At 44.6% G+C, this 102,556-nt stretch overlaps 1 protein-coding gene across 3 annotated transcripts; it reads right to left on the bottom strand.

Moving 5' to 3' along the window:
* Positions 1-34,631: 34,631 nt before the first annotated feature.
* Positions 34,632-102,025, bottom strand: TBC1D9 (TBC1 domain family member 9). 3 transcript variants are annotated; one of them, XM_083173292.1, is made up of 21 exons: positions 101,893-102,025; positions 77,003-77,113; positions 76,169-76,287; positions 69,440-69,668; positions 68,017-68,278; positions 65,953-66,160; positions 64,005-64,211; positions 63,582-63,752; positions 62,112-62,262; positions 61,804-62,018; positions 54,666-54,783; positions 52,184-52,469; positions 50,677-50,806; positions 50,245-50,343; positions 48,757-48,825; positions 47,620-47,860; positions 43,012-43,077; positions 42,757-42,843; positions 38,594-38,668; positions 38,378-38,478; positions 34,632-36,738 (listed from the first exon to the last, which is right to left on the bottom strand). In XM_083173292.1, exons 1-21 carry the CDS (start codon positions 102,008-102,010, stop codon positions 36,034-36,036), a joined length of 3,768 nt encoding a protein of 1,255 aa, XP_083029418.1. In that variant the 5' UTR covers positions 102,011-102,025; the 3' UTR covers positions 34,632-36,033. The 3 variants fall into 3 exon arrangements, with proteins under 3 accessions (XP_083029418.1, XP_083029409.1, XP_083029427.1); XM_083173283.1 differs by lacking the exon at positions 101,893-102,025 and adding an exon at positions 92,497-93,343; XM_083173301.1 differs by lacking the exons at positions 38,594-38,668; positions 101,893-102,025 and adding an exon at positions 92,497-93,343.
* Between the last annotated feature and the right edge of the window lie 531 nt (positions 102,026-102,556).

Raw genomic sequence — 102,556 nt, 5'->3', positions numbered from 1 at the left:
GTTAAGAACTCGCTGGTATCTCTCGTCGACCTTAAAACTAAATACCCTTCACCGACTTCCCTCTTCTATAAGTATTTTCAGATCCGCCACTTTGTCAACTCAATTCACCACACCAGACCGATAACTGCTCCTACCCTATTTGAACGGGAATGCATCGTGAACCCAATGGGCAGGGGGATGATCTCCCGAATATACTCTATCTTGATAGAAGCTACAGCTCCCAAGCAGACCCGCCACGAGCTGGAGTGGGAAAGGGATCTTGGTCCCCCCCCCCCCCCCCCCAGACGATATGTGCTGGGGCGAGGTGAGAGAGGGAATTGCCAAAAGCTCAATTTCCACACGCATAAAAGAAACCTCCTATAAACCTCCTATAGGTTTACCTCCTATAAACTATATTATAGGTGGTATTATACCCCTGATAGGTTGTCCAAAATCTTTCCCTCGGCTACTCCGGTCCGTTGGCGGGGCTGCGGGAGAAGAAACTCTCTACCATATGTGGTGGACATGCCCCATCATAGCCACCTTTTAGTCCCAGGTTCTAGACCTGTTGAGATCTCTTTCTGGCATTGCAATTACCCTGGACCCGTGGTCCTTTTTACTAGCCCGCCCCTTTCAGAACCTAGACCCTCACATGAATAAACTGTTCTCTCATGTGTTAGCCGCTGCAAAATCACTTGTTGCCAAAAACTGGAAATCACCCTCTCCCCCTACCCTACAGACACTAAATAACTATATTGGTTATATAGCAAACATGGAAAAGATCAGCTATTACCTCCACGACTGCCGCCATAAATTCGCTCTAATCTGGAATCCCTGGTCACTAGCAAACCACCCTACCTCTAACCGTGTCTATCAGGCCACATGAGAGCTGTCGATAACCCTTTGGCATCCTGCCCTCGGATCCTCCTCCTGCCACTATGTCCCTGTTGATATGGCTATTATAACGTATATATGTCTTCTCATTTGAAATCCCCAGTCCTATTCGTATTTTGCTATTCATCACTGCTCTCGAGCTTTCAGGCACCTACAAATTCATCATAACCTACTTATTGCTTTCTTTCATGACTTGACCCCCCCCTTCTTCTCCCCCCCCCCCCCCTCTGTATCCTTTGTAAGTACAACTGTTGTATTAAAACGTTTGAGCTATCTGCGTATAGCGATCACTGTCCTTACATGTAAAATGTTCACTTAGCTCTACTTGTTTAAATAAAGTTGAGTTAAAAAAAAAAAAGGCTCAATCCCAGGATTCCCGGGATCCCCGGAATTGGCCTCTATAATAAAAAAAATAAAAAAGACCCCGCCCCAAAACTGCCCACTAAGCCAGCCCCCAACCCCCGACAATCTTCCCATCCCCCTGTAAGTGACAGTGCAGTCACTTACATCGGTGGTGACAGGCAGGAGTCCGTCTCCTGCGGATTGGTAGCTAGGGGCGGCACAGCGGGTGTGTGGCCGAGCATCCTGGTTCGGGACAGTGATATGTGCTGACAGGCATAACGGCTGCGGGCTGCTCAGCCTGACGTGATGCCAGGGGTCACACTGCACAGCCTGGGTGCCGTCATGCCTGTCAGCACAGATCGCTGTCCCGAACAGCGGCACCACCGGGGGTGAGAAGAGTCAGCTGGGTAGCATCTGAGCCATATACTAAAGTGCTCAGCGCTGCCCGGCTTTAAAACAAAAGTTAATTTTACACAGGGTACTAATCCCGGAATCCCGGGATTGGAAGCTTCAATCCTGGGATTCAAATCCCAACGATTTTAGGCCAAAATCCCAGGATCCCGCCGATCCCAGGATTGGCCTCTCTAATTGCAGCCCATACGCATGTGCAGTGTATCGATAATCAGGTGCTGTGCGAATTCACACAGCAGTGATCAGGTCTGAATCGGTTAAATTAGCAAGCATTCAATAGCAAGTTGCCATAAAGTAATACTTTGTTACACTTGTTATACTAAGAAAATATACACTTGCAAACAGCTATATAATGCTTCACGTTCACAAATACAGCATAGAATATTTATCAGCTCATGTCTGGTTCAGTTCTCTATGGCTGTCATTCATATAAACTTGTCAGACATACATTGAACTCCGGTTCAGCCCAGAGTAGTGACAAAGAAATCGATTTATCAGTGGGTGGCAAGGGAGTGCATTGGCGGGCAGAATGCATGGCAGATAAACCTAACCTGGAAATGGTTTATTAAACGGTACAAGTAGGTAGCTGGTTATCACCAGAGGCGGATTTAGACCTCCTGGGGCCCCTAGGCAAGATACCGGTTTGGGGCCCTCCTCAGCACTATATTTTTGTTGCTGATTGCATCCGGCATTGATAGAGTACCTTGTCACGTCCACAGTCTACCAAAAGATGCTTATAGCTGCTTTAAGATCAGCATTGAGTACAACTCTGAATAATTTTGTGTGTCCAAATATTTTTTTATCCCATCAAAGAGACTTTGGACATGTGGGCAGGTCCATATAATGTTATAATATCATGCGGTAGTCACGGAATGGGATCATTTGTCAGACTGCATTTAGGTCTAAAAGCATTAGGTCTACACCATTAGGTCGACTTTCATTTAGGTCAACCTGACTGAAGGTAGACATGGGTTAGGTCGACAGGGTCATTAGGTCAACAGGGTCATTAGGTCGACATGTATTAGGTCGACAGGTGTTAGGTCGACAGGGTCATTAGGTCGACAGGTATAAGGTCGACAGGGTCATGGTATATTTTTTTTTTTCATTTTTTCAAGCGTCGACAGAGTCAACATAGCAACTCACATAGCTCGCTGCGCTCACCATGCTTCGGGCACAATTTTATTCTCCCACCACGCCCTAGTGGATGGTAGGGCATGAAATACCACCTGTTGGCACATGTCGACTCATAAAACAGTCAAATGACCCCATGTCAACGTTTTGCCTGTCGACCTTCCCCATGTCGACCTAATGACCCTGTTGACCTTATAAAAGTCGACCTAATGACCCTGTCGACCTAAATGCAGGTCGACCTAGTGGTGTAGACCTAATGCTTGTAGACCTAATTAATGTAGATAATATGACTGTATCCCGGTAGTCACGCAGTGTTCCTCTGGGAACATGTTGGAAGACCAGGATATCTTTATGAAGCCCCTTGAGACGTGCTGGGGCCTGGTTATCACAGCATTAAGTTTGCATAAGGTAAAGGATGCAGTTTAGACTCATTTAGATTATTTTATACATTCATTCTTAACAGGGATTTTTTATTTATTCCCCATTTTCAAACTTAAATTTTGTCAGCTGTACAAGTCACATTAAATACAGTATGAAATATGTCCTGTACAACCCCCTTCCCCAAATAATTTCGCCATGCATGCCAAGCTTTTTATATCACTATCATTGTCACGCAAGCAAGGTCAGGTCAGCAACATCGGAGACACTGTGTTCTAATCATTTGTCTCTTATGTAATATCTGTCACTTCAGACTTGTCTTCCAATTGCTCAGACTAATTACAGTATGATACCTGACATAACGGCAAGATTGAAGTTGCAGTAACAGCTTTATAAATGCAAACTGATAAGAATTATTTCTCAATGTGGCTAAAAGCTGCAGCCAAATGTATTACAACGGGAACATTTGAGGGCGGGATTAAAACCTGCCCCCATTGCAACCTGGGTCAACCAATTTTTAATTATTTAACAACCTGTGTACAATAGAAATGAGTAAATCATGGTGTATGGGATTCGGCATGAAAAGCCGGCGGTCGGGATCCCGGCGTTCAAAATCCAGACGCCGGAATCCAGAACGCCGAAATCCCAACAAGGGGGGGGACGTGGATCGCCCCCCCTTGCGAGCTCGCTGCGCTCGCCACGCAGCGGGCCCGGTGCCTCGCTACGCTCGGCACACTAATTTATTCTCCCTCTGAGGGTGTCGTGGACACCCACGGGGGGAGAAAGTGTCAGGATTTCGGCGTTCGGGATTCCGGCGTCGGGATTTTGAACACCGGGATCCCGACCGCCGGGATTTAAACTGCATCCCAGTGTATGCATGTTATAGTTTAAACAAAATAGTTATAACGATTTGAAAATAAGGGTCCATTATATCAATGATCACATATTCAGTGCCATCTGGATATATAAATGAGTACCCGCAGAGACAGGGTCTCTGATAGGAGCCCGTCCCTGTGATATGCTCAATGAGCATACTGCACAGCGGCCACCTCAGGGTAGGATTATGAGGAACTCTCTGTCCTGCTAGTCATGTGATGTGTAGCCTATAGGCAACAATGGGTTACCACTAGGGTTGCCACTTCCGGGCCATTTTTTTTATTCCAGGATTAGGGGTGGAAAAACTGTCGATCTCAGAATTGGCCTTCTGATGTGGGAGAGGGCAGACAGGATGTGCGGGGCCTGGTGGGCAGCACAGGTGCTGTCTCAACTTCTCAAGGCTGCAATTGTCACGGCCAGGAGAAGAGACATAGATAGACAGGCTGCCCGGTGTGCTAAGCAGACACAATTAACTCTCCCCATCTGGCCTGCCCCTATTCCTCCCACACGGCTGCTGCTCATCAGTGGAACCGTTGGCCAGCAGCAGCCTGGTGCAAGGTGGCAGGCTGATGTGGTCCTGACTTCCAAGACAGCAACATGGTGGCGTGGACCAGTGGATGTAGTGAAGGGGGTGGGCAGGTGTGTGGCTGTGCAGTGTGACCTCTAACATCATCATGCAAAGTCCAGCGCTGCTGGTGTTCAGTGCTGCCCAGCAATGAGGGATGAAATGTGCATTTCAATCCTGAAATCCCGGGATTGGATCGTTCAAAAATGCCTGAAATCCAGGGATCCCGCCGATCCCGGGACTGGCTTCCCTAGCTACCACCAGTAGCTGTGGGGACCAACATTGGAATGCTAAGCATTCTGGATATTGCTATATCTGCCAGCATGAAAAACTATGGGTGATGTGGTGGCGGCGGGTGGGAATGGAGGGATCCCTTCATACATTCGGGGGATACTTAAAATTTGTGGCTCATCTTAGAAAATGTGCATTTTTGGGAAATAGACACAAATATACATTGATAAATGGGTCCCTAAGGTAGGAAATGCAATTACCTGGAAGCACCACTGAAATGGATTGTACCAACTTTGTGTGAAATACAGATATGCTGGTAGCTGACCCTTGCCTATAGCGTATGAAGGTGCAGGCAGAAATTAGCCACCATATGGGACTCAGAGCCAGTCATACAAGATGCTGTATAATACAGTGGAATTGCTGTTAATTTAATTTATAAGATTAAGCTTTGTGAATTAAAAATGTGTTTCCAGTACATAATTCTCCATATGTTGTCTCCGTAGCTCCAGAACCAGGTAATTAACCTTTGACTATGATTGTGCATTTCAAATGGTAGGAGGCTGACAGTTTCAGATCCAAAGTACTTGTTGATCTGTAGCAAACTAGGACAAAGAATGATGATCAAAAGATTTTAAGACAGGGCAAATTACACACAGGATGTTAGTAAGCAGCCCTTGAACCCTTAAGCCAGGGGTGTCCAAACTTTTTGCGACGAGGGCCAGATTTGGTGAAGTGTAAATGTGTGGGGGCCGACCATTCAGCCTGATATTCTTTGAATCATTAATCACATCAGAATGGTCCCCCACTCTGCCCCCATTCACTCTATGTCCCCCAGCCTGCCCCTTCACTGTATTTCCCATAGCCTGCCCCCATTCACTGTATGTCCCCCATTTACTGTATGTTCCCCACTCTGCACCCATTCACTCTGTCCCCCCGCCTGCCCCTCTTCTCTTAATGCCCATCAGTGCCTCCATTCATTGTATGTCCCCAAGCCTGACCCTCCTTCACTGTATGACTCCCATTCACTGTATGACCCTCATTCACTATGTACCCCACTCTGCCACCATTCACTGTAGGTCCCCCAGCCTGCCCCTGCTCCCCCTTCTCTGAATGGCCATCACTGCCACCATTCACTGTATGTCCCCCAGCCTGACCCTCCTTCACTGTATGTCCCCCACTCTGCCCCCTCCCTTCTCTGTATGTTTCCCAGCCCCTTGTGTGAGCCAGAAGAAGGAGAGGCAAAGCAGGCACTGCAAGGACAGGAGATGCTTGGGCTCCTGCTGCTGCCCTCCTCCACTCTGCATGTTATAGTAGCAAGCTTCCCCCTTGCTGCTCCCTCCCCAAACACTGCTGTCACTGTGATTGTGGAGTAGGGTGATATACGATGGTAGCAGCAGGGGTAGGACGCCAAACACATCTGACTGTGGCGGCCGGCACCTCCTCACTGCAGCAGATAGCAAGGTAAAGGCGCGCTCGCCGGGGCCCCACCTTTAGTGTCCTGTGCTATGCTTCCCACATCTGATGCTCTGCCCACTTCCAGCTGGAGGCTGCGGGCCGCTTGAAATGACAGCACGGGCCACAATTGCCCCCCGGGCCTGACTTTGGACATGCCTGCCTTAAGCAGTACTCCGTAATTACAAAAAGAAGGAGGGGAGGGCTGTAAACAGATGTTCGTAGACAATACATATCCCAACATTAGTGAAACAGAGACAGCATGAGTTATTGAATAGTTAAAAGGAAATCATATTACTTCCCAATCAGTGCATTGGTATTGTTTAAGATTAGGATAATAATATAGTAATGAATGGCATGACCTAATCTAATAGACTGAGACAAGAAGTTGTAACAATAAATATTTGCTAGTAGTAATGGCAGATGGGCCAGGTGGTTCTTATCTGCCTTCAAATTCTATGTTTCTAATGATGTATTGTCAACACTCTGTGACATACTGCAATATGTGCTGTAGCTAAATGATCATATTTACTGTGACAAAGCTGTGTAATGGAAGCACACACTGGATCAGCACTACACTATGGGGTATATTCAATGCTTTTTGCGAGCTGTGACAGTGAGCAGTGTTAACTGCTCGCTATCACAGCTCGCATGGTCAGTATTCAACTGACCCCCCCCCCCTGCACAAGCCGTTTCATGTCACCTTGTTTTTACAGGGATGTGGAAATGGCGTGTGCGGCCGCCAGAACAGCGAAGCTCGTGGTTAAATGCAGCGGGCTCCCTGTATTAGCTGAGGGGTGGTTGTTTTTGGTGATCCCTGCCGTTTAACCCCTCGCCCGGCTGCATTGTATACTGCCCTTTATTTCATTAGGATGACTGCAGACCAGTACCCATCCTATTCACGGCCCTATCACTATCTAACACTATCCACTCTGCAGTCAGCAGCCAGCTTTTCCAATATTGCTCATACAGATAAATTAAATTTTTTTTTATATTTGTTACTCCTCCTGCCCCACTGGGGACGAGTTTTTTTTAAGGGGAGCGCTACCTAAAAAAAACCACCACGCTAGGCCGGGCAGTGCCGCTGAACACTATGCCAGCCGCTGCCCGGCCCTGCGCCCCGACGCCATGGCCCTGCACCCAGCAACTCGGCATGTCAGTAGTCAGCGCCAGAGACTTCAATAGAAAAGTCACGGGGGTGGGGTGAGGAGGAAGCGCGGTGGACGAGTGGGAGCACTGTAGCTGGCTGAGTTCAGCGATTAACTCCACAGCGCTGTCTGTCTCTAAACAGTGGCAATTCTGAGAATTTTCCAGGCTTGCCAGACTGGGCACTGAGGCACAGCCCAGAAAATTCTCGGGATTACCACTGAAGGGGTTAAATTACAACTATTCATGTTAAAGTATTAGTAATAATGAAATCAATGTTACACATTCAGAGGGGCGTGTATGTGTGGGTGTGTGAGTACCAACTAGACAAAAATAGGTTGAGAGGCAAGGGGTAGAAAGGATTCGTAAGTCAAAAAGTAAGGTAAAACAAAGAAAGGAATGGGTAAGAACAGAAAGCAAAGGTTTTATGACGGAAAGGAGCAGAATTGGGCAGAGAAGTGATAAGACTGAAATAGCTCTATACTAAGAGGGAGGTGGAGTAGGGGAGGAAAGGCAAACAGTAAGGGAAAACAGGGGAATAAATACTCTCCAGCTCACATGTGAAATAAGCCACATAGTTTACAGCTGGAAGGTGACGGCTAAGGGATGTGCTTGGGGATGGGACAAGATAGTGACGGTACAGTATGGGAGAGAGTCTGAGTGAGGGGGCCACAAGGCAATAGAGAGGGAGAACAGGAACACTGAGAAAGGTAAGAACTGGAGCAGGAGACACTCCAGGAGCGGAGCTGCGCAGCGCAAGTATATACAGGAGACGGTGTGAAAGAGGTAGAGTTCCTGGGAATGGAATGATAGGGGACAGGGTAAAACTGGAAGAGGAAGGAAATCGGGGAAGGGCGCTTTTAATGAAGGATATAGGAATAAACAAACAGAGGGACGAATGACAGAAGCAAACACTCAGGAATAAACTAAATGAAAAGGGGACTAAAAAAATAGAGCATGAAAGAAAATGAATGAGAAGGCAAATAAGACCAGAGAAACCAGAAAATGTCTATTTATCCAGATGAAATTTAAAAATGGAAAGAGCTCATCTTACTGTTTGAGAACATATCCTACACTAATATCCATCCCTTCTTCAATCCAATCAGCCCATCAAAACAATCTAATTGGCCCACAAACCAGAACATAATAAATGTCCTTCAGACAACTAAACAGAAAAATATATATAGGCATAAACTGGCGCGTATACTCTCTTCCTGCTTCCGCTCCTGCACATCAGCGCTAGATCTAAGGGGTGTACACACGCTTCGATTGTGACAGGTTTTCGAGTCGATTTTGCTTATAGAAGAAAAATCAAATCAAAATCAAATCAAAATTAAATTCAAATGTAACCATTTTTAATACGCTTTCGCTGTGATGCGAACTCTCCTTTTCTCTATATCGAAAAGAAAAATAGACTGTGCAGGCAAGGAAATATCGAATTCGATCCAGTAAATCAAATGTGTATACTGTGCCTTGAAAGCACATCCAAATCGATATTGAATGCAAAAGTGCAGATCGAATGCAAAGCAAAGGCTAAATTGAAAAAAAGTGATTAAACTTATCGGACATTAAATTAATTCGTTTTTTTTTACATTTTTATAAAAATGAAATATGATTATTAATACCATTATGTTGCCTTCTGTTGATTTCCAGTTCTAACCATGTATGCACTGATTGTATGATTGCCTAATGCAGGTGTTCTAGTTAGACTACTCATATACAGGTATATAAACCCCATTGCAGATGGTCTCTACATCACCTTTGATAAAGCTGTACCCCTTAAATAGCAAAACGCGTTAGTAGGAGATTTGGACTGGACCTTAATGCCCCAATTGCCCTATTAATGACTCTGAGTTGTATCTTTTATGCCATTTCCAGGAAACTGATTACCCACTGTGGCTTTTTTGGGCTTCCATCAGCCACTTGATCTTGAGGACAACAATCTTTACCTTACTTTGGACACCCACCTCAGTGTGGCCAAAAAAATCTTGGCTTCCACCCGCCATTTGAAGTGACCTGCTCGTTACTTGGATTACAAAATCAAAATCCTACCCACCACCACAAGATCTTGAGGAAGATTGCTGTATTGCTACCCTAGTGGGACTTATACCCTCCAGTGGCAAACGGTTACAACCAGTGAGCACATTATCACCCGCTTCAATAACTCACCCCCACCCCCCATCAACATTAGCCATTCAACACGACTGGACATCAGTTTCTTATCCCCTCATGTTAAATACTCAGTGGCATTATATGGTCCAGGTCCTTTGCTATAGTGATTGATTCACTTTTTAATAGTTTTTTCTTTATATTTTTTTTTTATTGTTTATTTTATGTTTTTTATTTGTTAGATCATGTATATGTTATTGATGTAATTTTTTTACATTTCTAATCTTTGTTATAATAAAAATGAATGTGGTTTCCTTTCATCAAACCAAGCGCCACTTCTCTTGTTTTTTCTCTTTGAAAGGAGGTAGAATTGGGGAAATCGAAAGCAAATTGAATCGAAAGTAAATCGATGCATGTGAGGGAGAGTATTTTAAGATGAAATATAACATTATGAAAGGGTGGTGTTCTTTTATTGCTGAGGATGCCTCGGACATCAGTATCTTGGGGGGACGTCACTGAGTCTCCGTATCACAAAATGAGGTGGCTATAATAAAGACAATTTTTTTGTACTTAATGTAGATGGTGGCTATAGAACTTCGAATCTACCACCAGTGGCGTAACTATTAATTTTGCGCCCCCCCCCCCCCCCGCCGCAAATGTTGGCAGTACCCCCCAGCCTCCCCGCCACTGCGGGGGCTGCGGGGCTATAGTTACGCCACTGGCTACCACCTCCACACTTTTATTTGTGGGTCTGTAAAATGAGTATTGGTGGCAGGGTAGGGGGCATTGGGTTGAAGTTATGCCTATTGTGCCGAGAAGCCTTACACGGGTCCTGAAGTATTGATAGATGTGAGCAGTGGCGGAACTTGTGGGCGGTGAGCCCAGGTGCAAAAATATAATTTGGGCCTCCCTCTTCCACCCCAACCCAAGTTCACAATTTACAACACAACAGTGGGTGACAGGGAGAGGCAGTGGGCCCCTTAGCCCTCAGGGGTACCGGTGCACTGCTGCACCAATGGTAGTTCTGCCTCTGAATGAGAGAGGGGTATACCAATTAGGAATATGTTGTAGTAGCCAAGGCAGACCGTTTGCTATATATTTGCTGAATGTAATATTTGTGCCGTAGGTGAATGCATTATTTTGGTGAATAGCAACGTTTAAGGCCGATGTTTGGAAATTCAATCTTCTTACTTGCTGACAAATATAGTGCTCCAATGACTTCAGATTTTATCAAAAGCTTGAATGGGGTCAACCTAGTGGTGTAACTATAGCTTCGCAGCCCCCGTGGTGGCGGGGAGGCGCATGAGAAAGTTTGGGTGCCGGGGGGTTTGCGGGGCTATAGTTACCCGCTGCTGTCTGCCGGTACCTGCCTGCCGTGCCATCACAGTCCCGTCTCTCCCAGCACTGGCTCCTGCTTCTATAATGAAAACGGACACTTAGAAAATGGCTGCCCCCATACTGCAGACAGTTTTCTGTCTGCAGTATGGGGGCAGCCATTTTCTAAGAGTCCGTTTTCATTATAGAAGCAGGAGACAGCGCTGGGAGAGACGGGACCGTGACCGCAGATGCGGCTAAGCAGGTATGGGCATGGGGTGGGCGCCAGGGGGAGTGGGAGGGGGGCGGTAAAAAATTTGCGGCGGGGGGGGGGGCGCAGAATAGGTAGTTACGCCACTGGGTCAACCCGCTCCTTTTATTAGTATGTGTTCTTGTTTCTTTTAACTCATCATTTATACTACATTTTTTATTTTGATCCCATGTTGATTTTCCATAATAGCACAATCATTTGCCGCATGCCTCCTTAGTGTTTTTATTCAGCCAGACCTTGTGTTATTACCCGAGAAGGGCCAGTTGTCCAAGTGCCTTAAAGATTATCCTATGCAAGATTTTCTAAGCACAATTTAGGTACAGTGTAAATGACAATAAATATGTTATATCTCTAATTATAACTTGTTTATTCCATTTCTTGAGCAAAGGTTATATAATATAGCAGGGTCATAAATATATATCTGTTCAAAGAACAGGAAGAAGGTCGTAAGTACAGAAAAACATTTTGTATTTAAAACGTAATCATTGGATTAGGTTATACACATGCTGATATTGTACAGATAAATTTTAATTACTGCTACAGTATGTACTAAAAGTAGAGAAAAACTTTTTATATCAACCTAGATTCCACATAGGTCTCCACCACCAAGGATTGACAGCAACCTGCATATTGCATAACATAAGAATGGGATAAATCATAATGGAGCCTTCAGTGAAAACAAAATAGTCGCAAATAGTGACTAAATTCTAGAAAAAGTCATTTTATATACAAAGAAATACATTTAGGGGGGTATTCAATCAGCGCCGATCATCTCCTGACGGGGGAGATGGCTGCCAGGCCTATTTAATGCTGTCTTCCCCGACAGCATTGAACAGGGGAGCTCGGCAGAATGAGTCTGACTTCACAAGCAGTCGGGCTTGTCCTGCCGAGAACGGACAGGAAGTGATGAGCTCTCGGCCGCAGCTCGCCTCTTCCCGGCCGCAGCTCGTGGCAAGCCTCTGATCAAGCACTAGATTGAATACCTCTCCTTAGAATTTGGTGCTTGATCAGACAATTATAACTGGATTAAGATCCCTTGCAGCAGTCCTTTATAAAGGAGTGTGCACTCATTTCGCCGCCCATCGCATTTATAATTATCGCATATGTTGTAACATATGCGATAATTAAGGCAATGGTCAGCTCTTGTGTTAAGAGCTGTCCTTTGCGGTGAGAGTCGCCGGGTCCCAGCAGGTCCCGGCGGCTCCCCCCTCCCTCACACACCCGGCGCTGCTGCTGCTGCGCCGGGCTCTCCTCCTCCCTGCACCCGGAAGAGGATCAGTGCAGGGAGGAGGTCACAGGTGAGGGGGCGATGCGGCGCGGCGGGGGGTTGGCGCGGGGCGGTGGAGGGTTGTGGTAGAAGCCCAGTGGCTTCTATGGGGCATCACCAGATTTTTCTGGCGATGCCCCCCGCCGGGGGGGGATGCTTACAGCATCCCAAAATGCGGTAAAAACTCCAGTAACGGGGTTTTTACCGCATTTTTCGCTTAGAGAATCTCCCCCCTCATGTCCTTTTAGATAACAATAATAGAATCACAGTCCCGTATGTTATTATTAGTTGTGGTTAGTAGGTCTTTTAGACATGTCGACAATACAGTTATGCAATAGTTTTGGCGTCTGGACAGATAGTATATAATGGGCGAGATTCACCAAACTGAAAAAGCCGTAAAAACCCAGTTTTCGGGGTTTTTACGGCATTTTCATATGCAGCAAAGCCCCACCACCAGGGCTTCACTGCGGGGGGTTACGCCACTTTTAGATGGCGTAACCCCATGGAAGCCTATGGGCTTCCCTTTGTGTCCCCCGCCGCCCCGTGCGCCTCCCGCCGATCCGTGCCGCACCCCCCTCATATGTGTCCGGGCAGCCTCCTGCTGTGCTGCCCGGACCAGTGACCTCCTCCTCCCTGCACCTCTTCCGAGTGCAGGTAGGAGGAAACGGAGCCCTTAAAGCTGGTTAGGGAGGGGAGGGAGGCAGGGAGGGGGAACCCGCTGCACATCGCCGGCCATCGCCTTTGAGTTAATAATCGCATATGTTAGTGCATATGCGATTATTAACAATGCGAATGCCGGCGATGTGCAGCGGGGGTTATTAGTGAATCCCGCCCAAGGTACCGCTATTTATATCCGTAGACTTGCTTGTTTTAGTCTCCCAGCTGCTGGTGCTTATCCAAGAATTGAAGCTATTTCTGAAGATCGCCTTTTCCTGATGGAGATAGGAGGTACCTATATAATCTGGATTCAGAGTCGATGGTATTAGAAATTGACACGTTTCTCTGTTCAGTCTCAGCAGCTTCCTCAGACAACATTATTTATTATACCCAAAATGCTCTTTTTGGTGGCTTTTTAGTTTTTTTATGAGTACCTACAGTATATCACATGCCTACCAACTTGGCAATCAGCATTTGTCATTTCAAAGAATAAGAACTGCAAAAACTAACATACAGTAAAGCAATCTCTAGCTGAAAGTTGTGTTTTACTGTATAGTAGTGTAACCACAAGCAATATTTTTTATAAATAGCAAGAAATAGTCCATGGTCCTATATCAATCAGTTTATTTTCCGTTATACAAACAGGGCCGGCGCCACCACTAGGCAAATCTAGGCATTTGCCTAGGGCGCCAGCCACTGGAGGGCGGCACTTCGCCCCTCGCCTCTCGCATGGAGGCTGCAGGGGTGTCCGTGCCGGGTACCAGCGGCACTGTGTGATCTGGCGGCGGGGTCCCTGCAGTGATGTGCGCAATCCGGCAGCCAGGCGGCAGCGCGGGAAGCGCTGCTGGGTTTGAAAACATTCTGCATGCTGATTGGCTAAGATTCAGCGTGCGGCGAGTTTTCAAACCCATCAGCGCTTCCCACGTCGCCGCCTGGCTGCCGGATTGCGCACATCACTGCAGGGACCCCGCCGCCAGATCACACAGCGCCGCAGGTACCCCCCGTAGGCACCGGGGCACCCCACCCCCCCTCGCCTGGGGCGCTCCGGTGCCTTGCACCGGCCCTGTATACAAATGTCCTTCCCAAACATAAATACAGTATGTGGTGCATCCAAACTAATCCATGAATAAGTATAGGTAATGGAATGAGGCTCTGCAGGCCAATGAAAGCAGGCACTGTATAACCAGATGTGCTCAGGCACCCATGTGTTGCATTATGTCATGAGCCCCTTTTCCATCTGAAATCTTTAATTCCCATTCTTAGGGGTAAATTTACTATGATGTGAGTTCTATTTAAGATGGCTAGTAGCAACCAATCAGATTCTATTTATTATCTTCTAGAAGGTGCGAAAAAGACCAAGAAGTAGAATCTAAATTTACCCCTTAGTTTCTAAGTTTATTTACTATTTCCCAATAATGCTGATTCATTAGGCACTTAAATTAAAATAATGAATATGGTCAGGTTCTAAAACAAATGACATTATGTTAAGTACCGTATATACTTGAGTATAAGTCGACCCCAATATAAACTGAGACACCTAATTTTACAAAAAAAATTTGGGAAAACGTATTGACTCAAGTGGGACCCTCACTCGAGTATAAGCCGAGGGGGGCTTTTTCAGCATAAAAAATGTTCTGAAAAAGTAGGCTTATACTCGAGTATATATGGTAACTTATTTGGGAAGTATAATAATTTTAGGACCTAAAGCCAGGTCACTTGCATGTCCAAGCAGATCATTTTAAAATGACAGGAATCCTAGATATGCCTTCTTTAGAAATGGCAGTTTGCAGAAGTCTGAGGGATAAAGCTTTTCATTCCACAGGATTGCTGCATGTTCACCACTTTTAAGTCTGGATTAGCACTGTGCATACACATTGGTCCCCAGCACGGGGCTGTGCTGCACCTGACCCCTCAGCACCAGCCAAACTAGAATGACAGCCTGAGCTAGCTGTCAGTAAAATCACCAATCCCATTATCTACAGGACTATCTGCGACCTTGACACAGGTCCTGTGACTTATATGATATCATCATTTAACTAGAATGACTAACATCCTAAATCACAGCCCTGTAACAAATTATACTATCATACTCATACCCCGTTCTCACTGACCCAAAAACACAAAATATTGCAGGAGCAAGCCCTGACGACCCGGGTTGTGGCTCACTGTGAATATGTGTAACTGCATCTGCAGTGCACATGGTTTTGCCCATTTTCCAATGGGCGTATCCCCCGGTCTGCTGCCCCACGCCCCCGACACGTAGTGTTGGGTGCGTGCGCCTGGCGAACAAACAAAACATAGGTCCTCCGAGCGTGCGCGTTAGGACCGATTGAACCAGAATATCCCCCTTAGGTAAGAAAACGAAATGGGGGCTGTAGGTGGAACAGGCTGTACAAGACTGGAAAGAATAAAATAATAAAAATGTCTCCATGGCTGACAAACTTCTGCTCTGAAATGCAGATAGTATGGTCAGAATTTAACATAAAAACCAATTAATTTATGGATAATCCTACTTGGTGATTGACACCCAGTGTTTGGGGGCGTGCCACCAGCATTTTCTGGCCATCCTCCAGAAAACGTAGACATTGCCCTGCCTTTGGGAGGGAGGGCTGCTGACATCATCAGCGACCTCCTTCTCCCGATGGCCTTTAGATTATGATTGATTTATTATCCTGTGTGCACATCTGCGTATGTGTTAGCAGTCGTGCACAGGGGCGGGGGCCATTAGGGCTTATTTACATGGGCTCTAAATAAACAAAGCTATATAAAAGTTTAAAATATTGAACTTTGACTTTACTATAACAGAGCAATTGTACTGTGTATATAATTAGTGATCCTATTGAACACCATAATATTTTACACAGCTCTAAACTCTTGTAAATCTTGCAAGCAATGTAAAAACATCACGCACTGGAGTCAGCAAGTGTCAGAAGCGTAAGTTCATCCCAGCCGTGCAACCCTTTCAGGTCGCCCGCACATATGGTGCTGCAAGTTCCGAATAGACAATTACAAAGCATATGGCGGTTCAGGGAGTATCAGTCTGGTTTAGGATTGGATGGACATGGTCAAGTGATTGGAACCTGCCACATTATTACTCCAGGTTAGGATTTGATGTGGATTGAGGCCTAGGAGGCTGAGAAAGCTGAAGCCTAAGCATCATAAAATGGACTGAGGACGCTGACACAATTCCATAAGCTTTCCTAAAAGAGAAAGGATTCTCTAGTGTGGTTATTTCAACTTTAATGCTGGCTCTTAAACCAGCATCAGCTTGCAGTTATTACCACATCTAACACTCTAAAGCTGTGTACACGGGGGCGATGTCAGCACATATCGCTGGGAATATGGTCGCTGAGCGACCATCTTGCCAGTGATTTGTTTGTGCTGTCGGCGATAAATTGCCGGGTGCATGCTCCCGTGTGCAGCCCCTGATGGTTGCTGGTCGCAGGATGAACAGGAGACACTGAGCAATATATTGTTCAGCAATATATTGCTAGCAATATATCTGCCCCGTGTGTACACAGCTTTACTTTCAGTGGTGTTCTCATCATCCAGTGGTGTATAATGGCTGGAATGTGCGCTTTGCACATGAGCCCCTGAGACCCAGGGGGGCCACACCAGGCACACTGCACCCATTTTTTAATACTCCGAGTCCCACAAGGAAGACAACAGTGCTACTGGAATCACCCCCAAAAATTACTGTGTTCCATACTTTTGGAGTTCTGAGCATGCGCAGTAGAGTCTGAGCCCTCTAGTGGTCGAACTCTACTGCACTGTGCACTAGTACAGGGCTGGTGCCATGGCCAGGAGAGAGAGGAGGCTTCACATGGGCTTCCTCCTCTCTTAAAGCACTTCTAGCATCGCCACTATGATCCCATGATTGTGCAAATCACTCTGATCGCAGTACAAATTTGTTCTCAAAATGGGCAAAACCATGTGCACTGCAGGTGGGGCAGATGTAATATGTATAGAGAGAGTTAGATTTATGTGAGTTATTTTGTTTCTGTGCAGGGTAAATACTAGCCGCATTATTTTTACACTGCAATTTAGATTTCAGTTTCAACACACCCCACCCAAATTTAACTCTCTCTGCACATATTACATCTGCCCCACCTGCAGTGCACATGGTTATGCCCATTTTGAGAACAAATTTGTGCTGCAAACAGATCTGAATAAGTGCCTAGGCTTCTGGTCTTCTTGCAGAAGGGACTAGCCTTGTAAGAAACAGTCACAAAAGCAATAATTTTGAATTCAAATAAATACTTTATTTAAATTATGAGTGCATGAAAAAAAATATTTTGGAATAATTAAAGCCATTTTTTACATAATTATTGACACAATTAAGCTAATTGAAAACTTCCAAATTCCTGACCAGTCATTAGACATTATGCTGAGTTACCTTTTCAACAGAGTTTCCCAAACTCCGCCAATGCCATGCAGGTTTTAGGGATATCCATGCTTGAGTACAGGTGACCTAATTAGTACCTCATTCAATTTGATTTAACCATCTGGACTGAACCATGAATTAGGATATTCAGTGCTAGAGCTGTGCCCTGTGTGAGAATATTATGTTACCTTGCACTAATAAAACAGGGAGAATGTGGAAATGTTGTCCTCTAATATTTTATAACCATCTTTTCATATCAGTACCTGCTAACATATTTTTACAGTAAATGTGAAATCCTTATCTACTATTGTAGATAAGAATTGAGCAATAGTACATTGTTATAATTTAGAAATGTATCTTAATTTACAGTTTATTTCTTTTTACCTCACACTCATCATAGGCTGACTCTGCTGCCTTGTTACAGGTGTACAGCTCTGGAACTGCCATTTTACACTTCACAATCACTTTTAGAAGTTGTTTCTTATTTTGATAATGTGGCAATGACAAACCTCGGATGGGAAACTGTGAGAAGGCAGATGCCGCTGCAGTAGTGTGACATGTAAAGCACAGTCCAATTTGAGGTCTTATGTTCTTTTTTTTTTATTATTGTGTATTCTTTATTGAAAATTTTAATACAGAAGAAAAAGTAAAAAAAAAAAAAAAAAAAAAACAGGCAATAAATAGCAATAACAAGTACAATATGTCATCCACCATTTGGTATGTGGGTCTAGTTGGCCCACATACATTAGTAACCATAACAACCGTACAGTTGAAATTAGTGTAATAAGAAGGACAAATACAACATATGTCCATTCGATAAAGAATAAGCAATGCAAGTTAGCATATAGCTCTATATCTATGTGTATACAGGCAAATATGTTTTTGTAAGGGTATATATTGGACTAAAAGAAGAAGAGATAAAAGACGGATTTTTGGATTCATTTTCTTCCTCTCATACTTACCTGGTCCCCTGGCAGTGCCCCGATGGTCCCCCAACGTCCATGGCGGCCATCGGAATCCTTTTCAGTGCCAGCCCTGGTCCCAAGGATTCATTGCGTGGGTATGCCGTGATGTCACTGGCGGCCACGTGCAATACATCCTTGGGACCGGGGATGCTGCTGAAGAGGATTCCGATGGCCTCCGTGGACATCGGGGGACGATGTTAGTATAAAACAAGGTATGGTGAGGGGGAAACAAAACCCCCAAATATTCTGAAAACCTACAGTTTTCTGAATTCATCGGATAGAAGATGGACAGATATGGGATATTCAACCTGTGTAACATTAGGCATATTGAAGTACAGTAGATGCAACATTCCTGTAAAAAAATATTCCTTGACCTCACAAACACAAAGCGTGTTATTCAAAATTGATCATGAGTTCTGGGAAAATATTTGTGGCCAAATTCTCGTACCTAATTGAATATTCCGGCAAATTACTTGTTTCCTATTTCTATTTAACATTCTTCACCAAAAATGTTTAATTGCGCTGTCTTCAGGCTTTGGCCACATTATCACTATGTTCTAAGCCCTGGGTGCCTGGGGCTTCAGTTCGGTGGGTAATTAATATTCATTTATTTATAGTTCTGGGGGTTTTGGAATAATGTATCTATGAAATAAGAAAAAAGTACTCTGGGGGGTGCTTTGTGATATGGTTGGTAAATGTAAGATTAAATCTTTATTACCATATATACTCGGGTATAAGCCTACTTTTTCAGAACATTTTTTATGCTGAAACACCAACCCAGGGCACCCCTGCAAGTGCTCCGAGGCACCCCTGGGAGCCTAGGCGCACAGTTTGGGAACCACTGGTCTAGGGGTTATCAAACCCAAAACAAAAAGACAGAACATATAATAAATTTAAAATCACATATGTACCAATATTAAGGCACTTTGGATGACTGAGAAAAAGATTACTCTATATTGCGTGGATAATTCGATTACCCCTGGCAAGTTAGAGAATCATGTCAATCAGGCAATCACCACATACAGAAGGGGTAAAGACACATGTGCATTTACAATAGCATGCAAGCCTGTGAAAATACAGGTTTAGTCTGTGTAGGTTATATGAAGTATGCACACTTATTAAATAACTTTTTACAGTACTGCACATAAGTAATATAATATGTTACAACTGTGTAATGAAAAGAGTGCTCAGGGCCGGTGCTAGGGTGTCCGGCGCCCTCCTGCAAACCATAAATTTTGCACCCTTTCACATTGCCATTGCAACAAGCTGCAGCCTGATTGTGGGAGCGTATGCAACATGCGACCCTATGGAGGATCTCTGGTGCATGTACATGTATGCATACACCATCTCAGTGCTGTGTCCGCAAAATGTTGCAGGCACTAAAGGTGCCCATACACGCTGCGAGAATCGCATACGTTATGTGCTAGATCGCATCGCACGGCATGCATGCAATGTGTGTGCAATGCGATCCGAAAGCAGTCCAAAAGGTGCAGCACATACTTTTTGTACTGTGTGATGTGATGCCCGCAGGAGCGCACATTGCATCACATGCTGTTATTGCAGTGTGTATGGCCACCTTTAGGCACATAACCCAGCCCATTATTTAAAAAGTGTCTAAATTAATATAAAAAAATCTACAATTATTAAAAAAATTTGTTATAAACATGTATAATAAAAGACTGTTCTTTTGCTGTTTAACTCTTGTGCAGTCCCTCCTCTTCTATCTGCGTAGCCAGGACACTGAGGACGCCATTACACCCCTCTCGTGACTGAGGGGGAAAGGAGGGGAGAGAAGGAGGAGATGGAAGAAGAGGGAGAAGATAGAGGGGGCGGAATGTTGAGGACTGGCAGTGGCACTGGCACAGCACACTGAGAAGAGGGAAGGAAAGGGAGGCGGCGCTGCTGCCTGTTCATCATTTGATTGACAGCTGACAGGCTCAGGGAGCAATGGGTAGGGGGCAGATGCGGACATGACATGTCATCCAGGCATTCACAGACAGCGCTACATTCCTCAGCGCAAGTGTCCGTGAGAAAGAGGTTGCAGGTCGCAGGTGGAGGACAGTGTGTGCACGGTGCAGGGAGCTGCTCAGCCTCTCCATACTGCCGCCCGCTGTCAGACAGGCACTGCAGGCGGCGTGCAGGAGGAGGACAGTGTGTGCGCAGTGCAGGGAGCTGCTCAGCCTCTCCATACTGCCGACTGCCCACTGTCAGACAGGCGCTGCGGGCGGCGTACAGGAGGCAGTGACAGTGAGGGCTGAGGCAGCTTTAGCAGAGCAGGGAGGGAGACAGCGCCTTTTCAGCATGGCGCCTCCCTCAGCGGCGTAACTAGATTTTCTGCGCCTCCCTGCCGACAATGCAGGAGGCGCCCCCCGGTAAAAAAAAACCGGAGCGGAGCCGGGGTACGGCGGGGGGGGGGTTGTGTTTCTGTGTGTGTGTTTGTATGTATGTGTGACGTGTTTGTGTGTATGTATGTGTGTGTGTGTGTTACCTCTGGCCGGCGTGGCTGCATCCGTCTGCGCCGGGTCCCGGGCGGCTCTCCCGTTACTGCTGCTAATGAAAAAGTGACACTTGGAAAATGGCTGCCCCCATACTGCAGACGAAAAACTGTCTGCGGTATGGGGGCAGCCATTTTCCAAGTGTCAACTTTTTGTATTAGAACAGCGCTGCGGCTGCCGGGACTCGGGAGAGCTGGGACCCGGTGCACTACAAATAAAACCATCGGCGCCGCGGCAGAAGGCAAACAGTGAGTAACTATCGTCCCGCAGCCCCCCCGGCACCCACATACCCTCAGCGCCTCCCCGCCACTGCGGGGGCTGCGTGACAATAGTTACGCCACTGGCCTCCCTGCTTTGCAGGAGCTGCTGTGTGGGTAGCGCCGGCCCTGAGAGTGCTGGTCCCATGTCACCAAAGATGAGTCAAACAATTATTTCAAGAGTTATGCCCATCAATTGTTACATAACTATACACCGAGAATCAATTGGAAATCTAATAGTATTTTCACTTCATACAGATGAAGTTAGTAAAATATTCCAATGAGGGGGAGACCTGTGTGATTTAGGAGATTAATCTGATTACTTCGGTCCCTTGTGCATTTGCACTGAGGAGCGATGTTTTGCGTCTGTGCAGGTGCATTTCTGCGCATTCTGAGCTGACATCACCGGTTGTCAGCTGCCTGCCTGCTTCCTGCACAGGGCGCTCGTAGAACAGAGACACCATAGAGTTGTCTCTGATCTGTGTACACTGGATGAATTTTTCGATGGTCACCGACCATCGAATGATTTTTCATCGGCTGAGAATGAATGACTATGCAAATCATCCATTGGCAGCTGTGTGGGGGATCGCGGCGTGCGAGGGGGGGCAGCCGGCACTACAGGCGTTGGGCGGCGTTTGGTCCACATGAAACGTTGCGAAATTTGCAGCGTTGCACGTGGACCAGAATAAGGTCCTTAATGACAGAAATCACTTGTGCAGGAGTTTGTGTGTAGCAGGGTTGTGTTTTTTTTTTTTGTAACAAATGTAGTTCAGTGTGGTCCTTTTTTCAAATCTGTTCTGTGATTGGCAACAATTACAGCATCGATTTGAGTACTTAGAGTAAATGGTGCAGCAAAATAATAGACACAAATAATTATTGTGTGTGATTAGGGACCCTAATTTATCAGCAATCCAAGAGTAGATAGAGAATGGGACAGGAAAAGTACCTCCACAAATTATGCCCTTAGAACTGCTGCTGCTTGCTCTCTGAATGATCCTATAGCAAGCGAGCGGGTTCGGATGTTAGGAGTGAAAGTAATGCTAGAAACCAGGACATCTGCTGTCATAGTAATCGGACAGGCTATCCTGATTAATTCAGTGATTCAGTACATTTATATGTAGATAAACCATTTTATTATAAATAGTGTAGATTATTATTATTTTTAGTGTAAAATATTAAATAAAAGTAATTCCACTTATAATAGAATTGGTCTGAAACAGTCTTCAAATTTACCACCAAATCAGCTTCTCACTGTCAAGTGTTTTAACAATGACAGTTAGCAGCTGATTGGAAGGAGCACCATTTATCATTTGTAATGAGTGATAAGCAGATGGTCACTCATTGATAAATCACCCCATAGTTGATAAATAGACCATTGATAGAAGTCAGTCAGCCGCTGCACATAATTGCACTGACCCTGTCACATGTAGCTGTTCTCTGACTAACATACTGTAACTAGAAAACAATCTGCAGTAACCTATCATAAAATGGATGATAAGTATGTCACAATCAGATGGGCTGGAACAGAAAAGCATGTGCCACTAAAATAAGATTTCTTTTTTGGCATTAAAAGCCTTTTGCAGTTTTACGCAAATGCTAAACAAAACATCTTGTATAATAAAAAATATATTGTTGAAAAGTGGGCAAACATTTCCTATAGGTTCCCTTTTAATTAAGAAATCTAGGCTTGCCTACTTTTAGAATGGTGGTGAGTGGTGGCATTGTACAGTACCATGCATTTTATAAACTTATATACAAGTGAAGATGGCCATATACAATGCACTTACAATATGAAATTATATGTGGGCTCCTGCGCAACTGCCATACTCAGAGTGCCAGATGTATCAGGCTTCAAAAGGTGATAAAGTGGAGCGTGATAAATAGCCAGCCAATCAGCTCTTAACTGACATGTTACAGGCTGGGTTTGAAAAATGTCAGGTAGGAGCTGATTGGTTGCTTATCACTCTCCACTTTATCACTTTTTGAAGCATGATACATCTGGCCCTAACACTTAATAGTTTGTGCATCTCTATAATCTATAATGAGTCAGTCACATCTGCAAATATTGAGCTGTGTCTATATGCCCCTGGCTCATACTTACCTACTTTTGAAAAACTAGTTTCAGTGAGATTATAGTTGGTAGTAAAATATTGCACAGCGCCCCATTAAGGGGGCATGTCATGTTCCGCCCAAAGGGCGTGTCTAGTTCCATATATGGAGAGATTTTGGCACCTAGAATTGTGGGTGTGTACTGTTACATCTGAGAGGAATCTTTTAAAATGACTTATATCAGGGTTGCCTATCCTCCCGGAATGGGCGGGAGTCTCCCTGATTGCGGCAATCCATGGGTCTGAGGAGGGAGCGGAGCTAAAAGTCACAATCGCATCATTTTAGCCCCGCCCCCTCCATGGAGATCCGTGAAATAGGCTATTTTTACATCCTGGGGGTGGGACTTAATGACGTCACACTCAAGCCCTTGTTGTACCTGGCTGAGTCTGACTGTGATAAATATACCTAGTTTCCCCCAGCACACTGAATGATATCAGTAACCAGATTTAAATACTAAATGATAATAGAATTCAAAGACAGTGGCGTAACTATAGAGGGTGCAGGGGATGCAACTGCAATGGGGCCCGGCCGCTGGGGGGGCCCGAGGTCCCAGCAGGCAATCCCCTGCACCCTTCTAAAGTTTTTTTTTACCATTTTGTTTTTTAATCTATTGCCGCGAGCATTGGCGCCACTGCCGTCCTATGCTCCTCATATGTCCCAATCTGATGAAGGAGCCGACATCCTATGCTCCCTCATCAGTTGTGCTGAAATGTCTCACGTTAAGTGGCTCCCCGTCAGCTGCACTGACATGTTACGTTGTTTCCTCACCAGCGGTGCCGCTAACATCTCCTGTCAGCGGTGCCGCTGATGTCCCATGCACTCCTGAGCAGTGGCGCTACTGTGGTCCCGTTTCATCGCTCCCCCAAGTCGGCGCTTGTAGACTGTGACACAGCAGCTCTGCGCTGAAACCCACTGCCACTGATTCCGGCAAAGCTGTCAGCGCTGGTAAGCGGCAGACCCCGCGACCCTTCACTCGACCCTGCAAAGACCATCACTGCTTCAGGTCAGAACAGGTACCACAGTACCAGCGATATAGAATCGGAAGAGAGGGGTGGGGGATTGTTAGGAGAAATAAAGCTACTGTATGCATGTCTTAAATCTTTAAAAGCCTCCCCCCCCCCTCCCCTCCCCCCCGAACTCCCTATCTCGCTTATTTTCTTATTTTCTCTACCTACATGTCTCTACTTTCTTTTTAGCTCTCTATCCCTTCCCCCCTCTCCTCTTTCTCTCTCTTACTGCCTCTTTAATCCCCCATTCCCCTCTATCTCACCTCTCTCCTCTTTTTCTCTCCCTCTTACCCTCATCTCTCTTCTCACTCACTGAAACCCTCTTTCTTTTCTCTTGCTCACGCTCACACCTCGCCCCCCCCCCCCAGCCTACCCTCCTCTTTGTCTCTCACTTCCCCTCCCCCTCTATTTCTTACTATCTCTCTCCTCTCTATTTTGCTCTCACCACTGCCCCCATTCTCTTTATCTCCTGCTATATCTTCCCACACTCACTCTTTTTCTCTTTCTGTCCCCCTGCTCTCTCCCTTTCCCCGCCCTCTTCTTTCTCAACCCTCTCTCTCACTCCCCATCCATCTCCCTGCAATAAATCACTCTTTCTCCCCCATATCTTTCTCCTCCCACACTTCCCCATCTCTTTCCTTTATCTCTTTCCCTACCTTGTGCTTTCTCTCTTTACCTGTTTCTCCCCTTTTCTCTCACTGACATCCCCTCTCTCTTCCTGACGCTCCCTGATACTCTCTCCATTTCTCTCTTTCTCCTTGTAGTAACAATGGTGTGTGTGTGGGGGGGGGGGGGGGGGCTTTCAAAATGTTGCTATGGGGCCCTCAACTTTCTAGTTACGCCTCTGTTCAAAGATCTTGATTACATATATTTCCTCTTCTCCTAAGCCCCCAAGCTGCCATCTAGGCTTCTCTGTGCATTGGGGGTCCCTATTGCTATATCTAGACATGGGGTGTGGCACACCCTTAAAAAAACTGTGTATACCAGAAAGCCCAGAGCAGCACACCAGTGAGAAAATTAAAGTGTTAGTAAATCTTAGTGTTAAGAAACTAACGCTATATACAAAAAGCATACTGTACCTCCCAACATCAGAGGGTCGGGAACCAGGACATAGTGTGCAAAAGGCGCATGGCCAGAATTGTGTGGCCTGGCCTACACTCACGGCGCTCCCACTGTGGAGGCATGGCCATGCTCCTAGCCCCTCTGTCTCGGGAATAGATGCTGTGCGCAGTGGACATGGACACCATATAAGTGTACCACTTTGCGAGCCATAGTTTGAGCACCGTGCCTTGCTACACTTGGCACACTATTATAATCGAACACTATCGGCCTCCCGGAATTTTCCCTGTAAGGTCTATGGCCAATCCACCTCTGCCCAAATCTTATATCTGTGGTCTCCTACAGGCTTCATACTACAGGCTTCAGCTGAACATTTGCAAAACCCTGTACTGAAATCAAAGATCCCTATGCTATGTCATAGACCTGTCCAAGCTGCGGCTGGCTGAGGTTTCTGTTATTGACCAGTTTTAGTAAGAATCTTTGTATGGTTATTCTTTAACAAGATATTGCTCACAGGTGCGAGTAAAGAGAAAACCTGAACTGACTTGAAGATTATTCCTTATTGTCCTAAACTATTTACCACATTATTTCTTCCTACAGTATCTGTATTGAAAAAGCTGACTAAGAAAAGATGTTTCAGGGTTGTTGTCTGTGACAGAGCAGGGGGGGGGGGGGGGGGTGTGATGAATGTCACAGTTCCTCTGAAATACTTCCTTTTAATGTAAGAAAAGGGCCTAAAACTGGCGACAATGGCTAATACCCCATTGATAAATACTGTAGGTCCATAATGTCCACGAGATTCCTGAACGACATCTCTGGGACTGTGGCAATGTACATCAAGTCCTGCCAGTAAAATTGCTAATGTTTCATTCTCCACCTACAGCGTTGTGATGTCATCAACAATCTCCTAGAAGAAAGCTCTGAAAAGTCTGTAAAATGCTTTAAAATAGCTATTTAGAGAATGGGACATCAAATGAAATCCTACAGTCTCCATCATTGCAGCTTCTGATTTTGCTGTAAGCACTTTTGCACAGTCACACAGTCCTAGCATTCGCCATACATCGTGAGATTTACACATTCAACCCTATGAAGAACAGTTGAATTAATCAGCACCAGAACTAAAAGGGGTCTACACAAGGGGCTGATGTGCTGAGCATTACTAGATCACACAAAATGCTCAGCGCTATGTGCTGAGCGATCTGTCAGGTCCACTGTTCTCCGGTGAGAACACTGGCCCTGACCGATTAATATCCAGCATGCGATGGTGGCGTGCGGGGCTGAGCATCATTATGGCCCCATTTTCTAATTGATCTAGTGCGATTGCTTAGAAAATGCTCCTACATCGCTACATGTGTAGGCCCCATTAGAGAGGGAAAGGAACAGATAAAGAAGTGAGTCTTGTCAATCACAGCTGATAGTACTATAAGAAATGGAGGTAAATAGAGAAACAACACAAGAAATACTTCTGTCATAAACTTTATGCCATTTCACTGCATCTCACAAGTTCACATCCCTGTACAATCAATTAACATTGAGTACAGAGATTACACAGAAAACAGAGAACAAAGTCTATACAATCTAGCCCCAACCAGTTTATGCCTGGATAGTACTCAGTATAATCATCAACCTATCATAACATGGCATAATATTATTACATGGCGGATTCAATGAAACGGAAGGTATCTTCTGGAAGGTTAACATCTTGGCATCTGGACAGCCAACCAAAGTGGGGCTTATCTGCAAAGAGATATTGGTGGAGAAGACATATCTATTTATTTTAATTATGAGAAGAGAGTCGGAGCACCAATATAGAGTAAAAGGAACTGTGTACTGTCCATATTATTACTATGTGAAGAGGAATTGTATACTCGGTATGCATATGATATCTCGGGGGTCAGACATACCAGTACAGAGTATCTTGACAGGGGCTCTGTATCAGTAGCGCACGCAGGGGGGGTTTCTGAGTACCCAGAACCCCCCCCCAGGAATCTAAGGTCCTTATTCTGAAAGCTAAGGGTCCCCTCTTTCCATGGGTACAAGAATTTTAAAAATCGGCCCTGGGGAACCGGAGATATCTGACTTCAAAGCAGTGGTCCCCATCCAAGCCTGTTAATTGCACTTCCCAGTCAGATATTTCAGGTTCTGTCTGACTTAAGGCCCATACACACTTGACGATTTTCACCTGAAAATCGGTCAAAACAGCAGTTTTGAGCGATTTTCCGCTGAAAATCGCCTAGTGTGTATGCCTCCCAGATTGCAGACTAGCGATGATGCGCGCTCCCGCATCATCGCTGTCAAAGTCTCTAATCTGCTGGTTTTACCAGCATGCCAGAGATGATGGCTGATTTATTCAGCCATCATCTCTGTGTGTGTACGCCGGGCTGCCGGGCTAAAGATTAGCCACTTTGAGCCTGCGTACCGCCCCGCCGCCTCCCCCTGCTCCCTCCCCCCTCCCCCAGCACACACCTGTATTCCGGGCGGCTGCAGTACTCCTCCTAATGCCCGCAATTTCGTCTGGCTGCTGGGCACCCCTCCGCCGGCAGGTCCTCCCGTTCTTCCACGATCATGTCTGCCTGGCTGCCCCCGCAGCAGCTTCCAGGGTCCCCAGCCGCTGCCTCCTCATATGTTAAAAAAAAAAGCAGTTGTTAAAACGTTTATAAAATGAGACCACTGCCACCAATGTGAGATTGCCCACAAGTGTATTTATATTATAGATATATATCTATATATATCTATATCTATATATATCTATATATATATATATATCTATATATCTATATATATATATATATTATCTATAAATATAATATATATATTATATTTATAGATAATAAATATATATATATATATATATACCTATAGATATATATATATATATATATATATATCTATATCTATATCTATATAGATATATATATATCTATCTATCTATATATATATATATATATATATATATATATAAATATATCTATAATATAAATACACTTGTGGGCAATCTCACATTGGTGGCAGTGGTCTCATTTTATAAACGTTTTAACAACTGCTTTTTTTTTTAACATATGAGGAGGCAGCGGCTGGGGACCCTGGAAGCTGCTGCGGGGGTGCGGGGGCATCCAGGCAGACATGTCAGGTGGGCGTGTGGCCGGAAGGACCTGCGGGCATTAGGAGGGGTGCCCAGCAGCCTGACGAAATTGTGGCCATTCGGAGGGGTACTGTAGCCGGAATTTAGGTGCATGCTGGGGGAGGGGGGAGGGAGCAGGGGGAGACGGCGGGGCGGCACGCGGGCTGAAAGTGGCTAATCTTTCAGCCCGTGCTGCGTACACACATAATCCAATAGACCGGCGGGTACTTGTGTAGTTTCACGGCGCCACTAAATCGCATGCGATATCGCATGCGATTTAATACCTGTTCATATCCCCACTATCCGCTGTGGCATGGAGTTGATTTTATATAGTGTGGCGAGCGCAGCGAGACAACAAGCCCGAAACGTGGCAAGCGTAGCGAGCGCCGCAAGGGGACACGGAATGCGATATCAGGTGTCGCCGTCAACCGACACAAGTACCATAATCCGTGTCCGCTCGCCACGCTTCGGGTTCAGTGGCTCGCTGCGCTCGCCACACTATATAATTTCGACTCCACGCCGTAGTGGATAGTCGGGAAATAAAGAGGTATTAAATTGCGTTTGATATCGCATGCAAAATCGCATTTCTCCGAATATACTCCGCCCAGCGATCAATTCTGAATCAGGACCCAAAAACTGAAATGCACAGAATAATATGGCCCCTTCTCCCACCCTTGGAAATCAAACCCAGCCCATTATGTAAATAGCCTTTTACATGAAAGATTTTCAGCAAAGTCTTTCACCTCCTGAACATCTCTTGCTCTTTTGGGAAAATAGATCAGTGTGTACGCACTACTTTGGTGACAGATATATCTATCAAAGATTTTGGCAAAGTCTTTTGAAATGAAAATCTTCAAGTGTGTATGGGCCTTTAGAGTTTTTCTGAGGGTATATTCCAAAAGCTGGGACTCTCCCCTATTGGTGGACACTAGTAGCTTGTCTCTACTATTCCCAGAACCAGAGATATCAGCCTTCCAGCAGCTGGTTACTGCTCCAGCTCCACACACCTGGTATGTAGTTTTATATACTCGTTGGCAGATTGCTCTGCCTCCTGAACTCTGATCCCCTAGTCCCAGTACCATTTGGTAGGTGGGATTCTCTATTTTTCCATTAAAAGCTAAGAAATCTAGTTCCAGGAACTGGAGATATCTGCAGTCAAGCAAGCTGTCCTCCCACCAGAAAATTATGAATAATAAGCCCACTCCACTATACACCCCTCCTCTGCATATTAAACATCCTCTACCACCCTGGAAGTTATGTATCAGGGCCCCTTCATTCAGCCCAATGCCCCCTTCTCCTACCCCATCTCCCACTATCTGTGCAGTAAAGGGGTTATTAGTGGAAATTACTGATCCAGGCCCTACATGCTGAGCGGCTGATATAATACCCCCTACCACCTGCGGGACATCAAAGCTTCCGCTCAAAGCACCCCCTACCCCTAGAGGACTGGTAGGGGCCCCAATACATTGCCATGCCCAGGGGTCTACACTGCTGTATATATTTATATACATTTGGTCTATCTATAATACTTTAACTGACTCGGCATATTCTGGGTCACCTAAGTGTCCATCTCCATGCTTTGCTCCGCCCCTCTCTGGAAACCCCCTTCTGAAAATCCTGCGTTTGCCACTGTGTATGTACCCTAACCCTCTTCCTCTATCTGCTCCCCCCCACCCATTCCTGCTGCCTGACCCTAACTCTCCTTGCTGGTGCCTAGACCTTACCCCCATACCCCGCCGCCTAAACCTAACCACCCTGCAGCCTAACTCTAACCTTCCCCTCCTAACGGCCTAACCCTAAGCGCCCCACTGCTACATAAACCTAGCACACCCCTCCTTCCCCAGGCGGGTGCTATCCTGCCCCGCATTCAGGGCCGGTGCAAGGAACCGGAGCACCCCAGGCGAGTCGGGGTGGAGGCGCCCCAGTGCCGGGGGGTGGGGGCGTGGGGGTACCTTTTCACTGGGGAGTGGGCAGGGGGGTCCATGCTGGCATCTGACAGGAGCCTGCAGTGGTGTCCTTGCCGCGCGGGTACCTGCGGCACTGTGTAAAAAGCTGGTGGTGGCGGGGGGGTCCCTGCAGTGAATAAGAAATAACTAGCGCTATGCGGCGGCGCGGGAAGCCCTTCTGTTTTGAAAACACTGGCCGCACACTGATTGGCTGAATCTCAGCCAATCAGCGTGCGGCCAGTGTTTTGAAACCTGGCAGCGCTTCCCGCGCCGCCGCATAGCCCGGCAGATAGCGCTAGTTATTTCTTATACACTGCAAGGAGCCACCTCCGCCGCCAGATTTATACACAGCGCCGCAGGTACCCGCGCGGCAAGGACACCACTGCAGGCTCCTGTCAGAAGCCGGCATGGACCCGCCTGCCCGCTCCCCAGACGGCGCAGCAGGTACCCCCTTTGCACGGGGGCGGCGAGGGGTGAACTGCCGCCCTCCAGTGGCAATGCCTAGACCTGCCTAGTGGTGGCGCCGGCCCTGCCCGCATTCTCACTGAGTATTTGCTTATTGTAAAAGCAAAGTTGATAGCATTTTCTCCTTACTAAAAACCTATGGGTTCCCATATAGTGACTTGGGTGTCTATGCAAGAATTGTAAATTATGTAATGTAGCCACCATAAAAATAAGAGTACAATACATAAACAAAACAGTCACACAAAATAAATGACAATTTTTGTCTCAAATATTATTAAAGTGAAATTATGGGGCCAATTCAGTCCCACTTGTAGCGACCCTTCCCCGATGGTTGGGGTTTGCGCATTTAAGAGCAAACCCCAGGAGTGAACGGCTTCGGCGAGTTTCACGCTTGCCCGGACGTTCGCTTGAGAGGGGGTGGGCAGGGGCGGACAAGGGGCTGGAGCAGGGGAACGTGCAGCATTTTATGGGTGTCCGCATAAAACACTGGTGTTGCTTGCTCAAGGTGGCGGCTGACATCACATGACACATGTCACATGACGTCAGCGGCCGCTCCGCATTCAGCTGCATGAGATGGGGTGTGTTTGAGTACACATGCCCTCGCATGCTAGTGAGGGGATTTGGCGGTGGGCGTTCAGGCAGGGAGGCACTTACCTGTAAGCTAGGCTGTGCGTATACGCAGCTCAGCAAACAGGTTTGAATCAGGCCCAATGTGTTCTAGCTGGATATTGAGAATAAAGGAATTGAATAGGGGGTGTGAGAGAGAAAGGACAGACACATAAATGTGTATAAACTTAAGTGAACAACTGTACACAATTGTTATATATATATATATATATATATATATATATATATATATATATATATATATATGTATTACATGGCCAGGACTTCATAACCGTAGAAATAATGCATGGCGCAGCAGCTAAAAAGATTACAGGCAGGAACAAGTGATAAGAGATACAGTAATCCTTATCTGTGAATGCAAACTACAACCAGTCAGTAGCTACATTAGCTGAATACAAATATCTACAGTAATAAGGCAATCATGAGGCAATGAATAAAATCCTGTAGATGGCAAATAGGTTCAGTTGTTGTTCAGGCCAACAAACAACAGAAAGGAGAATAAATGTAAACTACACTAAGGACAGTACCCGACTCAAGAATGATTGTGTTGTGCAGGGCCGTCTTAACAGCAGTGTGGGCCCCTGGGCAAAGCAATGCACTGGGGCCCTTACCCATTCTCCCCTCCTAGGGGTGGGAGGTGCTATCAGCAGCAGCTTTGATGTCCCACGGGTGGCAGGGGGTGCTCTATCTTCCATTCAACATGTAGGACCTGGAGCAGTAACTTCTGCTAATTACTCCTTTACTGCACAGGTGGTGGGAGGGAGAACACTAACGTGTGGAAGGGGGCACTGAGCTGAATGAAGGGTCCCTTGTAAATGACTTCCAGGGAGGTAGGGGGTGTTTTATACGCAGGGGAGGGTTGGATAATGGAGTAGGCTTAATATTCATCATTTTCCGGTGGGAGGGCAGCTTGTTTGACTGCAGATATCGCCATTATCTGGAAATAGATTTCTTAGCTTTCAATAGTATAAAAACCTAGAGTCCGAACTTTCAGGAGGTGCTGGGAACTTGGGGATCAGAGATCAGGAGCCAGAGCAATCCATTGACAAAAATATAAAATTGTACACCAGACGTTTGGAGCAGGAGCAGGGACCGGCTGCTGGAAGGCTGATATCTCTGGTTCTGGGCATGATAGAGACAAGTCACTAGTGTCCACAGAAAGGGGAGAGTCCCATATTTTGGAATATACTCAGAAAAACTCTAAGTCAGAGAGAACCTGATAAATAGGACTGGGAAGTGCTATCAACAGGTCGGATGTGGACTGCTGCTTTGAAGTTGGATATTTCCAGTTCCCCAGGACCGATTTTCAAAATTCTGGTATCCCTGGAAAAAGGGGATCCTCAGCTATCAGTATAGGGCCCTTATACACCTGGGGCCCCTGGGCAACTGCCCATTAAGCCCATATGAAAAAAACAGCCCTGGTGTCCTGCTGCCGTGTTCTAGTGAGGATCCCCTTGCAAGACCACACGGAGAACTTTGGGACATTTCCTCAGCAGTAATAATTTATGATCATTAATACATTTAACCACCAGAGCCTGTGATATATATTGAGGAACTCACATTACTACTGTTCAATATCCAAAGTGATTCAAACTGGGACGAAGTAATTCTTATGTGCACAATATAATAATTGTGGTTGTCACTTTGTATGTGAATGTTTTTATGGAATATACTTTTTATTGATGACATAGATGCTTTAGCAGTGTCAATACAGACAATCCCACGGTCATTAATTATTGGTAAAACACCTATCAGCGCTGCTTTTCTTGCACTTAGTGATCACTGTTGTGTTTCTCTATACAGTATGTGTGTCACTACATTTCTCAGTACACTGCAATGATCTAATCTGCTAGGATTGTACGGTGATTACATTTCAGTAGTTTTCATTTTCTATAAGGAAACATGTATACGGTTTGGCATCAGGGCCCGATTCAGATCTGATCGCTCAGCTGCAAATTTGCATTGGCCAATGTTTATTTAAGCCACCGCCCGCAGAGGGAAATCCCTTCTTGTGAATGGATGCGTACAGCTACACATCCAGTCACAGCTGTGCAAATATGTCCATAAACCATCATAACAGGCCCCCCTTCTAATGACTTTTACACTGGCCACAACTCATGGCAGGTGCCGCATAGCCCTGGACTTACTCAGTTACTCAGCGGTGTGATGGATAAAGGCATATCCGGGCTGGAACAGGCGTCACACACCCTCTCCCCTAAAATGCTCAGAGGCACCTAGCATTTTCCAGGACACGCTTGCTCTTTTCTACGGGTGTGGATTAGTTGGTCACCAGCAAGTTATTAGACAGTCATTAGGTCGAAACCATTAGGTCGACATGCAGGAAGGTTGACATGAGTCTAAGTCAACATGGTTTAGGTCGACAGGGTCATAAGTTCGACATGGGTAAGTTCGACGGGGTCAACAGTGAAAAAGTCGACATGATTTTAGTTTTTCTAAAAATAATTTACCCTTATGTCGACACAGTCAACATAAACACTAAAACGTACCACCAGTAGGGCATGAAATACCGCCTGTCGGCACATGTTGTGATGACATGGACCCAGAAACGTACCACCGCTGTGCTCGCCATGCTTCGCTCGGCACACTAGTTTATTCTCCCACCACACCCTAGTGGATGGTAGGGTATGACCTGTCAGCACATGTTGGCTCAAAAAACAGTAAAAAAAACACTGTGTCGAACTAATGACTCATGACTCATGTCGACCAAATGACCCCGTTGACCTAACCCATGTCAACCTAATGACCCTATCGACCTAGTCTTGTCGACCTTACTGCATGTTGACCTAAAGTCATGTCGACCTATCTGCATGTCGACCTAGTGGTGTCGACCTACTTGACCGTGTCCCTTTTCTACATTCTGTCAATCACCTTGCGAATGCCATAGGTATAGAAAAAGTTGCAGAACTTTGTATCAGGATGGATTTGTGTATGCGTTCTGTGAACCGTACGCATGAGCAGCGTATCCATAATCGGCTGCTGTGCGAATTCGCAGCTGTGCGGTCAGGTTTGAATCAGGCCCTAAGTACATATATTAGCATGACGTTTTGCATTGTATAACTAGAGCTTTACTCACCATCACTGCAGACACTTAGCAAAATGCACTGTACCTGAGCCAGCACCATATGACAGAACTACACTACGAGCACGACAGGGAATATTTCATGTGGCGATTTGAACCCATTTATTGGTTGTAAACAGCAGACAAAACAGCAGCATAGGTTTATCACTACTTTTCTGTAACATTTAAGGGGTTCAATTTATATAGGATAAAAGTAACCAATATTAACCCTTTGAGTGCCAAGTGAATTTGTCAAAATAAGTGTAAAAATTGCCAAGCAAACATTTTTATTCATCCTAATGACCTGTAATGTTACCTTATATAGGATATATAATCCCTCTTTACACAACATTTTTTATTGAATTTATATAACAAATTTGAGCAACGTTGGCATTTTATGTGGATATTTTGCACATCTCTCACAGAGATGTTGGCACTCAAAGGGTTAAAAGTAGCTTAAAAATTAAGACTTTTCAAAGAAAACACCACACACAACATGCATTCATGTATACTGGATGAAATACAACATGAAACCAGGTCATAAATGATCCGCTTTCTACACTCCAGGTGGATATATCAGAATGTCCTAGAGCCAACACTTGTCACTTGTGCGCCAGCGCCCAGCACTGATCCAAGCATCTCATATAGGTAGAGACACCTGCCAGGAAGAGCATTATGGTTGCTGTTTAGCAGCAGCAGGTACAAAGGAACAGACTTTTTTTTATTTAATAAATGCAAATGACTAAACTAGTGGTTCTGAAACTCGGTCCTCACAACCCCACACAGTTCACGTTTTCCAGGTCACCTGACAAGTGCACTTATTACTGACTGAAACATTTTAAAAGACCCACAGGTGGAGCTAATTACTTCACTTTGAAACCTGCAAAACATGCACAGTGTGGGGTCCTGAAGACCGACTTTGAGAACCTGTGGACTAAACCAAAACAGAACAAAGTTTGCTAATAAAATAGTATTCAAAGTGCAGGTGCTCAAGTACATCAAATACTAGCTTTGGGGCAATGGAATTGTATATGATAATGTGGCGACGCATTCCCACTGACCTAATATATAGCAGTATAGACTTCTAGTTCACATGAAAACATATTTACAATATTTAGAAGTAAACAGGAAGTACAGTATTTCACTTTGGAACATAACAAGGACATGTTCTCAGATTACAATGTTTGCCATATCTGCGATAGTTGTTTTACAGAGGTTACATAATAACATTTACATTTTATACTTATTTAAGATAATATATTTATATTAAAAATCCCTCATAGTTTATTTAAAATAGTTTTGCACTCATGCCTGTATTATGGCGATGTGTCTTTAAAAACATTGGTTTAAAATCCATAAGATCCTTAGAAGAGATAGTGATTGGTAATTGTGCAATTTGGTTATTTTTCCAGCCAAGACATTAAACCTGTATCGTGGGACCGATTGTTTTTCGTAGCCTCTGCTTATACAGTAATGATGTTTTAGAACGTCTCTCGTTATCCTGAGATGGTAGAAATGTCATAGTCACTTGTAGAAGGTAACGCTCTTCCCATCATACGGAGATTTTTTGCATTAGTAATCCTTGCCATTATGGAAACAGGCTTTTCAAAGTACCTCACAAGGGCCGGCTCGGTCAGGAGAGAGGCAAGGAACTGTTCAAATGTAATGGTCCAGTCACCGTCCAGGCTACTACTGGCTGGCAAAGATGCTTGGTGATGACTGCGTACTAGAACAGTGTCATCACCAATGTCTTCGCATTGTAATTTGTCATCCTCATGTGACCCGGCACTCAGCACAGAGTAAGAGGACATAGAACTATCATCCTTTGTCTCATCATCTGATATAAGCATTGATGTACAGGCCCCATTGTCTCTAGGAGAAGAGTCTTCTAGTTTCACCTCCTCCATCTGATCAGAGTGAAGTTCTTCTGCAGGGTCACTGGGAAGAGGACTGTCCGAGAAGGCACCTGTCTGTGCATACTGGTAAGTTTGGACTGGCTTCTTCTCATCGGTCTGCCCTGCCGCCTTCTTGCAGTTGTTAGTGGGAGTTGTTTGTGTTCCCTCATTGGCTAAGAACTTGCCCACCTCACCAATCTGAAGCAGCAAACTGGTGACTGCTGCTGTGGCATGGTATAGTTCTTGCTCATAGGAGTCCTCACTGAACATATTATACATAGTCTTGCACAATTCAATAAACTGTTCCTATAAAGAGAAAGAAGACAGAACATTGTTGTTTATTACAATAAATATTGTGAATTATCCAGTCTTTATTCTAGTTGCTCATTAAAAATTGGTTTTCATTTAAGAAATCAAAGCCTGTTGGTTTTATTTTGGCTTTTGCAATTCTAAGAAATGTTTTACCATCTATTTTGCCCTATAATCAAATCAGCAAGTTAGAAAAATTCTCTGATTAGTGATGCATGCTGAAATAGGATCTCTTGTTCCAATCGGAGTAGCGGTTTGTGGCCTAATACTTTGGTCAGTAAATAACCTCTTGTTTGACTAACAAATTTGGGGAAATTTACTAAGATGGGAGTTCTATTTCACATAGGATGTTGCTATAGGCAACCAATCAGATACTATATATATTATCTTCTAGAAGATGCTAAATAAATAAGTTGATTCTGATTGGTTTCCCTATTCCCTATCCTTTATTTATATGGCGCCAATTACAGAGTACACATAATCAAAACAGGAAAACAGTAACTTACAGTTGAAGACAATACAGGACAAGTACAGGGTAAATGATTATAGGAACATCAGCCGATTGCTGCAACATAAGTATCAAGGTGGCAGCAAACAGCGTGCTTTGGTGCAGTCAAAGACTGCTGAAGTAAGAAAGGATAAGCACATGAGGTAAGAGGTCCCTGCACGTGAGAGCTTACATTCTAAAGAGGAGGGGAAGACAGACAGGGGTGACACCGCAGGGGAAGACAGGGCAAGGAACAGAAGGTTAGGAGGACAGTTTGCTGGGTTTGGTGAAGAAGGGGGTCTTAAGAGCCCGTTTGAAGTTCTGTATAGAAGTGCAGAGTCTGAGGGGGAGAGGTAGAGAATTCCAGAGTAAGGGAGCAGCACGTGAAAAATCTTGGAGGTAGGACTGGGAGGAAGATGAGTCGGGCTGCAGCATTGAGGATAGATTGGAGTGGAGAAAGGCATTTGTCAGGGGTACCAGTTAGGAGGAGATTTCAGTAGTCCAGTCTGGATATGATCAGTGAGTGGATAATGGTCTTAGCAACATCCCATGTGAAATAGAACTCCCATCTTAGTAAGTTTCCCCCATGGAGTGTTAACCCCTTGAGTGGTGGGTTTTGCTGGGGCAGGACAAACCTACCAGGGCAGGTTTGTCCTGCCCCAGCAAAACCCACCACAGATCATAGGAGCCAGCCCCACCTAACCTTCGCTCCGGTGTTTGTACGCCGGAGGCTGTGATCCCCTGCCAGTCACTGCAGTGAGTTCAGACGGCAGGCTGGAGGATGTTCACCGCGGCTCGGGAGGACTCGGGAGCCTGAACTCTCCCGAGTCCCCTGAGCCGCCCCGAACATCACTGAGCCTGCCGCCTACTTCATTGCTGTAAACTGCATGGCGGCTGGCGAAGAGGGGGTCAGGGGGGCTCTGGTGCGCTCTGGCGTACGATTGCCGGAGCAAAGGTAATGGGGGGGTTGGGAGGAGTGACAGGGTGGGGGCTCTAGAGGTAGTGCACACCTGGACACCACTGGCGCGCACCTATTCCACATTAGTGGTATGCCCAGAAACTTTCCGGGACAGCCCGCTGCGGCAGCGCAGCTGAGCCCGGAAAATTTCCAGGCATACCACCCAAGGGCTTAAAATGTTATTATATTACCTGGTTTAATTTAGGCAATTCTTTTGGATCCTTTTGCCTTGACCTGTTCTCTTGTGACCACATACGAAGATAATATTGATTGCTCTGACTTGTCTTTTTAACTAATAAAACAATCAACATGTAAAAGAGTGTTAAATGACAGTAACAATTATCACAGCATTACGTTCCCTACAACAAGTACAAGTACAACACAAACATGTGATGGTTGGGTGTTACCTTTAGCTGTTTTAAGACTGACTGCAACATAGCCTTCTTCTGGCGCTTTCTTGTTTGTCGGCTCAAGTGCAGCAACTTAATGATGACAACATATGACATTAAGAAACCATGGTAGATGTCTTGCTAAAGGACAACTAAAAAGGTATTTCACTGGTGGAGTTCTCCTGACTGCACTGGACTAAACATGCTTTATGTAAGTTAGGGCAACCTGCAGAGGCAGAACTCTGGGAGGCAATGGAGTCATCTGCCGCCGGGCTCCTGCTCCCAAGGGGGCACCTCTCTTCCCCATCAAGTTTGAATCAGTTAATTGAAAGCAGTTGATATTGCTAATATGGCTGACTCCCCCTTCTAACATCATTTTTGCAAGTATCACAGCCTGTATTAGATCCCATGACCTTACTGGAGACAGACACCTTCTTGATTGAGCTATTTGGGGCACCAATACTTATCTTGCCTCCGGGCAACTTGGATGAACTTACGCCACTGGCAACCTATACTAAGCCATGAAAAATATGCACATTTATTTTCATGCATGCACTGCGGCTGACCATTTATCAACGCATCAAATCATTGTTCTAAGAAGCATGGGCCTGATGTATTGTGGTGTGAGTCCAGCTCTGCGGGATGCCTTGAAACTGACTGTCCCTATAACGAAACCTCGCCCGGCATCCGGCACAGCCATTGGACTCGCACCGCAATACAGTATATCAGGATCCATGTTTTTAATGAAAGATGCTATCCTTCATTAGCTGTGACACATGCACAACACTGCAGACTACACGCTCTCGCTGTAAGCATCACCACACAGGGAAGTTGCAGGATAATCGTTACTGTCCCTGGTACAGATAAACTTCATAAGACATTATCTGGAGGAACAACAGATAGGGAAAATGTCAGCGTGTGCTTGCAGAACAAACCAAGAAACTACAGTGACAGCCTAAAACACAGCACTACCCACTGCTCCAGTACCCCTTCCAACAACTGAGGCTTAGGGGTAAATTTACTAAGGCACAGTTTGTCACACGCAAAGCTTTAAAAATACAGCAATATAAATAAATGATAAACCAGATGTGTTTAAAATTAAGTTCTATTCCTGTTTTGAAAGTAATTGTTCACAGCAGTTGATGACAGCAGCTTGGAAATCCTGCTCCTTAGGTCTTGCAGACCTAGAGGTTAGCTTTACCATTTCCCCAGTAGCCAGTGTGGTCTGTCCCTGTGTGGCCTAGTACTGTTCAAATGTGTGCTGCACTTGCCTTTAGACATTAAATAGCATTTTCTATAGCTTTTCTCCCTGCTGGCTATTCAGCGAGAATTCAGGTGCGATAGTCATGCATGCCCTGATTTCCACATTTGCCTTTCTTTTAAAAATGAGCTAACTCTTCTATAATGTATGTTCATGGATACTATATGCACTTGCTTTGTATTAGAGGCATAGTTACATATGACTTCCAACCTTGTTTTCCCTGGTCCTTATTGATTCTCTGTTCTTGACTGTATACTTACATCAATTGTGCAAGACATTACACAAATCTCAACTAATCCTTCATGTGTTGATGGTTTATTTAGTGTTCTGGTCTCCTACATAACCAAATCCAGCGATGCCCATCTCATAAAACACTATGGTCTATCACTACCACTGCCCTGTTTTGTGGATTGCTGTGCTTTTCTTCAGGAGTATAAAACAAATCAGTGGCGTAGCTACGTTTTGGGCCCATACCCACCCCCCGCCACCGCCGCCCCGTCAAGCACCCCCCCCCCCGGCCGCCCCGTCGCCTATGCTAACCCCCTCCCCCGCAGTCTTACCTATCACGCTGCGCTGGTCCCGGCGGCTCCGTTCTTCTGCTGAAGACCACCACAAAATGGCCGCCCCCATACAGCAGACAGTTTCAGAGAACAGTGTGCTATATGGGGGCGGCCATTTTGTGGTGGTCCTCATCAGAAGAACGGAGCCGCCGGGACCAGCGAGATACGTAAGTCTGCGGGGGATTGGGGGGGGGGGGTAATTATAGCACCGCAGCCCCCGGCGCCCCCACATGCACAGCGCCCCCCCGCGGTGGCGGGGGCTGCGGTGCTATAGTTACGCCCCTGAAACAAATGCTTTATATATAACAAATCTACTTGAACACATAAGACAGTTCCCCAGTATTCTGGAAAATAACCTGTTTTGCATGTAAGTGACGCCATAACTGCCACACCCTCTGCATTCTGCAGAAAAGAGTTAGCATGGTTTTGGTCATTTCATTCAACATTCTGTCATAGGGGGTTATTCTGGTTCTGGCAAATTTCTTCTTAGATGGACAAAACCATGTGTACTGCAGGTGGGGTAGATATAATTTGTGTAGAGAGAGTTATATGTGGGTGGGGTGTTACTTCAAAGTGAGATCTATATTGCAGTGTAAAAATAAAGCAGTCAGTATTTTCCCTGCACAGCAACAAAAAAACTCACCCAAATCTAGTTCTCTCTGCACATTTTACATCTGCCCCCCTGCAGTGCACATGGTTTTGTCCATCTAATAGATTGTAAGCTTGCAGCAGGGCCCTCTAACCTCCAAGTCTGTCTGTAAAGGCCCCCATACACTACGCGATTTGGCCCCGATTTTACCCGATTCTGGAGGATTGGGCCGAGAAATCGGGTGAAACTGGGCAAATTGTGTAGTGTATGACATCCGATCTGATCCGATGCGCGGTCCCGTGTACATCGGATCAGATCCGGATGTCGGACGGTCTGCACATAAGATTAATCATGTGCAGCCGTCCGGGGGAGTGACAGGAGCAGGCTGGGGGCGGGATCTGGTCCTGGGTACCTGTAGGTGCAGGCTGTAATCTGTATTGTGCACTGGGAGAGCCTCAGCCTCTTCAGATGTAGCGGCGCTGCGGCAGGCAGGGTCAGGTGCGGGGACCGCAGATCCAGAGAGACCGGGTGCACGGCGTGAGAATAGAAAGAAATCCCATTCAAAGGACTGGGCGGCCGCTGATTGGCTGAGTTCTCACCTACAGGTACCCAGGACCGGACCCCGCCCCCAGCCTGCTCCTGTCACTCCCCCGGCCGGTCCCCACTCCCATCCTGCCGGTCCCCCCCCCCCCCCCGCCTGCAGCTCCCCGGATTTTTCATGTGATAAAGGGCAACCGATTTATCACATGTAAAATATGGCACATCAAGTGCCAAATGTTATCAACTGCCGGGGAAGCTCAGGGTAAATCGGGGCTGACTTGTCCTTAGGACAAGTCGCCCTAGTGTATGGGGGCCTATACCCAGTTTGTTTTATCACTGTCTACTATTGTAAAGCGCAACGGAATCTGCTGCGCTATATAAGAAACTGCAAATAAATAAATAAAATCTAAGAAAGAATTTGCCAGAAGGAGTGAACCAGAATAAACCCCCCCCCCCATAATCCCATTTTCAGCTAGTAGATATAGAAATATATTTTGATGCTCTTTGCTGTGTGATCTCAAGTTAGTTTGTACATTATATATTGTCATTTCAAAATGTGTTTTCGGACATTTCTTTTTTTTCCCTTTTTCTTTCTTTACTTGGGGGAAATTTACAAAAATGTACTAAAATAGGAGTTCAATTTGGGATGTCACTATGGGCAGCCAATCAGAATCTACTTCTCATTTATTTAGCACCTTCTAGTACAGTGGTTCTCAACCTCGGTCCTCAGGACCCCCCAACAGTTCACATTTTCCAGGTCAGAATCACAAGTGAGGTAATTAGCCCCACTTGCGGATCTTTTAAAATGTGTCAGTGAATAATGAGTGCACCTGTGATCTGGAATCCGTGAACTGTTGGGGGGTGGGGGACCTGAGGTTGAGAACCACTGTTCTAGAAGATAAGAGATAGTACCTGATTGGTTGCCCATAGCAACATCCCATATGAAATAGAACTCCCATCTTAGTAAATGTCCCCCTTTGAATGAAGAGAGAACCAGATTTCACTGGCGGAATACTTGTATTCTGCTGCTCTGTATCCCATGACTTGTTGCAGAAAATACTTCAATGTCTGTTACAAGAACACAGAACAAGCTTTTCGAATCACCCTCGAGCAGACTAAAAAAAAAAATATGGCAATAGTATTTCAGGTGTGGTTTCCTAATAGCAGCTTATGTACTAGCTACAGAGCTGCATTACAAGGTACATGGGATCTACGCAGATGTTTGGCCTACCGTGGCTACACTCCGGAGCAATGTCTTCAAAGAAGTACTGAGTAGCTTCAAACGCAGAATCTGGCTCTTCTTGATCAGATGATAGATCTGGAAGGGGTAATGATGCAATATTAGTTATTGTTGTGTTGTGTCATGTCACACGGCTGCAGTGTGTAGATGTGGACGAAAGCACCTGTAAACTTAATTCAATGATAGATTTTATTCTTTAAGATTTGAACTGATGTTCTGCTTAATCCGTCTTTTTAAAGAACTTACCAGGCAGAATATGCATCCTGTATAACAGCTTTAGTTTTTCTGTCAGGTCACCGTGGCAGGCTGCACCTGCACACACAATAATCATTACCATTGCAGCAAGAATAAAAAAAATATATATATATAATGAATTGAACACATCTGGAAGTTGATAGGTTTACCATGACTATTTGGGTAACACATAGAACACATATGAGCACTGTATTGCTACTCTTTACATACACACCGGTCAGTTAGGAGGCCAGCAATACATAGAGACTGAGCCAATCGAGCCCCCTCCTCCACTCTCTGTGGGCGTGACTCTACAGAACCACACATGCAGTCGTGCTCTTGCTCTCTCTTCCCTTCACCACTTGGATTATTGTGCTGCGTGCATGCTGTGTGCTCAGTGGTCACACGCTGAATGGAGCTTACACAGCCATACACAAGCTATCTTAAAGGCCCCATACACTACAACGATATGTCTGACCCTGAAGTCGGATGGAATTTCCTTTGAACTCCCCAGGAGTGATTCCATCCGATTTTGTACTTTGGATAGATCTCACACGATTGATCGATTTTGCACGATTTTGACTGAAATTATGCAAACTAGTGTCTGGAGCCCTTAAAGCTTCGCACACATGGGGCGATATGTTCCCACGAGCAATATATTGCTCAGCAAGCATATCACCCAGTGTCCCATTTTCATCAGTGACCAACAATGGTCGCTGATGAAAACAAGGCACTCTGCCAGGGGAAGCCACTGGCCACAGGAGCATGCTCCTGTGACCAGCGACCACTACAGGGCTAGTCGTGTGTACCCCCTCCCACCACTGACAGGCTCATTATGTTATCATCCAAATTGTACTCTTGCCACTAGAGGTCAATCCTACTATACTGTATAACAGTGGTTTCCACACTTTGTGCCTGGATACAGATAGAGTACTCAATTAAAATATGGGCGCTTTACAAGGTAAGAAAGAAGGGACTTGTACTCCCCTGTTATAGTGGTGGATCCTGATGTCCTTCTTCTCTCCTATTTCTCGATCACGGATGGTATATGAAATGATAAGAGAGAAAAGAGGGCAATTGTCCTCGTGTAATACTGTTTGGTTAAGGTGTCGGTTAGGGTATTCAATATTAATGCCCCCCAGTATCACAATGGATCTATTATTTCGGGGATTGTCCCCCTTTACAAAACACTCACAATGTGTCAAGAATATAAAAGCATATTACACTATAACCAGTGTAACCCAATGTAAATAGTGGAAGATGATATAGCGGGGTTAATTTCCCCCTAATCCATTTACTCACTCCGATAGGATTTATAATCGCCTGTCAGGAGGGTCTTTTATTCCGCCGTCTCCTCCTCCGTTCCCCCTGATTGGCTGGTAGGTAAACCTTATGGGGTGGGTAGGAATTTCAGAAGAGGTACTAATTCTCGGTGGAGGCTCTCTCTGCTATATCTTCCACTGGAGACTAGCCAACTGTTCGGGACGAAATCATCTGGACTTGATTGGGAGCAGATAGAACGGGGCCCCATTCTTTGCTCTGCTCCCCCACGTAATAGCAACATTTCCAGGTCAGACCGGTCCCATACAAAGGCTACTCCAGTGTGGACTTTCATACAAAGTTTTGTTTTTATGTTTTATTCTCAATAATTCCTACCCACCCATAAGGTTTACCTACCAGCCAATCAGGGGGAACGGAGGAGGAGACGGCGGAATAAAAGACCCACCTGACAGGCGATTATAAATCCTATCGGAGTGAGTAAATGGATTAGAGGGAAATTAACCCCGCTATATCATCTTCCACTATTTACATTGGGTTACACTGGTTATAGTGTGATATGCTTTTATATTCTTGACACATTGTGAGTGTTTTGTAAAGGGGGACAATCCCCGAAATAATAGATCCATTGTGATACTGGGGAGCATTAATATTGAATACCCTAACCGACACCTTAACCAAACAGTATTACACGAGGACAATTGCCCTCTTTTCTCTCTTATCATTTCATATACCATCCGTGATCGAGAAATAGGAGAGAAGAAGGACATCAGGATCCACCACTATAACAGGGGAGTACAAGTCCCTTCTTTCTTAACTTGTAAAGCGCCCATATTTGAATTGAGTACTCTATCTGTATCCAAATCCATATCTAAGGGATACTTGGGTGGTATCCCTTTCCCAATAGAAATACAGGCAGCTTTCTGCGCGGATCAATAGAACCCCATCATTTGAAAATTACACTTTGTGCCTGTCTGGGGACCAAAAAAAATTAATTATTAGGTAAAACCAGTGCCGGAGGCAGACAATCATGAATCATGATATATGTGGACAATTAGAACCACAGCTATGTCCACCACCACATTCTGAACCTAAGGGGGACAGGCATGAATAGTATACTTCATTTAATATTTATTTGCCTTGAAAAAAATGCTGAAACTCTAGGGCACCTTAATTCAAGAAAGGAACCACTGCTTTAGAACATGAAAAATTGCAGTGTTAACTTTGACCACTAGAGGTCACTTGAATCTTTGATCCCACAACATTTTATAAATATCCATATCTATCGCAAATCAACAGCAAACACAATCCGAGCTTTAACCTCAAAAGTTGTAAAGATGTCAGGTATTTAATTTAGTTCACTATTACACAATATATCAAAGAATATATTAATTCATGGTAAACATTGAAAGCCATTCATCCACAGTAACATGTCGACCTAGACCAGGGTTGGGGAACCTCAGGCCCTGGGCCGTTCTGAGTGGCCCGCCCACCCGCCCGGCAGCTTTGCCGTGAGTCAAATACAGGGGAATTCTCGTGAGAGGTCCCCAGACCCATTTATTCTGTATGCTGCAGTGCCAGTATAAAAAGGATTTGACAATGAATTAAAGTTAGTTAGGTTAGTAAAAGCATAGATAGACAAAAAACATTATAAATGACAATTCACTGTATACAGATTTATAGATTTTTGTTTATTGATTTGTAAATGTCACATACCTTGTATAGAAATGTATCTTCTACATTTATATTGTAATGCTAGTTTATGGATACACGTTTTATACCCTCTTCTGCAAGTCTTAATAGATACTTATATTGTATTGGGATACGGTAATTTTGTCTACAGCAAGTTGGTCACCAAGCATAAGGTCGACATGGGGATAGGTCGACATGGTTTTAGGTCGATATGGGTCAAGGTCGACATGGTTCTAGGACGACAGGTCATTAGGTCGACATGTTCTAGGTTGACAGTTAAAATGTCGACATGGGGTTTTTCACTGTTTTTTGTCCGACATGTGCTGACAGGCGGTATTACATGTTCTACCATCCACTAGGGCATGGTAAGAGAATAAAATAATGTGATGAGCGCAGCGAGGCACCGTGCCCGAAGCATGGCAAGCGATGCAAGGGCATGCGGTGCACTTCAAACTGTGTCCATGCCGACTGTTGACATTCGGGTCAAAAAACAGTGAAAAACCCCACATGGACCTTTTGGCTGTCGACCTAGACCATGTTATTTATTTATTTATTTGCAGTTTCTTATATAGCGCAGCAGATTCCGTTGCGCTTTACAATAGTAGACAGTGATAAAACAAACTGGGTAACAGACAGACTTGGAGGTAGGAGGGCCCTGCTGCAAGCTTACAATCTATTAGGTATATAGGCGGGAAACACAAGGACAGGCATCAGTAATAGCATAGCAGTCCCAACAAGTTACAAGTCCAGAAGGGAAGCTATATAATACATAAGTGCCTCAGAGGATTATGCATGTAGAACTTAAATATGATAGGCTTGCCTGAAGAGGTGAGTTTTCAGGGAACGCTTGAAAGTTTGGAGGCTAGCGGAGAGTCTAATTGTGCATGGAAGGGCATTCCATAGGATGGGAGCAGCCCGATGAAAGTCCTGTAATAGTGAATGGGAGCTAGTGATCCGCTCAGATGAGAAACGCAAATCTTGTGCAGAGCGGAGTGGTCGAGATGGGAGATATTGTGTGATAAGTGCAGAGATATATGCTGGTGCAGTATGGTTAATAGCTTTATATGCAAGTAGAAGTGTTTTATATTGAATACGGTAATATACAGGCAACCAATGGAGGGACTGGCAGAGCGGATCAGCAGACGATGAGCGTCTTGCAAGGAAGATCAGCCTAGCAGCAGCATTTAAAATGGATTGCAGTGGTGAGAGTCTGTTCTTGGGAAGTCCAGTTAGGAGACTATTGCAATAATAAACACAGGATATAATGAGTGCATGGATAAGAGATTTAGTAGTGTCTTGTGTGAGATACGGTCGTATTTTGGATATGTTTTTTAGATGCATGTAACATGATTTGGAGACAGATTGAATGTTGACCTAATGCTTGTGTCGACCTAAAGCCATGTTGACCTAATGCTTGGTGACCAACTTGCTGTGTAGACCAAATGATCTCATTCCATTGTATTGTATGATATCTGTATTCGTCATCTTTTCTCAAATAAAAATGTTACTGTATTAAAAAAAAAAATTATATTAGTAAAGTAATATATGTTAAAAATAACTAAATATTATTTGAAATCACAATTCATCAGCAGGGTGATGAAACACTGTTTACAATTGTTGAAAAAGTATTCTCTCCAAAGTCATACTCACTTAGCCCAGAGACAAACTCTCGGAAGTTGATCAAGCAGTCCCCATTCTCATCTAGAAGCCTGAAAAGACGGACAGCCATGGTATCGGTGTGCGTACCACATGCCCATGGAAAGAGGAGGACAAACATGGTCTTGAATTGTTGGAAGTCTATACGGTATTGTTCAACATAAGGAAGGGCAAGGTCATGGCGTTCAATGAAGCTGTTGTTACCACCCCAGTAGCAGCTGGTCAGGTGCTCAGCCTGAAATAATGGATAGTTACATGGTCAATTACAAGGTAAAAATTAGCCTATAAGGGACAAGATGAGGAATCATCAGCCTGTCATTAGTCCTCTATGGCAGGGATGGGGAACCTTCATCCCTCCAGCTGTTGTTGAACTACATATCCCAGCATGCCCTGGAACGGTTTTAGCATGGCCAAATAGCAAACCTGTAGCAGGGCATGATAGGATGTGTAGTTCAACAGCTGGAGTGCCGAAGGTTCCCCATCCCTACTCTATGGCCTGTAATGTATGTCAGTCGGAGGGAATGTGCTCGGCATACCAGTGTTCCAGATGGAATCCCGATGCCAGAAGACCAACACACACATGGGTGTCACCAAAATGGCAGCTCCCCTGCAGTGACTGTGAGCTAGGTTTTGCAGTGTGACATTATCCTGCAGCGCCCAGTTCCTGTCACAGAGAATGGGCAAGCAGTGCAGCCATAGTGTCCAGGGGCAGCCCAGCATCACCGGAGATGCTTGACATGTCCCACTGGGGTACAGTACTCACAATAAATAGCTGCCTGTCATGCTAGCAAGGCATATATAATCCCAGTATCCCCACACAGCACATTTGTGATAAGCCCAGTATCTTCAGAGTTGCAAAATATAGTAACTTCTCATAGGTGAAGCTGGTTGTTCTGTGCAAAATGGGGGCTTGGTATGCTCATACTCCTAGAATTTCATCTAAATGTAAAAATTAGATCCGGAGAAGATATTTTAAAGAAATTAAAAGGAAAAAACGTGAAGTACTCACTGGGGTGTTTGTCTGTGGAAATCCCCATGCTGCACTCAAAACAACTGGACTTTAACCATATGAAAACAAAGAAACTGGAACATCTTGAAATACTTTGGGTAAGACAGGATTTTACTTTGTACCTTAAAAAGTGCATACAGCTCTTCCAGCTCATCAATAGTGAATGCCGTGTCAGTCACAATAGTGCGGACCTAGCAAAAAGAAAAAGGTTTCATTACAGGCAGCTATATAACCACAGAGATGCCTACTTTCTATACAGATAGAGGGCTGTATTCCAAGAGAATATGCCATAAGTAGACAACCCTATTCCAGGGCTGCCCACAGATTTGGACATATAGTAGGGGACACAAGTCCAGGGGCTTGTGGTTATTATTGTAAGAACATGCATTATTAAGAAAGATTTAATGAATGGTTAAAAGGGGCTCAGATGTAACCCACCAGTTGTTTCCTTTACTCAACCTTAAACTGAAAAAATTATGGTTGTGACATCAGCCGCCTGCCCTGAGTCAACAAGGCCTATGATGAAAGGTACACCATTCCTACTGTGAAACACAGAGGTGGATCGCTGATGTTTTGGGGAAGTGTGAGCTACAAAGGCATTGGAAACTTGGTCAAAATTGATGGCAAGATGAATCAGAAAATACTGGAGGATAATTTGCACTCATCAGCCCGGAAGCTGCGCATGGGACGTACTTGGACGTTCCAACATGACAATGATCTAAAATACAAGGTCAAGTCGAGCTGTCATTGGCTACAGCAGAATAAAGTGAAGGTTTTGGAGAGGCCATCTCAGTCTCCTGACCTCAATATCATTGAGCCACTCTGGGGAAATCTCAAACGTGCAGTTCATGCAAGACAGCCCATGAATTTACAGGAACTGGAGGCTTTTTGCCAAGAAGAATGGGCAGCTTTACCATCTGAGAAAATAGCTCATCCACAACTACCACAAAATGCTTCAAGCTGCCATTGATGGTAAAGGGAGCAATACACGGTATTAAGAACTGGGGTATGCAAACTTCTGTTCAGGGCCATTTGGATAGTTTCTGTTGTCATTTTGTTTTAAAAAGAGTAAACACAGTTGTTTGACAATAAATGGCTTCATCCTACCACTAACCATGAGTGAAAGAAAAGTTTGTGAGTTATCATCCATATTATCTGACAAATGGCAGTAAAATCACTAATTCTCCTAGGGTATGTAAACTTATGAATACAACTGTACATATGTCTAGTGTAAATCGCACAGTGCTATGCAATCCTGTGTGCCAATATAAGGCCCAAATCACTTGGATTATGCGATTTGCAACTTTTTTTAGTGTTGCAATATGATTTAAACAATATAAATTTAATTTGTTCTAAATGTTTAGTTTATAGTTTTACTTATACTGTTTATTCTGTTATTGCTTAAGGTAGTGTATGTTTTTTGCAGCGACAACTTTTTATGCTATTCCAGGTCTGCTGTAGTTAGTAGGTTGCTATGGAGTAGCTCCAGCTGTGAACGGAGCACACAGACTGCCAGTTGGTATATTTTGATTATAGAAAACTAAAATAATAAATCACATATAGACATACAGGAACATAAGCAAAACTTTAATCCTTGGTGAAACACATACCACATTTCGTTTTATAGTGTCTTCAAGGGTCTGTATAACTTTTAGTCTTTGTTTGAATCTCATTTGTTCTATAAGATCTGCTCGTATTGATCCAAATTTCTGCAACGATAATACAGTATATTAAAAATATTTTTTTTTTACCAAATATGTTATGTTAATTTTCTCTATTTTGCACACACGAAAACTATGACAAATCTACAAAGAATACAAAGAACATCTTTGTGATTAGTAAGAAGACAAAAAAATTCCTTTGCACAGTACTCTGCTTTTTAAAGTAAACTTTTGTAATTCTAGAAATGTCTTTCGGAAAATCAATTTATCTTGATTTTACAAAAGATATTTCTATAATTACAAAAGGATACTAGCTGGAGGATCGGAGAGTCAGGTGACCTGAAAGTAACAGGGAACAGTCAGGATACACTGAAGGCTTACCTGATAACAGTCAGCAATCAAGGCAAAGATATCCACTTCTGGGTAAGGCTCCATGTTGTCAGTGAGCAAGGAGTGAAGATGAGGAATCGGGGGTAATGTGCTATCTTTGTTACTCACACTGTCCAAATACCTTTTTAAAATAAAAAAAATGTAAGTATTGGACTGTCGAAATCAAATCAACGAAATGACAAAAAAGCACAAAAAGTACATACAATCTACATACAATTGGTCGGTATTGTATCAGGATTGATGGGATTGAGGGAGTATTGTAATTTTTTATGTGTCTGCGACTGCAGTGTTTTTATTATAATTTAATAATATGCAAATGCTAAATTTCAGCCTCCCCCTGTGTACTTGCATGCACCAGCTATGGATGTTGTAAATCCACCAGTGGCTGTAAACAACAATCATCTGCGCGTCATAGCTTTCACATACCACCCAACATGACCCTCTCCAGGAGGGACACAATGCTCTGCTTCTGGACTTCCTTCTAAATTTATGATTACCATCACCTGTTTTAAACAGGTTAATTTATAACAAAGGTGTTTCACCACTGGTGATGGTGATCTTATATTAAGGGGTGCCGGACGCGGTCCTGACAGTCGGGATCCCGACAGTCATTTACCCGACGTCGGGATCCCGACCATCAAAACGCAGACAGACAGGTGCCCGACGGCCATCCGCTATTTTCCCTCATGGGGGTCCATAGGTGGCGAGCATAGCGAGCCACCGTGCCCGCAAGGGGCTTTGTTGCGCTCACCATGCTGTCTGAGTCCGGGCAGTCGGGATCCCAACGTCGGGCTAATGTCTGTCGGGATCCCGACTGTCGGAACCCTATACCACACCCATATTAAGAGGGAGGTCCAGGAATAGAGCATTCTGTCCCTCCTGGAGAGGGTCTGTGTTGGGAGGTATGCTTTCACCATCGGCACTAGAACCAGCATATGGCAGACGCAGCAGTTTCACCTTCCCAACTGTGGCTAAACATGGCCTCTGTGACTGTTTTACTGCATCTGGAAACACAGTCGCTTGCACTGACAAGCTCACAACTCCCATAACACGCCCATCAGACAACATATCTAATGTGTTTGCTTCTGGCCATCTCCCATTCACCACCTGGGAACGCCCATGGTGTTGCCTTGCTGTTCTTATTTCAGCAATACTTTATGCTAGATGTTCCCAAAAATGGTCTTCAGAATGGAGACTTAATTAGTACCTCAGTCAGTTTGATTATAGCATCTGTGGACAAGCAGGGCAATCCCTAAAACCTGGATCACTGGGATGCCTTGAGGACTGCGTCTGGGAACCACTGCCTATACAAAAGCCTATTGAGTCGAAACGCATGCACCACAGGAGAGGTCATAACTTATTGCGCGTGAACAGTAGCATCTAATCTCTGAAGTGCACAAACATCGGCACTGCGCCCATCTCGAAGTTAGGCTCTCTGAATTCAGTACACTCATGACAGACAATGTAGTGAGAGTCAGAGGTACAATGTACACTTTACCTTCCTAGGACAGTCATTGCTTCTCCATCATCCTTACAGTTTAGGAGTTTGTCCACATTGGCCTCTAACACTGCAAGTGCAAGCTGGAATATAACCTTAATGCCTTCATAGAAAAAACAATCCACCACTACCACAGCACTTTCAAAAGGCATAACGCTGAGGAATAGGGTGAGGAACCATGAGAGGGAGATGGTGGAAATCACGCCCAGGTCCTGCATACAGTCATACAGCTGAGGCACATAATCGTGGGCCAACTCCTCAAACACACCTTGATCAACAAGAGCTCCTAGGAGAAGAAAGAACTATAAATAGGACATCCACAGTTTAGATAAATATAGTAAAATTACATTTATAGCTATATATTGTAAGCTTGCGAGCAGTGCCCTCATACCTTCTGTAAATACCCAGTTTGTTTGCATCACTGGGGAAGATGTATTAAGCCTTAACAAGAGATAAATGCAAGTGTGATAAAGGGGGAGATTCTCTAAACTAAAAATGCAGTAAAAACTCTGTTATAGGGGTTTTTGCCGCATTTTGGGACGCTCTAAACACCGCAATGAGGGGGCATCGATGCCCCATAGAAGCCTATGGACTTCTACCACGACCCACCGCCAGCCCGCACCGACCACTGCCGGCCCGCACTGACCCCCCCCCTCTCACTGGTGTCCGGGCAGCACATCGCTGTGCTGCCCGGACCTGTGACCTCCTCCTCCCTGCACTGTAGTCCTCTTCCGGGTGCAGGGAGGAGGAGGACAGCCAGCCCCCCGCAGCAGCAGCACCAGCGCCGGGTAAGGGTGGGAGGGGGGAGCCGCCTGGACCCACTGACTCACCGCAAAGGACAGTTCTTAACGCAAGAGCTGTCCTTTACCATAATTATCGCTTATGTTAGAGCACATGTGATAATTATGTTGGTGATGGGCGGCGAAGGGGGGCTGCGGATGTTAGAACATCCCACCCAAAGAGAGATAAACAGCCAACTGCCATGTCACAGGCTGTGTTTGAAAAAAGTCAGTAAGGAGCTGATTGGCTGGACGGTTATCTCTCTTTATCACCCTTGTATTTATCTCTTGTTAAGGCTTAATACATCTGCTCCAGTGTCTCCTATTGTAAAGCGCAACAGAATATGATGCGCTATATAAGTAACTGTTAATAAATAAATAAATATAGTTGTGGCATCAAGAATGATATTTGCCATTCAGTCATAAAAAGAGACACAATCTATTTGTGAGCATCAACTAATACCATGTTCTCATTGCCGCCCCTGCAAAATCCTGGGTTTTTCTTGCCGGATTTTTGGGGGGCACAGAGCTTGTCAGCTCAACAGACCCCCTTCACACTGCACCTCAGACCCGGGAATTTCCCGGGTCTTACCCCTTTCACACTGCTTTCCATTGTAAGCATTCCAACAAGTGTGTGGAATGTAATAGCAGCTTTGATTGGGTGTTGGGAAATTTGTACAAATTGCTGTGATAGGCTGTTTAAAAGCAGCTTTTATTGGCTGGCTAAAGATGATGTCACATATCACATGATTACATCCCCCAATGAGCTCGTTTTTGTGTGAAAAACCCGGGTCTGTGCTGTTCACATTTCCATACAACCGTGTATTACCCAGGAAAAACCCTGCAAAAAACCTGGGTGTAATTGCAGGGGCATAACACCCGGGAATTTTACAAAGACCCTTTCACACTGAGACAGGACAGGACACGGGAATTTTCAGCTTGCCCCGGGAAATACCAGGGTTTTTGCGGCAGGGAGAACGGGGTATGAGTGAAATGTTAACATGTCAGGGCACAGGATTACCTAGACCTTTGTTAACTACAGGTTAACTGAGGTTGGTAGTACTGTACCAGTAATGGTAAATGATCATGTACTGGACCACCAATCCCTCACATATTTTTTGCTTTTTTTACATCAGTAAATGATCCACACAAAAATGTATAAAGTATATCTCAAATTTAAATCTTCTTCTGATCTGATGAAATAAAGGCCTTGTGTACTTCTAGAAAACAAATAAATGTAGCTTTTTCATATGGTTCAAATTTACAGGACTTGTATATATGGCTTTTTTACATGCTCCTGTAACTAAGTGCATGGTTTCCGTGCTTTGTCAACCATGTAACTGAAGTAGTAAAGCAGCATTTTAACTTGTTTTGCCCGGATTTATGACACAGCACTGCTGCACCCTCTGTTCTTACAGCTCCGGTATGATAAAAACAACACCGCCGACATTACTGGAGCATGCAGATGCAATTCAGAAATATATAATATACATATATATTTATATATAACATTTGTATTTTTCTAATAAATGCCTTTAAAATTAAAAATAGTAAATGTTTAAAATGACTTGTGTAGAGCTCAGCATTGTGCAAGGAAACTCAACTTGCAGCAACAACGAAATCTTTATTAACTAGACAAAGCTATACAATTATAATAATGTAGTCAGTTCGGAAAAGTGCAAAACAATTTAATTACAACGCACCAACAACCCTTGTATTGTAGTAGTCAGGCAGCATGCGCTCACAGAGAGCAACCAGAAGCCAGAAGGCCTCTTCTTCCTTGGCGTACAGGAGCAGAACCGATGTAACGATATTCATAGCCTGCAAGAAATTAAGCAAGCACAGGTTAAAACACCAACTGCTGTGTGCCGGCTCCATTCCTTTTTCAAGTGGGGGGTAAGTGATTTCTATTCATTATCTTATGTGCCTGGCACCAGTGACAATCTTAAGGATCTGCTTGGAGTGCAACCTGCAAACACACGTATAAATATTTAACCCATGAGACAAGCGTCAGTCTAAATTTATTAAAGACCCCAGTGCCGCGGACAATACACTGAATATATATATATATATATATATATATATATTTCTACCCAATAGTGGTATGGCGCCTGATTTTTGAATATTAATGTCCAAATACAGTTTAAAAAAGGTCCACATCCAATGAAGCGACAAGATGATATCTTCCGATATTTGTTTATTTGTCTTCACAGGAATAAAAACCGCACGTAGAGATAACCAACGCGTTTCGTCTCACAGAGACTTCATCAGGGGAATATAACAGTCTTATGGTTATGTTTGTGTTATGTGAATAAAGTTGAGATCTTCTTTAAGTGGTCAATTCTTCCACACTTTTTTTACGTGTAGTGAAATTTCTGTTTCCTATTTATCCACTATAACTGTTTATCCAGTATGACTGCATATAGCGACATAGTGAATGCTGATATAGTGATGGCAGTATGCTAAAACGTAATTGGTTCAGATATTTCTGATGCCTTCTCTGATTTGGAATTTAGTGGCTGAACCTATGATATGTATAAAATTCATCCGGTGGTAAAAGTGTATAGGATCTCCCAAGTCTCTTCTGGTCTCTCCAGAGAAGGTCAGCAGCTATATGCAGTCATACTGGATAAACAGTTATAGTGGATAAATAGGAAACAGAAATTTCACTACACGTAAAAATAGTGTGGAAGAATTGACCACTTAAAGAAGATCTCAACTTTATTCACATAACACAAACATAACCGTAAGACTATTATATTCCCCTGAAGAAGTCTCTGTGAGACGAAATTCGTTGGGATTTCTCTACATGCGGTTTTTATTCCTGTGAAGACAAATAAACAAATATCGGAAGATATCATCTTGTCGCTTCATTGGATGTGGACCTTTTTTAAACTGTATTTGGATATTAATATTCAAAAATCAGGCGCCATACCACTATTGGGTAGAAGTATTGGGTTGTGTCTGTTCCCTACCCCTCAGGGAACCGAGTGGTGAGGCTGCCAAATATTCAAAATCAAATTTGTAAACTACTGTATAGCGCGAGTTGGAATATTGGGGAGACATATATATATATACACACTTTAGTAATTAGAGGCCAGCACAACCAATTGTAGCCAAAAAACTTTATATAGGTGAAAAAAGTCATTCAAATCAGAAGAAGACATCCATTTGACAGCGTGACTGCATACAGCTCAGTAATGATCAAGGTTCCATATACTTATCAGCATGGGAGTACAAGCATGAAATAGCTGCCAATGGTGTCATGGTCAGGCGTGCTTTGAGCTTTGAGCACGCCTGACCATGACACCTTTGGCAGCTATTTCATGCTTGTACTCCCATGCTGATAAGTATATGGAACCTTGATCATTACTGAGCTGTATGCAGTCACGCTGTCAAATGGATGTCTTCTTCTGATTTGAATGACTTTTTTCACCTATATAAAGTTTTTTGGCTACAATTGGTTGTGCTGACCTCTAATTACTAAAGTATTAAACCCATTATGTGGTTTTGGCACCCGAATGACGATCTTACCTATGGTGTGCAGATTTCCTGATTGTCTCATATATATATATATATATATATATATATATATATATATATATATATATATATATAGGGTCCGGGGGGATGGCGGCACTCTTGCAAAATAAGACTCCACACTCAGGCAGATATCACCAACGTTTCTGGGCAGATTCGCCCCTTTATCAAGGTGCAGGAAGAACACTTATACAATACAAACAACACATATAAATACCTTTTTTTTGTCTTATTTTGCAAGAGTGCCGCCATCCCCCCGGACCCTGTATTCAGCAGTCTTAGTACTGCACATTGGCGGGCACCTGGATTAACCAGTTACATACCAGCATTATTTACGGAGGTTTCTAGTGGAGTGCCCGCATCTACTGTATATATATATATATATATATATATATATATATATATATATATATTTGCAGACGGCGGCACTCACCCAAAAGAATTCTCATAGGCAGTAGTAGTATCAACGTTTCAAACCCTTTATGGTTGGTTCTTCATCAGGATATCCTGATGAAGAACCAACCATAAAGGGTTCGAAACGTTGATACTACTACTGCCTATGAGAATTCTTTTGGGTGAGTGCCGCCGTCTGCAAATATGGATTGACCCTGGAGGGTATGGAGGGCACCCCGCTCTAAGCAAGGCTGGTTGAGGATAGTGCTGCTCATTTCTGGACAATATATATATATATATATATATATATATATATATATATATATATATATATATATATATATGTCCATTCAGTTGCACTCCGAGTAAAACGCCTTACACCGCAGGTATAAACGACTCCAAGAATGATGGCACTCAGGTAACAACCAAGTAATATAAGCACATAAAAACGTGTATTTAAATTGAGCTTTCGGGGTTTGACCCCCTTCCTCAGAACATGACTACAGCCAGTAGTAGGCTGTAGTCGTGTCCTGAGGAAGGGGGTCAAACCCCGAAAGCTCAATTTCAATACACGTTTTTATGTGCTTATATTACTTGGTTGTTTCCTGAGTGCCATCATTCTTAGAGTCGTTATATGAATTTTCTTTAGGCACCGGGGCCAGTTGTGGACATCATTAGAGTGCCGGCAGTTTTGGACTTGTGTATATATATATATATATATATATATATAGTTTATGTTTGTTTACAATAGACAAATACATATAGAAGAGTTGTAATTGCAAATATGGTATACTAGGAGACCCTATGGTATACTAATAGCCACTAAGTTATGGCAAAATGGTGTGAAAACGAATTTGCAAAGCCCTAGATTAGAAATACACAGTGAATGAAGCAATTGCTGGGGTGCTACCTGTGCAGAGCTCCAGTGATAGTAGCTAACCCTGGCGGATCCTGCTGGAAAAGTCCTGTTTCAAGCTCTTATCTCATGCTGCTATGCCTGAGAAATATATATCTAAATTAAATCCCTGGATTCTTTGGATTCTTGACTGCAGCCAGGGTTCCACCGTGGATTTTCTGGGCAAGGACAGTGATATGTTGCAGTCACCAGCAAGACTTCTGTCTGAACTCATCGGCCTCTGCTGTGTGCTGACTCTCAGCGAAACCTGGCAGGACCCCTGGCAGCAGAGAATACAGCTTGCCCGGTGATTTTTTTATACCATAGATGATCACTAAAGAATGTACATATCTGGGTGGAACAGCAAACGCTCCCACAAGGGCACAGCATGCTTAGCGCCTCATTGTACTGCAGGCTATTATCACCCTGTAACTATGTTTCAGAAGTAGGCAAGTATGGTTCCAGTCTTAGTATAAGCACACACTTTCTCTGTTGCTTTACAATCCATAGTCTATCTACTAAAGCACAAAAGTGCAGACTAGCACCCAAACACATTTGCTTTAATTGCTTATACTGCAGTAGATCAATCTGATAGCGAGAACTGCTGACTGCCTGCTGTACACATCTGCACTTTCTGAGTCCCTTAGGTGCATGTGGGCAAAGTGGTGGTGATTGGGAATGATGCCTTGGCAATCAAAGGACCTTGTTCTACTATATTTAAGAAAAACTATAAACTACAGTGTAACACTATAGTATAAAGCCAGTCATTACTAGTGGTATGTTTAGGTAGATTAATTCTGCACTAGGTACAGCATTACCAGCTCCAGAAATATAAGAAAATTAGTAGCCATTTATAGTGTATGTTACTAATTATTGCCTAATAGCTAAAAGCCTGTCAAAATAACAGATATCAGGGCCAGGTTCTGTGGGTGGGGTATTGCTACTCAGACAGGAGTAAAATTGTCAAAACGGGGGGTCAAAGGGGCAGCTGAAACCCCCAAATGTGTGTGTAAGCACTAACCTCTGGATCCTTTTGGGTGGCTTTACCTCTCTGAGCAGTCTGCTGCCGTAGGGTGCCGTCCCATCTGACCTAGCTGGCTTGGCCTCTCTTCACTGGTGCACTACTGAGTGATGGCATTGCGGACCCAGGATGGCCACGCCTCCTCCCAGTAACGAAGAGGAAGCAACAGCTCCGGCTAGGACAGTAGAAAGGACAGCAGACTGCAGCAGCAGACTGCTTATGGGGCCCATGCACCAGCGGTGGGGCGATCCTCTGTTCCCCCGACCCAATGCCCTGATAGGCAATCTATTGAGGGATCGGAGATATTTAGCATGTATAAAAATTCCCGATTCCGCAATCTCCATCGGGATCAAGGAAACTCGATTTTTAAGGGTTTAATATCCCCCGTTCCCCTGGTGCAATGTTCAGGTGATCGGGTAATTGCCTCAATAAACAGCATTAGAAAGGTGAAGCCACTCACGGAGATCTGAAGGTAAGTGCCCACCTGCACTTGGGTGGAGGGAGGAGGAGGGCACCACGTAGGGTGAGGCTAGCAGTGCTGCTGGGAGCCAGTGTGTGTGTCTATCCAATTGGAGCCATGTTAGTTACACTCCAGTGGCCAAAGGCAGCACCACACAGTTGGGGAGCAGTTTCTGAGGCTTTTATTATATAAAGTTGCAACTACTGTCTCATTGAAATTAAATTATACTAATTAAAAAATCATCAAGTATAGAAATAGATACTTTATTGTGTATGGATGTTAATATCTACAATGTGCTTTCTACCCAGACATTTATAAAAGGTTTATTTTTTTGTGCAACTAGGCAAAGGAAACCAAACCTAAAGTAAAACTGCTGACTTCCCCAGCTTACACCCACAGACAGGATCTGTGGTACATCTACAGAACAGTGTCATATATACATCAGAAAGATGCTTCTTGTTATTGCATGTATTTAGCCATGTACCATGCAAATAAAGTACATTTAATTGATCAAGTTCCTACATCGCAAAAGCACATCTATTATATGGCTCCAGGCTACACACACATAGAGATGTGCTGAGTGATGTTAGATCGCTCAGCAAGATCGCTCAGCGCACAGCAATGTGTCAGCACTGTGTGCTGAGCGATCTGTCAGGGCCAGTGTTCTCACCGGAGAACAGTATACATACACAGAATACCACAGCACTCGCCATTCCCAGGTTGGGGTGCAGTGGCCTGTGACCACATGCTAATATAATATACATAAAGAAACAGAGGGTTCAACACTCTCGTGCACCTAGGTAAGCTCATTTATCTTAAACCTGTAACAGCTGCTTCCTTAGTGGTAATTCAGGAGTTGTGCTGGTTTCCTAAAAACCATGAGTTACTGTAGTTGGCAGGTGAGCTTTAAACCACGAAGTAAGCATAGATTCAGTTTAGCTATATTGTGACAGCAGTTGCCAAGTTCTAAGAGTCTGGTTGTTAGAGTAGGACTTGCAGTGAAATGGGGTCTCTTGGCAATGGGCGATGCAGTCAGAGTCCACTCTTTATAACATTCACAACAGTCAGATGGATCCCGAAACTTCTGGATCCACAAACATAAACTTCTGGTGGAAGTTACAGACACCCTGTGACATACATTTTGTTTTTACGGTTTGTATAAGACATTGACACTGTCACTGTCTTCATCAAATATCCATATCCCTTCATCCTACTCAATGGTGCCAGTAGTTTTACTCTCTGCAATTAAAAATGAGTGTGGCCACAAATTATGAGTGTAGTCATATACCTGGGACATGATCACTGCTCTCCAGGAACTGCTGAGCTGCTCCCAATCGCTCGCAGCAACCGAGTGTTGCGAACCAGTGGCACAACTAATGATGCTGTTGGTAGGGAGTACGGCTGTCCGGCTACCATATTTTTTTAATGCTAAAGCAATAACCCTGTTTTCCAACATTTTTGAAATGTTGTGAGTTTACAGTAATTGCAGCATATTTTATCCACCGCACTCAGTTAATATAAGCGGATGCGCCAATGCCATATAGAGTGTTCTAGAATGGTCACTACATTTATATGTCTGTTTATAAAGTGACAAATCATGATGAGTTACTATAAAATAACCTGAAATCATTGCAACGAACCCAAGTATTTTAGGAGACACCTGTAACAGTAATTAATTAAGATATAGGGGGTTATTCTGGTTTACTTGCAAAGGCGCAATCACTCTCTAATGGACAAAACCTTATGCACTGCAGGTGGGGCTGATGTAACATGTGCAGAGAGAGTTACATTTGGGTGGGTGGTGTACTTCAAACTGATATTTATATCACAGTGTATAAATAAAGCAGCCAGTATTTACCCTGCACAGAAACAATAACTCACCCAAATCTAACTCTCTCTGCACATGTTACATCAGCCCCACCTGTGGTGCACATGGTTTTGTCCATTAGAGTGATTGTGCCTTTGCGCGTAATTCAGAATAACCCCTTAAATTCTTATAATAATCCGATGAAGTTGCTTAGGTGAGGACCATGAGTATAACAGGAACAGTAGTTGAGAAAGGCCGGGAACATCATACCCAGCCATCACGTTTATTAGGCCAAATACAGAAGATTTTAATTGTGGGTAACATAGTTATGGAAATAGTGGTTACCACTTAATAGTTGATACTAAGAATTAAATTTTGAGAACAAAATGATAACTTGCTGTAGCCCTTTATTCCCCATATTGCAGTCAGTCACTTGGAGGCCTCCCTTATACTACAGTCACACCTCTGTGAGGACCTGCACATCTAGGCTGGAAGCGGTAGAAATCAAAATGTGCCTAGAATCCAGTATGATACAATAGATTATGCCAGTGCGCTAACGACTTGTGTCAATGCTCACAACTAAGCTCAGCTCATTTGCAGTTGCTCCTACCATTCACATGCCTACCGGTGCCACTGAAGAGGTTGTAGTTGACTATTTGCATGCACAAGGTGTGGGAAAGTTTAGAGGTTATGGATAACATCTTATTTGCCATCTCCAAACTTACCTGGCAGTACCCAATGTTTGGGTTCCGGAAGGCATAAGCTGTTAGGACCCTCCTCAAGGCGGAGATTCCAATTTCATTTTGGAATGCAGGATGTTCGGGGAGGGAACGGTGTAAATCTCGTTCTATCTCTTCCGTGGCAAGGTTGTATTTACCCATAGACTTCTCGACCAGCTCTTCATAATACCCCGGATGTGTTGCCATTTCGTTTATAGCACCTGACAATATTAAGCAGTGTTTTATTGTCGTCATAAATACAAGCATGTTCTTCTGTGGAACTGTTCATCATTATTGAAGTTCACCAGACCTACCAGAAAACAGCAGCCACAGCTCCCCACGCATGATTTCTGGGATCCCTTTCAGCACCAGGTCCCTTGTTTTCTGTGTGCGATACATGCAGATACCCTGGCCATACTCTGCAAAGTGCATCTTCCACGCCTGCTCCTTAAGAAACTCTTTAGCCTTTCATGAAAATAGAAAAGAAACAAATAACAAATGAAAGCAAGAAATCATGCTCAATGAGAAAGATGAACCTGTATTATTAAATCAATACCTGAAGACCTGAGAGCAACAGAATACGGCCCATAAGTACAGTATGTCAGAATGGTACACTAGTACTTCCTATCTATTAGCGAAGGAGAACTAAGCTGTACGTTGTATTGTTCTCTTTTTCATTAGTGGAAACTATTATTCAAATAGGAATTTACCTGGTTTGTATTTTCTTTAGTATTTCAAACAAATTCTAGGACCAAATGTTATATGGTGTGAGAGAGTTTTCCCAATTTTTTTAAAGCGCCAATCAATTACATCGCAAAATCAACCTGGTTGTGCAGTGTAAATGATTGCCGCTTTACAAAAAAAAATGGCAAAACTCTCCCAAAATCTCTCTTTCTTATTCTCACACCCTATTACATTTGGCCCATATTGTAATATAAATGTCTGGTCCCACTGATTAATGCACTCTGGATGTCTTGTCTTAGAAAATATCTCATAGTTCCTCCAACTCCATGATACATCCACTACAGGACGCAGTTACCATGTCGACATGTTCACAATATCGATATCTGAATGTGTGAAATGCGAGAATTCTCCTTGGGGGGGTTTAAAGGGTGAGTATAGTTAAGATGCAGAAGTGGGGGGAGGATTATGGTTATTTTGTGGGAAGGGGAGGATTAGCGCTCTCACTGCTGTATCAGGTGACCCGTCAGAGCCGAATGGAGGTAATGATCACCACACTGCATGGACCCTTTGTTTTCTCAAAGTTCTGAACACACCAACATTTTGCCAGTGTTGACACACCACTTAACATTAGAATTATGTCGGAATTATATCTAAAACCAGTTCTTAATAATTTGAAAGATGATATTGGCGTTATGAGTGTAGGGTAATGGAAAACCCCCTTTTGTGCGATATCTTTTAGAATTTTTTTTTAGTTTTCCAATCATTTAATAGCGAATAGTATAATGCTACAATGTATGCAAGAAACAAAAAAACAAGCTCCGCGTTCAGATGCTATAACCTTATATGCAATGGCTCTCTAGCTGCCCACTTCCCAGTGCCGATTAGCATCAACACTGCCGGTCTGAACCTCATAATAGCACAAGAGCAGTAACAACATTTCACAGAGACATTAATGTGCGGATTGGGAATGCGAGACTCATTAAATACGCATTGGACTGGCCAATATGAGACATCCGGTGATTTGTTTTGCCGGGTTTGTGTTCAGTACTCTAGGACAGCCTGCAGGAATGACACCAGGTTAGTGCTGTAATGCTGATTACCAATTTTGGGTTGAACTCTTCTGGCGACCTCCTGCGGTACATGGTCATTAGCGTCTGTGTGGCCGTTGGAGCACTGTTGCCATTAATGTTAATCTGTCTATTCCCATCTGCTTCTGCTCCCAGCCTTTGCAGAGGACTGCAGGAAACATAGCTGCTGCCCCACGAAAACACCTGTAAAATAAATGGACTCAGATATGTACTTACAATGCAATTAGGCAATTTGGAATGGTTTTGGTATGCCCAACAAAAGCCAGGTGGCCATATTTAACAATTCAACATTATTTTAAAATCGACCTTTTAAAATGAAGCTCTACTGCTATAAAAAGGAGATTGCTTTTAAAGTAGTTAATTTCGGTTACAGTCTATTTTTTTTATTCCATTCCACAAGTAGCTCAGGATGCAGCATCAGCATCTTCCACACACCTCCTCGTCCATGCTGCTGTCACTCCCAGAAATATCTTTATTATAGTACATTTTCAGGGTAGTTTGCTGCAGGAAATCTGATATCCTCTGCACCAGAAAGTCTCTGTCCTTCAAGTTTGCAAATAGGAAAGTCATTCTGTTCTTGGTGCTGATAGACAGCGGGCTGGGCAGGACACTGGAGCTGTCGGCTTTCTCCACAATGGTCACCTGCAGAAAAGCAGAGTGATTACTATATGAACAAGAAGAGGATGGAGCTACTGACAGCTCTGTGTACATAATTGGAAAAATAACTGGATATTAGCATTGCACCCGGCAGCAGCGTTTACCTGTTCACTAGGCTGCGAACATAATCAGCTTAGTGAACAGGTCTGAACCAGGCCCTTTATTCCAAGCCATATGCAAATTTGTTCTGCATTCTACACATTCAAACTGCATTAGGGGGCAACAGCTTCCATTTTATGGAGACCAACTGAACCTTTATTTCAAAAGGTCAATAAAGGCAACACACTCAAGTAATGTCATTTTAAGTTATCTCTTTATAAATGGCTCAAGATGATCATTAATACAACAGTAAGCCAGCTCAAGGTAAAAGCTTCGAAAGCTAGTCTGCCACTTTCTGTGCATGTGTGAGAAATAGATGTAGTTTCACTCTCTGCCAGCAGATGGCAGTGTTTCGGAGACTCACGGACACTAGACATACTGTATATATAGATGATACCTTACCGATGTAAATTACAATTACAATCTCAGACTTGTAGAACGGACAATGTTAGGGTCAGTTAAGCAAAATGTGCGTTTCATTGTTATTGGCAAAGTCCACTAAATTCTGACAAAATGCGTCAGGTAAGCTCTTAATGTAAAAAATTAACATACTGAAATGTAAAAGCTATGCAAAACAAGCAAAATAAAGAGTAGAAACACTACAGCAATAAGTAGGATCATTGCATAGCTTAAAGAAAACTAATAATGAATATATGTAGGAGAGTCACATGACACATGACGGGATTTGAGAGTTGGACAGGCATCCTCTACGTTAGTGAGTTCTATTTCAAGGTTGATTGTAATTATGACCGGCATGGTTTCTTTAGGAGCGTCAGCAGCAATCTAAAAATGAGCTATGGATTTTCTGGCAAGTACTTCCCTAATAAAACATTTCTGATGCTGATGCTGGTCCTAGAGATCAAACAGATATAATGCTAGGTCCCATTGCAGTCAGTAATAGGTTAGACAAGAAGTCAATACCATTATATAAAGGTAGAAAGGCGCGCCAGAAATCTGATTTTCACAGTTTATGCCTATGTCAGATCAGTGTATGGATAAAGAGGCATGTACATGCTTAATGTATAATTGGATGAATTTGTAATTAGCATCAGTACATAATAAAAGTTCATCAGCAAAGGATGGAGAGATTTAGGGGCATATTTATCAATTAGAGAATGCCAGAAATCCAATATAGGTGTTTTAGATATCATCCCTAGCAAGCCTTGCTTTATATTATATCATATTTATTTGCTTAATTACAAACTCATGAGGATTAAGGAGCCCATACACGCTCCGTTTTCGCCGGCTCCGTTCTGTACTATGCTATGCGCGCTCCCGCGCATCACATAGTACGGTACAAAAAGTATGTGCTGCACATACTTTTTGTACTAGGTACACATCGGATCGGATCGCAGTGCATGCACACTGCATGCACTAGGGATGCGATCCGATACGATGTGTACTTTAAAAGCACAGAACGGAGCTTTAAAAAGGAGCGTGTATGGGCTCCTTTACTCTGTTCAGAGCATATTGTGAATAAATATATACATACATACATACATACTTACATATATATACACACAGTATACAAAATTGTAATTTCTGAATTGCTCCCCCTCACTATAATATCAATAGCACAAAGCTCAGGATCCCAGCAGTCAGATACCAACCTAGCAGAGACACCTACCTCCCGCAGTGGAATGATCAAGCTGCACAGGTTCTCCTCCTTACTAGTAAAGCAGATGTAATTTGTGGAAACGAACATTTGTCCCACAATGTGCCTCTTACTGAAGGGTGTCCACAAAGTGCAGTCTGTGTGTCCATCTAACTTCTCATCCTTGGGAAGACGGAAGACAGCCCTGTACCTTTCACTTTTCGCTCGAGCATCCAAATCTCTGTAACAAGTACACACATATAATGGCAATTTCAAGTCTCATTAAATAAAATAGATTATATACAGTAGCTGAAGACAACTTTGCGCATTATTTTTTCATCAGATGCACCAAAAAGATATATTGCAGAATAGAATGGATAACATTTTAAAAGGGGTTAAAACAAACACCTTCTCTGTATGTCCACCACACAAAGGGGCAGATGTATGAACCAGCGTTAAGTGCAAAAATGCACTTAACGCTGGTTAACTGGGGGGGATTACGATTCCTCCAATGTATTACTAGCGCACCTAACGTGCGCTAGTGACAGCCCGCCGAGTTACGCTCGGTGGGGCTGTCCCATGCAATCCCCCCCAGGGATTAACGGCGGGGGAGATGTATTAACAGCCTTCAAGGCGTTAATTCGCCCCGGCCGCTTCGCCAGCTCAGGGCTAGTGTTGTCCTATCCCCCACTGTGGGGACAACGCTAGCCCTGCGTCTGGCTTGGGCTGCGCTGGAGATTTCGCGGTTTTAGCGAGATCTCGCGCATGCCCAGAAAGCCGGCCAGGTGGGGGGGACGGCGAGTGCGCATGTGCGGGGCGGCGAGGGAGACGATAAGGAGAGCCATTCACGCTGGGGATAACGGCTCTCCTTATCAGCTGGGATAGGGTTAATACATCTGCCTATAACGTTTGCCCGCTTCTCCACGTTATGCTGGAGAAGCGGGAATCGTTATTCGCCAAACGTTATAGGCAGATTAATACATCTGCCCCAAATTGCCTAGACGGACATCAAGTCCAAGTTTTTATTGCGCCAAAAGGTTAAGCCATATTTTCCCTTATTGTGAATTCTATTTTGCAAGTAATACTAAAATTGTGCTATATATTTTCAGAACATTGAATTAACATTTACACATTACTATGAACAGGTCCAGTAATCTGAGAAAAAAAGTCTAAGGTGTTCTCTTGCCCATGTACTTTAATAGAAGTCCCTCTCCTCCTGGTCAGTACTCCAATAGTAGAAAAAGAGCGTGGCTGTTTCTATAGAAACATGGACCCAATGACCGTATCCAACTGGCAGTAGATGGAATGGAATTGCTCTGATTCCATACACTGATATACACATTATCCTAGCTGTAAGAGCAACGTTTTTATGTTAATTATACTGTATTTCCAGGACTATGCTGTACGTATGCGTTCCCCACCAAACAGCCCCTTTTTCTCTTCGTCTTAGTAACTTCTGTACATTGTTCTATCAATCTGGTGCGTTATCATGTTGCAATATCATCATTTGTTATACAGAATTATAAAAAGGGGCACATACTGTACCCCTCAAACCTTTGAGTGCCAACGTTGCTGTGAGAGAGCCTCAAAATATGCCAGTGTCGCTCACAGCCGCTGGTCTTTTTGGCGTACTATATAAACTTCAATTAATTGACTTGGCTGTATTTGTATTTATTTATAACATCTAAAAAAATAACCAATTGCTGTGAGTCCTGCTACTGCATTTTGACAATACCCCAGTCTGACACTGTACACTATCAAGTTGTGGCCAAGAAAGATATAGTATAATAGGAAACATAGAGCTTAATTCACCATTATAAAAAGCAGTTCCGTATACAGGTTCCACAGGCATCCACTCAGGTACTGTACCACAGCCAACCAATCAGGAACTGCACCACAGCCATCCAATCAGATACTGTACCACAGCCATCCAATCAGGAACTGTACCACAGCCATCCAATTACGCTGTATAGGTCTTTTACTGCTTTCACAATATTTCTGCTTCTTATTTTTAGACAACAGAATTCTCAACAAGATGTTTCTTGGTAAGAGATAAGCGATCAGGGTAGTTCTATTCTTATTAAACCTTCCACTTACCGTTTTAAGGCTGATACTTTTTGGGGGGATTTCTTTTTTAATTTTGGCAGGGATCGATCTTGCTCAAAACCCTCATTATCCAAGAGCTGCCTCATGGCTATGTTGGCCAGCTGCTCCATTAGTTTGAACGTCTCCAATATGTTGAGAAAGACTGAAAAGAAATGTTCACTAGACCGAGTGCTGACTTTAATCATGTCGGGGAGAAGTAGGGTAGCGGTCTTTTCCAGTTGTGTTATATCCACCCATCGGACCACCAGCTTGGCTGAGAAAGATAGAAAACATCGTATAATCAGCAGGAACACTGAATAATTCCTTACACCATGAGAGACAAAAAGTAAATTCATGCAATGTATTAGTGTTCATTCCATGTTATTGCTAGTTTATTCCAAACCTACACTAAGATCTTTAGTAAACCGTGTCACACTAAGGGAATTATCCAATTACCCGTGGTCATTGACTGGATAATTGCTTCGCCAGGGGCTAACCAATTAAACCTGATAAGCCGCCATGTGCCTTGCTTTATCAGGTATTTTGTATTATCTGCCACAGGCAGGCGAAACCAAGGGCCTAATTCAGACTTGATCGCAGGACAAAATTGTTCTCAACATGGGCAAAACCATGTGCACTGCAGTTGAGGAGCATATTTTGGTTCTGTGCAGGGTAAATACTGACTGCTTTATTTTTTACACTGCAATTTACATTGCAGTTTGAACACACCCCACCCAAATCTAAATCTCTCTGCACATGTTACATTTGCACCATGATTTTGCCCATTTTGAGAACTAGTTTGCCCTGCTATCATGTCTGAATTAGGCCCCAAATCATTGAGAGCAGCCCTGCTTTGCTGTGGATGGCAAAATCATACAGCAAGTTTTTTGCTTATATGTGATCTATTTAAATAGCCTGTAAAAAAAATATTGCTCACCGCTCATCGTCGGGCCATAAACACTGGGCGGCTTTCAGCTGAAAGCCGATCAAACGTGCGGTTTTGAGCGGCTTTCAGCTCAAAGTCGTTCAGTGTGTATCAGCCTTAAAAGTAATCCAAGGAATGAAAACTTGTGAACCAGTGACAGGTTCATAGGTGCCCAAGGCTTATTGATGCTTGTGGAGAGGGATAATTAACCCGCCTGGCCCTAGATATATACACGCGCGCACATACACTTATGTATACAAACACACATTTGCCCTAACTTCAGTTTTGTTTTTTTCTATTTTGAGTAGATATTATTTGCTATGGTAGAAGGATTAAGTAGATGAAATCATTTTGTTTCTGAAAATGTGACTGTACATACACTGTATTCTAAAATCCATGCCTGTTTACTGGGTGGAAATGCGCTGCCACTTCTTACTGAACCTGGGATAATGCTTCTTACTGTATAAAACACCATAATTAATGTGGGAGGGAAATACCGAATAAATGTACCTTCTCTCCCCAGTAAAAAGGAATAGAAGCAAAGGTGGTTGATGCTTAGGTACATCCATCCTTGCCGAGGTACTCTGCCCTTCCAGTAACTGCAGGAATAGTAGTTCACCAACTTCTCTTCATCTGGCATGCCAAACAGTTTGTGGAACTTCACTATTGCCTCCTTAAATTTGTCTGTGTCATCATCTTCCTTGACTCCATTGATTTTATTATATTCAGCAATGATACCCTAAGGAGACAGAGAAATAAGCAGTTATCTGTGGTTTTTAAATTACGGAGAAATGTTACCTTCTCTCTGCTTTTAAGCAAGAAGCTTAAAACAGCGATGGCATTCATTGAAATACAATGTTTATTCTTGAAATTAATAAAATGGACTTCTGTGAGCTAAGATAAATAAAAATTGTGATTGTTTGAACAATTGATTAAAATATACTATTAATATGTAGCCAAACCATTGTTTCTATTTATATAGCCTCCTGGAATGGTGGTCCCAATAGGGATACAGCGTATGTGAAAGGGAATTAAAAAAATAACCATGATGTTGAGATTTTTAGTAAACAAAAGGTACTGTACAAGGTTAATCCAGGAACACCGTAAGAATGCACACAAGTGGTACTGCAAGGGTTAACAGCAGTAATGTGGTCTCAAAGGCAGGCTCTAAGTACTTTCTATCTGCTCATCACTGTATCACTACAGTAAATATGACTGCTGTGGCATTACAGACTGGAAGTCACAGTTCCCTGCAGACTCAGCGGTGGCCAAACCTGTTCTCAAGATCTACCAACAGTTCATGTTTGTCAGGCAACCTGTGGTTCTATAGTAGGAATGAATGCAGCAGGTTTGAAAATGCAGCGGGTCCTGTTCAGCGGGACTCGCTGCGTAGAAAGGAACCTGCACAGAGGCTTCTATGCGGCCTTCTACACATTACCATGCTGCGGTAGGACCAGACATCGGGACTGACGTATTTCTAGGTGCATACATACATTGAAAAGTATGTGTTCACACAGCACTGTGTAATACTAGAAATCCAGTCAGCAGTAGTCCATGTTACTGTATTTCTGCTGCACTAGTCACAAGCTATTTATCAGCAGCTGAGTAACTGCCATCACATTGTACAGTGTTTATCTTCCTGGAATGTAGAGGAGCTTCCTTCCCAAGATGTTTTCCTGCATGAACAGCTTGTGTGTGGCGGTAGGGTTTACTTTACAGACAGTAATACATGCCAAACCTGTATGCAGAGTCTAATCTCTCATGCACATAGCACTGCAATAAAAGTAGCCCTAAGCCACGTAACACAGATGCCAGTGCTATGCACTAATAAATGTAATGGAACATAGACTACATGCATCTGCAGAATATGTATGAGATATATAAGAAACTGTTGATAAATAATAAATGGTTATATCAGTGAATATACAGTAGTTCATTTCACATATATACTACTCTAAAACCAGGAACAAAGCCTAATTTATGTAGTGTGTACAGTATGTAGCAAATTTTATCTTGTCCCACCTCTAATACCCCTTTTACACCAAAAAGCTGGGTCACACTCAGGTTTTTAGACCCAGCTCCAACCTGGGTTTACACAACGTGCCCACCTGGTCTGGGCCGGCACTTGGATATGACATCATCTCCAAGCGATGGGAATCTGCCAGCCTGGACCCCTGTAATGCCAGCAAACAGTCTGGGGGAAAGTCCAGCACCCGGGAAAGCTGCTAAGCTGCCCCCAGCCACCGTCCGCCCCTAGCCCCATCCATGAGGTGAATGGATGCTCCATTCACCTCCTTCCAGCTTCGCTACTGTCGGCATAGTACAGCAGAGGAGGCTGTATGCACCTTCTCCCTAACCTCCGGACTGACTGCAGGACGCTGCGATCGGGAGGATTGGGCTCTCCCATTGGTGTAAACGGGTCCTGGGTCAGATGACCCGGTTTACCCATTTACACTGCCATTGAACAAGGGTCTCACCCCTGTTAAACCCGGAACAGTTCCCAGGTTGAATTGCTGGGTCTTTGGACCCAGCAATAACCCGGTATATATTCTGGGTGTAAGCTGGCACTAACATTTACAGTATCAAATAAAGATACAAAGACCTGAAACTGTAAACAATTATGTCACAACCTTGTAAATGAACATTCCTTATGTATATTGAAGCAATAAAGAATTCCATGCATTGTAGACCCTGGGCAAAACAACGCACTGAGACAATTGCCCTTCTCGACATGCTTTCCTACAGTGAACGGTTGTCAGCTTTCTGATTGGTGGATAGTTCGAGTCATCCGCCTATAGCATGCTGAAAGCCATTCACTGTCTGGCTGCAGGCTTAGAGGAAGATAGATAATGTTGCCCCTATGCTCTGATTGTGTGACCAACACCCACCCCTGCTCAAAGGCCCCAAAATTGTAGGGTCCTTGGCAACTGGTACCTCCCTCATCAGTACCCAATGCAACAGAAGTGGTACTGCAGACACATTTCTCACCTCCTCCAGCATGATGAATCTCCCTTTAGTGATCAGGCTGTTGGTGACAGCTGCTATTATATATCTTCTCCACTGTTCCACTTCTCTGCTTTTTTTACTTTTCGATAAATCAACCCCAATAGTAACAAAAAGTGAACCCCTGCTTGTTAAGTGGTATAGGCCACTTCCTGTTTTGAAATGGGACCTATAAAGGCTCCGTAATGTCACAGAGTACAGTATAATGTAATGAAATGGAGCATTGGTGGATATTATAATTACATACGTGGACACTGTATATTTAACTTAATAGGCTAATAAATGACAAGTTGATCTGAAATAGGAAGAGCACCTGTCAAAAACAGAGCCATGTTCACTTTAGTGGGCCACATGTAGGAAGCTAAACACAATAACCCATTACATTGGCCAATGGGATTACTTTATTTATATATATATATATATATATATAAATAATGTGCTCCTGACATCACTTTACTGGATATTTAATATGCACCTGACAAAATAAAAAACAAACTCAAGGGCTGATTGAGATGGGAGCAGGGGCGGGCTGGGCCGGGGGGCAGGGTGCCATGTGCCCCCCAGGCCACTCTGTTACCTAGTGTCTTGGGCCGCTGCCACATCGACTTGATTCAAGTCACTGCAGTCACCTCCATCCTCCCCCTGCGCTCACTACTATACAGAGCGCAGCGCAGCGCACCACTGACTGTGCAGCGCAGGCTTCCTCCGGCTATTTGGAAGCGCCTATTTGGTATGCTGCAGCGGCCGCCAGCTAATCATAACTTGTGTTCCGGCAGCCGCGGTGATTGGCTGCCGGGATGCGAGCTCAAATTGGCTCACAAACTGGAGCCATATTTGAAATGGCTGCCGGAGGGGTTAGCAGCGGCGGCGGCGACGACTGCAGCGTCAGTCGGCTGGGGGAGACCCGGGAGAGTGCTGAGCGGTGGCAACATCTATGACAGCCACCCCAGCCCCTGCAAGACAAAGGTAAACACATGGCTCCGCCCCCTCTTTTGTACTTTCCTCCCCTTCCACCTTCCCTGCTGTTAGTAGGGATGTGTCAGCATCGTAGCATACCTGCCCTGGCCCAGCAGTGACAGACCCCTCACTCTCTTTAATGAGTGATGAAGTACCCAACTTCCTTATGTCCTGTGCCAGGCTATTCCTGCTGTACTCATCTCCCACCTAGGCTCTCCTCTAATACACATCACTCCTTGTCCTAATACAGTAGTTCCTCCTTTCCCCAGATTCTACCGCAACCTGCATATTTCTGCCCTTCCTAGCACCCTAGGTCTCCCTAGTGCCCTGGTACGGAACTTAAGTACTGTGTCCACGCCATCCTCCTGTGTCCGCGCCACCATGTATTACGTTTAGTAAAGTTGTGGCGAGCGAAGTGAGCCACCGAGCCCGAAGGGTGTCTATTGAAGCCAGCCCGCAAGGGGACAATGGTGCTGCTAAGCATTATCCTTCGCTCGCCACTCGGGCTCGGTGGCTTGCTTAGCTCGCCACAACTTTACTGAAGGTAATCCTTCCGTATCGGCTAACGTAACTGGCGTAGCAGTGGCCACAAAGATGAGGAAGTACCCTCTGCCCTCCCTAGCACCCTGCAAATCTCTGCCCTCCCTAGCGCCGTGTGTCTATCATCCCTCCCATCCCTCTCTATATCTGTCTCTGCACTCCCTAGTACCCTATGTCTCTCTATCCCTCCCTAGCACCCTGCTTCTCTCTATCCTGCCCTAGCACCCTGTGTCACCCCGCCGTCACTGTCCCTGCGTCTCTCCCTGGCAGCTCTGTCCCTGCGACTCTCCCTGCCAACACTGCGCCTGTGTCCCAGCCGACACTGTCTCTGCATTGTGGCCCACTCCATGTGACATTATGTTAATTTTGGCTTCCACTGCTCAGCATAATGTGAATTTTGGTGCAATCCATATGGCATAATGTGAATTTTGGCTCATTCCGTGTGAATTAAGGCTTATTCTGTGTGGCATAATGTGAATTTTGGCTCCGTCCATGTGAATTTGGCTTATTCTGTGTGAAATAATGTGAATTTTGAATCATTGCATGTGATACTGGGACGGCGGCACTCGAACACAAGACGGACACAGCAGGCTGGTTTACCACCATTTCAAAGCAGACAGCCTCTTTTATCAAGGTGCATATATGCTCATATCCACCTTCATAAAAGAGCCCGTTGGCTTTGAAACGTCAGTAAAGTAGCCTGCTGTGTCTGAGTGCCGCCGTCCCAGTATCTTGTTAGATTATTGTGCATACTGCTGTATCGCAAATATATATATATATATATATATATATATATATATATATATATATATATATATTGTCCCCAATACTCCTCTCGCGCTTATATGCACAATAATATTAGAACACAATAATATTAGAAACAACTTAAACTTCAATTGCGGCTGCTTAACCACCAGGTTTCCTGAGGGCTAGGAAACAATACCCACAATACACTTCCCAAATGGTGGTATAGCGCCTGAATTAAATGTCCATATGTCGCATCAATGTTCTTAAAACCAAAAAACGTTGGATTTCCAAGAGATTCTTTATTTGGCTCTTAAAAGGTTCAAACAATGTCCCAACCCGTTTCGTCTAATATAGACTTCATCAGGGGAAATAGTTCAAATTCTTCCAATAGGTATCCAGACGTGTTTTACTTTGTCCTTATAACGTTTACAGTGAAGTTTCCTTCGAACTGGATCAGCTAACAGTCCTAATTCTTTCAGGGGATCCCGAGATAGTTTATCTCAATGGGGATTCGGATAGTGTTATGTTAGCCAATTATCTGATAAAACCAGCAAAAGTGCAAATGTGCAAATATCCTCTGCATTCAGTGCTGGACCAATTCTTTTTAGTGTAGTCTCATATTGGATAATTATCCCAAACAAATAGCACCAGATGAATCCTCCCAAATGTGCTCCTTCTCGTACAGGGAAATTCACCACAATCATTTGGTGAATTTCCCTGTACGAGAAGGAGCACATTTGGGAGGATTCATCTGGTGCTATTTGTTTGGGATAATTATCCAATATGAGACTACACTAAAAAGAATTGGTCCAGCACTGAATGCAGAGGATATTTGCACATTTGCACTTTTGCTGGTTTTATCAGATAATTGGCTAACATAACACTATCCGAATCCCCATTGAGATAAACTATCTCGGGATCCCCTGAAAGAATTAAGACTGTTAGCTGATCCAGTTCGAAGGAAACTTCACTGTAAACGTTATAAGGACAAAGTAAAACACGTCTGGATACCTATTGGAAGAATTTGAACTATTTCCCCTGATGAAGTCTATATTAGACGAAACGCGTTGGGACATTGTTTGAACCTTTTAAGAGCCAAATAAAGAATCTCTTGGAAATCCAACGTTTTTTGGTTTTAAGAACATTTATGCGACATATGGACATTTAATTCAGGCGCTATACCACCATTTGGGAAGTATGTATATATATATATATATATATATATATATATAAATATACACACACATGTATGTATGTGTGTATAGATACATACAATTTTTTTTACTAAGAACCATTTTGGCCTTTAGTTATGGGCCGGTGCTCTGTATTTGCCCCCCAGGCTAGAAGTTGCCAGCCAGCCCCTGGATGGGAGCAAAGCAAATTAGAGCAAGTAACTTTACACGTTGGTACAACTGTGATGCACTGTAAGTGCTCAGTTCCTGCAACAGATATCTTGTGGCCTTGCACACTTATCCCTTCCTGGTAGATAAAGGCTGGTCAGCAGTTGGCTCATCCCCCCATAAGTTTATCCAACTCATGGCTGCCTGTGTCTCTCAGCCTTATCCCCCCATGTCTCTACAACCTCACCCCTGCTGACAACGAAAAAAGATTTTGCCCCCAGTCGTACAATGGGCTCCTGCATCTGCCTGTGCCATGCTGAATACAGCAGAAGAGCAGCACCATGGGCAAGGGGGGCATGAACTGGACTCCCAAGCTTCTAGAGAACTGAGGCCCTCAGAATCTTGCCACCCAGTACAAGTGTCACCTTTGTACCTACTGATGCCACTGATGTCTGATTGTGTCTTTGAAACACTGCCATCTGTTGGCAGCAAGTGAAACTACATCTCTTTCTCTCTCACACATGCACAAACAGAGGCAATCACAAGGTAGCTGACTAGCTTTTGAAGCATTTGCTTTGAGCGGGCTTACTAGTATGACATAGTCAGTAAGGTAATAACTGCGAATACAGATTATGAATAAAGACTAAACTACCTGTATTTTTCCTTTAACAAATGTGGTAATGTCATTTTCATTTTCAAAAATGGAGAGAGTCTGCAGCAGGTTAATCTCCAGCCATTCCCAGTGCTCAGTCACCTCCCTCCGCGAGCCCCCTGGATAAAAGAGAAGCACAATAATCAGCTGGACAATGAGCACATACAGTAGCAGGGACAGGCATTCTTGTTATTTTTAATCCCCTTAAGTATTACCTGTAATTAGTAAAAGATACAAATGAATTATGTTTAAAATAACCACCAGCCATCTGAGCAGGCAGATCAGCTGTGTTCACCTGGAGATTGTGGGTAAGTTGCTCTCTGCATGCCACCATATATCCAAGGACAAAAATAATGAATCCTTTCACTTTACAAAAAAATACCAGTGTAGGGAAAGGCCCCCTTTCATGCCGGGCAATTGCAAAATTGGAGTATATTAAGAGTTGCATGGCCCACTGCACGGGAAACATCCCTTCTTAACATGCAGTGGTTCACACCCATGCCTTGTCTGGTTACGCCATCTTTCCAATTATATATACAGAAAGATGGCACAAGCACAGAGGAGAGCAAAATCTCTGGGGAAATATAGGGAAAGGAGGCCGCTGCACAGACAGCCACAATGGTCAGTCCTGGGTGTACAGTAGGGTAGCCCCCTGGACCCATAGGCATCACACAACTACCCTACTGCTATAGAACCAGTAAAAATTAGCCAGAGTAAAGAAATGTAATCATGTAATATCCAAACTGGGTGCCCTATAGTAGTGTAAATGTTATTAAAATGCCAATAACTGCAGCACTTGCTAATTGTCACAAGCAATAAGAAGAAGCTGCTCACCACAAGCGATTATCCAGTATATGAGAGAGTCAGGAGTCTGATACAGGATGCGATAAGGTGCTACCCTGGCACTAGAGTCCAATACTACATCCAGTGTCCCAACCAGCAAACCTACAAAATAAAAGGAGGTTTTAAACATTAAATAGTATACAGTAGTTATATGTGCATGGGTGAAGGGGTCTATCACGTTTATTATTGTTATAAACTGCTTTCATGTTGATCTATAGTCATCCAAAAGCCACATTGCAACATCTGTAAATTGAATAATGTGCATTATTAACTATATAACTATACACGTACAGTTTAGTCTAATATACCCCAAACCATTACTAAAGTAAGTTTGTGAACCTTTCTTTATAAATGTAACCATTATTTGAAGAAGGAACCTTCATGAGTGCTCCTACTGTCTTTATGATAAGGTTCCCAAAACTATACCCGTATATTCAAATGTGGCCTAGCTACTGAGATGCTATAGTAATACTACAGTACTGTATATACATTTTCTACCATCCAATACAACCGGGGAGACTGCAAACGTCTGTACTGCACGGTCTCCTCTTCACTACATTCCTATTATTTTTTTTTATTAGAATTTCCACATTCTCTGGTTCAGTTTGAATAAATTTTGCATCAAGTTGTACAGATTCTGTACAAGTAACATTCCTAGTATTATCTGAAAATCTCCTGAATAAAATTCTGCCCATGGTGATGATCTTGGTCTTTTGCTCTCTTTAGTAATCCATTCTTCCCTAGGGACTCGAAAGTCATACTGCCCATGTGTAAGTAACGAAGGCATGTAGGATCTAATGCTTGTGGTGTGCAAAGGAGACTGGCCTTAAGACTGACCAGCTGGGAATGTAGCACAATGTACATAAAGTAATGGTTCTATCAGTATGTTACATTATCACAGCCAACTGGCAGTAACCTTAAGAACTTTACCCTCCACAGTACATAGGGACCGATGAAAGCTAAAAGCATGGAATAAATTAGGCCTTAAATGTATTCCTCGGCTGCCACCTACAACTCGCTCCCCCTTCAGTCCTGGCGCTCTAGACTACAGCCTATTCAGCCTCATGGTTAATCAGGCACTGCGTTTGGGCTCCTTACTGTTACAGTTTCTATCAGCCTTGCATTCCTATTATCCAGAAACAGAACTCTGCAGTTAGTTCTGCCTTTTTCTGTACGCCTGGCCTGCCCATTTTACATGCATAAGGCTGATACCATGTACTCCAATTTGCTGCCACCTGAACGTGAGAAATGTTTACTGCCAAAAATTGTCTAATATAGCAGACTGGAAAGGCCCAAATAGCAAAATAATGCACCGCAAGGTCTGACTAGATGTATCTTTACCACAAAAAAAAAACCTGTATGGAAAAAGTCCCTGGGGAAGATGAGAAACTCCAATATATACTGACAGTTGGTGTGCTGATACCTATTTGTCTCTACAGAATGTAACCCTACTTCAGGTTTACATGTATTTTACATGCATGTGTATATATATATATATATACGTGATCAAAATGGTACATAGAACTGTACGGATTCAGTATTGAATCCCGGACGCCGGAATCCCGACCGCCGAAATGCCGACAAGGGGAGGGACGTGGATCGCCCCCCATTGCGGGCTCGCTGCGCTCGCCACGCAGCGGGCCTGGTGCCTCGCTACATTAGGCACGCTAATTTATTCTCCCTCCAGGGGTGTCGTGGACACCCACGGAGGGAGAATGTGTTGGCATTTCGGCGGTCGGGATTCCGGCGTCGGGATTCTGAACGCCGGGATCCCGACCGCCGGGATTGCAACTGCATCCCAACTGTACGATGTATATATTTGTTAGTGTGAAATGCTTCAGTATACATATGTGTATAATACTTATAGGTCCAGGAATAGTTAATATAGTAGGGAAATTTCTAGAGCCACCACGAGACTGCTGTTAATCATCTCGGGCTAGTTAAAAACATCCTGGGTCACTCGAGGTGGTCAGCTGGTCCTGAGGAGGGGGTATAAAAGAACTGTCTGAGGGCGCTACAGGGCAGAGCTGACAGCCCTTCTCCAGAGCTTAACTCTCCATGTGCCAGAGCTGTAAACATAAGAGCTGTACTTGGTGGCCGGGGAAGTGAGCCTAAGGAGAGATTGGGTTTTGGTAGCGGAACACCCCATAGCCCCACCGCTGCCAAAAAGAGCTGTTACTGTAAACATATAGCAGCGGGAGGCAAGGGGTCGGGAGCCGCACCAACCCGAGTATTACTGCTCAAGCGGGAGGACAAGTGTTGCCGTAGCTAACAGTGCGGTGATTGACAGCCAGGTGGTCGGCCCGAGCTGAAGCCGCTGAGAGCAATGAACTTTGCCTAGAGAAGAGCGCTTCTGCCAGGAGCCGCTGTACTTACCCCGGTGGCTGTGAAGTGGAAACCGGTGGAGAGTTGCCACCTCTGCCGTGTTGAGCCGCTGCTGAGAATCGGCCCGCCCCTTTGCTACGCCAGCTGCCGCTGATTAATGAACTGACAGCCAGGAGCCACCGCTGAGCGCCTGTCCAACGGCTAGAGGGAGGAAGCTGCCGGAGAACTGCCCCGCCCCCTTGCTACCGCCGCTGATTAAGGGACTAAGAGTTAAGCTGCACGGAGCGAGACGCCGCAGTAACGTATTGAAGTCGGGCGCAGGCACTGTTGGGTAAGTGAAGGGCAGAAAGTGTGGAAATCGCCCTGCCTCATCTGCTAAGCTGCCTTAAAGGTTGCTACTTACCAGCCCCCATCAAGTTTCAGCCCAGTTGAGGGAGAGACGTCACTAACAGAGCGGCACTGAGGTTGGTGAGGTTGGCTGCTTGCTATGAGCGGTGTATCTTCCACTGTCACTGGCAAAAGAGCTGCACCGCTGTAAACATTATACTAGAGTGACAGTGGAGAGCACTTGATCTAGTGAGAGCCGATTTATAACCATACAATCCAGCTCTAGCCTTAACAGAGAGAGAGACAGAGAGGGCAGATCACTCCAGTGTTGAGCAAGCAGCAAGCAAAGAGCTAGACACACACAAGCAGTCAAGTTCAAGTTTAAGGACAGACATCCCTACTTCTCTAAAGCTGCAAGAGGGTGAGATCAAACTAATTTATATTCCTAATCTACTCCACACAATAGAGATTGAACAGAGTTAACTATAAATCCCCTGCTAGACTGCGGAATAGGGGAAGCTTGCTTTGTAAATCAATCAAATCCAGGCAGACAGCCAGAAGTAGATACTCTGTTACTTTGCATAAAAAAAGAACAGACTTCACAGGGACAGAGAAAAGGGTTGATTAGATTGGATACTTTTCATATAAACATTAGTATCCAATTCTAATACTTTTCAATCACTTACTGCTAGAGATTTGTAGGAAGGAGAACGATACTTACAGCATACTCATATTAATGGAGGATACTGTATTATGGGCCCCAACGCGCGCCAACTCTTACAGTAATACAATGCATTGTATATAAGTTTTTTTTTTACTAACTGGCCAGTCATAGCTGTAATGTTTTCATATATGAGGTAATTTTTTGTATTGCATGCAAAAAAGTCTTTGTATAGGATTAGGGAAGGTTAGAGGGATTGTATTGTGATATAATATTTAATGCATTAAATTTTAACTGGTACACTTAGATATTGTACATTGTATTTATACCACTGTTGTTATTATATTGTTATATTTTATGCCGTAAATAAAATAACCTACTACCCTATGCAAGGGATGTGTTTCCTTTGCTTGTAGTTAAATCATAAAACAAGGTATAGGTAATTGTTGCTGGGAATAGTGTTTTCCCAAACTACACTAGTTAAACAAGTTTGGGTGGAGGCACATAGAGTAGTTGGGTTACACTAATAAGAAAAATCACTTGTAAATCTTGGAAGATATGAATTGATAACGAGGGAGAAATCCATTAGTGCAGGTCTGGAATATGTAGGAGTTAGCAAAAGCTATCCAAACATATATACTGTACATCATTTTTTACAATTATTTCCAGAATTTGCTAACTCTCTTTAGCATCAAGGATGCTCTAAAGATTTATAGACACCTGTTCTTTATTCATGTTCCATCACCTAATTTTAACTGCCTAGAAAAAAGGGGATTTTGATTACCTACCGGTAAATCCTTTTCTCGTAGTCCGTAGGGTATACTGGGATTCAGGTAGACAATGGGGTATAGATGGGTCCGAAGGAGCCGGTGCACTTTAATAAAAATGAACATCCTGTGTGCTGGCTCCTCCCCTCTATGCCCCCTCCCACAGCCCAGTTTAGAAAACTGTGCCCGAAGGAGACGGTCATACTATGAGAGGAGGAAATAATCTTAAATTTAACTACCAACAGCATAACACTGACGAAACCAGTCAGTCAAACACGCCAAACAGTAGAACGAAGCACAGAGGTGGGAGCCCAGTATACCCTACGGACTACGAGAAAAGGATTTACCGGTAGGTAATCAAAATCCCCTTTTCTCTAACGTCCTAGGGTATACTGGGATTCAGGTAGACAATGGGGACGTCCCAAAGCTCCCACAACGGGCGGGAGAGTGCTGAGGTCCCTGTAAAACCGAATTTCCAAACTGTAGATCCTCTGATGCCAGAGTATTAAAACTGTAAAACCTTACAAAGGTATTGTTCCCCGACCAGGTGGCTGCCCTACACAACTGTAGTAATGACGTTCCACGAGCAGCCGCCCACGAGGCACTCACCGACCTGGTAGAGTGAGCGGATATGGAGGCCGGAGCAGGAATCGAGGCCTGCGAATAAGCCATCTGAATAGTTAATCTGATCCATCTGGCGATGGATTGCTTTGTCGCTGGACATCCAATCTTTCTTGCATCGTATAGAATGAAAAGAGAATCAGACTTCCTTGTACGAGCTGTTCGAGAAACATAAGTCCTCAAGGCTCTGACCACATCCAGAGATTTAGGGGTGGAAGAACCAGGCCCTGTACGCAGCTCAGCTCTGTCTGCATGAAAAATTAGATATGTGTAGAACACCTTTAATGAAGGTCTGCACCTCTGGGAGAGTCGCCAACTGTCTTTGAAAAAATATAGACAGTGCAGAGATCTGGACCTTAATAGATCCTAGCCTAAGGCCCAGATCAACACCAGCTTGTAAAAATCTCAGGAATCTTCCCAATTTGAATTCCGTAGGAGAGAATCTATGGTTTTCACACCAAGAGACATAACGCTTCCAGATTCTGTAATAATGCTTTGAAGTGACCATCTTCCTAGCCTGGAGCATAGTTGGAATAACGGCACTTGGGATGCCTTTTCTTGCTAGGATTTCCCTTTCAATCTCCACGCCATTAAATTTAGCCGACGTAAGTCGTGATAAATGAACGGCCCTTGCTGAAGAAGATCTGGTCGATGTGGCAGAGGCCAAGGGTCTTCCAGCGACAGGGATAGAAGGTCCGCAAACCAGGTCCTGCGCGGCCAATATGGGGCGATGAAAATCACCAGGACCCTTTCCCGTTTTATCCGCTTGAGAATTCTCGGGATCAATGGGATGGGGGGGAACAGGTAAATGAAACTGAAGGGCCATGGTGCCGTCAGTGCGTCCACCCAGTGCGTCCACCGACACTGCTAGAGGGTCCCGCGTTCGGGAGCAGTATTTCGGAAGTTTCTTGTTCATTTGTGACGCCATCATATCGACCTGAGGGCACCCCCATCTGTCCACCAGCATCTGAAATATCTGAGGGTGTAGACTCCACTCCCCTGGGTGTAGAGTGTGTCTGCTGAGATAATCCGCTAGTAAGTTTTGTACTCCCGGAATGAAGATGGCCGATATGGCCTCTGCGTGGCTTTCCGCCCACCTTAGGATCTTTGCCGCTTCTCTCATGGCAGACCTGCTTTTTGTGCCTCCTTGTCGATTTATATATGCCACTGCCGTGACATTGTCCGATTGGACTTGTACTGGCTTTCCTCTCAACAGATCGGAGGCCTGTAGTAAGGCTTGATGTATTGCTCTTAGTTCCAAAATGTTTATGGGGAGAGAGGCCTCCTGTTCTGACCATAGACCCTGAAAGTGAACTCCCTGAGTTACGGCTCCCCATCCCTTCAAGCTGGCGTCTGTTGTTAGGAGCACCCATGGGTGAATTCCGAACTTCCTTCCCTCTAGGAGGTTGGAGGACTTCAGCCACCACAGAAGGGAGACTCTCGTTTCCGATGACAGTGTGACCAAGGAGTGCATGTGGAGGTGAGAACCCGTCCACTTGTTTAAGAGGTCCAGTTGGAAAGTCCTCGCATGGAAGCGTCCGTAGGGAATCGCTTCGTATGCTGCTACCATCTTCCCGAGAAGTTGTATGCAGGAGTGGACCGATATTCTGTGCGGTTTCAGAACCAACCGCACCATCCTTTGAATGGCCAAAACCTTCTCCATTGGCAGGAAGACCTTCTGAGCCACCGTATCTAGTATCATCCCTAGGAAAAGAAGTCTTTGAGATGGTACCAGCTGCGACTTCTTTAGATTCAGTATCCATCCGTGGGTTGACAGGATCCTGAAGGTGGTACTGACACTCTCCTCCAGTAACTCTCTGGTGGGGGCCTTTATTAAAAGGTTGTCCAGGTATGGCACAATATTCACTCCGGCCCGGCGGAGCAGAAGCATCATCTCCGCCATGACCTTCGTGAATATCCGAGGGGCTGTAGACAGGCCAAACGGCAAAGCCCTGAACTGGTAGTGGTCGTTTAGAATCGTGAAGCGAAGATAGGCTTGATGTGGCGGCCATATCGGGATGTGAAGGTAGGCATCCTTTATGTCTAACGACACCAAGAACTCCCTTTCCTCCAATCCCGAAATGACCGCCCTCAAGGACTCCATCTTGAACTTGAAGGTCTTGAGATGCATGTTCAGAAACCGAAGACTCAGTATAGGGCGTACCGAACCGTCTGGTTTGGGTACGATGAACACGTTGGAGTAGTATCCTTTCCCCTTGAGATGGGTAGGTACCGGGATTACCACTGCCTGATCTATTAGTTTCCGAACCGCCTCCAGAAGGTTCCTTTGAGATTCTTGTGAAGCTGGTAAGGCTGACTTAAAGAATTTCTGAGGCGGGGAAGAGGCGAACTCTATCCTGTATCCCTGAGTCACTACCTCTAGCACCCATGGGTCCAGGGCAGACGCCCGCCAAACCGGGCTGAAATGTAGTAAACGGGCTCCCACTGGAATGTCCCCCTCCTGAAGAAGGGAACAGTCATGCTTAGGGCTTTTCCTGAGGGGTGGTGTGAGCCTGATCGGGCAGGACTGCTGACTGAGTTCTGCGGGACTTGCCTCTTGTGCCTCTGACTGCATTAGAGGCTCCACGGCCTCTGGACCTGAACCTCGCGGTCCGAAAGGACTGCAAGGAGGGGCCTGAATAATTTCTCCGCGGTGGTGGAGGGGCAGACGGCAGGTAAGTGGACTTCCCAGCAGTTGCCTGTGAAATCCACTTATTTAGTTCTTCACCGAATAGTGCCTCCCCCGTGAAAGGTAAAGCCTCTACACCCCTCTTAGACTCTGGGTCGGCCGCCCATTGTCGCAACCATAAGACTCTGCGGGCGGACACAGACATAGTGTTTGTCTGAGCTGCCACCACGCCAATCTCCTTTAACGCTTCACATAAGAAATCCGCAGATTCCTGGATATGCCTCAGAAGGGTAAGCATATCCACTTGAGGGTTATCCTCCTGTAAATCAGACTGAATTGCCTCAGCCCATTTGCTAATAGCCTTGGTTATCCAACAACCTGCAATAACTGGTCTCTGAGTAGCCCCAGATGCCACATAAATAGCCTTTAAAGTAGTTTCCAGCTTTCTATCTGCCGGATCCTTCAAGGAGACTGCCCCAGGTACTGGGAGAACTATCTTTTTAGAGAGCCTGGATACAGATGTATCCACTGCCGGTGGGGTCTCCCACACCTTCCTATCCTCAGGAGGGAAAGGAAAAATAGATAGGAACCTTTTTGGCACCTGAAATCTCTTTTCTGGGTGAGCCCAGGACTGTTGAAATTTCCTATTAAGCTCTGTAGAGACAGGAAAAGTGGCAGAGGATTTTTCTCTTGTAGAGAAAAACATTAGTTCTGTCTGTTCCTCTTCCTTATCAGTAAGATTTAGTACCTCTCTAATGGCAAAGATAAGAGCATCCACCCCTTGAGAGTGAGATTCCTCAACCACCTCAGGAATTTCTACCTCATCCTCTTCTTGTTCCTCATCTTCAGTGTCTGTGCCAAGCAGAGCAGGCAAAGAGCGCTTTTGAGGAAGTAGCTTAGGGGGTCTCTGAGCAGCAGGTGTAGCTCTAAGATCAGCCACAGACTTCTGTAAATCATGTCTCTCCTGTCTAGCAACAGCTAATTCAGAAGAAATAGAAGACATCATTCCTTTTATGGATTCCAACCAAGCAGGCTCCTGGCTGCTAGTTCCCTGCGCAGGTGTCATACAATTCTCACACACAAGTGACCCCTCCACCAGGGGGGTGAATTTAGCGTGGCATGACTGACATACAGACTTCTTCCCTGCCATGCTGTCGTATAAGACTAATACAAGTACCCACAGAGCAACTCTCTCTTCCCCAGGCCGTGAGAAGGGACAGAGAGGGAGAACCAGCACACAAGCCCTTAGCTGGGCATTAAGTAGACACCCGGGCTAACAACAATAGCAGTATAGTCCTGTAGAGGACTAAAAGGGGGCACTATACAAGCGCCCACAGACCCCCACAACCCCACTGTGTTACCAGTTTGTTGTACGGTCTCTGCTGCGTCGTCGCGGTGCCCTCAGCAAGCTGTAATGGCGCCGGCTGCTGCTGCTTGTTCGCGCTCTTCGGGAGGCTCCGCCCCCAATATGGCGCGGCTCTGTGTAAAATACACGCCGCCGCGGCTTAAAGGATCCCAGAGGGAGACTTATTATCGCCGCTTCACGCTGATGAGGCGGCAGGCTGATGGTGTGCTCGTCAGTCCTTTATGACTGCGGTAACATCACCGTCCGGGACCAAACCCCGGCAGCAGGACACGGACCATTAACCCTGTAAGAGGTTGGTGCCGTGATCCCTCCATCAGGACAGCAGTAAGCTCAGCTTGCTGCAAAATGAAAATGAATAAAAATTCAAAATAAAAATAAAAAAATAACGCAAATAACTCTGGAGCTCCAGAGTGTGCTACCGGCCCGTAGGGCACTTTTTTCTAAACTGGGCTGTGGGAGGGGACATAGAGGGGAGGAGCCAGCACACAGGATGTTAATTTTTATTAAAGTGCACCGGCTCCTTCGGACCAATCTATACCCCATTGTCTACCTGAATCCCAGTATACCCTAGGACGTTAGAGAAATATCTCCCTAGCTCAGGCATGTCCAAACTTTGGTCCTCCAGCTGTTGTGAAATGACACATCCCAGCATGCATTTCCATAGTTTTAGCATTCTCTAATAGCAAAACTGTGGTAAGGCACGATGGGACCTGTAGTTTCAAAACAGCTAGAGGGCCATAGTTTGGACATGCCTGCCCTAGCTGATCAAGGAGGACAATCAGCAGGAGTACACTGGCCTGATGTCCTGATCTGCATCATGAGGTCCATTAACATAAATTCCATCATTATATCCTGTCAATCAAGGTATGGTTTGAAAAGTTGGCATGTAGGCAAATGTTCTCTCAACACAATTATGTGGCCATACACATTATTACACAGTTAATGACTTGGCCATCAGACGTATCAGAGAAACAGTTTGTACTGGCAAGAACAGTGTACAGATAAAAAAATGTAATGTGTTTAATCAGCATTCTGTGTTCATGGGGAAAAAAATATAGGTACTCTTTACTTATCACGGCGCCCATCGCGGCCATCGCGGGCATTAAATGCACTAAAAAATCGTGTGCGACACGACCGACGCGATGCCCGCGATTTCCCATAGGGAACAATGTTAAATATCTCAATTGACCCGATTTTCCTGTTCAATGCCTCAATTGACACGATTTTTCCATAGGAAACAATGTTAAATGGCCCACAGAGGCCAAATAGGCACCCTGAAGTGTGAAATGGCCCCCCCAATTGTTAACGCCACCCCACGATCAACGTAAACCCAATGCGTGGCGAGCGCAGCGGTACGCGTCCTACGACCTTTTCATGCACCCACTATCCACGTCGGCGTGGAGTTGAGAATAGAATAGTGTGGCGAGCGCAGCGAGCCACCGAGCCCGAAGCGTGGCGAGCCCCGTGAGGGGACGCGGATACCTGTGAAGCCCGCGAAGGGACGCGTTTACCTGTGAAGGTATCCGCGTGCGCTCGCAACGCTTCGGGTTGGTGGCTCGCTGCGCTCGCCACACTATTCTATTCTCAACTCCACGCCGAAGTGGATAGTGGGGGTATGAAAAGGTCGGAGGACGCGTACCGCCGCCGCTCGCCACGCTTCTGGTTCACGTTGATCGTGGGGTGGCGTTAACAATTGTGGGGGCCATTTCACAGTTCAGGGTGGCTAATTGGCCTCTGTGGGCCATTTAACATTGTTTCCTCTGGAAAAATCGGGTCAATTGAGGCATTGAACATGAAAATCGGGTCAATTGAGACATTTAACATTGTTCCCTATGGGAAATCGCGTCGGTCGCGTTGCACCCGATTTTTAGTGCATTCAATGGCCGCGATGCCCGCGATTTTTTTACCTGCGATGCCCACGATCAAAATCGTGGGCGCCGTGCTAGGTAAAGAGTACCAAAATATATACCGTATATAAAACAACCAACAATATCTAACCAATGCATTTCTATTCAATTTAACTTGCTTTAAAAAAGAAAAGAAAATGACAGTCTGGCACTCCTAGGGTTAATCCCAAACAGCTACCACACTGCCCTCAATGCCCAGACTGCCGGTAACGAGGGGATTATACTCTGTATGGTATACAGGTATGAATTATATATTTAAACACTTTTCTGATAAAGGATTAAATTATCCTAAAGCTCACATTGGCGTGGGTCCAGGTCTGACTCTGATTTTTGCTGGAAATCCATTGAGTGCCGCTAGGATTACTAGAAGTGTGTGTGTTCATTTGTTAGAAAAAAATGGGTATTCATTGAAAAATACACTATTAAATACATATAACACAGGTAAACTTTTTCAGATTCCATTTCCATGGTTCATTATGGTGTGACAGCACAGCATACCAAATACGTAATATAATAGTTTCCGCTTTGTATTTAGGTAATGACATAGCAATATTCCTGCTCAGCTAAGTACAGCAAACTTATAGTAATAGTTCAGTGTGAAACACTGAGATGTCATCTGATCACATGGCCATAAAATGTCATAACACACAGGCGCAGAGTCATAAACCATCAAATGACAGTGCAACGTACCCTAGATACTGGCACTGGAACAGCTGCTGCGTGAGACTCAGGTGTAAATGCATGAAGCAGTGATAAGTGAGGAGAAGCAAGCCAATGGAGAATTTGCCTGTGGCAACCAATCAGCATTGAAGTAACATTTATAATTTGCATACTATAAATGTATACAGAGCAATTGTATATATACACTCATCTACAATGCAAACAAATTTAGAAAAAGTGTGAAAGCCCGCAATTGCTACCCAAGGCAAGGCAGCTAAATCACACCATGCTTCCTGCAGCATTTGGTGCAAGAAGGATAGGTGAATGACATCTGTAGAGAACAATTTTGCAATCCTCAACACCACAATTTCAAAAGGTACAGTACAGTATTGTGAGGCTGATGACTGTGTGACAGATCATTCAAATTTGTTGGGACATGTCAGAGGGAGACTATCCATATTGCACAGCAGGGTGGCATGGCTACGATGGCACTATGATGGGTAAGTGGTGACTTGCCAACTTTTCCAAGTTGCCAAGAAACACGATACAATGGTGGCCAGCACTTCAAACATATATTACACATGCATCCCTTCAATTATATTAAAAATAAAATACATGACACAAATAAAGGTATAGCCATGTACACTTCTCTAATACCCCTTTCACACTGCACTTGTTAAATGGTATATTGCTGTTTTTTCCCATTTCAAAACATTTAAGGCTGCAGTGGGAAAGCGCCAGAGTTGATTTACCAGTATTTCAAAACATTTAAAAAGCAGAGTCCTACACGTTTCAGAACCGTTTTTTATGCAGATTACAGACCTGTGATAGGCTGTCCCCTGCATTCTGCCTTGAAACGTGTTCAGGGGATTAAACGGGTTGACTGATGTGAATGGTACTTAAACGGTAATCTACTGCAATGTGTAGGCTCAGACCCGTTGTAAATACGTTTAAAAATACCAGTTTTAGAAACAATTTGGCAGTGTGAAAGCGATATAAGCTACATACAATAAATAGTAAACACATATAAATACACCCTGATTTACAGGGAAACGGTCATCTGTCAGACCAGACTTAGGTCGACAGTCATTAGGTCGACCCCGGAAGGTCGACTATCCCCAAGGTGAACAGGGTTAAAGGTCGACATGGCTCAAGGTCGACATGACTTAAGGTCGACATGGTTTTAGGTCGACAGTCATTAGGTCGACATGAGTTTTTCACTGTTTTTTGAGCCAACATGTGACGACAGGCGGTATTTCATGCCCTACCATCCACTAGGGCGTGGTGGGAGAATAAAATAGTGTGCCGAGCGCAGCGAGGCACCGTGCCAGAAGCATTGCGAGTGAAGCGAGCGATGCGAGGGGCTGCGGTTCGACTCCAACTGTGTCCATGTCGACTGTGTAGACATTCGGGTCAAAAAACAGTGAAAAACTCATGTCGACCTAATACCATGTCGACCTTGGCCCATGTCGACCTTAAGTCATGTCGACCCTGAGCCATGTCGACATTTAACCCTGTCGACCTTGGGGACAGTCGACCTTCCGGGGTCCACCTAATGACTGTAGACCTAAATCTGTTCTGACAGATGTACCGCTTCCGATTTACATTTCAGGACCCACCACAGTACATGTTTTCCAGGTTACCTGTGGATTTCTGAATTGATACCATTGGTGATCCTGCCGGTGACCTGGAAAACATCATCTGTGTGGGGTTATGAGGACATAATTTGAAAACCATTGATTTAGGCTGGGGTGAGCCAGTACATCTGCTTCATATACATTTTCTACACACATACAGATCGAGCCGATCTCTTTGTTGTAGCCAGCGCGCCAGCCGCTGGTATCTTTCGGCTGGCACGCCGGTGAGTGTATGGTAAAACAGATGCAGAGTAGGAGGGGAAAATATTATTTTTGAAGTTTTTAGAACAATCCTTTTTGGTGAAGATTGATGCCAGGTCCTGTGAGTTATGTAGTAATTTTGACAGTTTTTAATTTTTTGTCATTAATGTGTATGTCTGTCACTGAGGCAGGGATGTGGTGCTGTCAGTGAGGCGGTGAGGTACTGTGCACTGCAGTCAGTGAGGCAGAATGTGTTGCTGTCAGCAAAGCCACCGGGGGAGGGGGGGGGGGGCATTGTTTTGCTTATACATATATAAAATTGCTAATTAGAATGATCGAAAGCTGCCTGGGAAAATTACCTGAACTATGTTGAAAGCTGCATCATAATTGGTTCAGTAGTTTCTGATGTTCTCAGTTATTAGATAGATAGATAGATAGATAGATAGATAGATAGATAGATAGATAGATAGATAGATAGATAGATAGATAGATAGATTTTTCAAACACATCCTGTTATGGCTCTTTTTGTTTTAAATCACTAAGGGGCAGATGTATTAAGCCTTAACAAGAGATAAATGCAAGGGTGATAATGAGAGATAAACGTCCAGCCAATCAGCTCCTTACTGACTTTTTTCAAACACAGCCTGTAACATGGCAGTTATCAGGTGATGGGCTGGACGTTATCTCTCTTTGGGGCCCATTTATCAAACCATATTTGCGGCTAAATCCCCGAAAACACCCGTTTTCGGGGTTTAGCCGCAAATATTAAGTATCTCCTAAATGTATCAAAGGGGGACCGCAGCAGGGATCTCCGATCCCTGCTGCGATCCCCCCTGTACCGCCGCCAGTCTCATCCCCCATAGGTTTCTGGGCAGCCCGGCTTCGCATCCCTGGGCTATCGCCATTCTGATATGGCGATAGCCCATTGCAGCCTACGGCTGCGGGATCGCACTGCCGAGCGGGGCAGTGCGGTCACAGGGGTCGGCGGCGGTCAGCGCATAACCGCGCATGCGCAGACCCCCCCGGCTTCCGGCTCTGGGTATCGCAGGGACGGGCTCCTTTCGGAGCCCTGTTCCTGCGTCCCCATAATGATACATCCCGGCGGTATTAAAAGCAACCGCAATGCGATGCCCGGCGATTTATTTATCTCTTGTTAAGGCTTAATAAATCTGCCCGAATAATACATATCTATTTATCTCTGTACCAATCATCTTTGATAAGGACTCAAGTCAGATATTTGAGTTATGTAGTCATTTGTTACATTCCAGTCAGTCAGTGAGGCAGCGATGGGTTGCTGTAAGGACATTCACAGACAAGAAGCTCATTGCAGCCTCACTGACAGCAGCTCATCACTCTCTCACTGAGGGCGGGATATACTAAAGGTAATATATGTATGAGGCCGGCGGCCCAGGACATGCGTATATCCCAAGAGTGGGATATCAGTCTTATAAAATGGTCGCACGCTGTGGGGTATGTGGTCATTGGGAAATAATGCATGTGGTCTAATGTGACTGATGTTGATATTTGTCAAATGCCTCACACCAATTGCAAATGTATCAAATTAGAGCTATACACCTCTTATTTCCTATGGTGGCTAAATTACACAGCTTGCTAAATTGCAACAATCTGGTTCATACATACATACATACATACATACATACACTGCATTAATCCTTCAGCAGTTTCAACACAATTATTAGGGAAAGCATTCAATTACATTGCCTTATTTATAATAGAAAGAAATTAATGTTAAATGCAGGGTCTGTACTGTTGTGGTGCTATACAATAATTTATTCCCGGCTTTTTGTTGCTGTACATCCTTTTCAAGAAAAAGATTCAGTGCTCTAACAGAGAAACTCATGGAGTGTTTCCTATGAATGAGGGAACCAAATCCTTATATTCCCACCTGTGTAAGGAAAGTGGACTCCTCCCAGGAAGTTAGGTGAGGAGGACAATGACACCAATGTTTGTCGTAACAGAAAGGGAAGACACTTGCAGGATAAACAATAATAAGCAGGTGTAACAGCAGTCACATACATTATCTATAGAGGTTTCCACAGCAATGTATTGAATAAAAACACAAAGAGCAGGTTGCAAATATATTGATACTGTATTTTAGAATAATATGTGATAACTTCACTTGTCTACTTCACTCCGCATACTAACATACATGTCAAAAACAGAAATAATCATACATGCATACAATAACATACACACAAAAACACACACACATATATATATATATATATATATATATATATATATAAACATAAATACAAAAACATACAATAAAATACATATGCATAAAATAACATAGTATACATACAAAAACAGACATACATAAAATAAAAATGCAGTATTAGATGCCTGCGCTGTGTGCTTACCAGCCAGCCCCCCTCCTCCTCTGGTCCCATGTCCCTTCCTTCTCTGCAGGATGAAATAGGGATTGGCCCTCTCCGTTACCCACAGGGCGTTTGCCAGCAGCACTTCCTCCGGGCTCAGCCACATGGCCGGGGCCAGCCACAGGGCAGGGGCTTGTAGCGATGTGCAGTGTCAGGGAGAGCCCGATGACATGCCGGCCAGTGCAGGGGCTGCTCAGCTGGAGAGCAGGAGACGGGGACCAGGCGGCTGCATCCTCTGTGAGACCCCAATCACAGGCAAGGTGTCCTGGTGGTAGGAGGTTCCAACACTCAGCGGAGCCGGGAGCAGGCAGTGTATCATAAGCCGGCAGATCCCGGGACACACAGAACGGGAAGCAGCTCTCCTGCAGTCCCCGGCCGGGGATTGTATATGTAATAGGCCACTTGGGAAATGTTACAATTTCCCCATCTGAATGAGGCTGTCACTGAGCCTCCTCCTAGTACATAGCCCCCAGCGGGCGCTTCCCTGTGTCACCTCCGGCTGGATCCTATGCAGGTGCAGCAGCAGTGATGTGTCTCCCTAGCCGCAGCACGGAGCCGTCACAGCCACACACTGGCAGCAGGTTACCGCAGGTGTTATGGGGACCAGGCTGGGGAGATGATGGGAGATGTATCAGCAGCGACGCAGGGACTGGAGCAGCGAGAGGGGTCTCTGTCCATGGTACCGAGCAGAGAGAGGCACAGCGCAGGACAGTGGCCGGCAGGGCCAGGGAGCCAGGTACAGTAGGTATGGGCGATAGCAGCCCGGCGGTCATAACAAAGCAGAATGGAAAGGGAGGAGGAGAGATGACACAACTACATGGGAGGCTGAGCCAGGCTGCTCACAGCAATGACATCAGCGTCTAAGGCACACTCAGCGTTGGCAGGCTGCAGAAGGGAATAGCCAGCAATGTATTACAGTCAGTACCATTATCATGCATACATACATATCCATAAACCTACGTACCCACCTGCCTGCAGCATTGTCTGGGGGTAGCCACCTGTCACACTGCTGGAGCTGCACTGAGAAACTAAGAAAATGAATCTTTAAATATTTAGCTGCATGCAATAAATCCATTCATTGTCAAATGTATTTTCTGCTTTTTTAATTAAATAGAACAGAGGTTGGACAGAGCAAAGCCAAATGACTGCCTTGCCCCTGGTGACAAAAATACTCATTTCAGCCCTGTTCTTGTCTAACCTCCCAGAAGCTGCAGAAGACACCTGGTTTTTGGGGTAGTCCACCACAGCCCTGGAGGAGTAGGAAGCTCTCCCACATCCTGCAAGGGATGGACATTGCATTGCGATGGTTCTCAACCATCAATGGCTTTGATGCAATCGTAGTGGTTTTACCATTCAATGGCGGCATTCCGTTGTTTACGGCCATTGAATGGTAAACATTCAGTGGTGTTCCAATGCTTTCATTGGGTCCCAGCCCCTAGTTACATCTGCGGGTGTCCATGCTGCACATGTTTTGCACATGTACAAATCAAATAAATAGTTTTCTCCATCAAATTATTTTGAAGCGATTGTTAGTTACCATTGCATCAAAAGATTTGATCCTGGAAGCTATGCCATCATTCAATGGTGGGCTTCTGCTGTCCATCCTTCCTGCAGGCATTCAATGTCAATCGCAGGGGTCATGGTAAGGGGGCAGGTCAGTCACTATTCGCTGGGGTTTCTCAGTAATGAGGGTAGGGCCTTATGAAGACCCATTGCAAACCGCCCACCAAAGATGTCTGAAGTGTCTCCCATCTGGGCTTCTCCTGGAGAGGACTCTAAAGAAGTAGGCTAGTATGTATAAGAAACAGGTTGAACATATGGCTCTATGGTGCATTTCATACCACAGTTTTTCCACATCAGTGTGACTAGTGCCTCATATCACTAATGTATCTACAATTGGTGCAGTGTGTGCTGTGTACATGGGCGCTGGGTTCAGGGAGAAAAATAATGTGGTGTCCAATTTCCCAGAGATTTGCCCAGGCACAGTACAGGATTACAATGCCAGTGTCTACTCACATCTGCACTGCAGAGAGAGCATGAGGCCTGCATGTGGTTATATGAGGAGGGGGGGGGGGGGGGGGAGAGAGAGAGAGAGAGAGAGAGAGAGAGAGAGAGAGAGAGAGAGAGAGAGAGAGAGAGAGAGAGAGAGAGAGAGAGAGAGAGAGAGAGAGAGAGAGAGAGAGAGAGAGAGAATGGGAGCAGTCACAGCCAGTGTACACATTACACCAGGGATAGACCCACAGCCATATGCAGCTACACTTACACATTATGCCACACAGCGTAGTGATCGTTACACATTATGCCACACACCATAATGCCCATTACAAAACATGCCATACACCATAATGCCCATTGCACAACATGCTGCACACTGTAGTGCCTATTAAACATTATGCCACCCACCATAATGCCCCCAATACTCCTGCTTATACATATGATGCCCCCAGTAGTGCCATTTACAAAGAATGCCCCAAAAGTGCCACTTAAATTATACTCCCAGCCCCACATCAACCTCCTTCACTACTGCTGCTGCTGCTATGGGGAGAGGAGGAGAGTGTCCCCTCTTGGTGAATCAAGCGGACATTTCAATTATGACACCAACTCTTAAGCCAATTGTAGCTCGCTGTCTGGCAGCCAATCACTAATTGCAGCTGCTGGTCTGCAACTCTGGTTGGCTGACAGCCCGCACCATATTGTCTTAAATGTGCACTGGGGTGCAGCAGTGGGAGAGCGGTGCTGCTGGATGGTGCACCCATAGTTCAAATGTGCTGTTGAACTGGAACCACTGGCACACAGGTAGTTACAGCCCTGGGAAAGGTCAGCAACTTCACATAAAATCACACCAAGATCATAGCCCCCATAAGGCATCAGACAAAAAATAAATAAAATAAATAATCAGCATCTCAGGTCAACCATAAAGGTGCATATTCACAAACATGCTCACGGGCAACACCACAGCAAAATGGGCAATTTTGAATATTATTAGTAACCAATTTTTGGAGAATATATACGTATTTATATTAGTTTACACTTTACAATGTAATCCGATTATCTTGCCTAAGGTGTAACCGCTTTGTTTACAGTTCTAAAATACAGTTATTGGCATGTCTCTGTAGGGATGATATCATCACATTACTCATTTATTGTTGTGAAGGAACAATGAAGAATAAGGCAAATGCTTGTATACGTTATGTTTAAAAAACACACAGCATCCTAATATTAAATTAGTTATCCAGAAAAACATACATCATACATTAACTAGAATATTTCACATTGTGTTGGCACTTACTACTTCTGACAAATGATTTACAACATGAACTACAAACACAATGCAGCGGTAGATCATCTAGATTATGGAGATATGCTCAGATCACCGCAAGCATACAGCATGTGTCAATGGTGTTGGGAGCCGGTTACACTCCGTACTCGCAGGCACTCGTTTGCCGGTCACGACGCCAGGCCACGCCCCCAGCGCGTTTCGTCACACAGACTTCGTCAGAGGGCTGGCCTGGCATCGGACAGAAAACCCTTTCATAGCACGCTCGCTGCGGCATATGCCTCCTCCCCAATTGAATATTCATATTCATATTAGAGCCATGCTACGACTTTAAAAAACAGTACTATGACTTATAAAAACCATTACTTATATGTATACATTGCTCTACTTCACATTTCATATCACAATTAAAGGTGCAATTGTGACATATAAAAAAATACAAAAGGTACCGATACTATTGGCTGCTCTATGCGGACACAATCAGACGGATTATCACAAAAAAGAGTTTCATATACAATTGTCACAGAGAAAATCCTCTCTATACAAAAATAGACTAGACATATTTACAATTACTACAGAAAAATAAAATAATATAGACCAATGAAACATATACAATGCAAACTAACAGGTACACTACATATGTTGTGTTACAATTTATTATTCCCTTAAGGGCCAGATCTTTATTATCTCTCCCTTTTAGGTTTTTAGGGCCCGTGATGCCATGGGGGCACATTTTGCATTTATTACAGCAATAAAACCCTAGTGGGGGAGGTAGATTAGGTTAAATAATGAACTGGACTTTCCTACAAGTACTTCTGGCAAAAGACTGGGTGCCAGTTTCGTTTTGAATGTTTTCGCTCTCCTGAACACCACATCTGGATGATCCCCTAAAGCAGGGCTGGGCAACACCGGCCCTCCAGATGTTAGTGAACTACACATCCCAGGATGCTTTGCATTAGTTTTGCTATGTGGCCATGCTGAAACTGATGCAAGGCATGCTTGGATGTGTAGTTCACTAATATCTGGAGGGCCGGTGTTGCCCAGCCCTGCCCTAAAGCATGGGTCTTCAACCTGTGGCCCTCCAGATGTTGTGAAACTACATGTTCCAGCATGCATTGCCACTTTTCCTATAAGAGCATGCCAAAACTGTCAGGGCATGCTGGGACATGTACTTTCACAACATCTGGAGGGCCACAGGTTAAAGACCTGTGCCCTAAAACATCTTTTAGAATTGGGTCCATCCTAAGAATGCTCCAGTGCCGATTAAGAATTTTACAAATCTCCTTATTTCTTACATTAAACTGTGTAACAAACGGACAATTTTTTTCTTTTTTCAGTTTACCTTTATCCTTTTTATCTTTATAAACCAGAAGATCTTTCCTATCTAACTTTCTGCATTTGATCTTTGAAGTCTCTACTAGTTGACTAGGATATCCTTTCTCTGCGAACCGTGCACTATATGATTGAGCTTGTTCTTCAAATTGTTCTAATGTACTACAGTTGCGGGTACTTGTTTCCTAGCACGGAGCCAGCGATTTTAATTGTATTGATCAGGACCTAAAAAATCGCGTTGATCGCATCGCATGCAACCAAATCGCATGCAATGCGATCAACGCGATTTTTACATTGGAATCAATGTAAATTGGTTCCTGAGACCCAATTTTACATTGGGCCCAATGTAAAAAAAAAACGAAACCCCAATTTTAATTGCATACCCCCCCTCATGGGTGAAATGACCCCCCATTGTTAACGCCACCCCACTGTTGACGCCAACCCGAAGCGTGGCGAGTGCAGCGAGCCTGCGAGGGGCAGCGGTATGAAAAGGTCAAAGGACGCGTACCGCCGCCCCTCGCGGGTTCACTGCGCTCGCCACGCTTCGGGTTGGCGTCAATAGTGGGGTGCAGAGAGAGTTAGATTTGGGGGGGTGTACTTCAACCTGATATCTATATTGCAGTGTAAAAATAAAGCAGCCAGTATTTACCCTGCACAGAAAAAAATAAAACACCCAAATCTAACTCTCTGCACATGTTACATCAGCCCCACCTGCAGTGCATATGGTTTTGTCCATTAGAGAGTGATTGTGCCTTTCAGAGTGAATCAGATTAACCCCTATGTCTGGTGCAATTTGTCACTTATATGAATATAGTACAACAGATGTGAAAGCATTTATTATAGAGAAAACTGCAATAAAGAACAATATGACCTTAAGGCAGTGGTCAGGGAACTCGGTCCTCATTACCCCACACAGTGCATGTTTTGCAGGTCTTTTCACAGAATCACAAGTGAAATAATTAACTCCACCTGCGGACCTATAATATGTGTCTGTGAGTAATTAGTACACCTGTGCACCTGCTGGGTTACCAGCAAAACATGCACTGTTCCCTGACCACTGCCTTAAGGTCACTGTGGCTTATAGTTTTCCCATATATCAGCAGGGAATACATACAAATGACTGGTGGTGGGAATGCCGGCAGGGTTCCAGTATACTTACCTTCCATTACCCTTAACCCAACCTCCCTACAAGCCTAGGGCTGGTTTCATACACTCCGGTTTTGACCGGACGGAAAAAAGCTGGACCCACTTTGTCCGGTTTTTAGCCGGATTTCAGGACCTTTCACATGGTCCGGTTTTAGGGTTACCACCTAGTCCCTTTAATTCCGGACACATGTTAATTACACAGGTTCTGTGGCAGTTTAAAATCAGGTGAAGTGGAGTCTTGAAGTCAGCAAGCCACAGAACCTGGATAATTAATATGTGTCCGGAATTAAAGGGACTAGGTGGTAACCCTATCCGGTTTGGAGATCCTGTGGCCCCGCCCCCTTGTCACATGGGGGTGGGTCCAAACAGTTTGGCTGGCATGTCCAGTCTGACGGGGTGTACGCCCGCCCTACTCGTCACATGGGGGCGGGCGTAAGTATCCAGCAATTTCCGTGGTGTGTGAAGGCGCCCATTGCCTTCCACACCACACAATGGGCAGAACGGGACGGCCACGGCACAGCAGCCGCACGCTGCAGAGGCAGGATCCGGCTGCTACCCGGCGGCTGCGCCGTGACCGTCCAGTGTGAATGGACACAGAGCTGTCCATCACACACTGTAGGGGCGGCACGTGCGGTAATTTCCCATCCGGCAGGAGCCGGACTGTGTGAAACCGGCCTAACCCTATCCTTCCCATCTAGCAGTCTAGACCAAAATATCTCTCCAAGCAGCCTGACACACACACACACACACACACACATTAAGGCTGGTTTCACACACTCCGGTTTTGACCGGACGGAAAAAAGCCGGACCCACTTTGTCCGGCTTTTAGCCGGATTTCTGGACCTTTCACATGGTCCGGTTTGGAGATCCTGTGGCCCCGCCCCCTCGTCACATGGGGGTGGGTCCAAACAGTTGGACTGGCATTTCCAGTCTGACTGGGTGTACGCCCGCCCTACTCGTCACATGGGGGCGGGCGTAAGTATCCGGTAATTTCCGTGGTGTGTGAAGGCGCCCATTGCCTTCCACACCACACTGAATGGGCAGGACGGGACGGCCACGGCACGGCAGCCGGACACTGCAGTGGTAAGATCCGGCTGCTACCCGGTGGCCGCGCCGTGACCGTCCAGTGTGAATGGACACAGAGCTGTCCATCACACACTGTAGGGGCGGCACGGCTTTTAAGCCGTGCGGTAATTTCCCGTCCGGCAGGAGCCGGACAGTGTGAAACCGCCCTTACCCTTCTTGCTCCCAGAAAACCTCTGGTTACCACCCGCAAAGACCGGCTTCCTGTCAATCAACTTGTGTACTGCCAGCGATAAAAAAAAGATGCTGGATTTTTATCACAGGGTGGCCTTGCTCATGCGTACTGCAATCTGTGCGCAGTCACCTGGCTTGTGAATTTGCAGACCAGCGATCAGGACTGAATAACCCGTCGTTTGAGAATCTGTGCATTAGTTAATTTAGCCCATAATACTTAATTTGGTAAACTGTTGTGGGAAACCGGAACATGGTGTAAATTGTTGATGATGGAATCCCATATTGTAGAAATACATTTATTAACATTTGTCATTTTAGTGATTTTTTTCTTTTTAATATGCATTATGATAATTCATCCTGTGTGCTGGTTGAGTACTATAGATCATACTTGCCTACCTGACCCTACATGCAAGAGAAAATGCTCTGCTCCTGGACTTCCCTGGTAATATATGATTGCCATCACCTGTGGTGAAACACCTGTACCTAGCTCCCCACAGGTGATGGCAATCATACATTACCAGGGAAGTCGAGAAACAGAGCATTTTCTCCTGCGTGGAGAGGGTCAGGTGGGCAAGTATGCTATAGATTACTTATGAATTACACAAATTCTGTGGCTGATTAAAACCAGGTGAAATGCAGACGTTAATAAAGATGACAGCCGAGGAATAAAATTAAGGCCTAATTTATTCCATTCCATATCGTTAGCTGTCACCCGTCCTGATGTACTGTGCGGGTAAATATCTTAAGGTGACTGCCAGATGGCTGTGCCAATGTAACTTGCTGTTACTGAAACCATTACTTTATGTACAGTACATTGTGCTACAGAGCCACCTTCCCACATCACAAGCTGGGATCCTCATACCTCCCAACATGATATATAAAGGTAACCATTACAGGTCATTATGATGAATAAAAAGGTTTGCTTGCAAATTTTCACACCAATTTTGACAAATTCACTTGGCACTTAAAGGGTTAATGGATAACAAAGATGTTTCACTACAGGTGATGGCAATCATATATTAAGAGGGAAGTCCAGGAACAGAGCATTTTGTCCCTCCTGGAAGTGGTTATGTTGGGAGGTATGGAGTCAACATGCCTGTTTAACCTTCATTACAGCTTCATGGGTAGTATGAATGGAGAGTCCCTGGGCGCCCAAATACGTGTATTTAACAGCATTACAAGGGAAGTTAAATGTGTATGAGCCTAGGACACTTTGAATCTTTAATCAGGCCCTGTCCACAGAACCTGTATAATTCATGATTGTCCCAGTTTAAAGCGATAGTATGGTTAGCCTAACTATAGATATACACAACTGTGTTAGATCACACTGAAACCTACCTAGGTAGTTCTTCAGCACAGCCAGATCTATAAATAAACAATATACAATATCAGGGGTTCTCAAACTCGTGCCTCAGGACCCCACACAGTTCACATTTTCCAGGTGACCTAGCAGGTGCATTCATTACTGACTGACACACAGGAGGAACTTAATATTTCACTTGTGATTCTGTGAGGACGGATTCGGCATGAAAAGCCGGCGGTCGGGATCCTGGCGTTCAAAATCTCGACGCCGGAATCCCGAACGCCGAAATCCCGACAAGGGGGGGGACGTGGATCGCCCCCCCTTGCTGGCTCGCTGCGCTCGCCACGCAGTGGGCCCGGTGCCTCGCTACGCTCGGCACGCTAATTTATTCTCCCTCCGAGGGTGTCGTGGACACCCACGGGGGGAGAAAGTGTCGGGATTTCGGCAGGATTTTGAATGCCGGGATCCCGACCGCCGGGATTTAAACTGCATCCCTGTGAGGACACCTGGAAAACACACACTGTGTGGGGGACTGAGGTTGAGAACCTGTGGACTATAGCCAAGGCAATGGAGACTGGACAGGCCCAGGTACTTTTCAGGGTGCATGGCCTCATCATGTGAGGCATGGCCATACACCCTTAGAATAATAATCAGAAGAATAAAATAGTACAGTACTTTTAGCACTGCCCTGACCATACTGCAACCCAGCACACAGCAACGTGTGATGGGTTGAGAGAGTTGCTGATACTGCGTGCCTTGGGGACTGCGGTTGTGAATGTGGGAACTAAATGGTACATATATAAATAGGCTAACTACATGTTCCTTTTAAAAACGATAAAGGAGTAGCAGTTGCCTGTGTCAGCCTTTTGTCAATTTTGACCTATTGCATATATAGGCTCATACTTTTAGACAGATATAATAAAGAAAATGAAACACTTATTAAATCATTTGAATCAAAACAATGTATTCCCTCTCTTTCCTGACCGCTAAACGAGCATCTTTATGCAGATGCATAGACCATAGAGAGAGTAACCAAGTATCAGCAGCTATGACGCTTTCTTACCAATAATCCCATCTGCCTGTCCATGGCCTTTTCTTCTCTGCAGCAGAAAGTAAGGGTTTCCTCTCTCTGTGTCCCACAGAATATTGGGGAAGAATGTTCTCATTGGATGCACAATCATATTACAATTGGGGCACAGAAGATCCTTAATCAATTAAAATATGAGATTGGGAAGCACATGTAGCAAATGCAGTTACACCAGGCCATGCTGTGAGGACTTCCATGTGTGCAGGCTTGGGGAACAATTACTGGTGAGTCAGCCACTTCACCTGTGAAGCATCATGGCTATCCTAAACACGTAAAAGTTTTGCAAATGAATAGCTTATGTCAGAATTTAAAGGTTCATTTAGACCAAGCCTTGTACTTGTCTGGTAGTAAAACACATTGTTCTCTATGTGGTTCACACCAAGGATTTATGAAGATTTATTAGCACTAAGCAAATTGCAGCATTCAGTATTTTAGGATACTTTTAAAAGAAAACTTGAAGTCTCATGTGATGTGCAGCAAACACCTTGGTATGTGCATTATTATCCATGGACCTGCAGCCAGCACACATAAAGGTACAACCTATCTGAACACACCTCTGTGGGGAGGCAAACTCTGTAATAGCATACCTATCAACTGTACCAATTACAGATGGACAGGGGGTCAGTTGGGGGAGACAGAC

Source organism: Crinia signifera, chromosome 1 (genome assembly GCF_055691185.1).
Source record: "Crinia signifera chromosome 1, ASM5569118v1, whole genome shotgun sequence".
Classification (NCBI taxonomy): domain Eukaryota; kingdom Metazoa; phylum Chordata; class Amphibia; order Anura; family Myobatrachidae; genus Crinia; species Crinia signifera.
Note: the sequence above shows the minus strand (reverse complement) of the source record. Positions and strands in the feature narration are given on the sequence as shown.

Coding starts and splice junctions, on each gene's coding strand:
- TBC1D9 (XM_083173283.1), bottom strand. CDS start 92,620: ATGTGGCTGAGCCCGGAGGAAGTGCTGCTGGCAAACGCCCTGTGGGTA. Junction 50,344..50,676: donor TGATTGCTGACTGTTATCAG/GTAAGCCTTCAG, acceptor TTATCGTTGCAG/AAATTTGGATCAATACGAGC. Junction 47,861..48,756: donor AGCTGTATGCACTTTTTAAG/GTACAAAGTAAA, acceptor CCATTATTTCAG/GCTGAGCACCTGACCAGCTG.